This window comes from Lethenteron reissneri, chromosome 16, assembly GCF_015708825.2.
Source record: "Lethenteron reissneri isolate LAM-NWPU_2019-01 chromosome 16, ASM1570882v1, whole genome shotgun sequence".
In the NCBI taxonomy this organism is placed as follows: Eukaryota; Metazoa; Chordata; class Hyperoartia; order Petromyzontiformes; family Petromyzontidae; genus Lethenteron; species Lethenteron reissneri.
Genome location: NC_083794.1, coordinates 14,769,839 through 14,902,746, shown reverse-complemented (window position 1 = coordinate 14,902,746; position 132,908 = coordinate 14,769,839). Strand labels below are relative to the sequence as shown.

General features: G+C 55.2%; 3 protein-coding genes across 6 annotated transcripts; 2 read left to right on the top strand and 1 right to left on the bottom strand.

Annotated features, from left to right (window-relative positions):
• Positions 1–11,932: 11,932 nt before the first annotated feature.
• LOC133343061 (transmembrane and coiled-coil domain-containing protein 6-like) lies at positions 11,933–41,965 on the bottom strand. Of its 2 annotated transcripts, none has more exons than XM_061552522.1 (13): positions 41,433–41,965; positions 41,025–41,121; positions 40,201–40,319; positions 21,604–21,728; positions 20,901–21,081; positions 20,343–20,447; positions 19,439–19,524; positions 18,570–18,692; positions 17,887–17,995; positions 17,317–17,497; positions 14,937–15,031; positions 13,452–13,643; positions 11,933–12,610 (listed from the first exon to the last, which is right to left on the bottom strand). In XM_061552522.1, exons 2-13 carry the CDS (start codon positions 41,113–41,115, stop codon positions 12,464–12,466), a joined length of 1,554 nt encoding a protein of 517 aa, XP_061408506.1. In that variant the 5' UTR covers positions 41,116–41,121; positions 41,433–41,965; the 3' UTR covers positions 11,933–12,463. The 2 variants fall into 2 exon arrangements, with proteins under 2 accessions (XP_061408506.1, XP_061408507.1); XM_061552523.1 differs by having other exon boundaries at positions 41,743–41,965.
• A 235-nt stretch (positions 41,966–42,200) lies between these two features.
• Positions 42,201–48,731, top strand: LOC133343060 (meiotic nuclear division protein 1 homolog). The gene is made up of 8 exons (XM_061552521.1): positions 42,201–42,251; positions 43,220–43,285; positions 43,671–43,728; positions 44,203–44,351; positions 44,570–44,644; positions 45,763–45,877; positions 46,536–46,580; positions 46,710–48,731. Exons 1-8 carry the CDS (start codon positions 42,249–42,251, stop codon positions 46,814–46,816), a joined length of 618 nt encoding a protein of 205 aa, XP_061408505.1. The 5' UTR covers positions 42,201–42,248; the 3' UTR covers positions 46,817–48,731.
• A 2,284-nt stretch (positions 48,732–51,015) lies between these two features.
• Positions 51,016–76,942, top strand: TBC1D1 (TBC1 domain family member 1). Of its 3 annotated transcripts, none has more exons than XM_061552518.1 (18): positions 51,016–51,211; positions 54,324–54,719; positions 55,931–56,020; positions 56,406–56,513; positions 60,642–60,759; positions 61,348–61,439; positions 61,617–61,772; positions 64,621–64,701; positions 65,062–65,393; positions 68,988–69,109; positions 69,411–69,602; positions 70,001–70,162; positions 70,880–71,053; positions 71,570–71,814; positions 72,207–72,366; positions 72,626–72,798; positions 73,079–73,357; positions 73,744–76,942. In XM_061552518.1, the coding sequence occupies exons 1-18, from the start codon at positions 51,164–51,166 to the stop codon at positions 73,909–73,911; spliced, it is 3,096 nt and encodes a 1,031-aa protein (XP_061408502.1). In that variant the 5' UTR covers positions 51,016–51,163; the 3' UTR covers positions 73,912–76,942. The 3 variants fall into 3 exon arrangements, with proteins under 3 accessions (XP_061408502.1, XP_061408501.1, XP_061408503.1); XM_061552517.1 differs by having other exon boundaries at positions 60,642–60,798; XM_061552519.1 differs by lacking the exons at positions 51,016–51,211; positions 54,324–54,719; positions 55,931–56,020; positions 56,406–56,513 and adding an exon at positions 57,883–57,961 and having other exon boundaries at positions 60,642–60,798.
• The last annotated feature ends 55,966 nt before the right edge of the window (positions 76,943–132,908 follow it).

The following is a 132,908-nucleotide window of genomic DNA, read 5'->3' as shown; positions in this document are numbered from 1 at the left end:
TCGAACTCGTGGTTGCCGGGTTCAGTAGCGCAGTGCGCTAACCGCTGCGCCACCACTCGACCCATACATACAACAAATTAAACAAAAAATTGTAAGTCCTTACACGATGACTTGTCACATTCCTGCAGGGAGGGATCCCTACAGTGATCCTTTTAGGGGCCGTCCATAAATGACATCACGCACCTGGGGGGGGTCATACATTTCTGACGATGTGTGACGCGGGGGGGGGGTGAGAAATGTGACGTCACATCAAAATGCGCAACTTTAAATAAATATAGACAACACGTTCTACTTAGTTAAATAGACTTTTTAATAAATATTTTGTCCTAAAACATCAGAATGCAGCGCCACATTAAATACGCACTACAATGATAATAGTTTAAAGCGATTTGAAGGATGTTAAATTTTTGGGGGGGGGGGGGGGGGCAGAGCTTTGTGACATCATATTTGAGGAGGGTCTGACTTTTTGTCTACGCCGTGTGACGAGGGGGGGGAGGGGTCAAAAATCGTCCAAAATCGCGTGACGTCATTTATGGACGGCTCCTTGAGGAATCCACTGGGGCTATGCACTTTTAAATCATCGAGATTGAAAACTCATTTCATTAGAGCTGCTTTTTGTGTTTAGTTTATTGTCCTTCCCCCGTACCTCCGATTAGCGCGGTTGTCTACGTACGGTGCGAAAGAAGTTCAACATACATACCACCCCTGCAGGGAGGGGGCTCCTCTGTGGGAGGGGGATGCAGCAGCGATGCAGGGCGGGTCACCACGTGGCTGGGTGACGGCCCCGCAGCAGGCGGCCGGGTGACCGCCCCTGGGCCGCCGGGCTACGGAGAGGAGCGGGTGGGGGGGGGGCAACTTAGCGAGGGCAGCCCCCCCCCACTCCACTCCCTACACCACCATGGCACGGCTCAGCCACGCGACGCCACTGGGGGGGGGTGAGGTCATTGTTGGGACGGCGTTGGGGGGAGCAGCGGTACCGGGAGCTCTCCACCGGCCCGCCATTCGCGTGCCCCCTACGAAGTGGGGTGGGGGGCGGGGGTCCGAGAGACGCGACAGCACCGTATGGTCTGGCGGCGGCAGACGGGGTCCCTAATCCGATGGAAGCAGGCACAGGCCCTTCCACCATCCTCCCGTAATCCCCGCGAGAAGGGAGAGACAGCGGATGAGGTGGGGGCGGATGAGAGGGGTACGTGGGGGGGCAGTATCCCCCTACCACCCTCCCCCTTCTTAAGGGGCATACCCCTTCGACTCCTTCCCTCCCGAAGGCCGGTGAACCGAAACGTCGACGTTAGTTGTAATTCCATCAAGCCGGGTACTCGCCTAAGCGATAAATGAGCAGATTGCCGCTTGAAAATCAAATATCTCCGCTGCGAGCAACCGGTTGTGCAACTGCTCGCCACTGGTTGCATGCCCACGCGGCTGGGCGAGACGTGCGGTCTCCATTAAATATTTACAGAGATGCCCCCTCCCCCTCGCCATCCCCGAGAGGTCGCGAAATCAGCGGTCGCTTTCTCATTACAGAGGCAACGCGAATTACCGCCGCAGCGTCACAGACACGGGGCGATATGAAGTACGCGTACAGACACGCGTACTTACACACACAGCCAAAGATCCCCCGTATCGCCTCTTTACATCAAGTGCTGTTAGCGAGCACCTTTAAAGGGTATCACGGCACACGTGTGGGTGGGTAGCCAGCACCACAAAGACAAAGATTCCCCGTATAGCCTTAACAGACTGTTGGGGCAAGTGCTGTTAGCGAGCACCTATGAAGGCCATCACGGCACACGAGTGGGTGGGTGGCCAGCACCACAGACACAAAGACACACAAACACAAAGATAGAGACAAAGATACCCCGGATAGCCTGAACGTACTATTGGGGCAAGTGATGTTAGCGAGCACCAAAGACAAAGACACACGCGCACACAGCGAGACATACACGCACGAGACGCAACAATTGAGACACAATTCCCGCACGGGGCTGTAACCCTACGCACCGCGCGCTCTCAGAGTCGAGGCGCCCCGTGATTACCGGCGACAACCTTTGATCGACAGCTCGGCAGCAAATGCAATATGTTGTGGTCGACAGAGTGAGGCGCTCCGGGGATACTTGAACCCCCCCTCCCCTCCCCCCATGAACCTCCTAAACCGCATCGCCCCCACCCCCAATGACTCCGCTACTACTCAGGGCTCTGCCGTGATAAAAATACCTCCTCGCTAAATCGAGAGGAGCACTCGACTGGACAGAGGAGGCAGCAGCCATGCGCAGTGATCGCGCCATCAATAATGCACCGGCGGGGCGGCTGCACCCTCGGACCCAGAGGCCGCGACGTCGCGGTTCAACTCCTGTACCGGACTCAGGGCCACTTAGGGCCACCACCCTCCCCGCTCGCGCGCGTCCGAGCCACCTACCCCCTTGACGATGAGAATGGAATCAGCTGGTGAGTAGGTGCAGGCATGTGTATATAATATACTGGCTTGATATGTTTAATATAAAAAAGCATTTGGAGTTTGGCACAATCTTGGCGCATTGAGGCCAAAATGAGGGCGGCACACAAATGGATTCCTCTCTTTTTTTAAATCTCCCTCGAATAGCGTCACGAGGTCGTTACGGTCATAGTACAGCAGACGGCGCCGAATTAGTGGTGGTTAACGTAATCAGTGGTGGTTAACGTAATTAGTGGTGGTTAACGATATCAGTGGTGGTTAACGTAATTAGTGGTGGTTAACGCGCACGCGCAGTGTTAACCCGGGCGGCCGCGAGCACGAACCGCACACCTCCACCCCGAGCGTCCCGCGTGCCCACGGCTCGGCCCGCGTCACCGCCCAGACGTGACACGAGAACGGGATCTGGTTCTCGGCACTCCGTCTGTAAGTGCTCTGATAGAAGCGAAACACCGTCACGTTCACCGCCTCAAGTCCACCACCTGTGCCGCGCTGGGGACTCTTCGGCTTACTCGCAGTTGGGCGCCTGAAGCTTGGATTAGAAGCTCGGCTCTGATCAAATGACGGCCCTGACACGGCCCTTTAGGAAGCCACCCGGCGCTTAAGCAATCCGTGTGGGTCGTGTTGATGATCAATGCCCTTTATCGCGGCGCTCCGCGCTCTCACGCGATACCCCGTGTCCCCGATTTAGCAACACGCAGGGGTGACCCCCACTCACATCCTTGAAAATCGATTCACGTGGTTCCCCCCACGGACCCCACTACCCTCTTCGCTGGGGAGGGGGGGGGGAAGTGGAGGTCATCCCCGGGGTCATCCCCCCAACCCTGCCCCGATTCGCCCACGGGGAGTTTGACAACATTCGTGTGATCCACCAACCATCGATGCTGCCTCCGCAGTTCTGGATGATCACAAGCCGTGCGCTACAAATGAGGGCCATTACCCGAAACGTCAACTATTGTATATTATTATGTTGTGTTGAGTGTTTGCGTAGCGCAGTTCAGCGCTAACCACTGCGCCACCGATCCTCACTCTGGAGAACCATGCGCACGCGCGCGGCAGAGAACGTCCTAACAAACGCGCACACGCGCACACAAAGTTCCCCCGTATAGCCTTAACAGGCTGTTGGGGCAAGTGCTGCGCACACCGCCCCGGGGTGGGCGGTGTGGCTGAGTGGGTGGGCGGCGGTGTGGCTGGGTTGGTGGGGGGGGGCGGTGTGGCTGGGTTGGTGGGAGGGGGGCGGTGTGGCTGGGTTGGTGGGGGGGAGGACGGTGTGGCTGGGTTGGTGGGGGGGGGCGGTGTAGTCGGGTTGGTGGGGGGGGGGGCGTTGTGGCTGAGTTGGCAGGTGGTGGTGGTGGGGCCGCCACGAGGCTAAGCTTGGGGCTGCAGCAGTGGTTGAGGGTGGGGGCGGTGGGGGGCCACGTCTGACGGGAGGGAGTTGTGTGGGGGAGGGTCAGTGTGGGGGGGGGGGTCAGTGTGGGGGGGGGGGTCAGTGTGGGGGGTCTGCAGATTGTGAGTGAGCGATGGCTCTGGGCGCTAATTGTCTCGGTAACGCGCGCGACGTGCTCGCCCCCCCCACCTCCGTCTTTGTTTCCAAAAATTATCTGTGGCAAGCAGCGAGTGCCGGCAAACAACGAGGGGAGACTGAGCGATGGTGATGATCAAGTAAATAAATAAATACACAGACAACACTGTACCCCCCCCCTCTCTCCCTACTCATAGTGAACCGGTCCTGGGCCTTCGCCCCTCGGTCGACTCGGCCTCAATTGCGTACCTGGTTCAATGTGTTAACATCGTCGCTAGGGAGACAAAGGCGGCCGGGCGTGGTGCTGGCCACCCATCCCCTCGTGTGCCGTGCCGGCCTTCATAGGTGCTACTCACTAACAGCACTTGCCCCTACAGTCTTAGGCCAGATGGGGATAATCTTTGCCTTTAGTGATAGGTGTGATGACGAGTGGCGGCCTTAATAGGTGCTCGCTAACAGCACTTGCCGCAAACAATTCTGTCAAGGCAGTCGCGTAACTCGCGTGGGGCAGGCAGGGGGTGCTCTGCCCCCCCCCCCACTCCCTTAGTGGGGGGGGGCAAAGCTACGATATGTGTGTTCAACAACAACAGTAGTGTAATAAAACAACAACAGCAGTGTAAGAGAACAACAACAACAGCAGTGTAAGAGAACGACGACAACACTTATGTAACGATGTGATGAGAGGCAAGAGCAGCCACAATAGCCGAGTTTCGACCGTGCGAGACAAATCAAACATTGGGGGCCCCACCTGATCGATTTCCGCATCCCCTGAGCTGATAATGTTGTCACTACGCCACTGATAATGTTGTCACTACGCCGCTGTGTCAAGGCGATATGTGTGGGGGCATCGTTTCCATTCCCTTTAATAAAGTCTCGGACTGCTCATAACTACAGGGGCAGGGTCGCGGTAGTCAATACCCAATAAGCTTGGACGTGACATGCATCCCGTTATTAATTCATAGTGGCCCGTGTGTGTGTGTCCGCGTGTATCTGTACACGCGGACACACACACACGCGCACGTGTATCTGTACACGTGTGCGTGTGCTCAAGCGCGGCACGCCAGATGTCAGCCCCCCCCCCCCCACACTGCCCTCAATGCCCCCCCCCCCCCCCCCACAATCCCACGTCTACCGCCGAACACCTTTAAGAAGACAAAGCAGCGTGGAGGCTACATCAGCTATCGGGACAAGTGCTGTCTGTTGCCGTGCACCTATGAAGGCCGGTACAGCGCACGAGGGGAATGGGTGGCCAACACCCAGCCCGGCCGCCTTTGTCTCTTCAGTGGGCGATGTTTTCACACCGCACCATATATTGTTGTTTAAAGCCGAGTCGACCTAGGGGAAGCCCAGGACCCGTTCATATATTCGTCACTTGTGTTGGCCGTGAGCGGGTGGCCGCGTTTGTAACGCAGCGCGTCGCCACTACCCCCCGCACACCCAGACAGCCCCCCTCGCCGCCTGATCACCACCTCCACCACCATCATCATCATCCTCTCGCCAGACAGCAGACAGACGGACACCAGGTGCCCGCCAGCCCCCCCCCCCCCCCCCACGGACGCTCTCTCCTAATTTGCGACTCTAAGCCTCGGCGTCTGCGAGGACGGAGATGAGGACGGGTGGGGGGGGTAAGTGGGATGAGACGGGGGTTTACTTGAGGGTTTTGCTCAATCATCACGATCATCACCTGTCCGATTCCGTGCGGTCCATCTACAACCACATGCGGTTGTGGCGACCATCATCCCGTCATGGTTTGCATCAACATCGCCATCGGCAGCAGCAGCAGCAGCACCGCGTTACTTTGAGATGACGCATTCGCCTCCAGACGCCGTAGCAATCATCCGCACAACATTATAACGTATTATAACGTAGTCTCTCATCACTCGTCACTATGCTTCATCGTCACAACTCGTTATCCTCATGCATCGTCCACAGTGATAATTGTAGCGAGACGTCATCACATCGGCTGTTAACAAAAGTTGGGTTTGGACAGGACGCGTGACGTCTGCTCGAAGCACGACGCCCGCTGCTGCTGCTGGAGGAGGAGGCGCCTCCTCCTCCTACTCACCACCACCACAAAGAGTGGCAGCCGAGCGGAGGGAACGCGCTCTAGAGGACGGCCACCGCTCGGGGATTTTTGCACGGGGGGGGGGGGGGGGTCCGGAGAGGCGACCCACGGCACGGGCTGGTGGCCTTCATCCGGCAAGGGGTCGAGCATGGCCGCTGCTGCCTCTGCTGCGAAGTTGGATCGGAGTGACCCATTACTGGGATGGGACGGCGAGCGGCGCGTGACGGGGCGAGGTGAATGGGAGCCGCGCTCATCCATTAATCACTCTGGGGGGTCACGGGCAGGGGAGGGACCCCACTAGCTCCCCCTACCCCCTCCTGCAGCTCCCCCCAAACCCCTCCCCCGCCCCCCAGGCTCCTCTTAAACCTCTCCTCCCCCACCCCGTATGGCGCCCCTAACACATCACCGCCCCATTAATCCCCCGCCCATCTCCCCCTAATCCCCCCCACATCCTGCGGCTCCGGCTAAACCCTCGTCCTGCGCTGCTCCCCCCAGCCCCTACCCCGCGGCTCCCACCGACCCCTCACTCTGGCTCCCTCTACCCCCCACACCCCCGTGGCTCCGACGAACAATTCCCCCTCAGCCCCCTCCCCATAGCCCCTCCCCCACCGCTGGCGGTCAAGGGCGGCGAGGCGCACGCGGTACGCGAGGGATCGATGCGCGATCCCCCCTCCCCCCTCCCCGCAGCGCGCGAGGCCGCGGAGCGCGTCTCAAGGTCACAATGTCACCGTGACCCCCCCCCCCGCCTCCGTAGCAATGCGATGCCATCGCAGTTTCGTCGTCGCCTCTTTCCGTTCTGCTCGATCTCGCAGCTCGGCGTCGATAGGTTTCGCATCGGACCTTCAACATCTCCTCTTCGTCTCATCGTCATCATGTATCACTGTTGGCTACGTACGATGCGAAAGAAGTTCATCGTGCATACATACATCACCAGCGCCACCATCTATCTGACTTTAGGTCTTCTACTTGATGCACAGTTGACGCGTCGTTCAGGGACCGCTCTTACGGTCTCACCACCACCGTGTTCTGGCTTTAGGCCTTCTCCTCCCTGCACACCACGTGTCACTCACCACAACCTCCTCCTCCCTCCACACCACGTGTCCCACTCACCACAACCTCCTCCTCCCTCCACACCACGTGTCCCACTCACCACAACCTCCTCCTCCCTCCACACCACGTGTCCCACTCACCACAACCTCCTCCCCCCTCCACACCACGTGTCCCACTCACCACAACCTCCTCCTCCCTCCACACCACGTGTCCCACTCATCACAACCTCCTCCCCCCTCCACACCACGTGTCCCACTCACCACGACCTCCTCCTCCCTCCACACCACGTGTCCCACTCACCACAACCTCCTCCTCCCTCCACACCACGTGTCCCACTCATCACAACCTCCTCCTCCCTCCACACCACGTGTCCCACTCACCACAACCTCCTCCCCCCTCCACACCACGTGTCCCACTCATCACAACCTCCTCCCTCCACACCACGTGTCCCACTCATCACAACCTCCTCCCTCCACACCACGTGTCCCACTCATCACGACCTCCTCCTCCCTCCACACCACGTGTCCCACTCATCACAACCTCCTCCCTCCACACCACGTGTCCCACTCACCACAACCTCCTCCTCCCTCCACACCACGTGTCCCACTCATCACGACCTCCTCCTCCCTCCACACCACGTGTCCCACTCATCACGACCTCCTCTCTCCACACCACGTGTCCCACTCATCACAACCTCCTCCCTCCACACCACGTGTCCCACTCATCACGACCTCCTCCTCCCTCCACACCACGTGTCCCACTCATCACGACCTCCTCCCTCCACACCACGTGTCCCACTCATCACAACCTCCTCCCTCCACACCACGTGTCACACTCATCACAACCTCCTCCTCCCTCCACACCACGTGTCCCACTCACCACAACCTCCTCCCTCCACACCACGTGTCACACTCATCACAACCTCCTCCCTCCACACCACGTGTCCCACTCATCACAACCTCCTCCCTCCACACCACGTGTCCCACTCATCACGACCTCCTCCCTCCACACCACGTGTCCCACTCATCACAACCTCCTCCCTCCACACCACGTGTCCCACTCATCACGACCTCCTCCTCCCTCCACACCACGTGTCCCACTCGTCACGACCTCCTCCCTCCACACCACGTGTCCCACTCATCACAACCTCCTCCCTCCACACCACGTGTCACACTCATCACAACCTCCTCCTCCCTCCACACCACGTGTCCCACTCACCACAACCTCCTCCTCCCTCCACACCACGTGTCACACTCATCACAACCTCCTCCTCCCTCCACACCACGTGTCACACTCATCACAACCTCCTCCTCCCTCCACACCACGTGTCACACTCATCACAACCTCCTCCCTCCACACCACGTGTCCCACTCATCACAACCTCCTCCCTCCACACCACGTGTCCCACTCACCACAACCTCCTCCCTCCACACCACGTGTCACACTCATCACAACCTCCTCCTCCCTCCACACCACGTGTCACACTCATCACGACCTCCTCCCTCCACACCACGTGTCCCACTCACCACAACCTCCTCCCTCCACACCACGTGTCCCACTCATCACAACCTCTTCCCTCCACACCACGTGTCCCACTCATCACAACCTCCTCCCTCCACACCACGTGTCCCACTCATCACGACCTCCTCCCTCCACACCACGTGTCCCACTCATCACAACCTCCTCCCTCCACACCACGTGTCCCACTCATCACGACCTCCTCCTCCCTCCACACCACGTGTCCCACTCATCACGACCTCCTCCCTCCACACCACGTGTCCCACTCATCACAACCTCCTCCCTCCACACCACGTGTCACACTCATCACAACCTCCTCCTCCCTCCACAACACGTGTCCCACTCACCACAACCTCCTCCCTCCACACCACGTGTCACACTCATCACAACCTCCTCCCTCCACACCACGTGTCCCACTCATCACAACCTCCTCCCTCCACACCACGTGTCCCACTCATCACGACCTCCTCCCTCCACACCACGTGTCCCACTCATCACAACCTCCTCCCTCCACACCACGTGTCCCACTCATCACGACCTCCTCCTCCCTCCACACCACGTGTCCCACTCATCACGACCTCCTCCCTCCACACCACGTGTCCCACTCATCACAACCTCCTCCCTCCACACCACGTGTCACACTCATCACAACCTCCTCCTCCCTCCACACCACGTGTCCCACTCACCACAACCTCCTCCCTCCACACCACGTGTCACACTCATCACAACCTCCTCCTCCCTCCACACCACGTGTCACACTCACCACAACCTCCTCCTCCCTCCACACCACGTGTCACACTCATCACAACCTCCTCCTCCCTCCACACCACGTGTCACACTCATCACAACCTCCTCCTCCCTCCACACCACGTGTCACACTCATCACAACCTCCTCCCTCCACACCACGTGTCCCACTCATCACAACCTCCTCCCTCCACACCACGTGTCCCACTCACCACAACCTCCTCCCTCCACACCACGTGTCACACTCATCACAACCTCCTCCTCCCTCCACACCACGTGTCACACTCATCACGACCTCCTCCCTCCACACCACGTGTCCCACTCACCACAACCTCCTCCCTCCACACGTGTCCCACTCATCACAACCTCTTCCCTCCACACCACGTGTCCCACTCATCACAACCTCCTCCCTCCACACCACGTGTCACACTCATCACAACCTCTTCCCTCCACACCACGTGTCCCACTCATCACAACCTCCTCCCTCCACACCACGTGTCCCACTCACCACAACCTCCTCCCTCCACACCACGTGTCCCACTCACCACAACCTCCTCCTCCCTCCACACCACGTGTCCCACTCATCACGACCTCCTCCTCCCTCCACACCACGTGTCACACTCATCACAACCTCCTCCTCCCTCCACACCACGTGTCACACTCATCACAACCTCCTCCCCCCTCCACACCACGTGTCCCACTCACCACGACCTCCTCCTCCCTCCACACCACGTGTCCCACTCATCACGACCTCCTCCTCCCTCCACACCACGTGTCACACTCATCACAACCTCCTCCTCCCTCCACACCACGTGTCCCACTCATCACGACCTCCTCCTCCCTCCACACCACGTGTCCCACTCATCACGACCTCCTCCCTCCACACCACGTGTCCCACTCATCACGACCTCCTCCCTCCACACCACGTGTCACACTCATCACGACCTCCTCCCTCCACACCACGTGTCCCACTCATCACGACCTCCTCCCTCCACACCACGTGTCCCACTCATCACGACCTCCTCCCTCCACACCACGTGTCACACTCATCACGACCTCCTCCCTCCACACCACGTGTCACACTCACCACAACCTCCTCCTCCCTCCACACCACGTGTCACACTCATCACAACCTCCTCCTCCCTCCACACCACGTGTCACACTCATCACAACCTCCTCCTCCCTCCACACCACGTGTCACACTCATCACAACCTCCTCCCTCCACACCACGTGTCCCACTCATCACAACCTCCTCCCTCCACACCAAGTGTCCCACTCACCACAACCTCCTCCCTCCACACCACGTGTCACACTCATCACAACCTCCTCCTCCCTCCACACCACGTGTCACACTCATCACGACCTCCTCCCTCCACACCACGTGTCCCACTCACCACAACCTCCTCCCTCCACACGTGTCCCACTCATCACAACCTCTTCCCTCCACACCACGTGTCCCACTCATCACAACCTCCTCCCTCCACACCACGTGTCACACTCATCACAACCTCTTCCCTCCACACCACGTGTCCCACTCATCACAACCTCCTCCCTCCACACCACGTGTCCCACTCACCACAACCTCCTCCCTCCACACCACGTGTCCCACTCACCACAACCTCCTCCTCCCTCCACACCACGTGTCCCACTCATCACGACCTCCTCCTCCCTCCACACCACGTGTCACACTCATCACAACCTCCTCCTCCCTCCACACCACGTGTCACACTCATCACAACCTCCTCCCCCCTCCACACCACGTGTCCCACTCACCACGACCTCCTCCTCCCTCCACACCACGTGTCCCACTCATCACGACCTCCTCCTCCCTCCACACCACGTGTCACCCTCATCACAACCTCCTCCTCCCTCCACACCACGTGTCCCACTCATCACGACCTCCTCCTCCCTCCACACCACGTGTCCCACTCATCACGACCTCCTCCCTCCACACCACGTGTCCCACTCATCACGACCTCCTCCCTCCACACCACGTGTCACACTCATCACGACCTCCTCCCTCCACACCACGTGTCCCACTCATCACGACCTCCTCCCTCCACACCACGTGTCCCACTCACCACAACCTCCTCCTCCCTCCACACCACGTGTCCCACTCATCACGACCTCCTCCTCCCTCCACACCACGTGTCACACTCATCACAACCTCCTCCTCCCTCCACACCACGTGTCACACTCATCACGACCTCCTCCTCCCTCCACACCACGTGTCCCACTCATCACGACCTCCTCCTCCCTCCACACCACGTGTCCCACTCATCACGACCTCCTCCCTCCACACCACGTGTCACACTCATCACGACCTCCTCCCTCCACACCACGTGTCCCACTCATCACGACCTCCTCCCTCCACACCACGTGTCACACTCATCACGACCTCCTCCCTCCACACCACGTGTCACACTCATCACGACCTCCTCATCCACACCACGTGTCCCACTCATCACAACCTCCTCCTATATTTTCAGATTGTTTTCTCTCCAGAATCCCGTTTTTAATCATTGCTGTTCTGGTTCGTGCGACTCCCAGTGGCTTAGAGGCGAGTGCATTTTATTTTAAATCCGACGAGCAGAGATTCCGTTGTTGCTCTGCAGTGTGAAATAATAAACAGCTGTCATTGTTCATACTCTTCCCACAACCCTCCTGTACTCGGAGCACTACAATTAATCTGTATTTTTACTTAAGATAATATGTACCGTGAGGGGTTTTAAAAAGGTTGTATAGGATTTAAAGAATATTCTGGTGAATGACATTAATAGCAAATTGAAATGTGGTAACAATTTTAAATGAACCGTTACTCCAACCTCTTTGGTGTCGCTATCTATAATAATAATTATTAAACTTCTTCTGAACTTCAACCGAATGTTTATTTGTTACACAGAAAATCCCGCGTAGCCAGTTACCCAGCTAGCTTCGGTAGCAACGACCAGCAGCAGCCACTGAGGAGCCCAGCCAGCCGCCAGCCAGGAATCTCGAGGCATAATTGACAAATCGTCCCAGCTCGACACCATTTCCTCGCTAGTTGAGCTGGTCCAGTCGACGACGGCAAGTCAGGGAGGATAATGAGGGGGGGGGGCAGAGTGGGGGGGGGGGCATGTTCACGTGACTAGCCACCCCTCCGCAGGGGGCGGCGCTTGCAGCAGGACGCGGGCGACTTGTCGCACTCGCTCGTCCGCGCCGCTGCTCTGCAGCAGCAGCGACTCCAGCTGTGCGGGGCCCCCCTCGTTCTCGAACCACGCACGGGCCTGGCGGGGGGCGGGGGGCAGGCAGGTGCCACACAAGGGTCAGATTCATAGGGTCAGCGAGTCGGCCACCAGGGTCATGGTTCGGGTGTTGGAGGGAATAGCAAGAGTTGGACGTTGTGTGCCGGCATCAGGGTCCAAAAAAGTTCGAACATTATGCCGCAAATGACTCGACTGGATCTCACGCTCATACAGCAGCCAGAGATCATCGCCCCTCATGGCGGACTCATGCCCCAGGGTCACTCCCGCAAATGAGACTCCATCTTGGTCTCTTGAACTCTCACTTGGTTACATAAAATACATTTGAAGTGTGACCAATGCCTCTGGAGTTGAGTGTCTGTGGAATTCTCCTGATGGCTGAGATGTCACGTTATTGCTTACCGTTGTTATCAGCGTCCAGAATGAACGCCTCACTCGAGACTAAAACATCGCCCTCCTCCCCAATGAACACTCGTGGTTGAAAACCTCGACCGCATCAGAGCATCAACAGCAGGCCCACGTCCACAATGGAACATAAGTTCGTATATTGAACTTCATTCGCACCATATGTAGCCAACTGTGCTAATCAGTGCCACTGCGGCCGTGCAAGCCATCTATGGACCGGACAATGAACCACTGTGGACTGCGCTGCTTCAACAGAGGAGGAGGAGGGGGAGCAGCGACACGACACCAACTCTCTCTCTGCTGAAGCCTTCTCGTCGTGGCCAGCAGCAGACACTGGCGTTCAGCTGCCGAACCACACCGCTGCTGCCATCATTCGCACGAATAGATAACGAGTTTATCGTCATCGTTGTTTGCGATTTATTTTATCATCGTCCTAGCTTCTGATCGTTGCCGTTGTCACCTCGGGGCTGTTGGCCAGCAGCGGCTGCCACAGCTGCAGCGCCGTGACCCGGAGCTCGGGGTCACGATCCCCCGGCGCCGCTTCGCCGCCCAGGGCCACGGAGGCGGCGGCGCTCAGCAGCTCTGGGCAGCCCCCGAGCAGCGAGCACGAGGGCCCAGCACGCACGGCCACGGTGCAGAGCACGCGCGCCGCCTGTGGGACACACGCGCACGCGCACACAGACAAAGATCCCCCGTGTGGCCTTGAACTGCTGGGGCAAGTGCTGATAGCGAGTAGCAGCACCTATGAAGGCCGGCACGGCACGCGAGCGGGCGGGTGGCCAACATCACGCCCGGCTGCCTTGTCTCACCCCTGCGGATGTTAACATACTGTACCAGGTACTCGTTTGAGGCTGAGTAGACCTCGGGGAGACCCAGGACCGAATCAGATAATCGTCACTGGTTTTGGCCGTGAGCAGAAATCGAACTCCGGTCTCCAGATTCGTAGCGCTGGGCACTAACTGCTACGCCACCGCTCCCCAAACAAACATACACACAAAGACAAAGATCCCCCATATAGCCTTAACAGACTGTTGGGGAAAGTGCTGTTTGTGAGCACCTATTCAGGCCGGAACGGTACACGAGGGGGTGGGTGGCCAGCACTACGCCCGACCGCCTTTGTCTATCTAGTGGCGATGTTTACACACCACGCCAGGTACTTATTTGAGGCTGATTCGATCTTGGGGAGGCCCAGGACCAGTTCAAATATTCGTCACTGGTGTTGGCCGTGGGTGGTAATTGAACTCGGGCTGCCGGGTTCGTAGCGCAGCGTGCGAACCGCGACACTACTCCTCCCAACACGCACACACACACACATGTGTACACAATCACACAGGCAGACACGTGCCATCATGAATTAATAACCGGCATGCGTCTCCCCTCCCTGCTTATTTGATGTTGACTGAAATGACCCCGCCCGGAGTCGGTTATCAGCGGATCGGTTATTCATCACACACACACAGGCGCCCCGTGTAACGTGCAGAGACTGTTGGGGCAAGAGCAGCTATTGTCAGCCGGTAACTTCCCACTGCTGGATACAGGCCTCCCTCATTCTCTCCCATCCCTTCCTTCGCTGTGTCAGTCTATGGGTCTCTGTGTGTCTCTGTGTGAGTCTGTGGCTCTCTGCTTGAGTCTACGGGTCTCTGCGTTCCGTTTACGGGTCTCTGTGTGAGTCTATGGGTCTCTGTCTGAGTCTATGGGTCTCAGTGTGAGTCTGTGGGTCTCTATGTGCTTGGAGAATTGTTGGTAGCAACGGCTCATCACTGCGTGGCTGCTGCTGCCTCCCATCTCGTCTGTGGTTCCTGTTCGTGCCTCCGAGTCGTTCCCTCCGTACGAGAGCGAGCGACTTAACGCCCGGCGGCAGCGCATCGCGAGGTGACATCGTTATCTCTCACGCGCCGCACCGTGTAACTCATTTAAGGCCGAGTCGACCTGGAGGGGGACCCACCATGAGTCCGACCCCTTGACCGTGGCGCAGCAGTGCGGCGAGGTGAACGTGAGCGCCCAGACGGAGCAGCACGGAGCACCAGGCCGGCTCGCCGGCTGGGAGGCGAACCGGGACGGGGGAGGTTGAGAGGGGTCGGAGTCGGGGTCGGGGGTTAGAGGGACGCGTCAAGAAACTCGCATGTGGCACGGGGGCGACGCTGGCAGGTGGCGCTGTCCGCCCCGAGTCTGCTCAACGGCGCGCGTGAGCGTAGCGAGCTCAGAGGAGGACTGTCGAACGCATCTCGGTGTGGTTCTGCAGTCATCTTACGGGGGCCGTTCTCTGTCACAATGTGGTGCACTGCTCACTGTGATGGACATTTCTTGGTAGAGGGGTGCGAAGGGATAGAGGCGTCCCACCGGTGGTGGGGAGCCGCTCCTGTGGAATCTGCCACTAGAGGGCCCCATCAGCCCTGGCTCGGATAAACCCAGCGACTGGCGATTGCTGCTGGCCCTGCTGCTGCGTTGGCAGTGGTGCACAACCAACAACAACTTTCATAAGAGGTTCCATAAGAGGTTTTTTGGTTAGATCGTGTACATATAAATGTGTCATAAAACCCGCCACCACCAGACAAAGCCATTCTGTTGTAATTACTGGCGAAGCGTCATACTCGAATGTAAATGTTGTGAGTTTACTCTCTAACAAACCGGTGTGCTATACTCATGACGAATTTGCATGTTTTGTTTTCGTGACATACCTTACTAATGGGCTGTGTCGGATGGTGGCGGGTTTAACGACGTATTTATATTTACGCGATCTAACTCACAAAAACCTCTATTATGGATAATGGTCGCGAAAGCCTGCTACGTGTTAAAACTCAACACGTTCCGTGTCAACAACAGCAACAATGTGCGTGGCCTTAAGATGAAAAAGCAGTACTGCTTTTAAATTGGGTCCATCTTTTTGAAACACCCTGTATAATAGGAGACGTTTTCGACAATAGCCCTTCTTTATGTCGTATGACAAAGGACCATTATCAGAAACGTTGCCTATTATATATTATTTCCTTCCAAGGCCACAGAGTGTGATTGATGCACGTTTTGAGTTGTTTGTCAATTGAGACAAATTATTTGGTGATGCTGGCAGTGGTGGTGCACAAGCACAATTAACAACAAAAAACAAACTCAACACTTTCGTCAATAAAACTTCCGTGTTTCCAGAGGAAACATAAAAAAATGGAGTTTGCGTGTCTCTCTCTCCCCTTGGTCGCGTGGATTTTTCTCCGCGTCCTCCGGTTTTTCCCTCCACATTTATAAACAACATGACGCGTTTAGAGTACTTGGCTGGTATAAGTTTCCACATGATGATAAGCAACTTAGTTGAGCTGTCATTTGTGATAATAGTTTTTTTACCCTTTTATCTGGCAACAAAACTGACACCTTTTTTACAAGGAGTCATGTTTGCATTGACCACAATACCTGCAGTCAGATAAAAGGGTAAGCAACCAATTATCATATTTTGTTACTGGCAAATGAGGTTCCAATGCTGTCATTTGTGGCCAGGTCGCTTCTGAAAAAAACAGCGATATAGCTCAGTGGGCCTTCGCTGGTAAAATAATAATAAGTATAACCCGTAAAAACAAAGTTTTTCACTCTAAATCCTTTATATGCGTGACGGCTAGAGTCCTCTCGTCCTCTGGCTTGAGATGGCTGCCACCTATGGGTCAGATGATTGTCTGCCAGTATTAAGCAATTGGTAATTAAATATTTAATTTGTTTTCCCTAAACAGTGTAAAATTTAAGAAATTTTTTTCACGAACATTAATTGTCTCGCACACCGAGTCTGTGTGCAAAATGTCAGCTCGATTGGATCACGGGAAGTGGGTTAAAAAACGACCGAAAGATTTGCACGGTCGTAAGCAAGCAAGCACGCAAGCACGCAAGCAAGCAAGCAAGCAAGCAAGCGAACTTAATATAAAGGATTTAAAAATAGTTTAGTTTATGTCCAGTTTATTGTCCAACGGGACGAGGCTAAAGCTGCTGGCGCCACCCTCGCCTCCACCCTCGCCTCCACCCTCGCCTCCACCCTCGCCTCCACCCACCTCCACCCTCCACCCTCCCCTCTCACCTCCACCCTCACCTCCACCCTCGCCTCTACCCTCGCCTCCACCCTCACCTCCACCCTCACCTCCACCCTCACCTCCACCCTCACCTCCACCCTCACCTCCACCGACACCTCCACCCTCGCCTCCACCCTCGCCTCCACCCTCGCCTCCACCCTCGCCTCCACCCTCGCCTCCACCCTCGCCTCCACCCTCGCCTCCACCCTCGCCTCCACCCTCGCCTCCACCCTCACCTCCACCCTCGCCTCCAAGCACGTTCGCCAAAGCGTCGCCGGCACCCACCGGTCAAGTTGCCCACGAGCCAGAGGCACTCGCGGCTCACGAACGGGCGCTTGGGCAGGAAGCGCTCGGCCAAGACCAGCAGCGCCGGCAGGAGCCCCGCGTCGCGCACGGCTCGCCGGGACCCCTCGCCGAGCCCCCCGCAAACCACGTTGCCCACACAGCGGACCAGGGGCACGACCAGCTGCGTCGCGCGGGCACAGGGAGGGGGAGCGCGCAGACCAAACTCACGGTCATCGTTAGCCGTGCTCTATCCACTGCGGGATGAGGCTCTCCCACCCCCCAAGCGGACAAACGGGCAATGATGGGACCTCATTCTGACTAGCCGTGGTCTATCCACTGCTGGATGAAAGTCTCTCCAAGCCATAATCATCATCATGACCGTGGCTCACGGTTCTGTGATGCAACGATCCGTGTGCCACCCTTGCCACGAGCTAATTTCGTCGCTCCATCTCCGCGGTGGGTTGTCACAGCGAACTTGCACCTAAAACCACGACCACCCTTGAGGTGTGAGTGTGACCCCTGTGACCCCCGTGACCCCCCGTGACCCCCCGTGACTCCTCTCGGACCTACCAGCTCGGCGTACTCCGGGATGGGGGAGCTCAGAAGCCGCCCCCCGAGCTCGACCAGCACCCCCACGGCCTCGCGGATCAGAGGCTCCTCCACAAGATCGCTCGCTCCACTGTGGGGGGTACGCGGCAATGGGAGGTCAGCGATAAAGCATCGTCATCATCGCGGATATTATCATCATCATCATCAATATCATCATCAGGGCCGGATATAGGCATAAGCTAAGTAAGCTACAGCTTAGGGCCTCACATCATAAAAGTTTTACATAATCTGTTCAAAAATAAAGAAGATAGGGAAAAAATACTCTGTAAGACGGTTTTCATTCCGATATGACAAACATATAGAGGGATTCGTCGATGGGGCCTCTTAAGCATGACATAGCTTAGGGCCCTAGCGATGTCATAATCCAGCTCTGGTCACCATTGTTGTCATTATCAATGATTCATCATCATCATTGTCTTCATCGTGGCCGTTAGCAGGAATCAAACTCAGGTGGCTGGGTTCGTAGCGCAGCGCACTAACCACTACACTACCGCTCCACACACACCCATCCGCAGACACGCACGCCATCCTCTCTCATCATCCTCCTGCTGCTGCTGAGGCTGCAGGGAACACAGGCCACAAGCCTCGGACGCAGCCCCCGTGTGCCCCGCGTGCCCCTGTGTGTTGCGCGCCACGTGGGCAACCTGCACGCCAGGTAGTGGAGGCACCACGCCGCTTCCACGGCGTTCGGCGGAATGTCGCGAGCCCCGGGGGGCAGCACCAGCGGCGTCCGCAGGAGCGAGGGCAGCCCGGCCGCCCGCACCGCCCTGCAGCGCCGGCACGTAAACAACAACAAATAGAGCCGCCATTCGCCACCAAGTGAAGGAGACGTCACCGCAGCCTTTATAATGATGTCAACTCGTACCTTGCCACCGCCACACGGCATCCGCTCCTCGCTCTCGTATAGAGAGAGAGGACGACTCGGAGGCGCCATGAGGAGGAACCACAGACGAGCGGGAAGGCAGCAGTAGCAGCCAGGCGGTGAGGCTGGCACCACCAACAGTTGCCCAAGCTCTGCGGATCTCTTTATTATATCAAGATGTTTCCAGCCACGCGTACGAGCAAGGGGGCCGCACTCTGTTCAGTACAGGTGGAAGATTGGCAGGTCCACATTTTGCTGCACCGCCTTGGCCTGGCAAAAACTAAGCCAGGCGGTAGGCACACTGGCAGGAGCTCACGGGACAGACCCAGGTGCAATGGGTCGACTGAGATGACCAACAGATGCACCACCTGTGCTGCCCACTGTGCCACCTCACTGCGTTTTAGCTGCACGGCGCTCCTCCGCCCGTTGTTGTGAGCATCGCTCCTCTGCCCCTCCTTGGTTCTAGAGGGCGACTGTCTCCAACTACCCAGTAGCCTAACAGTACACCTAGTCTGGCACTGCCCAGTAGCGCCCTTCACGAGCCTCCTCCAGAGGCCGATCTTGACACGGCTTGTACACACGCACATAGATGTACACGTACGTGTGTGTGTGTGGGGGAACGATGGGGCGGATCGAGGGGGAGCGACTCACGGGATGATGCGGTCGAAGGCTTCGGGCGCCTGGAGCAGCTGGGACAGCGCAAACGCAGCGGCCTCCTGCACCGCCCCGTGGGGAGACTGCGGGTGCACACAGCGCGAAGCGCGCATGAGTGTGTGCGAGTGTTTGAGCGAGTGTTTGTACGCACGTGTGCACATTGTTTTACGCCTATACGCCCTTAATAGGTGCTCCCTAACAATGCTCGCGGTTGTCATTGCATTACTGCACTACTTTAGCGAACAAAAAGTGAATGAGCAGGCCCGACGTTAACCAATGCAGAGATAATCATCGAGATTGCATTGCTACTTCTTGATTAACGTAAGTCCATACTGCCCGTCACAAATAACATACGCAACATGACGCGTGTGGCAGAGAGATTGCTTCGCTAATGCAGCCTGCGTGGAACTCGACTTTTAAATTATTACAGTCCCCGCGCGAGCTTTAATTCAATTACGCATGCCGCTCCACAAAGCTGGCACACGGGCCCTGCTCGTGCCACTGTCGAATGATTTAATACGAGTCGTCGTTTCAGCTCCCTGCTTCCTCGTCAGTTCCAGGTGTCTCCCTGGTCCCAGGTCTCCCTTGCCTCAGATCTCCCGGTTCCCACAAGTTCACACGACCCCTTCGGCCCAGCTCTCCAAGTCTGCCTGGTCCGTAGGCCTCCCGGTCTTTAGGTTCCTGCTCCCAGGTCCCCCTGCCCCGAGGATTCCTTCGTGCCACAGCTCCCGCTGTCTCCCTGTGCCACGTCTCCCTATTCTCAGGCCTGCTAAGCCCTCTGTCCACATGTTCCCAGGTCCCCGTCTCCCTGTGCCCATCTCTCTGCCACCCCCCCTCACTCATCTCCCAGGTCTCCCTGGTCTCCAGATCCCCATGGCTGCCAGCTTCCCCCTGTGCAGACCTGCAGGCAGGATGCGATCCCGGGGAGGAGCCCCTGTGCCATCATCTGTTCCCGCGCCCTCGCACTCTCCGTCACCAGGTTTGCCAGCGTGTACAGACACACCTCCTGCAAGAGCACACGCACAAACACACGCGTGTGTCAGTGTGTGCGAGTATTAATAGGGCGATTCTGCCTCATTTGAACACACGGTGCGGTGTGTAAACAACGGCACTGACCGGGGAGACAAAGGCAGCCAGGTGAGGCGTTGGCCACGCCACTTCCCCGTGTGCTGTGCCAGCCTCCACCGGTGCTCGTTAACAGCACTTGCCCAAACAGTCTGTTAAAGGCTACGAAGGGGAACTTTGTATTTATATTGTGTGTGTGTGTTAGCCCATAATACCTGGGTCTGTTCCGTGACCTCCCGTCAGAAGCGAGCCTTGGAAGCTCACGTGATACCTTCAAGGTGCACCTAGCCTGGCATGGTGTGTACGCGCGGGCGTGTGTGTACGTGCGGGCATGCCTGTGAGCATGTGTGCACGTGTGGGCGTGTGTGTGTACGTGAGGGGTGTGTGTACGTGCCGTGAGCTGGGGGCTGTGGCCGCCCAGCAGCGTGACGAGGTAGGAGGTGGAGGCGAGACAGGCGAGCGGCGCCGCAGGCAGCGCGGAGTGCGACAGGCGCAGCAGCGAGCGCGCCGCCTCCAGCTGCAGCTCGGGGCCGCGCGCCAGCAGCGCCACGAGCGAGCGGACGCCACCCTCCACGCTGGCACACAGAGACGGAGATCCCCCGCGTAGCCTCAACAGGCTGTCGGGACAAGTTCTGGGAGCGCGTAGCACTGGTCAAGGCCAGCACGGTGGGTGACCAGCACCACGCCCGGCCGCCTTTGTCTCTTCAGTCTTAGGACTGGTTCAGATAATCACCACTGTTATTGGTCGTGAGAGGGGGTCCAAGTCAAGTAGCCGAGTTCGAAACGTAGTGCGGCGCCAGCCACTGCGGCACAACTCCCCACAACACTGACACACGCACACACACACGCACTGACACACACTCACGCACACACACGCACATACACACACGCTCACACACACACGCACTGACACACACACACGCATGCACACACACGTATCATGTAACCCACTGCGGCACAACTCCCCTCAACACTGACACACACGTGTCACGTAACCCACTGCGGAACCCCATGATGGAGCTCCACGGTGAAGCTCCACGGTGGAGCTCCACGGTGAAGCCCCACGATGGGAGCTCCATCGTGCAGCCCCTGCTCACCCAATGAAGGCCGCCTGTGCGTCCGGGTTAGACAGGGCCCGGCGTAACGCGCGCAGGGCCTCCAGCCTGGGGCTAAGGGCTCCAGACGACGCCGTCCTCTGCACCTCCAGCCACAGCTGCGGCACCTGTGTACAGTAGGGGGTACACGCACCAACAACAATACTCGCATGGCGAAAAAATGTTCGTGGGACCCTCCACCATGACAAATATAACCGTATAGACATGCAAATACAAAGATCCCCCCTATATCCATTAACAGTCTGTCGGAGCGAGTTCTGTGTGTGAGTACCTATTTAGGCCAGGATGGTACACGAGGGGGTGAGTGGCCAGCACAAGGCCCGGCCACAATTTGTCTCCCCAGGGATGACGTTTACACACCGTACCATTTAATGCTGAGTTAACCTCGTGGAGGCCCAGGACCGGTTCAAGTATACATCACCCAATGTTAGCTGTGAGTAGGAATTGAACTCAGGTCAGCTCGATCGTAGTGCAATGCACTCACCACTGTACTAATGCACCTGTTGTATATGTTGGTTATGAAAATTTGTTATGTTGTATGCGTGCGTGGGTGAAATTATTATGTTGTATATGTGGGTTATGAATATTCAGTGAAAATAATAATAATTAAATGAAATCTGGCCAAATGTGTAATTATCCGAAAATATGTTAATTATGTAATTACGCACATTTTAATTATGCCAATTCGATAGGTAATCGTATTAATTATGCGAGTGGGTGTAATTATGATAACGCAAGTCGTTATGATAACCAGACCCCGGTTCACCCCGTTATCGCTTTAACATTTACTGAGTATGTATTAGTGTGTTTATTAAGGTCACCAAGTTCAAATCTCAACGCAGAAGCAGATCTTATGCATAGATTTCAGGAAAGAATCACACAACCACTTCTGTATTGATCAATTTATTACTAATTCAACCTTAACTATGATATAGTATGCGAACTCTCAATCCCGGAACGTCAATACGGCATCAATACAGTATCATCAACGATTGTCTGATTTCACTTTGACAACTGCACATGGATCCCGCATAACGCGATGGTTGTTAGTGAGAGAGAGAGTCGTTAAAACGTGCAAATACTATGCTAAGAAAACCTTAACGTTAATAAATGATTATACTCAATATTGTTCACGCAGTACCGCACTCCTTATTGATCATACGCAACCCTTATCACGTTGTTAACACCTTGGGTCACGGAACAGTTGAATATTCTGTAGAGGATGCGAGTACGTGCGGCGATTATGACTGAAAGATACTTGAAAGATTATACGGCGATAAAAAAAAAACACAATCAAAACAGTTACTATTCTTAAAGGCACCAATCTCAACAGATACATCGGCAGGTTATCTGACAGCAGAACGGCTCGGAGTAAGGGCCTGCGACGGTGCTCCTTTTCCGAAGATCGTTATCTTATACCAAGTTTACTAATTGGGGACCAGATCACCTGATAAGGATCCGGTGGCCACCACTCCCCACGTGAGCGTGGCTCGGCGGAAGGAGGTGCCAAGAATCAGTTCGTATTGATGGATCTGTTGGGAATTTATGCGATTAAGAGTACAGCCCACTAAATATTAAAGATAAAAATTAAGAATACTCTTATACGACGGAGGCCACCACTCGGTCTCGTTGTGATGCCTTCCCAGCCACGGATGACTTATGGGTTCGAGTGTGTTTGAGTGGTAAGAGTTGTCTTGAATAGTCAGTGTTCGGAGTCGATTCTTTATGTCAAACAGACGCCTGGTGGTCGTGTGGTGAGGGGGCGGTGCGCGTCATACGTATCAGGCGCTCTCCTGTCACCGTGGTGAATTGGCTCGGATGGCTGTTGATACGCTGTCGCAGTTCGGAACCCGGTCGGTAGGTGGCGCCCACAACTCGCTCGTAGCGTGCAGCGCTGGATCGTCGCCAAGTCGCGACGCTCACCACCGGCGGCAGCGGAGATCTCCGGCGGCAGCAGAGATTGACGAGCTGAAGATGAGTCGAGCCGACCCGCTGGTCGCAGCTCGCTCCTGAGTCGACCCTCCCGGTCGAGCTCGCTCCTGGGTCGACCCGCTGGTCGCCCTCGCTCCTGAGTCGACTCTCTGGTCGCACTCCTGAGTGGACCCGCTCTGGTCGCACTCGTTCCTGAGTCGACCCTCCCGGTCGAGCTTCTGAGTGGACCCTCCCGTCGCACTCCTGCTGAGTCGACCCTCCCGGTCGAGCTTCTGAGTGGACCCTCCCGTCGCACTGGTTTCCAATGTTCAGGATCCGTTCCTTTATGCTGAAAAATCCCCCTGGATCCCGCCCACAAGGCGGGGCTTCCGATTTTTGCTGTGTCAGGATCTGTCCGTAGGCAGGTGTGTCCATGTGTGTGTCCGTATGTCCTTGTGTGCATCACTGACGGTATATTCCGTTGTCAACTCCCTCCATAAAACCCACGAGCAAACAACCAGATGTTACAAATTGTCTCGAAGTCGTCTCTCTGTCTGGGTGCAATTTATCTCTTGTCTGGCCTTCTTCATGAACCCAAAACACAGACGTTACAAATCGTCTCATAGGCGTCTTTGTTCGTGTTGCACAACCTGGAGGGGGGCAACACTCTCTCCGACCCGGCGCACAAAGAAATGGTTAAAAGTTTTAAGTTAACATTTGTCCCTTACTATTTCACAGTTATGATTCTGTATGTAACCTAAGGTCTGTCGTTTCCCATCGTGGTGCCTTGACTCAAGTGTAGGTTTCCCCGAGCGTATACACACTCCTATCCCGCGCTGCGGGGATACAAAGACGGCCGGGATCTCCCTTTCTCTCCGACCCTGGGTTTAACATCGTTTTTTTTTATTATGTATTATATTCGACCTGGTTGTGATTCATCCCGTTATCCTGGCTTTTCATAAGTTTTACTTTGTCTTTCATGCATATACTTATTACTATTAATTTATTCCCGATATCTTAGGTTAAGGGGTAAGTTTCTTGATCCTAGGAATTCGTATTCCTTGGTGCCTGGATGGTTATATAAGCGGAATATAGTTTACGGTGAATAGCGTTAACATTGATGTTATGTGCGATATTATGTATTGTGATGTCTTTAACTTAACTTGTTTGTCAGGGCTTTACTGACACGAAGTTGCATTCCATAGCCCGCAGTCTTTGCCCCACCCTATCTCTGCTCGCCGTTGTTGTTGCCTGCCGTTAATTCAAGGCCTCATTAATTTCCGTCACCCCTGAGTAGGTGAGGGCGGTTGAACCTTGGAGTCAGTTCTGGTTTTTGTCTGCCTGCTTCTTCTTGTGTCCCCTGACCCCGGGAGTTATTATTCTACTTTATGGCCTGTCGAAGCCCCACTCGCTGTTGCTGGGCTGGTGTTGTTCCCGGCTTTTTGCTTACGTTTGCAGTTCGCCGTGCTCTTGATTTCCTTCCCTCTTCAACCTTATATTGACTATTCGCTCCTGTCTGGGTGCGATTCAATTTTGACTTAGGAAGGTTCTGATTGTCATATGCTTCGGGTCGAATTGTATAGAAAGTATTGAAGTATGGAAATAACATTTCATATTGACTTAATGATGGTGATGGTTCAGTAGGCGTAACTTGTGACCTGGTTTAATTGGAGTGGGTGTGAATATCAATAACTTTAGCCTACTCTGTTGTTAAATTCCGACTTTAACGTTACTTTAATAGCAATACAGAATAATTGAGCTTTTTGTCTTAACTAGGCGAATGCGAACTTCTGGTGACCCCCGCAGCCGTGTTGTTCAGCTGGGTCTTGTGCCTTGAGAGATATACAACCCTCTTTTAAATCACCTCTCCCCCTGTCCAACCTTCTGCTCTGGGAGTGTTTATTCTTGATTCCAGGTCCAAGGCCCCCTCACATCCAGACGCGCAGGGTTGTTTACATCAGCTCCCCCCCTGTGCACGTGTTCTAACTAGCTCGGAATTCCTGAACACACAATCAGTGATGATTCCTGGCTTTCTGTGGTTGTGATTTAGACAAAGGCGCCTCTGTTTCTTCCATTGCCTTTGAGTCGACACTGCCCTATTATTTGCCCATGTGCTGAGGTCATAGAATTCGTTTTGACTTCAGTAATATTAACATTCAGTATTGGATTAGCAAATGGGCAATGGTTCATTGATGTAGCTCGCAGCCTGGTCTCCAATTTGAGCGAGCGCGAGGATCGATAATTTAGCCTACTCTGTTGTTGAATTTCGAATTTTGACGTTACTTTAAAACCATGCAGGATGATTGGGCTTTTGCCTTAACTATGTCTGGCTGACACTCCCACTGTCTCTGCCGCCTGCACGGGTGACATGTGCCCGTTCATCAGGCCTTATCTTCCCTTGAAGCAACGTTGTAAATTCTGCCATCCTAGCCCTCCTCCGGTTCATTACTTAACAACACCTGGTGTTTTGCAGTTTGCTGCGCTTGGTGTGTTTCACTCATTAAAAAAAACAAGTAAAAAGATAATATATAAAAATCATCAAATATTATTAATCTCAATTATGGAAGAAGGGTTAGTATACAACATTCCGCCCTTTTAAAAATGACCAGTGGTCAAATGGCCACGGGTTATTTTTAAAAATATGTATACCCTTCTTCCATCATGAACCATCGATTGTCCTCAAGTTTTGCTGCTATTCCTTACAACGCGCGCGTACGTGTCACAACTTAACAGGTTATATGTGACAAGAGAGAAAAAAAAATTCTAAAGGAAGGTAAAACGATAAGGGAGGGAACGTTATTCTATTGACTACATGTTATAGGAGATATCGTTAAAAAGATAGTCTCTACGGTTATTCTTGGGTGGCATCATCAGGCCTTGGCTCTATCCCTGTTCCTGGGCTCGAATGGTATGTGGCTTGTGCCTGCGATTAATCTTTTAAGTTCGGCATTCATTTTGGCCACACGGTATGTTAAGGTTAGAATAGCCAGGACTAGTATGATCATCCCTGTTGCCCCTGTGATACCCATCCCCATCTGTTGATTTCGCTGATATCCAGCCACTTCGGTCGCCCAAGTAAGATCTGTTATGTTAATCTCTGATTCGCTGAGGGATAATTTCACCATATGGAATTCTTTACTGTTCAACAAGTTGGACAGAGTGCTGCTTATCTCAAACTTGTGGCCTCGGAATGTGTCTACGATTTCTACCTCCGCTTGGTGTAGGCTTTTGTCTAGGTTATATAATACCTTGTCCCCTATGCGTACGAATGTTCCTCTTGGTATTGTGACCAGTGCGACGTGGCTTGGAATCGGAACTTCCATGGTTATGGAGTGTTGATCGGTGGAAACAATTGCCGTGTCTAGAGGGGTGCTAATCAACCACTGGGCATTAGCTATCATGGCCACTGTTCCGGTTCTTTCTTTGGGTTTACTTAGCTTAAACTTGCAAGTTTCCTTGGAGCTTAGGTTTGACAGACCACACATTAGTTCTGCTGTATTGGTCAGAAATGGTTCCCCTGGGCAGAGCCAATGAACCTCTTTCATTATTTGACACAGGTTTAGGTCAGGCACCAGGTACTTAAGGGGGCCTTCTTCCTGGTAGGCCACCACTAAGGGAGTTTCCATCTTGGAGTAAATGTCGTTATTCCATGTACCCACGTTCAATACTGTCCGCAATCGGAATACATTTCCGGGTTTAACCAGGGGTAAATTTAGCAAAAACGCCAGCTGTCTAGTTTGGGGGTCCACATGTATGGGTGTGGCTGTACCCATGTTGAAGGCAATTTGTACTTGAGTTGGACTGATTGTTTCCGGGGATGCTGCTTGTAGCACATCTTTTATCAGTGTTGGAGTTACCAGATATGACGGAATTTGTCCTTGTATAAGATCACTGACGCTGCCGCTGATGCTACGCAACAAGTCTTGGATCACCCACTGAATTGGCTCTCGAATACTCTCTTCTTCGTATAGACCTCGGATTGCAGAACTCAATTCTTGGAATGTTAAGTTAATCATGATAGAATGTAGGTTTACGAGAACCACGGTGTCTCGGAGGGTGGATCCCATTTCGACCAGATTCTTTTGTTGGTGTTGTATTTGCTGATGGATCTGATGCATATCGAGCTGTAAATTCTCGATACCTTGCGTGAGGTGTCCAATCTTTACGGCGTTGGATATGGATACTCCTAGTGTGATTAAGGAGCTAAAACCGGATAGTATTCCAAAGACCCCTCCCAGGCCGATAGACCTCTTGGAACGTGTTAGGTTGACAGTGGTGGGGGGAAGTATCATGGTTCTTTGTAATTGCTTCAGGATCGTTCCGATATTCTGTTCACTATATCTTAGGAAGTCATAATACCATATTCGGGTTGCTTGGGTGGCTTGGGGTGGTAACTTCCCGAAGTGCTTCTTTACCACCAAGGCAGGTTCCAAGGAGACATAGACTTGTTGGGTTACTATTTTCGTTTCGGTTACTAGGAAGCTGGAGGAGTCTCTCAGCATCACCCCGGATTCTGGTCCTGGCTTGATCAGCTCTTGGCTCCCTTCTAGCTTGACAAGGTACGTTAGCAGGAGCGTGAGCAGGAGGGCTGCCATTCCCTGGAAAACATGTTACATATTATTGTAGTGTGATAAGCCCATTAGTTTAGTCCCCCCCCTTTTCCACCTTTATTCCTCATCTCGCTCCACCAGCACAGGGTACGGTTTGATTTGGTTGATGTGCACCCACTTGTATTGCTGCTCTCTTCCTGTCTTTGTGATTTTTAGCTGATATACGACTGGGGACATTTTGTCAACCACCTCGTGTGGTCCTGTCCAGGAGGGCAGGAATTTCCTGCACTTCTGTTTCCTTTTCTCGTAATTGAGGTACCACACCTGGTCTCCTAGCTGGTATTCTGCGTGGCTGGCTTTTTGGTCATAGTATGCTTTGCTCCCCTGAGCCTCTACTTGCAACTGGTCCCTGACCATAGCGAATGTGCTCTGTAGGTGACTATTGAGTCCCGTCAGGTATTCAGTTGGCGTCATTGCCGTCGGGGTCTCGTCCTCCGCTGGGACATATAACAGGTGTACTGGGAGGGTCATTAGCCTCCCTGTCATGATCTCGAAGGGTGTCCTGCCTGTAGCTCGGTTGGGTGTGGCTCGCATGGCCATCAAGACTAGGGGTAGTTTCGTATCCCAGTCGCGGCCCGTGGTAGACACATATTTCTTTAGGAGGCTCACGATGGTCCTGTTGGCTCTTTCCACCTGTCCTGAGGATTGTGGATGGTATGCGACATGTAATTGTCTTTTTACTCCCAACATCTTCCACACTTCTGTGATGACCTCGGCTGTGAAGTGGCTTCCTTTGTCTGAATCGATCGTTGACGGTAGGCCCCATCTACTGAATATTTGGTTAATCAGTAGTATGGCGGTTGTTTCCGCGGTGTTGTTGGGTGCTGGTAGACACTCTGTCCATTTAGAGAATGCACAGGTCACAGTTAGCATGTACTTGTTCCCTTTGGTTGATCGGTTGACAGGTCCTATCCAGTCGATTTGTAGGTTGGACCAAGGATAATCTGCTCCCCTCCTCTGTAGGGGTGCCCTATGCTGTGAGGTCGTTGGCTGGTACTTACAACACACGAGACAGTTGGACACATGTTTGTGTATGTCTACCCCCATTTTTGGCCAGTAGGCCACCTGTCGCAGCATCTGTCCCGTATTCACCTCGCATCGGTGGCCGCTACACGGTTCATTGTGGGCGTGTTGTAACATTATTTCTCGATATTGAGAGGGGACTACCCATCTAGGTCGACCGTCTTTTTCGTTTGTGTATACCAGTAGCCCTTTTCGCATTGAGAACCTTTTGATTTGGCTATGCATGATCTCGAGCTCTTTGTTGTCATTCAAGTTGTCAGTAGTGATTGGTTTTCCTGCTGGATCTTGGATATGATCGGCGAGTGTCTTTAGTGTTTCGTCCTCTTGTTGCATTCTGATCAGGTCTTCGGAAGGCTGGGCACTGTTCAATTGGGCTCTGGTTCCAGCTTCTGCCGGGTTCTTCCCACTTCTTGTGACCAGTCCTATCACGGCGATGTCTTGGTTCGTCGACTCTTGTTGTCCGTCTCTGTCGGTTTGGTCTTCTAGCTTCCACGGGGTGCCTTCCAGGCTTCCCACTTTTGCTATAGCATCTGCTTGGTCGTTCCCAGTTTTCTCTTGACCAGGTATCTTGGAGTGTCCTTTGACTTTCTTCCAAAATATCTTCATATCCTTGTTCTGAACCATCTTATCTATGGCCTCGAATAGTTCTCGATGGCGAATTGGTTTATTCCTATGGTTCTTCATCTCGTTTTTTTTCCATATGGGTAGGTGGTGCAGGAAGCTGTGCTGTACGTAGTTGGAATCAGTGCACACCACCATGGTCCGTATTTGGTTATCGGATGCCATCTGGACAGCGATGTGTACCCCGACCAACTCTGCATACTGGTTTGACTTTGGTCCCAGCTGAAATCCCTCTTGAATCCCTGCGAGTGGGCCAGTTTCCCAAATGACTCCTGACCCAGCGTGAAGCTTGTTCTCCTTCATCTTGGAGCATCCATCGATGTATACCACTGGTAGGTCGGCACATGTCTCCTTCCTGAAGGGCAGGTACCTGTTGTCCTCCGGAGGTATCTTTTCGTCCTCTGCTTCCATGCTGTCAAAGGTACAATCATGTAAATCGGCAAGACCTTGGGCCATTGGACTTTTCTTGTTCTTTGCGTATTTCACTGTGATTGGTAGGCCTTGGAGTGTCAGTGCCCAGCTGGCTATTCGGCTGCTGGTTACGCGGCCCTCTCGAATCTTCTTACTGTTGAGGTATGCCAAGGATTCATGATTCGTTTCCAGGATGATCCTCTCTCCGTTCAACAAGTTCCGAAAATGTTGTATGGCCCAGATGTTTCCAAATATCGCCTTCTCACACTCGGAGAACTTCATCTCCACTCCCCGGAGGGCTTTGCTGGCATAGGCAATAACTCGTTTCTCTGCTTCCTGTCTCTGGTACAGTACCGAGCTGATACTATGATCTGAGTATGCGGTCTCCAGGTAGTATTCTTTCCCTTTCTCTGGGTATGCTAGGCAGGATGCCTCTGTGATCTGTCGTTTTAATTCTTTTTCTGCGGCTTCCTGTTCCTGTCCCCACTCCCATGGTTCGTCTTTTTGCAGTAGTTTGACTAAGGGTCGAACGATTCCTGCGTAGTCGTCCACGAACTGTCGAAGGTAGTTGCAAATCCCTAAGAAGCTCCGAAGGGTCGTGACTGTGGTGGGCGATTTGAGTGCGAGGAGGGCTTCAAGTCTTTTGGTTTGGGGTAACATTCCCTCAGTGCCGACCTGGAGCCCGAGGTAGTCCACCCTTTTGCGTGCCCACTGTCCTTTTTGTATTGAAATCTTTGCGCCTGCTTCCTTTAACTGCTCGAGGGTATGCTGGAGGCTCTCGAGGTGTTCTTCCCATGAGGAGTCCTTGACTAGTATGTCGTCGACGTAGACGATGGTGCCTCGCTCTTTTGCGTCGCCCATCGCCTTGTGGAGGAATATGTTGAAGTCTGCAGGTGAGTTCGAGTATCCGAACGGGCAGCGATTCCAAGTATACTGTATTCCGTTGAAGGTGAAGGCCAACTTGTATTGATCGGTTTCTTTTACTGGCATGGTCCAGAAGCCATTTGCTAGGTCCATTGTGGTGAGTACCTTTGCACCTTTTATTTGGTTGAGACCGTGGTCGATTTCTGCCATTGGCCATCGAGATAGGGGAACTGTTTTATTGAGTTGTCGGTAGTCGATCGTGAGTCTCCATTTTCCCGTGGGTTTTAGTACTGGCCAAATGGGTGAGTTGTAGGTCGAGTTGCATTCCCGGATTATGTTCTTTTTGAGTAGGTTCTCTAGGGTTTCTTGGATCGATTCATAGGCGGCCAGTGGAATCTTGTATTGCTTCACGTATACCGCTGGTGCTCCCTCCAGTGTGGGAATGGATACCACATGTAGGTCGGTTTTGCCACAATCATAGGAGTCTTTGGAGAACAGGGAGTTGTATTTTTGGAGCAGTTGTCGTAGCTCGTCTCGTTGAGTGTCGCTCTCTAGGGCGTCTGCTGCTTCAATTTGTTGTTCTATTTGTTCTTCTATTGTAAGGACTCCTTTCTCTTGGTTTGGATCTAGGGCCTTCGTGGTTTCGGGCGGCTCGGTTGAAAGTTCCTTTTGCGTTACTATTGGTTGAGTTGCCTTGGCTTCATCCGAGGGTAATACGCTCTTGCCCTTGTATTCTCCTTCATCAGTTTGCAGTTCGTCGGTTTGGCCTCCAGGGGGCGGTGTATACTCCATGAGGGGACGGTCATTTGGTGATACTGACTCTAAGTCGGCTTCCTTTCGGTCTTCTCTCAGTCTGTTAGTCATTAGCTGAGTGATTCGAATTCCTGCTGGGAGCTCGTCTTCGTTCCTGATTGTCGTTGATAGGTCGTCGAGCTCTTGTGTTATCACTTGGATTCCCGTGGAGTCTCTCATAACGTCTTCATCTTCTGAGTCCCTTTGTTGCTCCGGCATTGACTGTGCCCAAATTTGTCGGGATTCAAGGTTCATAATGGGTTTCAGGCGATTCAGTAGTTCGATCCCAATAATCAGTTCTTTTCCTGGGTATTGTATGACATATAGGGGATGGTTCATGTTGATTTTGTTGAACTGTCAACTTCGTCATAACTTTGCCCAATGGTCGCATGTGGGTCCCTTCACATCCTGAGTAGGTAAGTTTACTTGGCATCACTTGTAGTGTTTCATTCTTCCTCTGGAGGGCAGTCTGGAGTTCGTCAAATAATTCTCTGGATATCATGGATATTTCTGCTCCAGTATCACAAAGGCCTTGGCTGGTCAGGGTGTCTTGCAGTATTACTTCCACGTGGACTCGTCCGACTGGTCCTACGGGAATCAATTCCCCCAGATGGTACCCTTTTCCTTCTGGTACCACTTCGGTGATTGCTTCGAGGCTTCTTGTCTTCTCTACGTTCACTTGGGCTACCTTTGCTCTGGGTGTGCCCTCCTCCTGTGTGGGTATAGTTGGTATTCTTCCCTTCGCTACTTGCATGGAAGTCTTCATACTCCCTAGGAGCTCTTTTTCCATCCTAATGTGGTGAGCATATCGATTCCTGTTAGCTAACGGCGGTCTATGCTCTATTGCTGGTGGAGGCGGCAGTAGGGGACGATATGGTGACTGGTTTGGTGGGCGTCGGCCTCCGCGGGGTAGGTGTGGCCCGTCACTCTCTCTTCCTCGTCCATAATTCCAGCCTCCGCCCTCTTCTGAATTCCATGGTGGTGGCGGCTGTGGGTGCCAAGTTCCTCTGGCCTCGTTCCTCCCCCCACGTGGAACGTTATTCAGCGTGTTGTGGACGGGTGTCGATTCTATTGGGTTAGGCGCCCTCTCCTGGGGGAATTCATGTCTACCCCGTGTGGCGCTAATATTATTCCTTGGAGATTCGCTTCCCTCCAGATCGAGGCATTCTTTATCTCTGGTGACGATGTGGGTTTTGGCTATGCCAGTGGTTTTCCGTCCGTTCACCCAGGCCGTGTGGGCCTTGCTTTCAATCTGGCGTAGGGAGGCAGTCTCGGGGTCCAACATCATTCCTACTATTCTCACTATTTCAGGTCTCAATGATTGGAAGAACATCACTTTTAAGACTGTCTTATCTCCCTGGGCATTGTCCACGTCCCCTGCGTAATATGCTTTCTTAAGGCGTAGGAGATAATCTCGTGGGTCTTCGTCTACACGCTGGGTCATCAACTTTGCCGCGTTCAATCCTTCGGATAGTGTGGAGTATTCCCCAAATCTCTTAACTACTGCTCGGCTCAATTGTTTAAAGTCACTCTTCACCCTATTTGGCAGGGAGGCTACCCATGGTCTGGCGGGTTCATGTAGGCTCCTTGATAATAAACATGCCTTTTCTGCTGATTTACCCAGACCCCGGATCTTAGCCTCCTGTTCTACTGTAGTTATGTGAGTGTGGATATCCCTGTTTTTGTTATGTGGATCGAAATAGGGAATTCTCACGAGTGCTTTGTCCATTAGTTTTAGTGTCTTACTGTTAAAAGTGTGTTGTTCGTCATCAGTGGTGTCGGTTCCTGAGGAGTGCTCCCTTGAGCTACCCTTGTCTCCACTATCACTGTTGTCATGTGTCCCGTGTCTGTGTCGTGATCTCCCTCTGTCCGAGGATTCGTATCTGTCCCGTTGCTTGTGTCTCTTGTTTTCCTTATGTGGGTCTTGTGATTCGTGCTTGTGGGTTGGTGTGCGTGATCTCCTTGAGCGGTGTCTATGTGGTGAGTGTTTTTGTCCTCGACCTTCATGCTGCCTACTACGTGTGTGGTGCCTGCTAGGTGAGGTGTTGAATTTATGTTTGTCTCGTGCTTCATGGTTATCGGGATTCCTGTCTCTGGGATTTTTGGTGCGGGTGGTTTTGCGTGGGTGATTTTTACATGTCATGCGTCCCTCTGGTGAGCTCTCTCTGGTACCCATGTCGTGTTGGTCATTGTCAGAGGAGTCAGTGTTAGATGAGCCGTCACCATCACGGTGGCTCTGCTTAACATAACTTTTGTAGTGCCTTTTGCACCTGTTACGTGGGTCAACTTGGCTCGGTGATTTCTGCTTATCCCATGGCTCATGCTTGTGTGATGTGCGTCTCTCTGGTGAGCTCCTGTTATCCGTGTCGTGTTGGTCATTGTCAGAGAAGTCAGTGTCAGATGAGCCGTCACCATCACGATGGCTCTGCTTAACATCACTTTTGTAGTGCCTTTTGCACCTGTTACGTGGGTCAACTTGGCTCGGTGATTTCTGCTTATCCCATGGCTCCTGCTTGTGTGATGTGCGTCTCTCTGGTGAGCTCTTGTTACGTGTGTCGTGTTGGTCGTGTTTGTGCGAGGTGCGTTTCTCTGGTGAGCTGTCTCTGTCATCTGCATCATGTCGGTCATACTTGCGTAGCGTGCGTCTGCCTGGTGTTCTGTTTATGTCATGTTTCCCGTCTTGCACCAGCTCCGCCCTTTCCCGCTCTATCATTACAGTGTATCCTGATGACTTAGGGTTAATTATTTGTCTCTCTCTAACGTTGGGGTGGTCGGCCTCATGTTTTCCCGTTTGTATTATTATTTCCTCTTCTCTCTCCTCGATTTGCGAGGGTGTTACTTTATCAAAATTGCTTTGCATAGTAGCCACACTCATTGTGGGATCTGGCCCTGGGCTACGTCCCCGTGGCTCGGAGTGTGGTAAATTGTTACTCCCGTATGTGTCCTGTGTATCAACGTCTGGGTGTTTCACTGGTGCATTTAGTGCGGATTCTTTCTCTCTCACGAGGGCGTGCAGACGCTCTACCTGCACCATTAAGGACAGTTTCTCTTGTCTCTCCCTTTCAAATTTTTCCTCATTCCATAATCTTTCTCTGTCTGTCTGTGCGAGGAGATACGAGTCTACCCTCGCTATTTCTGCAATTTTTACGTCACGTTTGGCTTTGCCACATTTCATCACGTCCTTAAGTAGTTTCCTTCTATGGGCCTTAACATCTTCTGTATGGCTCCCCTCCCATATATCTCTCTGCTCCGTCTGCTGGCTAGCAGTCCGTCCAGTACGTTTTAACACAAATTCCCGATATTGTTTTTCCATAGATTCCATCTCCTCCTCAGAGGTCCACTCTGTATCAGTGTTATGCGTTGGTGTGTCAAACTCAGAATGTTGTGGATCCTGTGCCATCTCTATTATGTAGTGTGGTTAATAGACTTAAGAGTGTATCTTAATTCTAACATCTCATGTGCGTCGTGAGTTACTCTAGAATTCCCTTTCAGAGCACATATAAACAATTGTATCACAGGATGCGTCAGTTTAACTCGAGCAAATAATCTCAGCCCAGCTGTCTTTGTTGTACTCTGCTACTCTGGTATCTCCCTTCAGAGCGCGTTTTGTTTGTATACCCCCGTTTACAATCACAAGGCAACGTTAGTTCACAACACTTTGATTAACACATCAGTGATTCGTTCCTGAATTCATGCATAAACTGTCTGCGAGAGATCCCGGAAGACGAGCCCCCATTATGTTGTATATGTTGGGTATGAAAATTTGTTATGTTGTATGCGTGCGTGGGTGAAATTATTATGTTGTATATGTGGGTTATGAATATTCAGTGGAAATAATAATAATTAAATGAAATTTGGCCAAATGTGTAATTATCCGGAAATATGTTAATTATGTAATTACGCACATTTTAATTATGCCAATTCGAGAGGTAATCGTATTAATTATGCGAGTGGGTGTAATTATGATAACGCAAGTCGTTATGATAACCAGACCCCGGTTCACCCCGTTATCGCTTTAACATTTACTGAGTATGTATTAGTGTGTTTATTAAGGTCACCAAGTTCAAATCTCAACGCAGAAGCAGATCTTATGCATAGATTTCAGGAAAGAATCACACAACCACTTCTGTATTGATCAATTTATTACTAATTCAACCTTAACTATGATATAGTATGCGAACTCTCAATCCCGGAACGTCAATACGGCATCAATACAGTATCATCAACGATTGTCTGATTTCACTTTGACAACGGCACATGGATCCCGCATAACGCGATGGTTGTTAGTGAGAGAGAGAGTCGTTAAAACGTGCAAATACTATGCTAAGAAAACCTTAACGTTAATAAATGATTATACTCAATATTGTTCACGCAGTACCGCACTCCTTATTGATCATACGCAACCCTTATCACGTTGTTAACACCTTGGGTCACGGAACAGTTGAATATTCTGTAGAGGATGCGAGTACGTGCGGCGATTATGACTGAAAGATACTTGAAAGATTATACGGCGATAAAAAAAAAAACACAATCAAAACAGTTACTATTCTTAAAGGCACCAATCTCAACAGATACATCGGCAGGTTATCTGACAGCAGAACGGCTCGGAGTAAGGGCCTGCGACGGTGCTCCTTTTCCGAAGATCGTTATCTTATACCAAGTTTACTAATTGGGGACCAGATCACCTGATAAGGATCCGGTGGCCACCACTCCCCACGTGAGCGTGGCTCGGCGGAAGGAGGTGCCAAGAATCAGTTCGTATTGATGGATCTGTTGGGAATTTATGCGATTAAGAGTACAGCCCACTAAATATTAAAGATAAAAATTAAGAATACTCTTATACGACGGAGGCCACCACTCGGTCTCGTTGTGATGCCTTCCCAGCCACGGATGACTTATGGGTTCGAGTGTGTTTGAGTGGTAAGAGTTGTCTTGAATAGTCAGTGTTCGGAGTCGATTCTTTATGTCAAACAGACGCCTGGTGGTCGTGTGGTGAGGGGGCGGTGCGCGTCATACGTATCAGGCGCTCTCCTGTCACCGTGGTGAATTGGCTCGGATGGCTGTTGATACGCTGTCGCAGTTCGGAACCCGGTCGGTAGGTGGCGCCCACAACTCGCTCGTAGCGTGCAGCGCTGGATCGTCGCCAAGTCGCGACGCTCACCACCGGCGGCAGCGGAGATCTCCGGCGGCAGCAGAGATTGACGAGCTGAAGATGAGTCGAGCCGACCCGCTGGTCGCAGCTCGCTCCTGAGTCGACCCTCCCGGTCGAGCTCGCTCCTGGGTCGACCCGCTGGTCGCCCTCGCTCCTGAGTCGACTCTCTGGTCGCACTCCTGAGTGGACCCGCTCTGGTCGCACTCGTTCCTGAGTCGACCCTCCCGGTCGAGCTTCTGAGTGGACCCTCCCGTCGCACTCCTGCTGAGTCGACCCTCCCGGTCGAGCTTCTGAGTGGACCCTCCCGTCGCACTGGTTTCCAATGTTCAGGATCCGTTCCTTTATGCTGAAAAATCCCCCTGGATCCCGCCCACAAGGCGGGGCTTCCGATTTTTGCTGTGTCAGGATCTGTCCGGTAGGCAGGTGTGTCCATGTGTGTGTCCGTATGTCCTTGTGTGCATCACTGACGGTATATTCCGTTGTCAACTCCCTCCATAAAACCCACGAGCAAACAACCAGATGTTACAAATTGTCTCGAAGTCGTCTCTCTGTCTGGGTGCAATTTATCTCTTGTCTGGCCTTCTTCATGAACCCAAAACACAGACGTTACAAATCGTCTCATAGGCGTCTTTGTTCGTGTTGCACAACCTGGAGGGGGGCAACACTCTCTCCGACCCGGCGCACAAAGAAATGGTTAAAAGTTTTAAGTTAACATTTGTCCCTTACTATTTCACAGTTATGATTCTGTATGTAACCTAAGGTCTGTCGTTTCCCATCGTGGTTCCTGACCCAAGTGTAGGTGTTTCCCCGAGCGTATACACACTCCTATCCCGCGCTGCGGGGATACAAAGACGGCCGGGATCTCCCTTTCTCTCCGACCCTGGGTTTAACATCGTTTTTTTTTATTATGTATTTATATTCGACCTGGTGGTGATTCATCCCGTTATCCTGGCTTTTCCATAAGTTTTACTTTGTCTTTCATGCATATACTTATTACTATTAATTTATTTCCGATATCTTAGGTTAAGGGGTAAGTTTCTTGATCCTAGGAATTCGTATTCCTTGGTGCCTGGATGGTTATATAAGCGGAATATAGTTTACGGTGAATAGCGTTAACATTGATGTTATGTGCGATATTATGTATTGTGATGTCTTTAACTTAACTTGTTTGTCAGGGCTTTACTGACACGAAGTTGCATTCCTAGCCCGCAGTCTTTGCCCCACCCTATCTCTGCTCGCCGTTGTTGTTGCCTGCCGTTAATTCAAGGCCTCATTAATTTCCGTCACCCCTGAGTAGGTGAGGGCGGTTGAACCTTGGAGTCAGTTCTGGTTTTTGTCTGCCTACTTCTTCTTGTGTCCCCTGACCCCGGGAGTTATTATTCTACTTTATGGCCTGTCGAAGCCCCACTCGCTGTTGCTGGGCTGGTGTTGTTCCCGGCTTTTTGCTTACGTTTGCAGTTCGCCGTGCTCTTGATTTCCTTCCCTCTTCAACCTTATATTGACTATTCGCTCCTGTCTGGGTGCGATTCAATTTTGACTTAGGAAGGTTCTGATTGTCATATGCTTCGGGTCGAATTGTATAGAAAGTATTGAAGTATGGAAATAACATTTCATATTGACTTAATGATGGTGATGGTTCAGTAGGCGTAACTTGTGACCTGGTTTAATTGGAGTGGGTGTGAATATCAATAACTTTAGCCTACTCTGTTGTTAAATTCCGACTTTAACGTTACTTTAATAGCAATACAGAATAATTGAGCTTTTTGTCTTAACTAGGCGAATGCGAACTTCTGGTGACCCCCGCAGCCGTGTTGTTCAGCTGGGTCTTGTGCCTTGAGAGATATACAACCCTCTTTTAAATCACCTCTCCCCCTGCCAACCTTCTGCTCTGGGAGTGTTTATTCTTGATTCCAGGTCCAAGGCCCCCTCACATCCAGACGCGCAGGGTTGTTTACATCAGCTCCCCCCCCTGTGCACGTGTTCTAACTAGCTCGGAATTCCTGAACACACAATCAGTGATGATTCCTGGCTTTCTGTGGTTGTGATTTAGACAAAGGCGCCTCTGTTTTCTTCCATTGCCTTTGAGTCGACACTGCCCTATTATTTGCCCATGTGCTGAGGTCATAGAATTCGTTTTGACTTCAGTAATATTAACATTCAGTATTGGATTAGCAAATGGGCAATGGTTCATTGATGTAGCTCGCAGCCTGGTCTCCAATTTGAGCGAGCGCGAGGATCGATAATTTAGCCTACTCTGTTGTTGAATTTCGAATTTTGACGTTACTTTAAAACCATGCAGGATGATTGGGCTTTTGCCTTAACTATGTCTGGCTGACACTCCCACTGTCTCTGCCGCCTGCACGGGTGACATGTGCCCGTTCATCAGGCCTTATCTTCCCTTGAAGCAACGTTGTAAATTCTGCCATCCTAGCCCTCCTCCGGTTCATTACTTAACAACACCTGGTGTTTTGCAGTTTGCTGCGCTTGGTGTGTTTCACTCATTAAAAAAAACAAGTAAAAAGATAATATATAAAAATCATCAAATATTATTAATCTCAATTATGGAAGAAGGGTTAGTATACAACACACCCCATGTATGAATGCGTAAACACCCCACATGTGCATACACGGAGATATGCGCGAGGAATAAGGTCCTCTGTTGTGGGCATAACATTGTTTGTACGTGCATATATGTCTGTACAATAATAATTATTCTGTTTTGATAGAGCCACCCTCCTTTACGCCGGGACATTTGAAGAGCGCTTTACAGGCATCAGATCTAACGTCGACATATTTGAAAGGGTACCCCCAGTGGCAGCTGACCCTGTCGGGCACAGGGTACCCGACCTGCAAACCAATATAAGTTTGCCAGTAGGGGCTGATGATTGGTACTGTGTGTAATCCCCTCCAACTAATTAGCAGTGTAATTTTTCGAATTTCGCCAAAATTTTGGCCACAACGCCGGCACACAATAGCAAATTATGCCAGGGGATCTTTAACGTCCACCGCGGAGCAGACAGCGCGTATTTATGCGTTCAATACACCGGAAGTAATGACCAGGGCGGCCTGCCGAATTCGAACCACAATTCTCTGCAACAATGGCAAACCCGCTATCGCTGGGCAGCGTCACCACCTTAACCACCGCACGCAGCCAAAGTGTCGCGTCTGAAGCGATGCTCCCTGCGAGCCACTCACGGTCTCTGCTGCTGCTGCCTGTGGCTCGTGGGGGGAGCTGGGGGAGCCAGGGGAGGCTGCGGGGCCCCTGGGAGCTCGCTTGCTCACGAGCTGAGATTCTCTCCGAGCGCGACGCAGCTCTGTCGAGCGGACGGCAGAGGGACATTGGCGCGGCACTCGCACACACGTGTACAGAGCTGCACACTCGCTAACAGACACGAAATACAAAGAGCCCTCGTGTAGCCTGTCACCGGCTGTTGGAGGGAGTGCTGTTTGCGAGCACCAATGAAGCCCAGAATGGTACACGATGAGGTGGTGTGGCTAGAACCACGTCCGGTCGTCTTTGTCTCCCCAATGCCGATGTTTGCACGTTGCACCAGGTTCACATTTAAACCCCAGGACGAGTTCAGATAATCTTCACCGAGGTTGACCGCGAGTGGGAATCGAACTCGGGTCACCGGCTTTGTAGCGCATTGCGCGAACCACTGCACCACTGCTCCCACATACGCAGGCATGCATGAACACGCACACACAGACACCATTACCTCCAGGTAGAGGACACTCAGAGGGGAGGTGGGACAACTGAAGGAGGAAGTCGTAAAGGGGGATAGGAAAGAAGGCCTGGGAGAGAGGGAGGTCTGGGAAGGGAGGGGGGGGGAGGGAGACCATGGTGGAGGGAGACCTGGGTAGAGGGGGAGGGAGACCAGGGTGGAGGGGGAGGGAGACCCGGGTGGAGGGGGAGGGAGACCAGGGTCGAGGGGGGCGGAGGAGGGAAGATGGGGGTCTGGAAGGGAGGGGGCTGCAGAGGAAGGGAGACCTGGACAGGGGGGAGCGGGACTCCTCACCGGCCTCCTCCTCCCTGCGCCGTGCCCTCATGCCCTGCACGCTGCTGCTGGGCCCTGCTGCCTTGTACAGATCTCTCCGCCGATTCTCCATCACCGCCTGGGGCAGGGCAAGGCAGTGCACGACCGGTTACTGCAGGAAACAGCAGGGCACAGCAGGCTACTGCACGGGAAGGTGCCGCAGGTTTCTGTCGGGCACAGCAGGGCTCATGAAGCTGTGCGAATTACTTCACGCGGCAAACAACAGCTGGACTACAGCTGGAATACAGCGGGCAACAGCTGGCGTATGCGGCAGACCGGTGCACAAACCCGCGACACGTTCATAGCATGCCCCACATACAGCCTGCCACATAGATAACAGCAGGCTATCGTTACAGCAGGCTGTAGTTAGAGCATGCCCACACAGCTCACGTGGCTGTAGGCACGCCGTAGGCTCCTGCTGTCGTCAAGTTGTAGGTGCAGACGTTGTGCTGCTGTTGCTGACAGCAGGCTGCAGACGTCACCGTGTCCTGCTGTAGCCCGTGCTGTCCTGGCTGTATCGATGGTGCGAGGCTGTTACTATTGTTCAGCTGTAGCTGATACTGGGCTGTAGGTCCTGCTATGCAGACTGCTGCTGTTACACCGGGTGTACCGACAACAGCAGCTATCCTGGCCGTAGACGCTGCTGTCTTTGTTGCAGACGATGCTGTTGTCGGTCTGTCTGCTGCTGTGCGAACTGGACCTGTTGGTGTTGTTGCTGTCAGACTGGAGCGAGTGTTGTTAGGCTGTCTTGGCAGCTGCTGCTGCCATGTTGTTGCGAGCGCTATGCCGACTGAGATGCGTGTTGCTGTTGTTCTTGCTGTTGTTGTTGTCGCTATCGCGCTCTACTACGATGGGAGCTGTTGCCAGGCTCGATCAGCTGCTCGCTATGGCAGCGTTCGGCTGTTCCTGCCCCCCCCCACGCACGTGGCACAAGCAAAACTATCCGCTTACAAGTGCTCGCAGATTCGCGAAGAGTGGGCCCGTTTAAACTGAATAATTTCGCAGTATTATTAATTTGCCGATTATATATTGAGCGCGATTTAAGTCTCTTATTTTTTTAATGTTTATAATTTAGTAAAACAGCTTAGGTGTTCCAAATATTCTACCATCAATCACGAATGTGCGGACGCGGAATCTGCACGCTGCTGTGAGCAATGCAAGAACACGCGCCAAATTCATCAGGGAGAGGAGAGTTTCTGAGGCAGAATGGTGCGTGGTGTGTGATGTGTCTCCTGTGTGTTGTGTTGTCTGTGTGTTGTGTCTCCGGTGTGTGTCTTCTGTGTGTGTTGTCTGTGTCTCCTGTGTGTGTTGTGTTGTATGTGTGTGTTGTCTGTGTGTGATGTGTCTCCTGTTTTTGTCTTTGTTGTGTTGTCTGTGTGTGTTGTGTCGTCTGTGTGTGTTGTGTTGTCTGTGTTGTGTGTGATGTATCTCCTGTGTGTGTTGTCTCCTGTGTCTGCTGTGTCTTCCGTGTCCCCTGCGTCTGCTGTCTTCTGTGCCTGCTGCTTCCTGTCTGCTGTGCCTCCTTTATCTGCTGTCTGCTGTGTCTGCTGTGTGTGTTGTCTCTGCTTCGTCTGCGGTGCCTTTTTTGTCTTCTGCGTCTATAATTGTTCACTGGCAACAGCAGGCCCGCTCCTTATGCCACCATCGCTTGCTGTTCCCAGGACTATGGGTGCTCAACAGTTGTGGCTGAGTGGGGGCAGCAGACACCAGCAGGGCTCTAAGGAGTACAGCAGCCAGCGTGCCAGTCATAAACCCACACTGTGCTGTGCCACACTTAATCGTACTTCTGTGCCAGCCTCAAGAGCATTGTTGCTGTGTCAGTCATCATCATACTGCCGTGTTCATTATAATTGCATTGCTGTGTCAGTCAAAAGCTTACTGCCGCGTTATAATTGCATTGCCGTGTGAGTCTTGAGTTCATTGCTTTGTCAGCCATCAGCTTTCCTGCTCTGTCAATGATTGCTTTGGGGTTATAATCAGCCACGAGCTCGCTGATGCGTCCGTCTTGAGCTCATTGTTACGTAAGCTATCATTTGTATTTCTCTGTCGGTCATAGGCTCCTTGCTTGCGTGAGTTTTAAGCTCACTGCTGTTGCCAGTCTTTAGTCGTAGCACGCCTGCCCGGTGACCCTTGTCGGTGCTTCTCGCTACAACTCGTCGACCTGTGTTCGTTTTCAGTCGAAGAAAAGGGGCCTGAGTTCGGAGGAAAAGCGAACGAAAATGATGGAGATATTTTTCGAAACGGTTTGTGGATTATTATAATAATTATGCCTGTCATGTTTACAATCTATACATTGCGTCCTTGTCGTCCTTTGCTAAATGACGGCACCAACAACAATTGCCCAAGCTCTGCAGTCCTATAAATATATTATAACCTCAACACATCAATAACACCGGGGCCTGAAAAGGGAAAATATATTACAGGCGACGTTTTGGGAAAATCGCCCAGTCATGGCACATGTGCCAACACGGTGTCACCAAATAATGTGTCTAAATATGAAGATTTGTTTGATAGTCAAACTGATATAGTTTTAATTCTCAGAGTTAGAAATTGGAAAAAGCAAATGGAAAGTTAAATGTTGAGCTGTGCGGTCTCCGAGGGTTCAGCTCTGTCCTTGTCCGTCTGCAGAAGGACGTGTTCCAGCTGAAGGACTTGGAGAAGATCGCTCCACGGGAAAAGGGCATCAGTGCGTCCAGCTTCAACGCTCTTGCACTCCCCAAACAGCACTCATCATCTGCCTCCTCCTCCATCATCATCATTGTCATCATTACACGGGCTCTGGCGTGGTGTGTGTATGACGCAGCGTGTGTGACTGCGGTGTGTGGCCGGTTTCCGTGGCCCAGCGTGTGTGGAATGGAGTGTGTGTGATGCGATGTCTGCCTGGCACGGTGTGCGTGCCTGGCGTGCGTGACGTGCTGTGGGGCTCTGTGCGGCGTGCTGCGTGGCGTGCCATGTGACCCGGTACACAATGTGTACCTGGCATGCTGAGTGACATAATCTGTGTGATGCGATGTGCGACTTGCACGGTGTGTGTGATGCAATGTGTGATGCAATGTGCGTGATGCAATGTGTGATGCAATGTGTGATGCAATGTGTGATGCAATGTGTGACGCGGTGTGTGCGACGCGGTGTGTGCGACGTGCCGTGTGCCCGTGCGCAGCTGCGATGTCGGTGAAGGAGGTGCTGCAGAGCGTGGTGGACGATGCCATGGTGGACACCGACCGCATCGGCACCTCCAACTACTACTGGGCCTTCCCCAGCAAGGCCCTGAACTCCCGGCAGAACAAGCTTATGGCCCTGGAGGCACAGGTGCCACCACTCGCCGCGCGTGTGGGAAAGTAAAGTCGTCGTCGTCGTCGTCGTCGTCACCACCGTGGGGCGGTGACGTGGCCCGGCAGTAGCACGCTAGGTAGTGCATGGGGCCAGCAGAGATTTACGAAACTGTCCAGACGTGCCGGGCCGCGTCTTGGGATGCCCTTGGGAAGGGAGCCGGGGTCGATCCTGTGTGTTTTCGTCTCGGCCCGCAGCTGAAAGAGGGGGAGGTGCGGCGCCATGGCCTACAGGAGAGCGTGGTGAGGGCCACGGCGGGCCGGGAGGACACGGTAAGCATCGTTTCTCGGCAGGCGGCATCCGACGGCAGTGAAGGCGGACATTCTGCACCGTTTTCGACAAAAACACGACAGCCGAAATCTCGCGCAATCCAACGCGTCCATTTTAAAAGTGGAAGGAGCAAGCGTTACGGATGAATAGGCACATCCCTGCACAAGTCTGAGAAATCTCCTGCTGCATACCTGAGCAGTGAGGCATTGGTGCTCACCTTCCCGTTTATAGCCCTGCAGAGCCAGTAGTGGAAATTCCACGTTCCTTTGGCATGGGCGAAACTTGCCCGTAGGACGACCACTGCTGACTTTCCCACAACGTGGGTATTAATTTTATCGACCCCAGAGGAATGATGTAATTTTTCATTATATGTAATAGTTATAGCAATAAGTCAAGAAACATCTAAGTCGGTGCTCTCTGATGTGCCAAGTCAAAGTGATGGAGCTTTGTCCTTGCCCAGTCCTGGTCAGCCTGGCTCACAAGTCCGTCCGATGCATGACGTGCGGGTCGTCTGTTTTGAAAACCTGAACGTAGAGTGAGAAGTAATATCCTGTAAGTGACCGTTATATAACCTGAGATGCGTGCCTAAGAAAATATTTTCTGGCCCAAAACCTACTAAAATAACACCTTTTCTACACAACTAAGATACATTCATGCATACATATGGAGAATATCAGCTTAGGCAGGTCATTTACTCACCAAAACTGGAGCACGTCAGGTGAGGTGAGGGAGAGGGAGGGGCAGTAGGAGTGCCTGTCTCGCTCTGTGGGTCATCTCACGTAATAGCAAAACTAAAGCGACGTAAACCGATAAAAACAAAGGTGTTAATTTATGACGAACGCAATAACGGATCATTGTATACTATCGGGGTATGCCCGTAAACAAAAAAATGACTGGCTGAGTCAAACCCCCACCAGTCCAAGACTTGAACTCACGATCGTTCTCACTACGAGCCGCTCGCCTTGCCGCTGAACCTGCTGGTCAGATAGAAGAAGTCCCTGCACAGCCGTGACGGTGTTACAGCTTGGGGGGGGGGGGGGGCGTCTCACCACGGCCTGTGTGAGTATTGATGGTGCCGCCTTCTTATGCCACTTCCATCGTCCCTTCTCGCCGGCCACAGGAGGAACGCACCGAGCTGCTGCAGGAGCTGGCGCGGCTGCGCTCCTGCAAGGAGAAGCTGCAGGCTGAGCTGGATAAACATCGCGAGTGCGACCCCGAGGTCATCAGCGACCTCCGTGAGTGACTGAACACACGGTCCTTCTCGCCGGGGCGGCTACGCTGCACGTGGCCGCCTGTGATCCGGCACTGGGGAGGCGGAGAGGGTTGGTGGATCGGATAATTGACAATGTTGCCAGACTCCCTTCCCGTGAACATCGAGGTGCAATGCCCTCACTCGCCAGCCGAATGCAGTGCAGAAAAGTGTGGACGGATCGCCATCTGTTTCCATCTGTACGGGATAGCGTGTTGCCCCCTTGCACGTGTAGTTTATCTCCGGGCGCTTTGGTTTCCTCCCACGTGTAAATACCCATTCATTGGACGATAGCATCTGAATATATAGAGGACCGCAGAGCTTGGGAGGGAATTTCGTGCCTGTTCATTCATCCATGGTTCCTCCTCACACCTCTGAGTCATCCTCTATCTTCGAGAGGGAGCACTGCGTGGCAGCGACAGAGCGCTACGAGTTATCATCATTATTATTATTTGACCCAGTGCTGCACTTCGGTGATTGGTGTGCATTGACGAAGGTGGCGGGGGAAGCAAAGATGTGACACTGTGGAAGTGCAGTACAACGATGGAATGTTGCCGCACTGCCCTGTGCTGTCCGCAGTGGCCTGTCACCTTGCTGTAAAGAGACATCATCATCATCTCCCTCTTCCCTCATTCTCTTCGCAGGAAAAGAGAACGAGATATCCAAGGATGCCGCGAACAGATGGACAGGTATCGTACTTATATGTGCTATGCCGGCTCACGAACACCACTTACCCCAGAAGGCTGTTAAAGCTATAGGGGGCGATCTTTGTAATGTAAGCGTCTCTCTGTGCTTGTGCTGTTTTTGTGTGAGTGCAGACAATGTGTTCTCCATCAAGTCGTGGGCCAAGAGGAGGTTCGGGCTGGAGGAGGATCAGCTGGACAAGTCTTTCGGGATTCCTGAGGAGTTTGACTACATCGAGTAACGATCGTGGATTTGTCCCAGCCGGCACACCACGTCCAGTATCCCCCTCCCCTTGGCCGCAGCTACTCGTCGCAGCCAAAGCGGACAGCAGCATGAAGCCCACGTGGAGTCCTCTTGACGAGTTGACGACACGTGGCGTTTTCCCGGTGTATTTCTCCAACGCGTGTTCATGGTGTACCGCGTCGTCGTTCAGAGTGATGTCCGACGTTTCGTTCCACGCACCGGGAGCCAAATTCAGGTCCTGCAGAAGCTGTCGGCACGAGGAGTGGAACGTCATCGAGGCCGTTCCCTTCGTCTCCGCGCACTTTCCCACATCTTTGACTTCCTCATTTCGACCTCGTTCCCTCCTCTGCTCCCACCTCTTCCAAGTGGTCACCTTGCCAGCGTGGAAGTGTAGGCCAACTACCGTCTAGAGCTGTGGCTGGTGGAAGCAACGCCCGCCAGCAAGGGGTGTGTGCAAGCCATTGCAGGGCTGCACCTGTGTCTCTGCCTACTGCAGGCTCTACCAGAAGTGAATGAATCCCTGGTGACCACCAAAGCCTTTGTCAGGCCACTTGCCTGTGGTGGACACGATGAGTGGAGGTGGTGGGTGGAGGTAGCGGTGTTTCACTGCTTCCACGCCCGTGCGGGGTGATCCCGCAACTCGCTGTGGGTGGTGGCTCTGACCATGACCAAAACCTGAACCCTATCCGTGACCTTGTCTCAAAACCCGATCTGCCTGACCCTTATCCTGCCCATCCTGTTGTACCCATACATAGTTGCGTCTGGATCGATTCAATTGGCAGCAACGGTGTTTTTAACAACGGGGGTGTTGTTCTGGCCGTCTTGCATTTGTGAGTGCTGGTTGTGAGGGCCTATAAGGACGCCTGTGTTTAAACATGTGTGTGCTCACATGAGTTCACGTGTGTTTTCACGGTTGCGCTATCTCTCTGCTGCATTTTCCGGGTCGTGCCGCTTGCGTGTTGTTCGTGCACGGTGTCCGATGTCTCGCTCCGCATGCTGGGTACTTGTTCAGGAACTGAATCGCATCGGAGAGCTGCTGCACGCGAGTGAGCCTGCACCTCTGTGTTGATTGATCCATGGACCGGAGCAGACATCCAGCTGAGGTTCCAGCTCGGCACCATCGTTATTCTACCATCTGATATCTCCACTCTTTTCAAGAGGTTATCATTTATTCACTGTTGTTGGCCACGTAAAGGAATTGGGACATCTAAGGTTACACCACCTCTGGTGGAACCGACAACATTAAATATCTGAAAGCAAACTCAACACATTCTTCATTAACCCTGTGAGCGGCCTTTAAATAAAACAAATGTAATAAAAGACGTTTCGGGCATTGAGCCTCCTCCGATGTAATATATTGACGAATATGTTGAGTTTAATTTTTTGTTATTTTATTTACTGTGCTCGTACACCACTGTCCACGCAGCAGCAGCCCCAACTCATTTGATAGTAAATGATCTGGTCCTGGGCTCATAGACATAATATACCACGTGTAGATTCTAGTAGAAGGAAGGAAGCGATGACATGTGTGATGGCATCAGTGACCCTTAACATGATGACGTCTTGACCTTGTCTGTTTGGGTGTTTTTTTTTACGGGAGCGGTAGTGTAGTGCTTAGCACGCTTTGAACCTGGCAACCCAAAGTTTATTCCGCTCTCTGCCAACACCAGGGACGATTATCTGAATCAGTCCCGGGCGTCCCCTAGGTCAACTTGGCCTCAAATGAGTACCTGCTGCGATGTATAAACATCACTCGAGAGACAAAGGTGGCCAGGCGTGGTTCTGGCCGCCCACTCCTTCGTGTACCGTGCCGGCCTTCATAGTTTCTTGCTAATATTACTTGCCCCAACAGTTTGTTGAGACTATACGGAGGATATTTGTATTGTTGGCAAACAAAAATAAACCTATTTCCATTGTTTGACTTTTACAAAATTCCTTTGAAATGTTGATGTTTATATCACCAGGTATAGTTGCAACCGCATCTCATGACCCTGTCCAGAATAGCAATGAGTAGGACATGCGCGTCACGGAGAAAGGAGGCATTTAATTATTTATTGTGAAGGCGCTGTCAGGCAACTGAGAAGAGGGCAGTATTCATTCTGAACAGGGGCAGGGAGTCTACCTCCTGCCAACGAGCCTTCGACACTTCACGAGACGGCCTCAAGGTGCACCTAGCCTGGCACAAGCGGCATTGTAACGCGACCGCCACTTTGTTGTTGGTGTGTGCGGCCAAATTTGCAGAACTTTACTGATGCCACCGAGCACAAGCTTTGGGGTGCGTCTTTCCATCACGTCTTATAATTCTTGGAATGTGGAATGTGGTGCTAATCTCTATCCAAACCGGATCCAGCCTCTTCTAAATCTCCCCGCCGCCCGTTGTGAAAACAGACGCTGCTCCTCCGTGAAGCTCACTCGCTCCTGCCTCTCTTCCCTCCTCCCACATCATCATCACCGCCCTCTCGTCATCTCCGTCATCTCGGCCCGGTCATTCCTCCTCTCTCTTCCTGCTGCTCATCTTGAGCCGTGCCCGCGTCCTTGTCCGTCTTGGGGGACTCCCGTCCCGTCATCCCTTCTCTCTCCCATCCCTTTCTCCGTGTGCCGAGCGTTACATTCTTGCCTTCTCTACTCCTCCTCCACCTCGCGTACAACGTGTTGTTGTTATATTCATGGCATGCGGGCATGCCCCGGGAGCGTGTTTGCGGGGGTGTGTGTTGCAGTGTTCATATACACAATGCCTTAAACTGAGTTACCTGGGCGCCGTGTGTAACCTTCGACACTGGGGAGACAAAGGGGGCCGGGCGTGGTGTTGGTCACCTACCCCCTCGTTACCTCGTGTGCCGTGCCGGCCTTCGTAGTTGCTCGCTAACAGCACTTGCGCCAACACCCTGTTAAAGGCGACATTGGGACATTTTTTGCAGTGTTCAGTGCAGGAATACATGGTGTGTTTAAAAAAAAACGTACCGTGCGATGTGTCTGTGAGTAATAAGAGACGTAAGACTGCTGATGGGTCTCGGGTTAGGTCCCGGTTGCTGATGCACTTTAGTGCGGCCCTTTGAAACGTTGGTATTAACCATGCCATGTCCTAAGGGTGCCTTCGTCTGGCTCGATGAGATATTCGCATTCCACATCGTTGTGCCTTATCATCATCATCAGTCGTGAAATATCCACTGCTGGATGAGAGCCTGCCCCCAAATTCGTCGCCATCTGTCACGGTCATACGAGTCCATTCCATCGCTCCGTCTCCACGGAGAGCGATCTTCTCGGTTGGCGATCGCTCCGCTGGCTCCCGCGTCGCCCTTAGTCTCAGCCACGGCCATCGCCATTCTCGTCTCAGCCACGTGCCCTGCTCGATGACAATTCGTACCGCCAGTCCCCTGCTTTACGAACGTCTCCCGGTGGCTTGTCGGTTCATGGGGGCCTATTTGACCATACCGCACCATCCTAGTCAGTGGCGACTCGGTTTGTAACATCATTGCTCTACACTTGATGTTCGCCGTGGCCAGAAATCGAACTCAGGTACCCGGGTTCATAGCCCAGTAGGCTAACCACTGCGCCACCGCTCCACAGCGTGTTGTGATTGATGTCGAGGCTCGTGGTGGTGGTGGTGTCGGAGCGCGCACGTGTCCATGCGCGATGGAAAATGCACGCAGCCCGATCGTGGAATTTGTGGAATGAAACGGCCGGCACAGTGACTCGGGAATGGTCCTTTTTAATCCGTGAATTCCTCACCGAGTCTCACAATCCCGGTGATCTTGGATTGTTTTTTTTAATCTATCATCATTGAATCATTCATTATCCATCCATTATAATTCACAATCGTCATATATGTATAAATGATTTAAACTCTTTTGCACCGTACGTAACCAACCGTGCTAATACATCAATCACTCATCTACCCATCCATAATTATCCACCAATCACCACATATCCATTCATCGCAAATAAATTGCCATAGATCATCATCAAATCATAAAGTGTCATCCACCATCATCATCCGTCACTCGTCTCCCCGTGCCGTCGTTCCCTGCAGGATGCGAGTGGCTGGATGGGAGGAGCAGGCGGGCAAGCGCAGTGGGCGCGGTGAGCCCGCTCACCTTGGCGCACGAGGGTCTCAGGTGAGCGCGGAGAGGGGGAGGGAGGAGGAGTAGGAGGAGGAAGCGAGAGGGAGTGTTCAGAGAGGGAGAGAGAGGCGGGTCCTGCTCCTTTGTGCTCAAAGTCATCGCCATCGCCTGGATTACTTCGCGAAAGCGCCGTGCTCTCTCGCTCTCCAGGGAGAGGAGAAGGTAGAGGGAGGGGATAGGAGAGAGGAGAAGGGAGAGGAGGGATAGCGTCCCTCGGTGTCACGATGAGCCAGCTCGCGAGCAAGTTGCGCACACTGGCGCAGAGACGAGAGGTGAGTGGGTGGCTCGTAGCGACTCACTCCGACCATACACTCACTCGTAGCGACTCACTCCGACTATACAGACTCATAGCGACTCACTCCGACTATAACACAACGATGCTCTGTGTAGCCTTAACAAACTTTTTTGGAGCAATTGCTGTCAGCAAGCGCATATGAAGGTCGGCACAGCACACAAGGGGTGGCTTTGTTTCCTCCGTGGGGATGTTTACACACCGCACCAGGTAGTCGCGTGAGTCGACTTAGAGGAGGTCCAGGACCGGTTCAGATAATCGTCACTGGTGTGGACCGTGAGCGGGAGTCGAACTCGGTTCGCCGGGTTCGTAGCGCAGCGTGGCGCTCACCGTTACTCTACCGCGCCTCGTTAATGCCTACACACATCCGCATACACACACACACACAGACATACACACACACCAACTTACACACATCCATACACAGGCCGACTCACGCAAACTTGTACGCAGACATCACACGCAGGCACGCACACTCACGCGTACGTATCCACACTCCGACTTGCGCACTCACGCAGACACGCACACACAGACACTCACATACACACAGACACGCACACACACACACACACAGACACTCACATACACACAGACACGAACACACACACACAGACACTCACATACACACAGACACGAACACACACACAGACACTCACATACACACAGACACGCACACACACACACAGACACGCACACACACACAGACACTCACATACACACAGACACGCACACACACACAGACACGCACACACACACAGACACTCACATACACACAGACACGCACACACACACAGACACGCACACACACACAGACACTCACATACACACAGACACGCACACACACACAGACACTCACATACACACAGACACGCACACACACACACAGACACGCACACACACACAGACACTCGCATACACACAGACACGAACGCACACACACAGACACGCACACACACACAGACACTCGCATACACACAGACACGCACACACACACTCACATACACACAGACACGAACACACACAAACACAGACACGCACACACACACAGACACTCGCATACACACAGACACGCACACACACACACAGACACGAACGCACACACACACAGACACGCACAGAGACACGCACGCACACACACAGACACACACACAGACACGCGCACACACACACGCACACACACACACGCACACACAGACACGCGGGCGTGCACACAGGGCGCTTTAACGTATCCGCCTCGGGACATTCCCGTGAATGTGATTCAAATGTACACGCGCGTAAGCATCTGTGTGTGCAGTCCATCTCATCTCCATCTCATCATCTCCGGAGCCGCGTGACGATGGCAGCCTCGTCACGTGGTGCGCGCCCGTGTACAGTGCCGCTCACTTTACCTGCGAGTCCGGCTCTCACCTGTGTCTGAGCCTGTGAGCGTGAACCTGTGTCTCACGTCGTGTCCCTCACCTGACTATCACCTGTGTCTCACGTCGTGTCCCTCACCTGACTATCACCTGTGTCACACGTCGTGTCCCTCACCCGTGTCTCACCTGTGTCTAAACCCCACCTGTCTCTAAACCCCACCTGTCTCTATACCTAACCTGTGTATCTGAACCTATGTCTGAACCTCGCTTTTATTACCTTTCTCTCAGCTGTATCATTCCTGTGTCTGATTCTCACTTTTGTCTCACCTGTGTATCTCACCTGTCTGTCCGAATCTCTCGGTCTCACCTGCGCTTCTAATCTGTGTCTAACATGTGTATCTGAATCTCACCTGTGTATCTCACCTGTGTCTAAAACTCATCCGTATTTTATCCACGTCTCTCACCTGTATATCACCTATGTATCTCAACCTCAGCTGTGTATTTCATCTGTAAGGCTGTGCCTCACACGCTCACACGCATAGCAATGCATATTATATGTGCACGTATGCATCCGCTAGAGGCGTTAGTCGAATCTTCAATCATCATCGGACATGATCTATCGGCCGTTGGATCAAGACTTCCCCAAGCCTGAGCGAATGGGGGATGGGGGAAGTAGCTGGTGAGAGTTAATGAATACACCTTGATTAAGGATTAAGAGTCGGTGGTTTCCTGCTCAAGCGAGCGTGGGGGCGTTGCTCGCTTTGCTACAGCCTGGAGCCGGTAGTGGAAATTCCACATTCCTATGGCGGGGGCGGGCTAAGAAGCAGCACACCTTTTCGAGAGGAGAGTTAGGAGAGTCGAGTGAGGAGAGTCGAGTGAAGAAGAGAGGGGAGAGGCAGGAGAGCGCGTGGAGGGGAGTGCTGAGATGAGAGCTTAGAGCGAGGCATGGAGGGAGGATCTGGAGGGCTGAGTGAGATGTTGAAGTTGGACCGGGATCGTACCGGGAGCCGTGGTGAGTGTTGGGGTTCGTGGGGGGTGGAGCCGGTGACAGCGGCTGAGATTTCATCATCGCTCAGCGATGGGTCACTCTGCTGGTGTCTGCATTCCTCTGCGACTTCCCACGTCTAGCATAGTGACATATAAACACGGTGGCACGCGGCCGTGGACAAAGCGAGATAAGAGTGTATTCCCTCTTTAACCTTCACGGCCCCGTTTCCGTGTTTACCGATCTGCACCATCCTTCGTCAATCGCACAATGTCCTTAAAATGAAAAGCAATAAATACGCGACGTTTCGGGCAACGGCCCTGCTAACGAGCACACTAAACCATATCTTCGAGTGGTATGAAGGCTATTGTTCCACATGTGCTATGAAGGCCCATTTCCCGAAACGTCTTATAAATATACGGATTCAGGAACCTTCCTTCCAAAAAACAAAGATCCCCCGTATAGCCTTTAACAAACTCACGGGCCAAGTGCCGTTAGCGAGCGAGCACCGATATCAAGGACGGCACGGCGGCACACGAGTGGGTGGCGTGGCAACACCGCGCCCGGCCGCCTTTGTCTCTCCGGTGATGATTGATGTCGACTTAGGGAAGGCCTAGGACGGGTTCAGATATTTGCTGTCACCGTTACAGTTGTTGTTACTGCCGTGCGTGCGAATCGTTCTCTGTTCGCCGTGTTTGCAGCACAGTGCCCTAACCACTGCGCCACCGCTCCTCGTGTCCCCGCGCGCACAGCTCTCCCGAGCCCCGAGTCCCATCGGCACGTCGGAGACCCCGGGCAGACCCCCGCTCGCCGCCCCCTCCGCTCCGAGCCCGGGGGGTGACCCCGAACAGCAGGGAGAGGCGGGCGGTGGCGTGAAGCGTTTCGAGGTCCTCTATGTGGGGCGCCTCGCAGTGGGGGGCAAATTGGGCCCCCCCTCGCTTGTCGACGACAGCATCACGGCGCTGCACTGGCGCTACGGCGCTGAAGGGGACAGCTCCCCGGAGGAGCCCTGCGAGCCCGGTCGAGACCCCTTCGAAGCCGACCCCCCCGACCCCGCGGGGAGCCCGGGCGGGCCCCGTGGCGGGCAGAGTGCGGGGTCCAGGAGGAGCAAGCTGGACATGCAGAGGGACCGCACGATGCTATTCCAGGTGCGCGCCTTTACCTTTAGCTGCGTGTGTTGTTTTATATTTTTTATATATTGGCGCGTTCCCACTCGGGCTGAATTGTGTGTTTTGGTCGCTCTGCCAGTCACGTGGTTGGAACCGTTGGGAACAACGTGTTTCTACTCATCCCATCAAGCAAAACTCTGCGCCGGTTTCGACATTCAGTTCTAGATTTGAAGCTTTCATGACTGCAATGATTCATATTCTTAGGTTTTTTCGGTAAAGTCACGTAGGTAAAAAAATAATAATAAAAATATAAAAAATTATAATAGAAATAAAATAATAAATCACGACGTTTCGGAGGCAACACAAGTTTCCGTCATCAGTAAATTTTGCTGTGACGGTCCCACCTGATGATGGAGACTTGTGTTGCCTCCGAAACGTCGTGATTTATTATGTTATTTCTATTATTATTTATTTTATTTTTTATTTTTATTTTTTACCTACGTGACTTTATCGACATTCAGTCTCTCGTCAGCAGCCGAGTGAGGCTTACTTGGACCCATGCTGGTGAACCGCCGATCTTACCCGGCAAGGAGGAGCCCAGAGAGTAAAGAGAGGAAGTATTCTTGCCTCGTTTTGCTTGAGCTTGCCTGTCTGGAATCAGTGCTGCTGACATTGTGCATGTCCATAGGGAAGGCCGTGCGGCTGATGGGGATGTGTAAGGGTTTCAGGTGAGGGGGGGGGGGGTGAGGAGGAGGTGAGGTTGGGGTGGGTGGGTGGGTGGGTGGGTGGGGGGGACACGTGACCGTGAGATTTCAGGGAGGCATCCTCGTGGGAAATTGCGGTGATTGAGCCACGGGCCACGAGCCAGCATCTCGATGTCTCGAGGGAGTGAATCTGACCACTCGCATACACAGTGTGAGTGAGTGGGTGATGGGGTGAGTGGGTGATGGGGTGAGTGGGTGATTATACGAGTGGGCGATAGGGCGAGCGGGTGATGGGATGCGTGCGTGATGCTATGAGCGGATGAGAGTGATGTTATGAGTGGGTAGTTTGAGTGAGTGCCAGTACGAGTGTTGATGGGGTTAGTGAGCGATTTGGGTGAGTGAATGGTGTGGTGAGTGGGTAATGTTGTAAATGGGTGATAATGTGAGTGATTGGGTGGGTAACATTGTGTGTGTGTTTGGAAGGGAAGAGTGTGTGAGCGATGTTGTGAGCGAGTGATCGAGTGGCCACGTGCACCTCGTCCCCAGGTGGGTGAGGCGTACGTCACTCTGGTGAGTCCCGACTGCAAGGGCGTGGTGCTGGAGAGGTCTTTCCAAGACATCTCCTACTGCTCGCGGGTCAGGAGCCACACACGTGCACACACCACACACACACACCACACACGCACACCGCACACACACCACACACACGTACACCACACACATCCACACCACACACACGTACACCACACACACGTGCACCACACACACGTACACCACACACACGTACACCACACACACGTACACCACACACACACACCACACACACACACCACACACACCACACACACCCCTACATGAACATCCCCTTACCCAAGCCACCACTATACAGGTCACGTGATCACGCTGGCCATTATGAACCGCGGTTTACACCACCAATCAACTTGGCAGGCTCAGCCGGGGGAATGCCGCTCACTTGGCCCCCCCCCTTTTTATTACCCCCCCGCCCCCCTCCCCCCCTCAGGGCCTCTCCAGGACCGACCACTTCGGCTTCATCTGCAGGGAGGCGGCCGACTCGGGGCCCGCCAGCACGCACATCTGCTACGTGTTCCAGTGTACGGACACGTCACTGGTCAGCCAGCCCCCCCGCTTCCAAACATTCAAAGCCCCCCTATCAACCCCCCCCCCCCAGCTGTACGTGTGTGTGCTTGTAACCAATTATTGGTATTGGTGTGTGTGTGTGGAGCAGCGGTTAGCACACTGCGCTACGAACCCGGCAATTCGGGTTCGATTCCCTCTGTAAACACCAGTGAAGATTATCTCAATCGGTCCTGGGCATCCCCAAGGTCAACTCGGCCTCAAATAAATACCTGGTGCGGTGTGTAAGCATCGTCACTGGAGAGACAAAGGCGGCCGGGCGTAGTAGCCTGCCGGCCTTCATAGGTGGTCGCTAACCGCCCTTGCCCCAACAGTTTGTGAAGGCTAGAAGGGGGATCTTTGTTCGTGTCTTTGTTATGAGGGTCTCCCCTAGGTCGACTCCGCATTAAATCAGTAACGAGCGCGTTGTGTAAAACATCAGCCCCGGGAGAGATGGAGGTGCCCAGGTGTGGTGGCTGGTCAGCGACTGGAAAAGTTACAAAGTCCTAACCCCCCACACCACGTGACTTCCCAGAACCCCCACGAGAGTCGTGCCGGCCTCGAGTGCTGCTCGCTAACAGCACTTGCCCCAACAGTCTCTTGGGGCCTCCGGGGGGTGGTCTTTGTATGTATGAATGTCTTTGTACGTGGGTCTCCCCTAGGTCGGCTCAGCTTTACATATATGAATACCTGCTGCGGTGTGCAAACAGCAGGGAGACAAAGGTGGTACTGGTCACCCACCCCCACGTGTGCCCTTACCACGCTGAAGATGTCCTCACTAACAGTAGTTGGCCAAGCAGTCTGTTACCCTTGACTCGCCACGTGTTATTCTTATCCTTTGATGGAGCGGTGCGGATGCGATTTGTCTCTACGGGGGGGGGGGCTTGGTGGGGGGGGGCTTGGTGGGGGGGGCTTGGTGGGGAGGGGCGTGGGCATTTGTTTGTGATGCGGGAATTTGTTTGTGATGCATACCTGCTTGCGTGCGCTCATTCCCCCTGATGAATGGGCAGGGGGCCGTCCCATCCCTCCTCGGCCGTAAGATTCACTAAAGAGAGGCGGCGAGCGCGAGTGAGTCATCCACCCAGCGGGTGGCATGGGGGAGAGGTTTGGGCTGGAGTAGTAGTGGGGGCGGGGGTGGAGTAGTAGTGGGGGGTAGTGGGGGGGGTTGCGCAGCCCCAACCAAACAGAGCAAACCGGTTCCGTGCGCGTCCGCCAGTCTGTGCGCCTGCTTGGCCCTCGCCTCCCGCCCGCGCTGCGACGTCTCGGGGCGCTGATCGCGACTTGGGCGCGAGTGGCGACTCGGCAGCGGCGCGTTTCGCCTCCTCGCGTCCACCCCCCCTCCCCCCTAGTGACCCCCCCCACCCCGAACCCACCCCGAACTTGCACTCCGCCTACGCTCCAACCGCATCCTGCCCCCAGCCCGGGTTCGACACCAGGATGAATGTAAGTGGCAACTGCGCGCGGCTTGGCACCGCCGCCGCCTCTCCTGTGTTGCTCGACTTGCAGCTGCTCTACGTCGTGTTTTCGAGTTGTACCCCCCCCCCCCACCCCCCACGTGTTTGGTCGGCACGATGTCCTAGTTCTCGCTCGTACTGGCGGAGAGGTTGTTCGGCATCCTCCGGTGCTTAATAATAAATAGGTGTATATTAAATTTAATGAAAACTAAACATTTGCTGCTGATGCTACCTGGGTAATGATACAAACGCATAATTGACAAACACAACGCATCGGTCAATAACACCGGCCCAATATGAAACCTCGGATACGATATAAGTGCTACGAAGTAGGGCCATTGCCTGAAACGTCGCCTATTATATATCCTCTTAAAGTCGTCACACAGTGTTGTTGCTGACGATTGCCTTGAGTCGTGGAAAGAGAATGGCTGGGACTGGCTCCAGGTCAGGAGGACTGTAATCTCCATCCCAGGTTTTCCTAGCCGAGAAATCCATGCGGTCGTTTAGCGGCAGAACTGGTCCGGTGACATCCCTGCAAGTTCTCGCCGCGTGATCAGCGGCAACGTCGCCTCTGCTTGCCCATTGTGCTCCCGCCTCGTGGCGTCCGCCCTTGGCAATTACGAAACCCCGGAGCGGAGTTCAACGTCCAGCCTGACCTGGCTCCACTCGTCCATTAAAATTCAATGTTCAGCAGATTGCTCGCTTGCCGATGCTTGCCGAGCTGCTGCATTGGCAGTGGTGTACGAGCACACTTCACAACAACAGCACAATTGTGTGTGTGGCCTTAGAAGGGAAACAACATGTAATACGCGACGCTGCGGGCTATTGAAGGTTGTCCGGAATTTAACACGTTTTTCCACGGAAACTGGTTTGTGTGTGATTCGGTTAAGTGGAACCCCCGTGTGGCCCCTGGTTCTTTGTAGGTTACTCTTTGGTTCTTTCGGTAAAGTCACGTAGAACGAGAAAAAAATAAATTAAATGCTAGCATACGACGTTTCGATTGCAAACAAGCAATCATCGTCAGGTATAAATGAAATAGAAAACAAACCTAGTACACTTAGAAATGTAATGTAATACAACACAGAGTCGGCTAACGTAACAGTCAACACCCTATCTGGTTGATTACGTTCTTCCTGAAAATGCTAAATTTGAACGTTCAAGAATGCTAAATTTGCAATCGAAACGTCGTATGCTAGTATTTAATTTATTATTTCCTCTTTATACGTGACTTTACCGAAAGAACCAAAGAGTAATGCCTGCAGTCACGAAAGCTCCAAATTGAGTTTCTCTGTCGGTTACAAAGTCTCTCCGCTTGTGACCAAATCTCGTTGAGCTCAGGAGGTTCGAGTCTGGGTAGTGATGGATGGGCCACGAACAGTGCCCGAGCAGCCATTCTCAAAGCACTCAACACACTCGTCAACAACGACAACACCGCCGCGTGTGTGGCCTTAAAAGGAAGAAACACATAATAGACGACGTTTTGGGCAATTACCCTTATTAATGTGCTATGAAGAAGAGCCATTGCTCGAAACGTCGCTGTGGGGCCTTGGTGCACCACTACCAACGCAGCAGCAGCACCACCAAGTGTTTTGTTCAGCAGGTGCTGTGGGCGTCTTGGGGGCTAGGTAGTGGGCAGCAGAGGGCAGTGCTACAACAGCAACATGACGAGTTGGTTGTCTTGCGCGGTACTGCTCCGCTCGCAGTCTTCGCCCACCGGCACTGACTGGCGAGCGAGCCGGGCGAGCGTTGCGAGGTTCCTCTTCCTCTCACTCCGCGTCGGAGGATCGGCAGCAGCAGCGCACGCACGGACGCCTGCGCCCCCGAACAGATGTCACGCGCGGCGTTTCAAGTCACTCATTCATGCGCTGACCTTTACCCAAGCGAGGAGGGCCTTTGAGAGTCCTCGTGTGTTTACTCCAGCCCAGTGGGGGGGGGGGGGGGGGGGGGGGCTGTGTTACGCGCGTGCTCGTGGGTTTTCGGGTTGGAAGCGACACTGCGTACTCATTGGCTCGGGTACGCGGGGTGGGGGGGGGTAACGTAGTAGGTCCACGTGACAGCAGAGGGATCGCGCTTGGGTAGAGAGACCTGTGCCTGGATCATCTCCTCTTGCTTGTGTGCTGCCACCAGAGTCACGTGTCTATCCGGTACTCGGCACATGGTGACGATGAGTTGGTCCCATCTGAGCCCTGCAGAGGTCCTCCGAGGTGCACAGCTCCATACTAATGATGTGGTGATGATGAAGACCACGATGATGAAGTGCTCGCTCACAGAACTTGCCCAAGAATGTTGAAGGCTTTCTGGAGGATGTGGAGTGGAGTTTCCTTCGTGTAGTAGGGGGGGGCGGTAGCGTAGCGGTTAGCGCGCTGCGCTACAAACCCGGCCACCCGAGTTCGATTCCCACCCACGGCCAATATCGGGTGACGAATATCTGAACCGGTCCTGGTCTCTCCTAGGTCGACTCAGCCTTGAATGAATATCGGATGCAGTGTGTAAAACATCAGTCCTGGGGAGACAAAGGCGGCTGGAAGGTCACGGTTATTGCCACACCACCCCGTCGTGCAGTTGGTCCGGGCTTCACCGGTGCTCACTAACAGTACTTGCCCCAACAGCCTGCCACAAGGCTATACGGGGGGGAACCTTTGTCACGTCTTTGTGGTGTCGCCCCGCAGGTGGATGAGATCATGATGACGCTGCGGCAGGCCTTCCAATCTGCGGCCGCCACCAAGGTCGCCCGTCGCAGGCCTGGGCCGGAGACGCGGGCAACCACATCCACCCGGCCAGCGCACGGTGCGGCACAGGCCGGGAGCCACCCCTACATGCCTGGAGGTGCATGCCAGGCTGGGGCCAGGGGGCCGTCCATAAATGACGTCACGCACCTGGGGGGGGGGGTCAGATATTTGTAACGATGTGTGACGAGGGGGGGGGGGGTTGAGAAATGTGACGTCACATCAAAATGCGCAACTTTAAATAAATGTAGACAACACGTTCTACTTAATTAAATAGACTTTTTAATAAATGTTTATTCCTACAACATCAGAGTGCAGCGGCACATTAAATATGCACTACAATGACAATAGTTTAAAGCGGTTAGAAGCATGTTAAAAAACATTTGGGGAGGGGGGGGCAGAGCTTCGTGACGTCATATTTAAGGGGGGGTCTGACTTTTTGTGACGCCGTGTGACGAGGGTAGGGGGGGTAAAAAATTGTCCAAAATCGCGTGACGTCATTGATGGACGGCCCCCAGGCTGGAGCGGTGGTGGAGCGTAGCTGTTCCACTGCGCGTCGTTTGGTGTAATGTCCGACGTTTCGCTCCAGTCTGTTCATCTGTTGATCTGTCCCTATCCGCGTTTCCGTCACCCCCCCCCCCCCCCCCAGCCGGTGTCCACGCGAGGAGGGACGACGCTGGTGGGGGGCGAGGCGGGGAGGGCGACGCACGCACGGTGACGTCCGCGCGTCTACGTGCACAGGTGTGGAGAGCGGGTACGCGCGCCACGCCAGGTTGTGAAGTCGTGGGCCGCGTGTGGCCCCGTGGGCCCTTGCTGTCCCCAGCGCTACGTCACATGCTCTGTGCGGCACAGCGAGCGTCGTTCTCGTCGCGCGTTTGGTAAAAACCACCGCTCCTTCCTGCTTCCTGCTGTGTGCAGGAGCCCACGCGGAGCCACATAATCTCGGCCCAGCAGCAGCAGCAGCAAGAGCAGCAGCATCATCAGAGCTCAGGCGGTTTAGGCAAACTGGAATTCCTGAAGAGCAAGGCCTCCAAGGGTCTCGCCACCTCTCTGGAGAACATCTTCTCAGCGCTGGTGAGCGAGTGGGCAGGGGAGAGCCAGTGCAGGGAGGAGAGGGAGTGTTTCTGTATGGACTGGAGAGTGATGCTGCATGGAGTTTAGGGCTGTATGTGTTTGTGTGTGGGGAGCGGTGGTGTAGCGGTTAGCGCTCTGCGCTACGAACCCGGCGACCTGGGCGCGATTCCCGCTCGTGGCCAACGCCAGTGACGATTATCTGAACTGGTCCTGAGCCTCCCCTAGATCGACTCAGCCTCAAATGAGTACCTGGTGCGGTGTGTAAACATCGCCACTAGGGAAACAAAGGCAGTCGGGCGTGGTGCTGGCCACCCACCCCATCATGTACCGTGTCGGCCTTCATAGGTGCTCATTAACAGGACCTACCCCAACAGTCTTTTGCAGGCTATACGGGGGTCTTTGTGTATGCATGTGTGTTCGTGTGTGTGTTCATATGGGGAGCGGTAGTGCAATGGATAGCGTGCGACAAACCCGGCGGTCCGAGTCCGATTCCCACCCGTGGCCCTGCGCGCCACATCGGTGACACATATGTGAACCGGTTCGTGGCCTCCCAGCTCTGTTGATTCATCAGCACTCCTCCTGATGTGGAGTGTAACACACCATCACCGGAGAGACAAAGGCGGCCAGGTGTGGTGCTGGCCATGCACCACCTCGTGTGCCATGCCACCCTTATGGGTGTTCGCTGACAACACTTGCCCTGCAGTCTGTTTGTCTTTGTGTGTGTGAATGGGTGTGTCTCCATGGGGGGGGGGGTGTACGTGTAAGTGTACAAGTGGGTATCGGCCATCGTCATCATCAGCATGCTTTATCCACTACCGGATCGAGGTCTGCCCAAGCGCGTCGCACGCTCCTCACGATCCTGCAACGCGTTAACGATCCACGCGGCCGCTTGCAGAACGAGCCGGTTCCACCACTCCATCTGCACGGTCGACGCCCCCCCCCCCCCCACCGCGATGCATTGCTTCTGTGGGAACAGTGCTGCGCTGATTGCCACTCTTCTTGGTTCTTTCGGTAAAGTCACGTAGAAGGGAAATAATAAAATAATAAAAATAAAACATTCTCAAATAATTCTCACGACGAAACGTCGTTATTATTTTATTATTTCCCTTCTACGTGACTTTACCGAAAGAACCAAGAAGATGAATCCCTGCAGTCACGAAAGCTTGAAATCGAAATCTGATTGCCACTGTCACGTGCAGAGAGAGCGCTCTGACCCGGTCACCCTTCACCACTTTGATTCGTAAACTTTGGTTGGAAGGAGCGGGGGGGGGGGGGTAGAGTCAAGGATGTAATGCATGGGAAAGAGGAATGGGAGAGGGAAGAGAGAAAGAATGGGGGATGAGAGGGAAAGGGATGGAGAAAGGATAGGAGGAATCGGAGCACGGGGGTCAGGGAGGGAGAGAGGCAGCGTCGGGGTCTCGACGCTGCTGCGGCTGCATGGAGAAGCAGCGGCGTCCATTCTCACGGGGGGTGGCGGGGAGCCGAAGGGGCTCCTGGGCCATGGAGCGAAACGTCTGACATCGTGCCGAACGACACGCGGTACGACCCTTAAACACGCCGGAGAGCTGCGTTGGGGAGTGTTTCCGTGAAGATTCAAGAGTGCGTACATAGTGGAGAGCGTTTGTGTGCTGTGCAGACAGAGTACAGATCAGAGAGTGTTGCTAGTAAGTAATTTTTGTACGCAGTGTGCGTGGTTATTGGAGATTGTTTTTGTGTGTGGAGCACGCGAGTGTTTCTGTACGGATCGATGAGTGCGTACAGAGTGTGGAGTGTTTGGTGGCGGTGTGGAGTGTTTGAAGGGGGGGGGGGGGGGGGATGTGGGCACGAGGCTGTGGCGAGCGTTCCGATTATGTGGCCCTGCTTATCTCGGTTGACCTTTGACCCCGCGCCATTATAATAACGAATGTTTGAAACCGCGCTGTGTGGTTCTTCTCTTGCTCCATTTCAATTTTCACATTTTCCGATCCTTTAAAGGGCACAATAATTTACCTTGCATCAACACAAATAACACATCATCATCTTCCTCCTCTGCTTCAGCCGTGGTCAACACGCTGCTGGATGAAACTGCATCCTACTACTTTAACGACATCTTTTTTTTACTTGAAAACATGTTTATTATGTATTTTTAATGTTTGCCATATTCTTATAGCGTTTATTTAATCGTCATTTCTTAATATAAATGACTATTAATCAGTACTGTCCGCTGCCAATCCACTGCTGGATGAAGGCCTCCCTCTACGTGTGCAATGTGTGTCACTTGGGGGGTTGTTTGACCATACTTCACCACGCCGGTCAGTACCGATTGATTGGTCTAGTGAGGGCGACAGGTCGGTCAAGTTCATAGGGCAGTGCGCTATCCAGCACACGACCACTCCACACCACGTTACAATGTTACGTTAATCCTCACGATACCATTCATCAATCGGTGCACCATTGTTAGCCTCGGCTAGCATGTTGACGTCTTTAATGAAGACGGGAGAAAGAGGAACGCGTGGATTAGAGAACAAACTGCAGGTTGCTTGCTCGGCAAAGGAAGAGGAGGGGGGTTTGGCAGGGCGGGATGGCTGGCGAGAGAGAATCACTCGTGAATCACAGACAAAGGTTGGCACCGCAGCCTCGAGGACGTCCTCCACGGGAGATGGAGCGGTGGAATCGGCTTGCGCTTTGAGCCGGATGAATCGTTCACTTGGCAGGATTGCTGAGAGAATGGCGACAACTTGGGGGTGGGGGGGCCTTCATCCAGCAGTGGGTAGATCTTGGCACGCTACAACGACGGCTGCGGCGGTGGTGACGACGACGCTACGGTTGAACGCTGTTGTTGTTGCTGTCGTTTTGTCCCTCGGTGCAGGGAGGCGCCAAGCCCAGGAGTGGCTCTGGGAGCGACAGCCTCAGGTCCCGGAGTAACACCTTCACCTCCGACTCCTCCAGGGTGAGTGGGGCGAGGGGGGGGTCACAGCCCTGTGGGGGGTTCACGGTCTTCAGAGGGGGCGGCGGCAGGGAGAGGGGAGAGGTTCGGCGTGGGGGTGGCCACACACAAGTCGCGTGGTGTGCGGGGGGCTCGAGCTGAAACTTAGTCAAGTGACTCTCTGTGCACCTACGGCCACTCGGCTGCCGAGCGCAATGCGCAGGCGGTGGCACTGCACCGGGGCTCAGCGGGCCACAGAGGCCACAGGTGCCGGGCTACTCGGGGTTGAATAAAGGTCGTCAATGCTGCATATTGGCAGAATCTCGCGTGGGTGAATAATGGGCATCATTCACGAGGCGACGAATCGTCCCGTGTTCTCCGCAGGAGTCGACATCTCCCCCACCCTCCCCCCCTCCACTGCGGCCCCCCCCCACGGGGACCCAAGCCGGCGGAGGGCTGCGTGCCCCCCACGCCCTCTCCACCTCCTCCAACGACCAGGACAGCAGCGACTCCGACACCCCGGAACTGGTGACCCCCAAATACCGGCGGGGGGGTCCGGAGGCGACTGCGGTCGGGGAGGGGCTATCCCGAGGCCGGGACCCCCGTCCCGGGGTCCCACAGGGGTCTGGAGAGGGGGCCTCCTGGAGGAGACCCCCACGTGTGCCGCGGCATCCCACGGTGACCCCAGAAGCCATGGCGGCGCGCAGACGAAGCAGGTGGGGGTCCTCAGGGGTCTGTGTGTGTGGTCACTTTTACAAGGTGTGCCCAAAAAACAGGACCACGGACGGGATCCTGTTTGTGTTGAATAGGTGAAGGCTGCGCATGAGTTTTTTTGGGTGCAGTTTGGAAATGTGCTTGTGACTGAGTGCACCCAACGCGTGTGTTTGGAATGGCAGTTTTTGGGTGCACTTTGTGAATTTTTACGTGGGCGTGGTTGTGGCCTTTTTGTTGTTTTTGGGGTGCACATTGCAAGCGTGAGTTTGCGTGCAGCTTCGGCACTGGGTGAAGTGTGGGTGTCTGTATTCTCGAGTGCACTTGGGAAATGTGCGAGTGGAGCCGGTCATGGCTCAACATTATTGGCGAGAGCTATCTGCAAACTGGGCTTGGTTGGGTACCCCCTCCCATCTCGCCAATCCGCATTTACCAGCATGGTGAAGTATGGTTAAGCACAACATCCCGTGACTCGAAGGCGTTGGGAGACATTCATCCAGAAGTGGATTGACAAAGGGCTGTAAATTATTATTGTGGGTGGACTTTGTGAAACGGTCGCCACTCTTCCTTTCTCTCCACCCCCACGCTCACCCTCACACCAACATCTCCACACACTCACCTCCAAGCACTCACCCTCCACTCACCCGTACATTCACCTCACTCCCACGCTAACCCTCATCCGAGGGAATGAGATTATCGGCACAGTTTAATTAAGAATCGCTACGGGGGGGAGGAGGAGGGGGGGCAGTGCCCCTGCACCCCTGGCAAGGAATGTTACCTCCGTGTCTCTCTGTCCCCCTGTCCCCCTGTCCCCGTGTCCTCGACTCCCCCCGTCTCAACGCCCATGCCCCCGATGGTTCCCGTGCTCCCCTCCTCCCTACGTCTGTATCCGCCGTGTCCCCCGTGACCCCCCTGTCTCTGCCTCTCCCCGTGTCCCCACAATCTGCTTGCTCCTCCGGGTGACGTGGCACATCCTCCGTCCACACATTCCCCCCTCCCCCATTCCCCATCCTCCACCCCACCACAACTCCCTCCATCTCCCTCCTCTCTGCTGGGGATTGGCCGCTCCGCTCTCTGCACACCTGGTGACGTCACGTCTATTTTTAGACGAATGCCTTCTCAATGGAAGGAGGGGGGGTCGGAGGGGAGGGGAGAATAGTATGGGGGGGGGGGTGAAGGGGGAGGGGCTGTCTAAACTCTATGGAGGCAGAGACAGCTGCTGCTGCTCCTGTCACCACGATCTGCAGGCATGGACCTGCCCGCCTCCTGAAGCATTCCAGCACAAGGAGCTCTGTAAGTTAATGCGCCGTCGCGTTTCTACGTTAATAAGTCGTTAAGTTAATAAGTTATCAGGTCAGTGGGTTATTTGGTTAATGAGTCATTGGCCGTAAGCTTACTCCAGTCTGCTACGGCATCCTTAGGCTGGGCCATTAAGTTAATGAGCCGTCACGTCAATGAGCGATCAAGCTGCCGTGGCAGCGAAGTGGCGACACTCGCGCCTCTCAGGTTCAACTCCCGTCCCGGGCTCCTCCTTGTGGAGTTTCTGTGTTCTAGCCCTGTTCTACTCGGTGAGAGGCTGGAAGTGTTGGTGTGTGTCTGTGTGTGTGTCTGTGTGCGTGTCTGTGTGCGTCTGTGTGTCTGTGTGCGGTAGTGTAGCGGTTAGCGCTACGCTCGCTACGAACCTGGCGACCCGGGTTCGATTGCCGCTCACGGCCATCACCAGTGACGATTATCTGAACCGGTCCTGGGCCCTCTCCTAGGCAGACTCGGCCTGAAATAAGTACTGGGTGTGATGTGTAAAAACCGCCACTATGGAGATAAAGGCGGCCGGGCGTGGTGTTGGCCACCCACCCCCCTCGTGTGCAGTGCCGGCCTTTATAGGTGCTCGCAAACAACACTTGCCCCAACAGTCTGTTAAGGCTATACGGGGGATCTTTTTGAGCAGCAGTGTAGTGGTGAGCACCTCCCCCTCAGGGAGGGAGCCCCAGGACCGGTTCAGATAATAATCCTCGCTGGTGTTGATCGTGAGCGGGAATCTAACTCTGGTCACGGGGTTTGTAGTCGAGCGTGCGCTGACCGCGACACGACCATTGTAACCCTGCCACGCCGGGAAACGGCGCCAGAGCTGGGCGGATGGAGAGGCGGGGGAGCCGTTATCAGTCAGCGGCGGGGGCTGTGAGCGATGGGCCACCTATGGAATGTCCACCGTCGCCGTGGAGTGCCATTGTAGTCCCAAGTTTCTGCGCGTGAGTCCACGCGGCACTGCGCGAGTCCACGCGGCACTGCGCGAGCCCACGCGGCACTGCGCGAGCCCACGCGGCACTGCGCGAGCCCACGCGGCACTGCGCGAGCCCACGCGGCACTGCGCGAGCCTACGCGGCACTGCGTGCGTGGCCAGTCTGAGCTCACGTTGTGCGCCTGCGGCCTTCATCGCTGCTTCTCGCTCACAACTATTGCCCCAACGGCTAGTAAGAGGCTACTCGGGGGATCTGTGGCTCGTCTTTGTTACCGTTGCGAGTGGTGAGTTTGGGGTGAGGCAGCTCGCAGCGGGAGCGGCTTTCCCCCCAAAATAGTTTTCATCTCTCTACGCAAGTCAGCTCAAGATTCACGTGGATCCCCACAGAATCCCTCCCCTCTCCTTCCGCCCCCGCCCCCTGTGAAAACGCACCCCGTTCCGTGCAGCGGCGCCGAGGCCCCGGTGCAGCCTCTCCCTCTCCTGCCCCCATGCTCCCGTTTCTCCATTCCTTCCCCATCCCCTTCCCTCTCATCCCCCATTCTGTCTCTTCTCTTTTTCGCTTCCCTCTCCCGTTCCTTTTCCCCATGCATTATTACATCCTTGACTCTGTCCGTGGTGCTATGCCACGGCTAATACCGGGGCTGGCGAGACTCCCTCGTCTGGCGTACAGGAGGTCGTGGGTTCGATCCCCACCTAGACGCCTGCTGCTGCATACTTGGAGTTTGCGTGTTTTTTTCCCTCCACATTTAGAAACATGCTTTTAGAGTATTTGCCGGCTATAAATTTCCACGTGACAAGACACTTGGTTCTGTCATTTGTGGCCAGTATAGAGCTCTGTGAGCCTGAAGTGGTAAAATACAAATATTTCAGTAGTTTGAATACGAATTGTATTTGATTTTGCTAAATAACGATTGCATTTCCCGGATCAGCGCGTCTTCCGTCACGGGGCACACACGCCGCTCCCCGCACTGTTTGCTCCGCTGCTTTCGAGCCATCGTGTTTGCTTTTGCATCACATCGTGCGTGTCGTGTGTCGGCATCTGTGTGTGGGGAGCGGTAGCGCAGTGATTAGCCCACTGCGTTGCAAACCCGACGATCCAGGTTCGATTCCCGCTCGTGACTAATACTATTGGTGGATATTTGAGCCGGTCCTAGGTCTTCTCTAGGTCGTCTTGGCCTTATACGAGTACCCAATGCGGTGTGTAAACATTACCAATGGGGGAAGACAAAGGCGGCCGGGCATGGTATTGGCCACCCACCCCTTCGTGGATGCCGTGCCGTCCTTGATAGGCGCTCGCCAACAGCGAATGCCCCAATAATGTTGAAGGCTATACGGGGGTCTTTGTCTTTGTGCGGTCGTGCAGTGAGGTTGTTGCGGAGCCGCGGAGTGGGGGGGCGCGCCCCCCGCTGGTGCGCCGCCTCTCGTGGAGGCAGCAAATCTTCCTGCGCGCCTCCGAGCTCGACACGAGCTCCTTCACGCGCCCAGGTCAAGAGGTTACCCCGACCAGCGATCCACCGCTCACACCGCCGCACCCTCGCCCACCCTTTCATTCCCACCCATCGCAACCTCCTCCTCTATTCCAAACCTCAAAGTTGCTTAACCAATCCTCCTCCTCCTCCGCCCTACACACGTGTCCCAGCCGTCACAACGTACGCAGCACACAGAGACCAGTGGCACGGTGTGGTGAACGTCGTGCCATGGTGCAAGCATTCTGCCACGACCCGGTGACCCTATAACGGTGCCCCCCCCATCGCCCCCCCCCCCCCCCCGCTCACTGGGTAAGCAGATTCTCTGGACAGCTGCCCGCCGGACGTGCCGGTGCTGTCCCCCACGGCGGAGGAGGGGGAGGGGGGGGAGGAAGAGGGGGGAGCGGCGCAGCGCCGCTGGCACCGCCACGCGGTGAGGACGCGGTGGCGCAAGGCGATCCAGGAGCAGATCCTGCTGCTCAGGATGGACCGCGAGAACCGGAGACTCCAGGGTACGAGCGCGGGCAGAGAGCCCAGCCACAGCGACTCGCCACGACTTGCCACAACTCACGATGACTCACGACGACTCGCCACGACTCGCCACAACTCACGACGACTCACGACGACTCGCCACGACTCGCCACGACTCACGAGGACTCACGAAGACTCGCCACGACTCGCCACGACTCACGACGACTCACGACGACTCACGACGACTCGCCACGACTCACGACAACTCACGAGGACTCACGGCGACTCGCCACGACTCGCCACGACTCGCCACGACTCGCCACGACTCACGACGACTCGCCACGCCAGCTCGCCCGAACTAACTCCCTCCCTCGCCTTACCTCCGTCTCGCCCCCCCCCCCCCCCCCCCCCCCCCGTGATGGCGCGACCGCCGGTGCAGCCCACCACGACGACCTGAACACGAAGCGCGTGAAGCTGGACTACGAGGAGGTGACGCCCTGCCTCAGGGAGGTGACGGCGCTCTGGGAGCACTGGCTCGCCGCTCCCGACCGCGCCCACGCGCTCCGCAGCCACGAGCAGCTCAGCGCCGCCGTGTGCCGCGGTGAGCCTCCCCTCACCCCCCCCCTCGCCCCCCCTCACGTTGAGTCTGCTCGAAACCCCCCCCCTCGCCCCTCCCCCACCCCCCACGTTGAGCCTGCCAGAAACGCGGTGGGCTGGCGTGACACGTGCGGTCATAATAATACGGAGGCACCGGCAGATTTGCATAGAGACCCAAAGAGGCCGTTAGAGATCCGTTAACTGATACGGTGGGACCCATTGACGCGCACACAGGCCAAGAGACTCGCGCACAGAAACACAGATAACCATGGATTAGCATCACAACATCATCCATAATAGAGGTTTTTTGGGTTAGATCGCGTAAATATATAAATATGTCGTTAAACCCGCCACCACCCGACACAGCCAACTAGTAAGAGTTGTCGCGTAAAGAGAACGTGCCAATTCGTCACTAGTACCTCTATCATGGATGATATTGTTCACAAATGCCGACGTGTTAAACTAACCACATAGTCATAAACTTTACATCGAAACCGATAAAATCACAGACGCATAGACTCGCATTATAGAGACCCATAAGCTCTCATCGAGAGCTATACACAATTGCATAGAACCCACGTGCACGTGCGTGGTGCTGGCCACCCACCCCCTCGTGTGCCGTGACGGCTTTCACTGGCGATACTCGCCAACGGCACCTTCCCCAACACTCTGTGTGGGCTACACGGAGGGGGTGGTGGTCTTTGTGTGCGTGCGTGTGCAGGCGTGCCGCGCGCCCGGCGTGGTGAGATCTGGCAGTTCCTCGCTGAGCAGCACCGGCTCCGGCACCCGCAGCGGAGTCAGCACGAGGGGGGGCAGCAGCAACTGGCGGACGTCCCCTACCACACGCTGCTCAAACAGCTGACGGCACAGCAGCACGCCATCCTCATAGACCTGGGTGAGACCACGGGGGGCTGACGAGCGAGCGCCGGCGTTCACGCCGGGCTTGCCGAACGGCGCCACCACCGCATCAGCCTCGAGCGTGGCGGAGATCTCGCTCCACCATGGAGCCCGGTAGCTCCGTGGTGGAGCGAGCGACGCGGCCTCTCGCTTCTCCTCGCTCGCTCCTCCTCGCTCTCCATATCCCCGCTCGCTCCTCGTGTTCCTCACGCCCACTATTCCTCACTCCACCTTGGCCCCACCTCCTCATCACCGCCCCCTGCTCCTCCCCCCCCCCCCCTTCATTACCTCCACCACCCCTGCCGTATCCCGGCAGGACACACAGCCCCAATGTCACCCTGACTCCTCTTTCTTCTTCTCACTTCTCATCGTCACACTCCTCCCTCTTCCCATGTTCCTGAAGGCCACACGTTTCCCACGTTTCCCACGTATCCTCACCCCTCCTCACCCCTCCTCACCCCTCCTCACCCCTCCTCACCCCTCCTCACCTCCCCGTGCCCGCCCCTCCCCGCAGGCCGCACGTTCCCCGCCCACCCGTACTTCTCGGCGCAGCTGGGCTCGGGCCAGCTGGCGCTCTACAACCTGCTCAAGGCCTACTCGCTGCTGGACCCCGAGGTGGGCTACTGCCAGGGCCTGAGCTTCGTGGCCGGCGTGCTGCTGCTGCACCTCGACGAGCGCGACGCCTTCGCCCTCCTCAAGTTCCTCATGGGCCACATGGGCCTGCGCCGCCAGTACCAGCCCGACATGACCACGCTGCAGGTGGGCGCCACGCCAACAGCGCCACCGCCGCCACGGCGCCACCGGCACCGTGCAACCGCTACCACGATAATAATAATAATACTAACAAATAACCTCCGTCTTATAATGCGCCTTTTGGTATTGAAGTATCCCAAAGGACTGCACGTAAAATTACTACTGCGCTCGCAAGTATGGATACAAATCCCAGCGAAAGAGACGGCTAATGATAACAATATCAATGACTTCTCTCCAAATTCCAATGAAATCATACCATCACTGCACCACCGACACCACCGCCAACACCAAACCCCTCTCCCTGCTCTGCTCTCTCCTCTCTCTCCACTCTTTCCTCGCACTCTCCCCATGCCCTCCCTGTGCTCTCCCTGTGCTCTCCCCACGCTCTCCCCGCGTAGATCCAGATGTACCAGCTGTCGCGGCTGCTGCACGACCACCACCGGGAGCTGCACGCCCACATGGAGGAGGCGGAGATTGGGCCCAGCCTCTACGCACCGCCCTGGTTCCTCACGCTCTTCGCGTCGCAGTTCCCCCTCGGATTCGTCGCCCGCGTGTTCGGTCGGTGCCTCGCGCTCGCTCACTCACTCGCTCACTCGCCCTCACTCACTTACTCGCACTCACTCTCACTCACTCACCCCTGTCTTACCCATCCTCACCCTCGCCCGCCCCATCCTCACCCTCGCTCGCCCCACCCTCACCCTGGCTCGCCGCGTCTCGCTCAGTCTTGCCTCTTCCCCACAGGATGCTGCTGCTTTGGTTGTCATCAGAAGTCCCAGCGAACGGCTCCACATGATCTCCCCCCACCCCCGGCCCCCAGACCTGGTGTTCCTGCAGGGCCCCGAGGTGGTGTTCAAGGTGGCGCTGGCGCTGCTGGGCTCGCACGACGCGCTGCTCATGCAGACGTGCGACAGCTTCGAGAGCATCGTGGAGTTCCTCAAGAGCACGCTGCCCAACCTCGGCCTCGTGCAGATGGAGAAGACCATCAACCAGGTACCACGGGGGGGAGGGGCAACCACGCGCAACCGTGCACAACCGCATGCAATGGCGTGCAACCGGGTACAATCTGTTGGAACTCGGAGAAATCGGGTGCAACCTGGTGCAGTCTGATGCAACCGGGATTCAATAAAAAAAGATGTTGTGGCGGTTGATTGATGATGATGATGTGTGTGGTGTGACAATTCTTAGTCATGGTGCTGGTGCTGGAGGTTATGTTCGTGGTGACGACGATGGCGATGATTAAGATGACTACGATGCGATCTCGCCTCCGCAGGTGCTGAGTCTGGACCTGACGCAGCAGCTGCAGGCGTTCGAGGTGGAGTACCGCGTGCTGCGCGACGAGATGCACGCGGGCTCCACGCCGCCCCCCCAGCCCTCCAGGACCCCCCGCGGGGGGAGCGCCGGCGATCAAAACCACGACGACGATCACGACGATCACGACGACGAGGACGAGGCGAGGAGCGGGACGAGCGGAGCGACGCGCTCCGCGGCACTGGAGAGGGAGAACGCGGCGCTCCGCCAGGAGAACGCCGGACTCCGCGCGGAGCTGCAGGTGAGGGGTGGCGGTCGCGCATCTGTGCTTGCGTTGTCCTTGTACCGGTCGCCTTTTGCCGGTGTTCCTCTGGTCTGGAGGAGGCCGTTTCTAGTGTAGGCCAATCCGTTTCAACAACAATGCGCACATTGTCACCAAAGTGCGTTTGTTTGCAGACTTTTGACGCCTTGTGGTAATGGGTGTCTATTAGGTGTTTCAACATGTCAACGCCTCCTGTATTCTTGCCGGGAAGGGTGAAGGCCTGTTCTTTGTCATCCTCTTGATGCTGGCAAAATGGGTCCGCCGCCACGCAGAGCGGGCCCGGGACAATTTCAACGATGCCAGCGACGTAGCCGTCCTGGTCCATCCTGAACGAGCCTCCCTCTTACCCCCCCCCTGCCCCCCAGGCGTTCGTGGACCGCGTGCGGAGCCTGGAGGCGAGCGTCGAGAGCCTGGCGAGCGCCGAGTGCAAGCTGCGGCAGAGCGCGCGCGCCGCCGACATCGAGCGCTCCGCCCTCCTCGCCACCGTGGAGGCCCTGCGACTGCGAGGCGCGGCGGCCGACCCCCCACTATGAAAGGGCCCCCCCCCCCGCTCGCTGCTCTGAGCATGCCCCCCCCCCTCACCGACTATGAGAACGTCTCTGGCACCGCCAGCATGACACCGCCTCTGCGGGATGCGGGGAGGACGATGATTGCGAGTCACGTGGGGTAGAGAGCTGGGGGGAGCTGAGCCCCCCCCCCCCCCCACTCCACTACGCTCACCCCAGACGCCCTGCGATAAAAGACTTCAGCTCCCACGGAGATCACACGTTTGGAGGGGGGCGCATGAGCGGCGATTTTATTCTGGTGGTCGGGGGGGGGGCTTGTATTGGGGGGCCATGCCCCACCTACTGTACAGCAGCGTTGTCCATCTGTTGTGCCCCGCCGAGCTGGGGAGCAGCTCGGAGTTGAGAGGTCACCACCGGCACTCTGGACGGCGCCGGTGGTGATGCCACCAACAAACATCGTCATCGCTCCCTTCCCTCTGGCAGACCCCGGCAGCTGTTTTCACAGTCAACACCTCTGTGGCGGATCCAATTTTAAGTTCATTGATATTTACCACGGAAAAGATATCGACTTGTATTTTTAATGTAAGGGCTTGTTTAAAAAGCTTGACATATCGGGATGTGCCCCCTCCCGTGCCCCCCTCCCCGCTCCCTTGGGAAGTTTCTGATCTGCCTCTGTGCCACCTCGTGACTGCGTGCCCCAAGTCCCATCACACCCATGACGTTACCTCCACTGACGGTGTGGGCGAGTGCCGCCCTTCCCCCTCACCACGTGGAATCGGTGCCCCCCCCCCCCCCCCCCCCCGTGCCCGAGAATCAACTTCAGGGGCAGCGCCGGTGGCCCCGTTGATACGAAAGTGGCTGTGAGTGGACGAAAGCCAAAAACCAGCCCCCCCCCCCCCCTTGCCCTTGTAAAGTCCCAAATAGTCCATGACCCCAGGCCAGATATTTCGTTCAACGGTACCATCCGAGGTTGGCGTAACTTTATCGATTCCAATCAAAATTTGCGGCCAATTAAGAGTGAATTACTTGATAAATGTGTGCGGCTCTGGAGTGTTGCTACCCTCGCTTCTACAGAGTTCTGCTCGGGCCTTCGGACTTGAGAAGGCCCAGAGGGGCCCAAAAACATCAAGGTGGGGGGGAGAGCGAGGAGCGGATTCCGTGCGGCCAAAGTAGCGGTGCAGTGTTACGAGTTGGCGTCATTGTGACGGTGATGATGATGGTGCTGCTGCTGTCCCCTAGCGGCCCAACTGGGCATCACAACATTTACACGGGTTCCCCGTGTAAATGTTAAACTCGCGTGTTATTTTATATATTATATATTAACGTTGAAACCACGTGAGCTTGCCAAACTCGCCTTTTTTTAACGCGAAAGAAAAATCCGTAGCAAATAAAGCCAGTTTACCGCAACACTTTTGTCCCAATTGTTGAACAGCGACAATGTTTTGTATACGTTCAGTCAATTCACCATGCGTGAGTGGGGAGCATTATAGGTAAAATCGAATGACAGAAGCAGGGTTATCTTCCCGCTCTCTCCACGTGTAAATACGTGTTTCGGTCCCATTGGTGAAGCAACATGTACACTTTTAACAATTGCTTTCCAGACCAATCTTATCCAGACCAATGTTATGCGGTAGAACACTGTTGGAGCTGAATGGGTTTGATCAAAGTGCGTCTCAGTCGATTCAGGTCTGCTCTTGAAGTAGAAACGCCACTTGCTGCTGTTATACTCCAGATGCAGCTGCGTGTACACGTGGGCGACCCTGCACGATGCACATGCAGCACGGTGCTGAATAGAACCTCGACAAACAACACGGCAGACGTGTATCACCCTCCTGGAGTTCAGGTGTAAGTTGCAAACACGTTGTGAAACTCCCACGCGTGTGATTGTCCATCTTGGCGCACTGTGTTTGGGGCGATCGTGACGGGGAGGAGGACGACCAGGGGAGGTGTTGGTTCGAGCGCCACGAGTGTTGTGGAGATTGGTTGCGCAAGGGTTTCGTTCGGTCGACACGGAGCCCATCACGGGGATGAGTGGGGGGGGGGGGGGTGAAATGGATGTGCAGTGTTTTTGAGAGGTCACGATTTGCCCTCCGCCTTTGGCGATTCGATGAATTATCGCGATGAATAATCGTACCTCGATGCGAGAATCGAATTTTTTTTTTTATTTTTTTTTTATTTTGGCGGCGAGTGGCTGCAATGGGTCATGTGAACGCACAATTACTCGTCGATGAATCGATGCGCTATCGTCACGCCTGCCAGTCGTTTTGACTCGAGCTCATTTTAACAAAAAGCACCCCATGCCCTCTCTCCATCTACTTTTCGAGGGCAATACAAATACAGCGCCGTGCCTCCGTGCTTGTGTCTACGCGTTAAAAAAAAACGATGTAAGTTTATTTTATGGCATCGGCCACACGAGCAGTGCATGGTCACGGCAGCATTGGTTCGATGCAAGCAAATGTTGTACCGGTTTCAACCACGCATCGTCTCATCAGCAGTGCGCCTACAGCGTCAATGCTGCTGAACTCACAACACGCGCTTTCTGTCTGTAACGCGATGGGATTGAGGCTAAACCGTCGCCATCCATCAAGTAATTTAATTTCACCCTGAACCGTTTTTTAAATAGAAGCCTCGCGATAATGATTTTCACGTGGAGAGGAAAAAAAAGTGATACTTTTTACTTAAAAAATATATATTTTTAATGAAAACCAAAGCGATGATGGGGCGGGGGGGGGGGGTAGCTTCTCCCCCCCCCCCCGGTCCCCGAACACCTCTTCTCTGAACGCGCACACAACGATCCCATGACTCAGAGCCGTCCATCGGGTACGGCGAATCGGAGCGACCGCCCCGGGCCCCGCGTTTCGGGGTGGGGGGCGGGTTGGGGTGTTTCGATGTCACGGCGTCCGACGTAATATTTCCGGTTTAGTTTGAAGGCGTCGGAGGGCCCACGCGGTGGGGTTTACCCCGTGCCCCGCACCCCCCCCCCCCCCCTATGGACGGTCCTGCTGTGAATATCAACAACAATAATTATACTGTGCTTCCAATAAAACGTGCTTCCAAACGTGCTTCTTAAAATTTCAGGAATTTTATTTAAATCTGTGGGAGAGCGATGATGTACAGCGAGGACTAAACACCGCGCAGACGCATGGATTCTGTAGCTCCTCTCGCGCCGGCACGCGTTGATCCACCGACATATACACAGTCTTGATTTGAAGTTTTCGTGACTGCAGGAATCCATACTCTTTGGTTGTTTCGGTAAAGTCACGTGGGTATAAAATAAATCACGACGTTTCGATCGCAACACAAGCGACCGTCATCAGGTGGAACAAATACAGCAGTTCTGCTGTATCTGCTCCACCTGATGACGTGCCTTTACCGAAAGAACCAAAGAGTATGGACATATATACATTTATGATCGGATATTATGATGCGGTTCTCACTGGAGTAAGTGGCTAAGTTAATCGTGCGTACTGCCAATATGTTGTTTGTGCCCGCGACTCGAGCAGGGGAAGGGGAGTAAGAGTCCAGGATGTAATGCATTAGAGAACATACGCAAGTGGTTAGAGACGCATCCGCCTCGCGAGGAGGAGGAGGAGGCGATGCTCGTGAAGGGCGCTGCCGCGAGAGGGAGGCGTCGTGGCCGCCAGGGGGCGGAGTGGTCCAGGGGCTGAGTTCGCTTCCCCGACCCCGGTCGTGTTTGCCGGGGCGCGTGACCGCGCGTGTGTATTTGGAGTGGACCCGCATGCCCAGCCACCGCATGCCTAAACAGCTTTTGTTCGGCCGGATAGAGGGAGGCTAAACGGGCGCGGCACGGGCTAGAGAAGAGATGGAGTGATGTGGTACAGGAGGATGTGGAGCTGAGTGGACTTTGCCGATGACCGGTACTAGCGGTGTAAATATCGGCCTCTGTGGAGGAGGCTCGTGAAGGACGCTATTGCTGGGCAGTTGGAGGCAGTCGCCCTCCAACAACAACGGAGGGCAGAGGAGCGACGCTCACAACAACGAGCGGAGCGCCGGGTGGCTAACGCACAGCAAGTTGGCACAGTAGGGGGCACAGGTGGTACAGCAGCCAGTCGTCTCAGTCAGTCCACCCGTGGCACCTGGGTCTGCCCCATGACCTCCTGCCAGCGGGCGTTCGACACTTCACGTGGCCTCAACGTGCACCCAGCCTGGCACAAGCGCCGTGGTGACATCACCGCCACTTAGTGGCGAATGGTGGTTGTTGTTGTTGAGCCTCGGTGTGTGTCTTTGTGGGGAGCGGTAGTGTAGCGGTTAGCGCGCTGCACTACGAACCTGGCGACCCGAGCTCCATTCCCGCTCACGAACAATAACAGTGGGGGAACATTTGGACCGGTCCTGGTCATCCCCTAGGTCGACTCGGCCTTAAAAATCAATACGTGTCACAGGAGTTGTTTTATTGGCCACTCGATCCCCCGTGTGCCGTGTGTCGGCCTTCATAGGCGTTCGCGAACAGCACTTGCCCCAACAGTTCTGCTCAAGGCTATACGGGGGGTCTTTGTCTTTACGCCTGTGACCAAAGCATCCGGAATGCGCCCGATCTCGCCAGATATCTGCGGCAAAGCAGGTTTGAGCCTGGCTGGCGCTTAGATGGGCGGCCACCTCGCACACTTAGGGTGCCATGGGCAGTTGTGGCACACGTGACGGGCGGCAGAGAGCGGCGCGCCGGATTCTCCCTCCACTGGCGCCGAGCACCGTTAGGTATCGAATGACCCCCTCCCCCCACCATACACACACACGCACGGCGTGAGGAGGCCCTCATCCAGCAGTGGATCGACAACATGACTGTACAGGGACGTGTTGTCAATTGGAGGGGGGAGCGCGCGTGTGTTGGGACGCGTGCGCGTGGGGTGTCAGGGGCCCGCAGAAGTGACGCTCCCTTAATGGCTGGGTTAGCCAGCTTGTTCTCGCTGTATCACCGTCGATCTCGAACACGTGGAGATGAGTTGATGAGCCGTGTCTGTGACAGAGGGCGACTGTCACACGTGAGTAGACTTGCATGCCTGCACTACCTCCATATCGCCACTCCCTCCCTGCCTCCCCTCCTTGACCCCCCTGATCCCAGTCCACCTCCTCCCAGTCCACCCCCTCCCTTACCCTCCTGCATCGCTGACGTTAACCGTGGCGGGGAATCGAACTCGCCTGGTTCGGAACGCAGCGTGACAACTGCTGTGTCAGCGGCACCCCCCACCCGCCCCTTGCCACTCCCTTCACCAACCTGCACTGACCTACGTGGTGAAGTATGGTCAAAACGTGACCAATCCAGTAGTGGATTGGTACACAAAGCGGGCCTGTGACGCAACAGAGACACACGGGCATTGCGAACCAGACGTGTCTCAGTTCGAATCCCAGCCACGGCTAACATCAGTGGCGAGTGACATCACCTAAAGCGTGCACACGACTGCATATTTACACGCGCAGTTTTAACTTTAGCCCGGGGCCTATTCGATGATGTGTGACCGGGACTAAACATTTTCTGGGAGTGGGTGGGTGGGAGGTGGGAAAGGAGTACAGTCGGCGGCGGAAGGCTTGAATACTTGTAGGGGAAGGGGGGGGGGCTGAGAGGGAGGGGGGCGAACTCCGCCAATATTCACTGCCACCCAGGCGCCCACCTCCTCCTCTGCGGGCGCGTGGCCGCTGTGAGCCATGGGGCCGCTCTGCTGGGCCCGTGGCGGCAGGAAGCGGCCTGTTTATACAGCTGCTCTGCCGGGCTCCTGCTGCTGCTGCTGAGTCGGGCTTGGGAGAAGGAGGAGGAGGGGTTGGGTGGGAGAAGGAGGAGGAAGAAGGAGGGGGGTGGTGGTAACGGCGGTGGTGGTTGTGGTTGTGGAGGAAAAGGAGGTGTGGACGCTGTTATTGAGATGAATGGATGAAGAGCGAGAGGCGTCAGTCCTTGTTCGTCCTCGCCGGAACGAGTGACCGAATGACCGATTGACCGATTGACCGATCGATTGACTGAAGCCCCTCCCCTCCACACCCCGCACCCTTTCCGGCCGGTGTCCACTCTTGTCCACTACCCACCACGACCCTCCCCCCCTTCCCTCCCTTCCCTCTCTCGCCCGCCTCCCCCGCACCCTCCCCCGCTGAGCCAGGCGTGTGGAGGGACCGCAGTGGAGAAGTGGCATTTCCTGCGCATTCCTCGTGATTTAGGTTATAGCACCTCCGAGTGGGGGGCGGATGGGGAGGGGGTGTATTGCGGGGGGTAGAGGCGAGCCGTCCAGAATGTGGTGTTGTTAACCGCCTACGCTGAATTAAAGACGCTGCTTAGTGCTGCTGCTGCGTTTCGCAGTAGTGCACCAAACACTCTCAACAACAACAACACGTGTGTGTGTGGGTTTGATAAGCACAATACATAATAATAAGCGACGTTTTGGGCAATGACCCTTCTTGTATGTTGAACTTCTTTCGCGCCGTACGTAGCCAACCGTGCTAATCGGAGGTGCGGGGGAAGGACAACAAACGAACACATCAGTGTTCATTGCACAGAGAGAGGCCAGTAGCAAGGCAGTGGCCAAGAAGAGACTCCGCCTGTAAAGACCATGGGGCCCTGATGATAATGATGAGAATACAAAATACGAGTCCTGACTATAACTATTATAACTAGCATTATAACTAGTATAACTATTAATACTATAACTATTCAATTGCCAATTTACAAAAAAGGGTCGCGAAGAAACACGCGTCACATGATGGCCCTTCTTCATAATACATGCAGGAAGGGCCATTCCGCGAAACGTCGCCCATTATATATTTGTTTTATATATTTATATATTTGTTTGATGTGAATCCGGTGTTTATTGAGAATTAGTAAGATGACATTCTCCACCGCGCGAGGCTCTGCTCATCCAGTAGAGGGCTGCGAGGGCCGATTTCCTCTCGCGAAGCCACTGCCTCGATTTAGAAATTCGGCAAGGATTTATGATCGCAAACACGGGACAATAGCAGAAAAGAACAATAGCAGCAAGAACAATGCCACCAAAGAACAAGAGCATCACCAGCAACAACAATAAGAACAAACGTAACATTTCAAGTTGTGTCTTGAGGCTGGTGCTCATCTGCGTTGGTGTTGACGCTCGCAAGGGAAAACATTTGATGGATATTCCACATTCCTATGGTAGGGGGCAGTGTGTTTACAGCAAGATCACCTGTTGATGTGCGACAAAAGTGGCGTTGATTGTATCGGCCATACAGCAGCTGTGATGATTGATGATACAGCAGTTGCTTCTCATTAACGATGATTCCACTTCTAACTGGGATTTGGATTCGTCTGCATCTGAGAGTCGAGCACACGTGATGGATTGCAATAATTGATCTTGCTTGGGGACGATGTCCGCCTGTGATCCGCCCCTTTGGATGGCGACGGTTGGTGGACCACACCGAGATGGTGTGGAACTCCCTCCTTCACGTGGGCGTCGAGGAGGAGTCGGACCCTGGCTCAAATGTGGACTTCCACCCATTCTATCTGTGTGGGATAGAGTGTTTCTACCTCGCACGCGTGGACTTTCTCCAGTTCCCTTCCACAGGAAGCCACACTCTCCCTATTCCTGAAGAGAGAAGTGGCCAAACATCCCAATGTAGCGGGACCTGGGGCACCATATTTGCCGTATCTGTCTTTATCGGCAATCACCCCGGCCACCACAACCGGTACACCACATCCAGTATACGTCTCGCTGTGACCACGTTTCTCCAGCGACCCAAAACATAGTCATGTAATTTAAAATTAAGCCCTGCGCAGGACCACCCTGGAGCCTTGAGACTCGGAAAAATACAGAAAAATTACGTAATTACAATTCACATGATCATGTTTATGATTATCACAACAATGCATCATCCACACTCTATGTATTTATATCTACTTGTTTATCTAGAAGAGCCACACTGAGCCGCAGGGCTCCTTCTCAGTCGCGTTCTGCATTATCTCGCTTTTGTTTTAACGACGAATCGTGTTTGTTATACCACGTGGGAGGAAACCAGAGCACCCACCCGGGGGAAACCCCACGCCTTGCGCAACGGCGCAACACGCCACCCCCGTACAGATTGAAACAGATGGCGATTAGTCCACCCGATGCCTGTACCGCCTTCTCCTGGAGAGCCAGGCCTGTGGCAACCTCCTCGAGGCCCAGCCACGGGGAGGGAGTTTCACAACGCGTGCGTGATTCACCAACCCTCACTGCACACCGCAGGGCTGGCTTACAGGCCACGTGCAGCCTCGCCAACGCCGCCCTGCGAGTAAACAAACGCTCGCTCGCTCCCTTGTGGACGTGACCGCGCGAGGTAATTTGCATCAGGGCCCTCACGCGCTCCGATCGTTTACCTGCTCCGAGTTTCGCCGATGCTCGCATTTCCCTGTAGCGAGTCAACAGCAGTTGGCGTCAGCACCGCCAGCCAGCCCCCTCTTCCACCCCCTCCCTCCCTCCTTGCCTCACTGCCCTTACCCCGTGTCGTGCTGGAAGCACGCGTGACTGCCGAGCCTGGCAGGGGTGGCGAGGGGGTGTATGTGTGTGTGTGCGTGAGGCTGTCAGTGTGTGTGTGTGTGCGTGAGGCTGTCTGTGTGTGTGTGTCCGTGAGGCTGTCTGTGTGTGTGTGTGCGTGAGGCTGTCAGTGTGTGTGTGTGCGTGAGGCTGTCTGTGTGTGTGTGTCCGTGAGGCTGTCTGTGTGTGTGTGTGCGTGAGGCTGTCTGTGTGTGTGCGTGAGGCTGTCTGTGTGTGTGTGTCCGTGAGGCTGTCTGTGTGTGTGTGTGCGTGAGGCTGTCTGTGTGTGTGCGTGAGGCTGTCTGTGTGTGTGTGTCCGTGAGGCTGTCTGTGTGTGTGTGTGCGTGAGGCTGTCCGTGTGTGTATATGTGTCGTGTGTCGTGCCGGCCTTCATAGGTGCAGGAAAACAGCACTTGCCCCAAAGTCTGCTCAGGCTATATGGGGGATCTTCGTATTTTTGTGTGTTTATATTTGTATATGTGTGTGGGTCTATATCTGTTTATTCGTATGTGTCTGTATGTGCGCATTTGTATGTATGTGGTTGGGTGCTATGCGCTTGTGGGGAGCAACCCGGGTTCGATTCCTGCTCACGGTCAACACCAATGAAGATTATCTGAACCGGTTCTGGGCCTCCCCTAGGTCGACTCAGCCTAAAATGACTACTGTATCTGGTGCAGTGTGTAAACATCGCCACTAGGGAGACAAAGGCGGTCGGGTCTGGTGCTGGCCACCTAGCCCTTTGTGTTCCGTACCGGCTTTCATGTGCTCGCTGATGGCACTTGCCCCAACATTCTGTTGCGGATATACGGGGGATCTTTGTCTTTATTTTTAGATGTGGTGGTGGTGGTGCTGGTGATGCAAGAGCTGTTGGTGGTAGCCTCCATCTGACCTCGATGGGGGTGGGGCGGCCGGTTTTGGGCGCGTCCCCTGCTATTGTAGACAAGGATTATGTACTGGCAGTCACGGTCAAATGCGGAAAAGAACACACACACACACCGTACACACGATTACACATACACCGACTCGTACTGCAAGCACGCTCTCCCACGAACGCACGCACACTCATGCACTCCAATCACACCCAGATGCACGCCAGGCGCACGCACAGCACCTACAGCACACGAAGGGGCTCAGTGGCCAGAACAATTTGAGGCTGAGGCGACCTAGGGGAGGCCCAGAACTTGTTCAAATAGTCGTCACTGGTATTGGCCGTAAGCGGGAATCGAACTAAGCTCGCCACCACCACCACCATCATCGTCGTCATCTTCTTCACTACAACCACCACTAACATCACCACCACCATCATCATTGTCATCTTCACAACGACCACCACCCAACACCACCACCATCCCCACTATCACCAGCACGAGAAACCACCACCATTATCATCACGAAGGCGTGGCGCGTTCCACGCGTCAAACTAAGCTCTTGCATCATCCCGACCGCCAACTTCACGACTCCGAAGCGGTATCGGCATCCCGAGGCCCGGGTTCCAACCCAGTTGGACTCCCTTTGTGCGGAGATTATTCACTCGGAGAATAAAACCGAACCCGCGCACAGCACCGTTTTACATTTGTGAATCATCGACTGGTTGTTGGGAGCGGTGGCGCAGCGGTTAGTGCCACTGCGCCATGGACTCGGCTTGCATCAAGTGGAATGCGCCGCATATCGTCAGATCTAGGACTAGGAGGCTAAGCATGTTTCAGCCTGGATACTGTTTGGCTGGATCACCACCGTAGATGAGGCGGCTTGTCATTGGCTGCTGTTGGGCCACGTGGTGGACAATGCGGCGAGCAGCACAGCATGCGCCATTGTTGTACTACACTGCCCCGACTCCCTGCTCCCCCGCCGTCACCAACTGACCAGCGTGGTGAAGCCACTCCCCCTCCCCCCAACTCGGAGAGCTGCTCTGTCCTCAAGCACCCAGCTCCGGTTCATCATTAAAGAGGCATCCGATCCTCAATTAATCAATTAAGCCACGTGCGCGTGCTGCTCTGAATTTGGAATCGCCAGGTGGAATTAATCGCTGTCTCACCTCGCCCTCTCCTCCTGCCCGCCCGTGCGTTGCTCTGCTCAGTCTGTGACAGTCGCGACACGGACCGGAGGCAGCAGCAGCAGCAGCAGTCGCTTCCGAGCAGCTGCTGGGGTTCAGCCACCGCTGCTCCGAGGCGAGGTTCCTACCAAGATCGCGTGGGACGCACACGGTTGTGGTCAATGTGGCTTGTGTGGAGCTGCTTAGTTGGCTTCAATCCGGCGGGAGGTTAGCGAGCCAGAGTTCTCATGTGATGTTGAAAGTGTGTGAGTGTGTGTGAGTGTGTGACCGCGTGTGTGTGTGGGGAGTGGTAGTGTAGCGGTTAGCGCTACGCTGCGCTACGAACCCGGCGACCCGAGTTCGATTCCCGCTCACGGCCAACACTGGTGACGGTTATCAGAACCGGTCCGGGACCTCTTCTAGGTCGAGTCGGCCTCAAATGCTGACCTGGTGCGGTGTGTAAACATCGAAGATATGGAGGGAAAGGCGGCCGGGCGTGGTGCTGGCCACCCACCCCCTCGTGTGCCGTCGGCCTTCATAGCTGCTCGCTAACGGCACTTACCCCTACATTCTGTTGAGGCTATTCGGGGAATCTTTGTCCGTGCCTTTATTGTGTCAGCGTGGTTCTTGTCACAACCACCCCCTTTGTGCGCCGAGCCGACTTCAATAGGAGCTCGCTAACAGAGCCTTGCCCCGGTATTCAGTGAGTCGATGCGGGGGGCGGGGGGTGGGCGATCTTTGCGTTGAGTCTGCGTGTTCTGTCTCCACGGACACATTCTGGCCAACATTCCAGAAAGTCACTCTGATACGGGGCAAGTCAAGGTCACACAAACACGCACCTGTGACTCCGTCACCCCGAATGCCCCTCATCTCGGAAGCTCATCAGTTTTGGGAGCCTTGTTCGTACTCTTCTGGGTGGACTGCCGGCTCTCGTACGAGGCGGCGGGAGAGTCGGTGGGCTGGGGCTGTGAGGTGACCGGTGGATGACACGGCCACCACTCGCGTGCTCAGTGGGGTTGTCTGCGAAAACTAAGAAGCCGAACTCTCATTCACTCACTTCAACGCACTCGTCAACAACACCGTTTGCCCTAAAAAAATTAATGTGTATATATAATCGGGCCGTTTCAAGTAACGGCCCTTCTTCTTCATAGCAAGCGTGTATACGTGTGTAGTGGCAGTATGCCATCTGCTGGCCGTGAGTGCTTAACTACAGTATGCGGTGCGGTATAGAACGCCGCATAATGCAAGCGCCCACAAGGGGGGCAATAACTGGGCCAAGGGTCAAAGAGGGGATCGAACTGGAAGCTCCTGGAACCCGCGAGAGGGTTCCAGAAGAGGGGCGTGGCCAAGGGCGGGGCTTGGCCGCGCTGGGTGAATATAAGGGAGAGGCAAACGGGGGGGGGGGGGGTTCGGGTTCTGGCTGTCATCGCTGCCAGTCAGCTATACGGTCTTCATCTCCGGCGTCGCTGCGTAGCCAGCCAGCTCTATAGTTGTACGTTGCCGATATCGCTGTATGGATGGCTACGCTACAAGTTACTTTGTGACCGCTGTCGTTGAAGTATTAATAAATAAATAAGAAACTTTCGAAAAGTCGTGTCTTGGAAGTCGTCTCATGACACGTGTCGTGGCCTACACGGGGTCCCAATGGCGTTAGCGTCAACTGCAGTCACGTGGGGAGTGTCTCTCTCTCTCTCTCTGCCACGGAAGGGGGCCAGAGGGGGCACAGAGAGAGAGCAAGGGGGGACGTGCTCCTCTGTGTGGACCCGAGAGGGCACGTGACGGGGACAGGGTAGCGAGGGGGCCCGAAAGGGAGCTCGGGGGACACGTGACGAGGGCCGAGACGCGTCTGGAGAGATCCAGAAGCGGGCGTGAAGCCGGGGTCCTGGGAGAGATCGAGGCTATCTGGGGAAGTCGGCGCGTCCTCCACTCTTCGGTCGGCAGCTCGTTACTGACCGACCTTGCTATGTCGTAGCCCTGTTGGGGTGTTCTAATAATCGTGTTGCCTCCATGAAGAACACTACACACGTGTGTGGTTGTTGGGGACGAGTCTCGCCAAGTGATTTGTGGTGGGCAAGGCAGCGATGTGCGGCGAGGGAGCACGCACGAGTTGAAGCCTGTCACGGGTAGCGCGGGGGGGGGGCTGAGGGGCTGAGGGGGAAGGGCTGAGGGGGAGGAGGGGGGCTGAGGGGGAGGGGGGCTGATGGAGAGGGGGGGCTGGGGGTGTTTACGGTAAACGATCCGTGTCGAATCGCATCTCGGGGACATGCGGGTCCCGATCCCCTCGCGGTGGTTGCTGGGGGAGGGAGTTGACAATTTTCGATTCTGAAAATCCCTGAAGAGCGGAAACGTTGGGAAGGGATGTCGCAATCGGTTTGGGTGGTTAAAAGAATCGCCAACAACACAGACACTGGGCAATGCACACACGCAAACGCCACACGTGCATTACGCAACACGCACAGTGCGCAACACCCGTTATATCAAAGACACGCATGCAAGCACAGACCGCCCCGTACAGCCTTAACAGACTGTTGGGGCAAGTGCTGTTAGCGAGCACCTATGGAGGCCGGCACGGCACACGAGGGGGAGGGGGTGGTCGGCACCACGCCCAACCGCCTTTGTCTCCCTAGTGACGATGTTTACACACCGCAACAGGTACCAATTTGAGGCTGAGTCGACGTAGGGGAGGCCCACGACCGGTTCAGATGATGGGCCACTGGTGTTGGCCGGGAATTGAATTCGGGTCGCCAGATTGATAGCGCAGCGTGCTAACAGCTGCTCCACAGTTCCCCACGCAGCACACAGCAGAGACACAGCAGACACAGCACACAGCAGACACACAGCAGACACACAGCACACGCAGCACACGCAGCACACGCAGACACACACAGCAGACACAGCACACACACAGCACACACACAGCAGACACACAGCAGACACACACAGCAGACACACAGCAGATACACACACAGCAGACACAGCACACAGCACACACACTCTGACACACAGCACACACAGCACACGCAGACACACACAGCAGACACACACAGCACACACAGAGCACACACAGCACACACACAGCACACACACAGAGCACACACAGCACACACAGCACACACACAGCACACACACTCTGACACACAGCACACACAGCACACGCAGACACACACAGCAGACACACACAGCACACACAGAGCACACACACAGCACACACACAGAGCACACACAGCACACACAGCAGACACACAGCACACACAGCACACACAGCAGACACACATCACACAGCAGACACACATCACACAGCATACACCACACACAGCAGACACACAGCACACAGCAGATAGCACACACACACAGCACACAGCAGACACACACACACGGACTATGCGCACGTGGTTGCGACCCAAGGTCTGCCGCGAAAGTTCAAGGCGACCAGAGCATAGGAGGGTGGGGGGCGATGGGAGGGTGGGGGGGGGGGCGATGGGAGGGTGGGGGGGGGGCGATGGGAGGGTGGGGGGGCGATGGGGGGACGATGGGAGGGTGGGGGGGGCGATGGGAGGGTGGGGGAGGGGCGATGGGAGGGTGGGGGGGGGCGATGGGAGGGTGGGGGGCGATGGGAGGGTGTGGGGGGCGATGGGAGGGTGGGGGGGGCGATGGGAGGGTGGGGGGGGGGCGATGGGAGGGTGGGGGGGGGCATGGGACGGTGGGGGGGGCGATGGGAGGGTGGGGGGGCGATGGGGGGGTGGGGGGGGCGATGGGAGGGTGGGGGGGGGGCGATGGGAGGGTGGGGGGGGGCGATGGGAGGGTGGGGGGGGCGATGGGAGGGCGATGGGAGGGTGGGGGGGCGATGGGGGGTGGGGGGGGGCGATGGGAGGGTGGGGGACGATGGGAGGGTGGGGGACGATGGGAGGGTGGGGGGGCGATGGGGGGGTGGGGCGGGTAATGGGAGGGTGGGGGGGGGGGCGATGGGAGGGTGGGGGGGGCGATGGGAGGGGGGGGGGGCGATGGGGGGGTGGGGGGCGATGGGAGGGTGGGGGGGGGCGATGGGAGGGTGGGGGGCGATGGGAGGGTGGGGGGGCGATGGGAGGGTGGGGGGGGGCGATGGGAGGGTGGGGGGGGGGCGATGGGAGGGTGGGGGACGATGGGGGGGGGGGGGGGCGATGGGAGGGTGGAGGGGGCGATGGGAGGGTGGGGGGGCGATGGGGGGGTGGGGGGGGCGATGGGAGGGTGGGGGGGGGGCGATGGGAGGGTGGGGGGGGCGATGGGAGGGGGGGGCGATGGGGGGGGTGGGGGGGGCGATGGGAGGGTGGGGGGGGCGCGATGGGAGGGTGGGGGACGATGGGGGGTGGGGGGGCGATGGGAGGGTGGGGGGGGGGCGATGGGAGGGTGGGGGGGGCGATGGGAGGGGGGGGGGCGATGGGAGGGTGGGGGGGGCGATGGGAGGGGGGGGGGCGATGGGAGGGTGGGGGGGGGCGATGGGAGGGTGGGGGGGGGCGATGGGAGGGTGGGGGGGCGATGGGAGGGTGGGGGGGCGATGGGAGGGTGGGGGGGGCGATGGGAGGGTGGGGGGGGCGATGGGAGGGTGGGGGGGGCGATGGGAGGGTGGGGGGGGCGATGAGAGGGTGGGGGGGCGATGGGGGGTGGGGGACGATGGGGGGGTGGGGGGGGCGATGGGAGGGGGGGGGGCGATGGGAGGGTGGGGGGGGCGATGGGAGGGTGGGGGGGCGATGGGAGGGTGGGGGGGCGATGGGAGGGGGGGGGGGCGATGGGAGGGTGGGGGGGCGATGGGAGGGTGGGGGGGGGCGATGGGAGGGTGGGGGGGGCGATGGGAGGGTGGGGGGGCGATGGGAGGGTGGGGGGGCGATGGGAGGGTGGGGGGGGCGATGGGAGGGTGGGGAGGGCGATGGGAGGGTGGAGGGCGATGGGAGGGTGGGGGGGCGATGGGGGGTGGGGGGGGCGATGGGAGGGTGGGGGGGGCGATGGGAGGGTGGGGGGGGCGATGGGAGGGTGGGGGGCGATGGGAGGGTGGGGGGCGATGGGAGGGTGGGGGGGCGATGGGAGGGTGGGGGGCGATGGGAGGGTGGGGGGGCGATGGGAGGGTGGGGGGGGCGATGGGAGGGTGGGGGGGCGATGGGAGGGTGGGGGGGGGCGATGGGAGGGTGGGGGGGCGATGGGAGGGTGGGGGGGGCGATGGGAGGGTGGGGGGACGATGGGGGGTGGGGGGGGCGATGGGAGGGTGGGGGGGGCGATGGAGGGTGGGGGGGCGATGGGAGGGTGGGGGGGCGATGGGAGGGTGGGGGGGGCGATGGGAGGGTGGGGGGGGCGATGGGAGGGTGGGGGGGGGCGATGGGAGGGTGGGGGGGGGCGATGGGAGGGTGGGGGGGCGATGGGGGGGCGATGGGAGGGGGGGGGGCGATGGGAGGGTGGGGGGGGGCGATGGGGGGGTGGGGGGGCGATGGGAGGGGGGGGGGGCGATGGGAGGGTGGGGGGGCGATGGGAGGGTGGGGGGCGATGGGAGGGGGGGGCGATGGGAGGGTGGGGGGGGCGATGGGAGGGTGGGGGGGGCGATGGGAGGGTGGGGGGGGCGATGGGAGGGTGGGGGGGGGGCGATGGGAGGGTGGGGGGGGGGCGATGGGAGGGTGGGGGGGGGGCGATGGGAGGGTGGGGGGGGGCGATGGGAGGGTGGGGGGGGGGCGATGGGAGGGTGGGGGGGGGCGATGGGAGGGTGGGGGGGGCGATGGGGGGGTGGGGGGGCGATGGGGGGGTGGGGGGGGGCGATGGGAGGGTGGGGGGGGCGATGGGGGGGTGGGGGGCGATGGGAGGGTGGGGGGGGGCGATGGGAGGGTGGGGGGGGGCGATGGGAGGGTGGGGGGGGGCGATGGGAGGGTGGGGGGGGCGATGGGAGGGTGGGGGGGGGCGATGGGAGGGTGGGGGGGGGCGATGGGAGGGTGGGGGGGGCGATGGGAGGGTGGGGGGGGGCGATGGGAGGGCGATGGGAGGGTGGGGGGCGATGGGGGGGTAGGGGGTTGGCGATGGGAGGGTGGGGGACGATGGGAGGGTGGGGGACGATGGGAGGGTGGGGGGCGATGGGGGGGGTGGGGAGGGCGATGGGAGGTTGGGGGGGGCGATGGGAGGGTGGGGGGGGCGATGGGAGGGTGGGGGGGGGCGATGGGAGGGTGGGGGGGGCGATGGGAGGGTGGGGGGGGCGATGGGGGGGTGAGGGGGGGTGGGGGGGCGATGGGGGGGTGGGGGGGGCGATGGGGGGGTGGATGGGCGATGGGAGGGGGGGGGCGATGGGAGGGTGGGGGGGCGATGGGGGGGTGGGGGGGCGATGGGGGGGTGGGGGGGCGATGGGGGGGTGGGGGGGGCGATGGGAGGGTGGGGGGGGCGATGGGAGGGTGGGGGACGATGGGAGGGTGGGGGGGCGATGGGAGGGTGGGGGGGGGGCGATGGGAGGGTGGGGGGGGCGATGGGGGGGTGGGGGGCGATGGGAGGGTGGGGGGGGCGATGGGGGGGTGGGGGGCGATGGGAGGGTGGGGGGCGATGGGGGGGTGGGGGGCGATGGGAGGGTGGGGGGGGGCGATGGGAGGGTGGGGGGGGGCGATGGGAGGGTGGGGGGGCGATGGGAGGGTGGGGGGGGGCGATGGGAGGGTGGGGGACGATGGGAGGGTGGGGGGGGGCGATGGGAGGGTGGGGGGCGATGGGAGGGTGGGGGGGGAAGTGGGGGGTGCGCCAAGTCCGTGAGCACCCCCCGCCCACCCGCCCCCTTCGCCCCCCACCCTTCGCCCTCTCATCGATCCCCCCCCCCACGCCGGAATCTCCACACGTCACAAAGTCCTGCCGTTGTCTGATCGTACCACGTGTGTTTGTATATGGTGGGGTGCGTGTTTGTGATTGTTATTGAGTGTCTGGGGAGCGGTGGTTAAACGGTTAGCGCGCTGCGCTACGAACCCGGCGACCCGAGTTCGATTCCCGCTCACGGCCAACACCGGTGACGATTATCCGAATCGGTTTGGGGCCTCCCCTCGGTCGACTCGGCCTCAAACGGGTACCTGGTGCGATGTGTAAACAACGTCACTCGGGAGACAAAGGCGGCCGGGCGTGGTGTTCTCCAACCACCCCTTCGTGTGCCCTACCGGCCTTCATTGGCCCTCGCTCGCAGTGCTTGCCCCAACAATGAAGGCTATACGGGGGATCTTTGCCTGTTCGTGTGTGTGGGTGAGTGGGTGTGAGTTTTCCGTGGGACGCAGCACGGCATGGCTGTGTGTACACGCGGTGGCTATTTTTGGTATCGCTCTGCCCAACTCCACCGTCCCCGGGAGGTCACGACGAAGTCCTCGTGTGTGTGTGGGCACGCGATGGGCGTGTGGGGTGTGTGGGGTGTGTGGTGTGTGTGTATGGTGCGTGTGTGGATGGGGTGTGTGTGTGTGTGCACGCGATGGGCGTGTGGGGTGTGGGGTGTGTCTGTGTGTGGGGTGTGTGGGTGTGTGTGTGTGTGTGGGGAGTGTGGTGTGTGTGTATGGTGCGTGTGGTGTGTGTGTGTGGATGGGGTGTGTGTGTATATGGGGTGTGTGTGTATGTGGTGTGTGTGTATGGGGTGTGTGGTGTGTGTGTGTATGGGGTATGTGGTGTGTGTGTGTGTGGTGTGTATGGTGTGTGTGTATGGTGTGTGTGTGGGTGAGGCGGGGGACCCCAAGCCGATCTCCTATCTGGGATCACCGCCAGGGGTGACCGTCTCCACGATCTCATTCCTGAGGTGTCCTCTCACTTGGCACGTCTCTCTGTCTGTCTGTCTCTGTCTCCACGTCTATCTGTTTGTCTCACTGTCTGGCCGTCTCCGTGTCTCCGTGCCTGGGCTGGATGTTTCTCTTTTATCCGTGGTCTGGCCGTCTCTCTCTCTGTCTCTGTGTCGGGCTGTGCCTCCCGACGTCTCTGTATGTCTCAAGAGGGACAGACCCTGTCTCAAGAGGGACAGACCCTGTCTCAAGAGAGACAGACCCTGTCTCAAGAGAGACAAACCCTGTCTCGTCGCTCTGGTGACATAGGCCGCGTCTCGCCACTGCCCCGGTCATCGCGGGGATCCTCCCAGAAGTTGAGGTTGCAAATCGTGAAGCCTCCCACCTCCGTCCCTCCTGCCGCCCCACAGTGTTATGGGCGAGTGTGTTGAGCGCTCTTCTTACCCTGTGTTATTATGTATAGACAGCCCAGTATCCTACTCCAACAAAGGGGTTGGCAACGCGGAGCCGCCGGAGTTGATGTCCAAGTTGCTGATTTGTCTCGGAGCTCATCACTCGCCACCGCCCTTTCCCAGGGGGTCTTGAGCCACCACGAGGAGGTGGCCGCGCCTCCCACACTCGTCCCACACGTCCCTCCACGTCACACTCGTCCCTAACTTGGAGGAAACCAGGGAAGGCAGTTGCCTCGTTACGCCCGTGCTGATGTTTCACATGACACGGCCGCAGTGATGACTGCGGAGTTGGTGGTCTGAACAAGGCTGCGTGCAACATACACTCAGTGTGGTTGGTGCTCCCCCGTGATGAGCCACCGCAGGGCATTGTGGGAGGACCACGAAGCTACGGTCACCGGTCGAGTTCTCGCCTGGCTAGACACAAACTCATCTTGAAATTGGAATTAGAAATCATAGTTTGAGTGCACTGCCATGTAACAATGCTAAATGTTACTGTTATTTACAGCCTCAACGCACTTTCCAGGCTGATGGGAAATCTTAATGCACGTTAAGTGTTAAAGTTAATGATGATGTATTCAGTCCACAGTTTGCCGTAATTCAAAGTGGCCTTAAAAACCTTGGTCCTATATGCCGGATAGGCCGCTGGACCAATAGAATGTTATTGCCTCTTTATCTTTTAACATAACGGATAACTCAAAACCGAGACGAGCACTCCAACCTATGATTATCCAGTCCGGCCCTCCGTGTCTACCACTTTCGTGCGAATTGGGGTCTCGCTTCTCCGCGCCAGTTGTAGGTAAAATGTGGAACTGGAGCAACGTAACTTGATCTGTGTGACGTTCACTGGCTATGGATGTGGCACGGGGCGTGGGGGTGAGTGGGGGGCGGACGGATGGGGGGGGCAGGGTGGAGTTGGGTTGAAATAAACAGCTCGTTTACTTTCCGTCTTCATTTACGTCAGTTGATCTCGGTAGGAACAGGAGACGTGGAAACTCCGGACCCGGATTTTCCGTGTAATCCAAGCTTCCCTTTTAAGCCGGGATTTCTGCGCTCGTGCTACGTTGTTGGAGCAGATGGTGGGATAAAGTCCGCTCCGGGTTTTACTAATTCGTGATCCACTCCAGGTTTCGCGATGTATTATTAACTTGGTATGAGTACAGCATGAATGCACTCTCGTGTACTATCCACTCCGTGTTTTAATACTCGTGATCTATTGCACGTTTGTACTCTCCAGATCAACCGCCTGTTTATCTTTAATAATTAGTGCTTCACTCCAAATGTGTGTTTTCGGTCACGGCTGATCCACTCCGCGTTATAACACTCGCAATCCACACCGAGATTTGTTTTCTTATATTAATTCCCAATCCACTCCGACCTTTCAAACTCTGAGATCCATCCCACGTTTTCTGCATTCCCCACGCTCAGCAGGGTGTGACCAAAACAGGCAATTATCGAGGGCGCGACTCTCCATTGCGAACGAACGATTTTGGCCACCGCCTTATCCCGTCCCACCCTGATCCCACATCCCTGATCCCCCTCCCCACCCCCTCCTCCAACTTCCCCCCCCCCCCCACCTGCCCACCACCCCCACCCTCCCGCTCCCCCTGACTGGACTGGGCAGACGACACCGATGGAATTGCAACGCGTCTCTGTGTGCGCACGGCAACCCCGCGTTGTTCAGTGGCGGCGTAGCCATCGCGTCACGACCACCAAGCATGGGTCGGTAGGAGTCATACTGGGGATGGGGGAGGGGTGGTGGTGGTGATTTTTTTTTAAGTGCAAATATTTCACCTGCACAAAATCCTCTCCCTCGAGGTGGAAGATTTCGTTTGCAGAGGGCGTCCCTGGGGAGGGTTCACCGCCTCGCGCGCAGGCGGCGAGGCGGTGAGACGGCGCTGTGAACCGCTGCCTCCCGCAGCAGCTCAGGGTCAGTCAGCAGAGACTCTGAAGCGGGTGACCGGTGCACCTCGCGATTCTAATTCCTGTAGACGATGGAAGCAATGCGGTGGCGAGCGCATGGCGAGAGCTGTCTTTCGTTAGGGTTGTTAAGAGGGCTAGGAGGGGGGCTAGGGGGGGGATAGGGGGGGGGGCTAGGGGGGGGGCTAGGGGGGGGGGCTAGGGGGGCTCTTGCGCCTCGAGTCGCCTCCGCTTGCTCCGTGACGCGCGTCCCCGCCAGGTGCGGCTCCGCGCAGGTGTGGTCGCGTGACACGTGACACGTGCCGGCTTGTCCCCCGTCCCTCCCTCGCCCCCTCCTCCCCTCCCTTACCAGCTGGCCTGCCAGCTCCCCCTGCCCAACTTGCTCACTTCCTCACCCCATCGCTGCCTCTCGAGCCCGAGAGCTCAGCCACTCGCCATGGCTTACTCCCTCATTCACTACTCACTCACTCACCCACTACCTAACTAACTCGCTCACTACCTAACTCACTCACTCACTACCTCACTCACTTACTCAGTCACTCACTAACTCACTCACTCACTACCTAACTCATTAGCTCACTCACTCACTAGCTCACTCACTACTTAACTCACTACCTAACTCACTCACTACCTAACTCACTCAATCACTACCTCACTCACTCACTACCTAACTCACTCACTCACTACCTAACTCACTCACTCACTACCTAACTCACTCACTCACTACCTAACTCACTCACTACCTAACTCACTCACTCACTCACCTAACCACTCACTCACTCACTACCTAACTCACTCACTCACTACCTAACTCACTCACTCACTACCTAACTCACTCACTCCCTCATTCACTCACTCACTACCTAACTCACTCACTCACTACCTAACTCACTCACTCCCTAACTCACTCACTCACTACCTAAATCACTCATCACTACCTAACTCACTCACTCACTACCCTAACTCACTCACTACCTACCTCACTCACTCACTCACTACCTAACTCACTCACTAACTACCTACTCACTCACTCACTACCTCACTCACCTCACTACCTAACTCACCTCACTCAACTCCCTCATTCATCACTCACTACCTAACTCACTCACTCACTTACTCACTACCTAACTCACTCACTCCACTACCTAACTCACTCACTTCCTCACTCACTCACTACCTAACTCACTCACTCACTACCTAACTCACTCACTACCTCACTCACTCACTCACTACCTAACTCACTCAATCACTACCTAACTCACTCACTACCTCACTCACTCACTCAATACCTAACTCACTCACTCACTACCTAACTCACTTACTCACTACCTAACTCACTCACTCACTACCTAACTCACTCACTCACTACCTAACTCATTAGCTCACTCACTACCTAACTCACTCACTCACTACCTAACTCACTCACTCACTACCTCACTCACTCACTAGCTCACTCACTACCTAACTCACTCACTCACTACTTAACTCACTCACTACCTAACTCACTCACTCACTACCTAACTCACTCACTCACTACCTAACTCACTCACTCACTACCTCACTCACTCACTCCCTCATTCACTCACTCACTACCTAACTCACTCACTCAATCACTACCTCACTCACTCACTACCTAACTCACTGACTCACTACCTAACTCACTCACTCAGTCACTCACTAACTCACTCATTCACTACCTAACTCACTTACTCACTACCTAACTCATTAGCTCACTCACGCACTAGCTCACTCACTCACTACCTCAATCACTTACTCCCTCATTCACTCACTCACTACCTCACTCACTCACTCACTACCTAACTCACTCACTCACTACCTCACTCACTCACTACCTAACACACTCAATCACTACCTCACTCACTCCCTCATTCACTCACTCACTCACTAACTCACTCACTCACTACCTAACTCACTCACTACCTAACTCACTCACTACCTAACTCACTCACTCACTACCTAACTCACTCACTACCTAACTCACTCACTCACTACCTAACTCATTAGCTCACCCACTCACTAGCTCACTCACTCACTGCCTAACTCACTCACTCACTAGCTCACTCACTACCCCCCCCCTTCTCCCTCTCGTACTCACGCAGCTTTTCATGTCGTTATGCAAGCGCGGAATGGGGTTGCGCATGTTTCTGTGTGTGTGTGTTGAGACGGGTGTGAGATGTGCGTGCGTGTGTGTCGGTGTGTGTGTGTGTTGAGACGGGTGTGAGATGTGCGTGCGTGTGTGTCGGTGTGTGTGGGGAGCGGTAGCGCAGTGGTTAGCGCCCTGAGCTACGAACCCGGCGACCCGAGTTAAATTTCCGCTTAAAAACCGACACCAGTGGAGTGGCGATTATCTGAACCGGTCCGCGTGAGCCTCCTCAAGGTCTACCCAGCCTCACATATGTGCCCGACGCTATGTCTAAACATCGGCATCGGGGAGACAAAGCAGGCCGGGCGTGGTGCTGGCCACCCGCGCACCCTCTTGTATACATTCATAGTTGCTTGCGAACAACACTGGCCCCAACAGTTTGTGTGCAAGGTTATCCGGGCGGTCTTTGTGATGGATTTTGCGCAACGCGCGGATAAGACACGGCGAGGTGGCACAGTGGGGAGCACCGGTGGTGCGTCTATCAATTATCTTTGTCAGGAAGTCACTGGTCAGCCCCCCCCCCCCCCCCAGGTGTTATGGGTTAACTGAGATGATTGGCAGATGCGCCACCTGTGCCTCCCCACTGTGCCACCTCGCCGTGTTTCATCCGGTAGTGTGTTGGTGTGTGTGTTGGTGTGTGCGTGTGTTGGTGTGTGTGTGGGTTGGTGTTGGTGTGTGTGTGTGTTGGGGTTGGTGTTGGTGTGTATGTGGGTTGGTGTTGGTGTTGGTGTATGTGTGTGTGTTGGAGTGTGTGTGTGTGTTGGGGTTGGTGTTGGTGTGTGTGTGGGTTGGTGTTGGTGTGTGTGTAGTGTTGGGGTTGGTGTTGGTGTGTGTGTGTGGGTTGGTGTTGGTGTGTGTGTGTTGGAGTGTGTGTGTGTTGGTGTGTGTATAGGTGTATGTGTGTGTGTTGGTGTGTGTGTGTGTGGTGTGTGTGTGTGTTGGTGTGTGTGTTGGTGTGTGTGTAGTGTTGGGGTTGGTGTTGGTGTGTATGTGGGTTGGTGTTGGTGTGTGTGTGGGTTGGTGTTGGTGTATGTGTGTGTGTTGGAGTGTGTGTTGTGTTGGGGTTGGTGTTGGTGTGTGTGTGGGTTGGTGTTGGTGTATGTGTGTGTGTTGGAGTGTGTGTGTGTTGGGGTTGGTGTTGGTGTGTGTGTGGGTTGGTGTTGGTGTATGTGTGTGTGTGTTGTGTTGGAGTGTGTGTGTGTGTTGGAGTGTGTGTGTGTTGGTGTGTGTGTGTGTGTTGGAGTGTGTGTGTGTGGTGTGTGTGTGTGTTGGTGTGTGTGTGTGTTGGTGTGTGTGTGGGTTGGTGTTGGTGTATGTGTGTGTGTTGGAGTGTGTGTGTGTTGGTGTGTGTGTGTTGGTGTGTGTGTGTTGGTGTGTGTGTGTGTTGGTGTGTGTGGTGTGTTGGAGTGTGTGTGTGTTGGTGTGTGTGTGTGTGTTGGTGTGTGTGTGTTGGTGTGTGTGTGTGTTGGTGTGTGTGTGTTGGTGTATGTGTGTGTGTTGGTGTGTGTGTTGGTGTGTGTGTGGGTTGGTGTTGGTGTATGTGTGTGTGTTGGAGTGTGTGTGTGTTGGTGTGTGTGTGTATTGGTGTATGTGTGTGTTTTGGAGTGTGTGTGTTGGAGTGTGTGTGTGTTGGTGTGTCTGCGCGCGGGGGTGTATAGTTATGTTGCGTCTGGGGTAGGGGAGCGGTAGTGCAGTGGTTAGCGCACTGCGCTACGAATCCAGCGACCCGAGTTAAATTCCCCCTCCCGGCCCAAAACCAGTGATGATGATCTGAACGAGTTCTGAGCCTCCCCTAGGTCGACTAGGCCTCAAATGACTCCCTGGGCGATGTGTAAACTTCAACATTATTGAGAGACAAAGGCGTCCGGGCATGATGGTCGTCACCAATCCCATCGTGTGCCGTGCAGGCTTTCATCGGTGCTCGCTAACAGCACTTGCCCCAACAATTTGCATAGGCTACACGGGGGATCTTTGTCTTTGTGGGTTTGTGTATGGATACGAGTGTTTTGTTTATGTCGTGGTGAGCGTCTGTTTTAGGTGTGTCGGTGGAGCGTGTGGGGTGTATGCAGGGGACGCGTGGACGTTAATTATGTTTTTGTGAACACTCCAATCCCCCCCGCCCCCCCCAGTCATCCCTACACTTCCACTCATCCTCACACCCATCCCTCTCACCCCCCCCTCTCATCCCCTCCCTCTCATCCCCACACCCCTGTCACTCATCTCACATCGGCACGCATCTCGCTTTCAGGTCGCCGCGCGGTGAACAGACAAGACGCGAATTCTCCGAACTCGCGGGGTTTTCCACCACCTACGGGAAGGGCGTGGGGGTGGAGGGGAGGGAGGGGGGTGGAGGGGAGGGAGGGGGGCAGCCCACGTGGGCGGGGTAGGTTATGAAACGAGTCGCTTGGAGGAGGGACATTGTGATGCGCTGTCGATTCCATGGCGACTGTCACCCGGGGAGGGCATTGCCCACGCAGCGGGTGTCCCGTGAAGGGCATTGCCCCCGAGCAAGATGGTCCGACTGGGGGCATGGCTCCAGTGTAAATCTCTGACGGAGGGCATGATCCTACAGCATTCGGCGGGTCTTAGAGGACATTCTTAATAAGGCGTGGATGCCTTTTTAAAATAAGGTGTATAACGGGGGGAGGGGGGGGGCATGTGAGAGGGTCCCATGGACGAGGGCATTATCGGTTAGAAGGGGCATCGCTGAGACTCAATGCCCCTTGCCAAGAGGGATTCCTCCGCGGTGCAATAGTTTGACCAAATCTCTCGGCGACGTCGTGTCCAACCACAACCTCCACTCGAACCCATTCACCCCGACTCGGCGGGCGGCGGGGGGAGGGTAACTCCTCATGCCACGTGGTTGGTAAATCCCAAGGGCGTTCCCCCTGCGATTCGCCTAGATTCATGTTTCCATGTTGCACTTATGTCGCACCGCACGTCACCAGCCGTGTGCTAATCGGAGGTGCGTGGGAAGGTCGACGAACGAAACACAAACGAGGTAGCGGCGAGATTCTCTGGGAGAGACGCAGGGCGAGGTGAGATTGTGCGTGAGCAGCGTGCACTGCGTCAACTGGAGGTTGTATTTGCAAGCTTCATATATTCGACTAACTTAGGGGCCGTCCATAAATGATGTCACGCGATTTTGGACGATTTTTGACCCCCCCCCCCCCCCCATCGTCACACGGCGTCACAAAAAGTCAGACCCCCCCTCAAATATGACGTCACAAATCTCTGCCCCCCCCCCAAAAAAAATCTAAAACATGCTTCAAATCGCTTTAAACTAATGTCATTGCAGTGCGTATTTAATGTGCCGCTGCATTCTGATGTTGTAGGAAAAAAGATTAATTAAAAAGTATATTTAATTAAGTAGAACGTGTTGTCTATATTTATTTAAAGTTGCACATTTTGATGTGACATCACATTTCTCAACCCCCCCCCCCCCCTTGTCACACATCGTCACAAATGTCTGATCCCCCCCCTAGGTGCGTGACGTCATTTATGGACGGCCCCTTATAAGTCAAAAAATTGCTATGTGCGGTTTGAATTAACTCTTGTGCGGCTGTACGGTCGGACAACATTGTGTAGTGTGTGTGTGTACTGTGTGTGTACTGTGTGTGTGTGTGTACTATGTGTGCGTACTGTGTGTGTATACCGTGTGTGTGTGTACTCTGTGTGTGTACTCTGCGTGTGTGTGTACTGTGTGTGTGTAGGTACTGTGTGTGTAGTGTGTGTACTCTGTGTGTACTGTGTGTGTACTGTGTGTGTACTGTGTGTGTGTACTCTGTGTGTACTGTGTGTGTACTGTGTGTGTGTGTACTGTGTGTGTACTGTGTGTGTGTACTGTGTGTGTACTGTGTGTGTGTACTGTGTGTGTGTACTGTGTGTGTGTACTCTGTGTGTAGTGTGTGGTGTACTGTGTGTGTACTGTGTGTGTACTGTGTGTAGGTACTGTGTGTGTAGTGTGTGTACTCTGTGTGTACTGTGTGTGTACTGTGTGTGTACTGTGTGTGTGTACTCTGTGTGTACTGTGTGTGTGTACTGTGTGTGTACTGTGTGTGTACTGTGTGTGTGTACTGTGTGTGTACTGTGTGTGTGTACTGTGTGTGTACTGTGTGTGTGTACTGTGTGTGTGTACTGTGTGTGTGTACTGTGTGTGTGTACTGTGTGTGTAGTGTGTGTGTACTGTGTGTGTACTGTGTGTGTACTGTGTGTGTACTGTGTGTGGAGTGTGTGTGTACTGTGTGTGTACTGTGTGTGTGTACTGTGTGTGTGTACTGTGTGTGTAGTGTGTGTGTACGTGTGTGTACTGTGTGTGTGTACTGTGTGTGTGTACTGTGTGTGTAGTGTGTGTGTACTGTGTGTGTGTACTGTGTGTGTGTACTCTGTGTGTAGTGTGTGTAGTGTGTGTGTGTACTGTGTGGTGTACTGTGTGTGTGTACTGTGTGTGTGTACTGTGTGTGTAGTGTGTGTGTACTGTTTGTGTGTACTGTGTGTGTGTACTGTGTGTGTGTACTCTGTGTGTACTGTGTGTGTGTACTGTGTGTGTGTACTGTGTGTGTGTACTGTGTGTGTACTGTGTGTGTAGTGTGTGTGGAGTGTGTGTGTGTACTGTGTGTGTGTACTCTGTGTGTAGTGTGTTGTACTGTGTGTGTGTACTGTGTGTGTTGTACTGTGTGTGTGTACTGTGTGTGGAGTGTGTGTGTACTGTGTGTGTGTACTGTGTGTGTGTACTGTGTGTACTGTGTGTGTGTACTGTGTGTGGTAGTGTGTGTGTACTGTGTGTGTGTACTGTGTGTGTGTACTGTGTGTGTGTACTCTGTGTGTAGTGTGTGTGTACTGTGTGTGTGTACTGTGTGTGTGTACTGTGTGTGTACTGTGTGTGTAGTGTGTGTGGAGTGTGTGTGTACTGTGTGTGTGTACTCTGTGTGTAGTGTGTGTGTACTGTGTGTGTGTACTGTGTGTGGAGTGTGTGTGTACTGTGTGTGTGTACTGTATGTGTACTGTGTGCGCTACTCGGCAGTTGTCTTCTCTTTGTGCGCCATTCTTTTGGAACGCATCTACCGCGTAAAGCGAGGAAAACCGGTATTATTATTTGCATTATATCGCATAAAATTTGGGTGAGGGAGGGAGGGGGCTGGTGGGGGTGAGAGAGAGTGGATCTTATATGCGTTAATAAAATGAGAGAGGATGAAGCAGGGTTAACGAAAACATCGATGATGATAACTTTTATATAATTAATGTATGAGTGTGGGGTGGGGGCAGCGGTGGCGCAGCGGTGAGCGCGCTGCGTTATGAACTCTGCTATCGGATCTCGACTCCCTGCGGCGGTTAGCATCGGTGGCAAGTGTGACGGTGATGATTTGTTTTTATAATTGATGCTAATGATTCAAGGTGGTGGTGATAATTGATGGTGAAATGCCCTGACAATTCATTTGTAATGCGTAGGTTTGTCGCGCGGTTTGCGCTGCGCGTCTCTGGGTGGAAAACAGGCGGCACGGGCCGAGAGCGCGTGGGGGCAATGACGATCGTCACAACGGCAGATGAAGGTAATGAAGGAAGATAACGAGTTGTGAAAAAATGTGTTTACGATTTGTAACGATCGAGTTACTTGTTGGATGAAGAGGCGGTAACGTGTGCGGCACAATCTCCTGTCCCGCGGGGGTGGGCATAGTAATCACCACCACCATCATCATCGTCATAGCGATACTGCATCGCAAACACCACCGGCTCGCTCGGCCCTCATCTCTCAGGGCACACGGTGTCCCGGCCGGGCTGGGTCAGCACGGATAGATGGGCTGGCTGGCTGGCCGTGCTGGCTGGGCTGGCTGGTCGGGCTGGCTGCGAGTTGGCCCGAGTGCCCTTGCGTGTCGTGGCTTGTCCCGCGCGCTTCTCTCGCCGCGTGCGTGGGGGAGGGGGGCGAGGGCGTGGGAGCGCTGGGGGCCATGGGAGGGGTGTGACCCTGGGTGGGTGTGGTGGGGAGGGTAAGGGTGGGGGTCGTGGAAATTGGGTGGGGGGTAGTTGTGAGGATGTTAATGGTGGTATAGTTATTATAATGATGGTGGGGGGGGGGGGTGCATGGTAGTGTAGCGGTTAGGGCGCTGTCCTACGAACACGGCCACCTGAGTTGGATTCCCCCTCACGGCCACCAGACGCGACGATTATCTGAGGCAGTCCTCGGCCTCCCCTAGGTCAACTCAGCCTCCCCTAGGTCGACTCGGCCTCAAATGAGTATCTGGTACGATATGTAAACCTCACCACTGGGGATACAAAGGCGGCCGGGAATGGTGCTGTCCTTCATAGTTGTTGGCTAACAGCACTTGCCCCAATAATCTGTGTAAGGCTATACGGGGGGTCTCTGTCTTTCATAGTTCTCGCGGGATGCTGGTGGTGGTGATGGGGTTGGAAAGGCAGCCGTGGTGGTGGTGATAAAGGCGACGCATTGCTTTGTTCAGAGTTACCGTATATGGTTGAGGGGGGGGGTGCGAAACGTCGTGGTCGTGGCGGGGCAGTGATGATGGTGATAACTGTGCTGGTGCTGATGATGGGGTTTCTGGTGGAAACAATAAAATCATTTGAAAACTACAAGAATGAATTGTTATTATGGAACGACTTTCACAAGATGGTGAGAGTGGTGAGGTGATGATGATGATGATGGTGGTGATAATGTGGTGGTGGAATGATGATGTGCTCACCACTCACTCACTCAGCCACTCACCTACTCACCCATCCGCTCACTCTCCCATAGATCACTCGCCCACTAACTCAATCACTCTCACTTAATCATTCACCCACTGACCTACCTACTCACTCGCCCACCAAGGCACAAATACAATATGTACTTCGTTATTTGGAGTCTCTGTGCGAGTTTATGGGTCTCTGTGTAAGCCTACGGCTCTCTGTGTGAGTCTGTGAGTCTCTGTGTGAATCTCGATGTAGACTTAAGTCGGCAATGTTCTATGGAGATGATTACAAAGGCTGAACAAATCGCCCTGGCGATCGCCTTCGCTGCGAGCACTGCGCGGCTGCCACCGAACTCGCTCTGAATATTCTCGCGGGGCGTTCACTCGGCACAAGCCCCGCGGGACGGGGTGAGCGGGGGGTTGGTCGCCACCCCTCCTCCACCGCCCCTCCACCACCCCTCCACCCCCCCTCCACCACCCTTTATCCCCCACCCTCACTCCTCCTCCCTCCCCCATCCCATCCTCACCCAAGCGTCCACCTCCCCCGCACGCCCCACCAGCTTCAAGCCCCCCCCTCTCGACCACCAGACCCCCGCCCCCAACCGCGCGCCGCTCAATTCGCATGTGAATAGGGAGGGGAGGGGGAGTAGGGAGAGTGGGGGAGGTGGGGGGGGATAAACCCTCGTGGAGAGCCCGGAGTAGGAGAGAGTGGGAGAGGGCACCACGCCCTGCCACCTTTGCCCCCCCCTCCCACCCCATTTGTCCCCCCCTCCCACGCCCCCCACCCCTCCTCCTCTTCCAGCGCTGATGTTTACACACTGCACCAGGTACTCCGTTTAAGGTTGAGTAAACCTGGAAGAAGCCCCAGGGTCGGTTCTGATGCCACTGCCTTATCGTCGTCGAACCGAGGTCGCCGGGTCCATATCGCAGTGCGCCCACCGCTCCTCACACCCCCCGCGTGAGAGGCGCAGATCAAGCGGCGTTGGCGAGCAACTCTGACAGCCAGCACGGCACAGGGGTGGGGGGGGGACACCACGCCCGGCTGCCTGGTTGCTCGCACGCACTTGCACACAAAAAAGACAAAGATCACCCGTATAGCCTTAACAGACTGTAGGGGGAAGTGCTGTTAGCGAGCACCTATGAAGGCCGCCACAGCACACGAGGGGGTGGGTGGCCAACACCACGCCCGGCCTCCTTTGTCTCCCTAGTGGCGACGTTTACACATCGCACAAGGTACTCATTTGAGGCTGAGTTGACCTAGGGGAGGCGCAGTACCGGTTCAGATCATCGTCACTGGTGTTTGCTGTGAGCGGAAATCGAACCCGGGTCGCCAGGATCGTAGCGCTAACCGCTACGCTACCGCTCCCCGCGCACACGCACAGACACGCACATGCACAGACACGCACACGCACACGCACAGACACGCACACGCACAGACACGCGCAGACACGCACACGCACGCACGTCCACAGAGTTATTCGGATTTGTAGCGAGTTAATGGGCCCGCAAATGCGGACGCCCCTGGGCTTGTAATTGAGTAATCGTCGCGAGCCAATTACCTCGGGGGCGTTAGAGGCCTCGGTGAGCCTTTAATCGCGTGACGTGTTGCGCCGTGTAAGTGGCGTGCTGACGTGCCGCTAATTGGCTTCGAGGTCTGGACCCAGTAACCCGCGCTCGCATCTCACGCATCTCACGCCCGTGGGAAGAGAAGGGCGCAGCCTCTCGGTTTAAAAAAAGAAGAAGTGTTTATTTATTCGCAACCGACAAACAACGCAGCGCTTCCACCGTCTTACTGCACCAGCCTCACGCACTGCCCATTCACGTGGCTCGGGAGAGAACACAAGGAGGTCCATGGGGGGGGGGGGGTGTAGCGCGCAGTGCGCTCGGTATTCGCCACGCCACCGATCCCAAGGACAAAGATCCCCGTATAGCCTCCACCAGACTGTTGGGGAAAGAGCCGCTGGGGTTTTGCCAGGGAGAGGGTTTCTCGCTGATGTCCTCTGGTCCGCGCGTGTCTCTGGGCCCTCTCCTCGGGCGCGGTTTCCTTCCGACCCCACCCCCCCGGCTGTCAAAACTGCTCCGCTTTCCTCTCCTCTTGGTTAGTAGTTAATTACTTAAGTGTTAATAAATCGTCAGTTTTTTTATCGCATTGTTAATATTGTTAATGGTTTGTCCTTTAAGGAATGTTTTCCCGCTGCCTCCGACGACTTCTGCTGTCGCTGCTTGCGCGCACATCGCGTCTTCTTTCTTGTCCCGTACCGCGGATCTCCCTTGAGAACATAGCCGAGTAACTGGCTAAGCGGGACTCTCCGCGCAACGGATACACATTGGTGGCTGGAGATCATCCTACACGGCTCGTTATTTTTTCTGTTTGCGGTGGCTGTCCTCCCCTGTCTGGTGTTTACGATGGCTCGGGATTTACAGCCCCTGCGTTATCTCGGCGCGACTGTGTGCACTGCGGGGCAGGTGGGGTGGTGGGGGAGCGTGTGGAGGGAGGGGGCTGGGTGTCTGTGCGGGGAGGTAATTTTAATTAGTGAAGTGGTTAGCGAAATGCGCTATGAATCCGGTCATCCCGAGTTCACTTGCCGATCACGGCCACCACCACCAGTGATGATTATCTGAACCAGTCCTAGGCCTCGCCTAGATCGACTCAGCCTTAAATAAGTATTTGGTGCGATGTGTGAGTCATCATTAGTGAGGAGACAACGGCGGCCCGGCGTAGTTCTGTGCCGTGCCTGCCTTCACAGGTGCTCGCTAACAGCACTTGCTCCACCGGCCTGTTAAGGCTACACGGGGGAGGGGGATCTTTGCCTTTTGTAATTGTAATGCTCGCATGTCACGTGGTATGGTGCTGCCACCCTCTCCCCCTGAGTTCATGTGACCGTTTCGTTCTCCTTGTGATGCCGACACACGAATCGTCATCATTAGCATCATCGTCATGATCGTCATCATTAGCTTCATCCTCATAGTATTATTACTATTGCATTAATCTTTCTTCATAATATTAATCATCATCCATAATCATTGACGTCATGGTAATCATCATTTCTAATCGTGGTATTCATCACCGTCATCAGTTTCATCCTAATGATCGCAAATATCATCCTCACCATTGTAATCATCATCGTCATGATCAACATTGTCGTCATTATCTTTAGCATCGTATTCATCATCATCATCGTTGTCATCAGCTCATTGTGGTGATTATCACCGTCATCCGCATGACCACCAGCATCATCCTCGTCCTAATTATCACTGTAGTAATAATTAGCATCATCATCATCATCATCACCTGAATCACCATCGTAACAATCATCGTCATCAGCAGCAGCGTCATCGCCGTCATCGACCTCTCCATCACCATCGTCACCAACATCACCACCACCACCGTCATCATCTTTACAACGCTCTGCGGGCGCGAGTGGCGGGGGAGCCGCACTTTGCCCGCTCTCTATCGGCTCTGGCGTCACGCTCCGTGGCGGACGAATCGCTGGGGGTTGGCAGGTGATGGCGATCGCACTGCCGTTGAAGTGCTGAGCGCGAGACTCGAGGCGATGTAGAAACTGTACGGGGACCCCCTGACCTTGTGAGGAACACCACGCCGGGCCCGGCGACGGTGGCTATGCACATGGCCTCTGCAAATCGGCAACCGTGGAGGCAGCGAGGGTTGGTGGGATCACACAGAGAAGTTGGGAGGCGCCCTCCCTGATCCAAAGTATTGTATTCACGTGAAGCTCACTGAGCTTAAATTATTTAATTACATTTCTTTCTACGTCACTTTACCGAAAGAACTAAAGAGTAATTCCTGCAGTCACGAAAGCTTCAAATCAAGTTTGAGCTATTGGCTCTTTTCCAGAGGTGACCTGGCCACACGTGATAGGTCATCAACAGTGGCTGATATCATGACATTATCATCGCACGTGGGAATTTATAGTCGCAGCCAAATTATATAAATGTATGGTTCTAAATGTGCACGGCAACACCTGAGGAACCCGGAGAAAAATCCATGGCTGTCCTCTAGGGCTCGTGGCCTCTTTTGGCTGCCATCCGCAGCAGCGAGCATCATCACCATGACCAGTTCCAGATATTTACACACTCTCATATTGTCAACGAATGTTTGTTCAAGACGCAGTGATTAACAGCAATAGGGAGCAATGCCATGATCCCTTAAACGATGCAACCATTTCTAGGCATCTTGACCGGAAATCAAAGTAGTGAGTTTATTATTATATATAAACAACTTAATCTCACACGGTCTCCAAGACGGGAGTCGAATTGAAGCTCACATGGCCCAACCTCTCCGGGGGGGGGGGGGTGCGTGATCGGTAACAAAAAAATGCAATGGAACTTGCCTGGGGCGATGCTCGGTATTGTTGTTAAATTCGTTATTTATCTATCCAGGAAATCCACAGCTAATGACTATTTTTCAGCAGGGTCCTGTTGCGTTGAGGTCTTTGCCATCTGAAGATGTGTTTTGAGCCAATGAGTGACGAGTGTTTTCTATCAACTCAAGCCTCCCGCAAACCACGTGGCTTCTGGGAGGCCACGGCCTGACGCTGCTCCTCGGAGCAGTCAACTTCTGCTCGCTCCTTGCGGTTCTCTTCTTCCTCTCTCCCCTTTTGTCATCATCGTCGTCGTCGTCGTCATCATCGTCGTAACCCTCTCATCATCCCCAATATCTCGGCCCGGTCATTCCTTCTCCCCCTCCTCCTCCCCCCTCCCCTCCTGCTGCTCATCTCGAGCCGTGCCCTCAATCTCCTCCTGCGCCTTGGGGGACTTCCGTGCCGGTCTCCCTTCCCTCTCTCCCGTCCCTTTCTCTCCCCCCCCGCCCACCATTCATTAGGCCATTGACTCCTCTACTCCCCCTTCCGCGTGGTGCGTGCCGCGGGTAAAATGTTTGATAAAACATCAAACACAGACGGGCGTTAGCGGTCGTCAAAGGCGAGCTGCTGGAACACGCCCTCGGGTAGGGACGCAGAGGCGAGGCGGTGCCTGCCCCGTTGCGGCAATCGGATCGACTCTTGCGCAACGGAGCCCTGGGATCACGGGGCACAGGGACACTGGCGATGGAGAAACGTTTCGCACGGACAATAACAACAATGTGCACCTCCTCTGTTTTCTTAAACTAAACAAAATTTCAGCTCGAGCAGCGAACAAACACTCCTCGCCCGGGGCGCCAGTTAGCCCCCCCCCCACTCAACACCAGAGTTAGCCCCCCCCCCCCACTCACACCAGAGTTAGCCCCCCTTCACTCAACACCAGAGTTAGCCCCCCCACTCACACCAGAGCTAGCCCCCCCCCCCCCCACTCACACCAGAGTTAGCCCCCCCCCCACTCAACACCAGAGTTAGCCCCCCCCACTCAACACCAGAGTTAGCCCCCCCCACTCACACCAGAGCTAGCCCCCCCCACTCACACCAGAGTTAGCCCCCCCCACTCACACCAGAGTTAGCCCCCCCCCCCACTCACCACCAGAGTTAGCCCCCCCCACTCACACCAGAGTTAGCCCCCCCCCACTCACACCAGAGTTAGCCCCCCCACTCACACCAGAGCTAGCCCCCCCCCCCACTCACACCAGAGTTAGCCCCCCCCCACTCAACACCAGAGTTACCCCCCCCCCACTCAACACCAGAGTTAGCCCCCCCCACTCACACCAGAGCTAGCCCCCCCCACTCACACCAGAGTTAGCCCCCCCCACTCACACCAGAGTTAGCCCCCCCCCCACTCACCACCAGAGTTAGCCCCCCCCACTCACACCAGAGTTAGCCCCCCCCCCACTCACACCAGAGTTAGCCTCCCCCCCACTAACACCAGAGTTAGCCCCCCCCCACTCACCACCAGAGTTAGCCCCCCCACTCAACACCAGAGTTAGCCCCCCCACTCACACCAGAGTTAGCCTCCCCCCCACTCACACCAGAGTTAGCCCCCCTTCACTCAACACCAGAGTTAGCCCCCCCCCACTCACACCAGAGTTAGCCCCCCCCCCACTCACACCAGAGTTAGCCCCCCCCCACTCACCACCAGAGTTAGCCCCCCCCCACTCACACCAGAGTTAGCCCCCCCCACTCACACCAGAGTTAGCCCCCCCCCCCCACTCACACCAGAGTTAGCCCCCCCCACTTACCACCAGAGTTAGCCCCCCCCCACTCAACACCAGAGTTAGCCCCCCCACTCACACCAGAGTTAGCCTCCCCCCCACTCACACCAGAGTTAGCCCCCCTTCACTCAACACCAGAGTTAGCCCCCCCCCACTCACACCAGAGTTAGCCCCCCCCCACTCAACACCAGAGTTACCCCCCCCCACTCACACCAGAGTTAGCCTCCCCCCCACTCACACCAGAGTTAGCCCCCCTTCACTCAACACCAGAGTTAGCCCCCCCCCCACTCACACCAGAGTTAGCCCCCCCCCCACTCAACACCAGAGTTAGCCCCCCCCCCCACTCACACCAGAGTTAGCCTCCCCCCACTCACACCAGAGTTAGCCCCCCTTCACTCAACACCAGAGTTAGCCCCCCCCCACTCACACCAGAGTTAGCCCCCCCCCCACTCAACACCAGAGTTAGCCCCCCCCCCACTCACACCAGAGTTAGCCCCCCTTCACTCAACACCAGAGTTAGCCCCCCCCCCCCACTCACACCAGAGTTAGCCCCCCCACTCACCACCAGAGTTAGCCCCCCCCACTCAACACCAGAGTTAGCCCCCCCACTCACACCAGAGTTAGCCCCCCCACTCAACACCAGAGTTAGCCCTCCCCCCACTCACACCAGAGTTAGCCCCCCCCCCCCCACTCACACCAGAGTTAGCCCCCCCCACTCAACACCAGAGTTAGCCCCCCTTCACTCAACACCAGACTTAGCCCCCCCCCCCACTCACACCAGAGTTAGCCCCCCCACTCAACACCAGAGTTAGCCCCCCCCACTCAACACCAGAGCTAGCCCTCCCACTCACACCAGAGTTAGCCCGCCCCCCCCACTCACACCAGAGTTAGCCCCCCCCACTCACACCAGAGTTAGCCCCCCCCCACTCACACCAGAGTTAGCCCCCCCCACTCACACCAGAGCTAGCCCCCCCCCACTCACACCAGAGTTAGCCCCCCCCCCACTTACACCAGAGTTAGCCCCCCCCCCCCCCCCACTCAACCGCAAACGACGGCAACAAGACCAACAAGCAGCGGCCCTGAGCCAGTTGGTGGCAATTCCACATTCCTATGGTGTGGAGGCGAGTCTATTCACATGACAACTGCTGTTGACAAAGTGGTTGCTCCAGTTATTGTATCGACCCTGGAAAGATGATGGGCTGGGTCAACCCCCCCCCCCCCGCCCCCCCAACCTTGGCACCACTCATAAATGACCACCACTGCTAGACAGAGTCGAAGCGGTTTTATTCTCAAATGAGCATTGAGGCATTGGGGCTCATTCCTGCCGCGTAGACAGTCGGAATTCCACATTCATATGGCGAGGATGAGTGTATCCACATGACAACCACTATTGACTTCACCACAAAGTGATGTGAATTGTATCGGTCCCCGGGGATGGTGGACGAAGTCAACCCCGCTCCCCCACACCCCAACCAGGGTTTGAATTTGGATTGCTGCGAGTCTTTCGCTGTTCCGCATAGCCACCTGGTCAGACAAATAACACCCCCCCCCCCCCACTTCGCCCCCCCCCCCCACTTCGCCCCCCCCCACTTCGCCCCCCCCCCACGTCGCCCCCCCCCCCCCACTTGGCCCCCCCACTGCGCCCTCCCCCCTCCCCCGGCTGATGGTGGGCAGGTGTCACGCTCAGTCACGAGTTCTTCTCTGGCTGTGCTCGTCGCAATGGGGAAAGCTCGTTCACAAACACACACACATGTAGATGCAAAGATCCCCCGCGTAGCCTGTATAGACTCTGGAGGCAAGTGCTGTTAGTAAGTGTTATTTCCTAATTGCTAATGCCTCACAAGTACAGAAAATGGCTATTATTCCCCACAAACTTTTATTTAGTGACCAGGACAGTGATATTTTAAAGATGACCTATTTGCAATGAGAAAACGTGGTGTGCATTTGTGTCATTCCTTGACGTAAAGTCCTGGTCACAAGAGCAAAATTTGTGGGGAATAATATCCATTTTCCTAACTTGTTAAGCAAACGCATTAAAAAAATAACACTTAGTACCCAGGAACAAGAATTGTGTAACATAGTGCTATCAAAGCCGTAACGGCGCGCGAGGGTGTGGCGTGACCAGCACCACGCCCGGCCACCTTTGTCTCTCTCGCCAATGCTGATTTTATTTCCTACACACCAAGTCCCCGTGTGGGGCGAGGGGAGGTGCAGGAGCGGCTCAGATATCGCTCGCCACCTATGTCGGCCGTGGTCCGAGAATCGAGCCCAGGTGGCCGGGTTCGTAGCGCCAGTGCGCTAACCACTGCACTACCGCTCCCCACACAAAGACGAACTTACCTCGGCTCACATACACACACACGCGCAGGTGTACATAGGCAAAGAGCCCACCACGATACCCACGTGCCATCTACATAGACCCCGCCGCCCCCTCTCCCCCTTAAAAAAATGCACACACTCACCACGCACAAAAGACAAAGACCCCCAGCATAGGTTTCACCAACTGTTGGGGCAAGTGCCGTTAGCGAGAAGCACCTATGAAGGCCACAACGGAACACGAGGGGGTGGGTGGCTAACACCACGCCCGGCCGCCTTTGTTAACACGTACACACACGCACACGTGTAGAGGAAGACACACACGCGGACACACACACACACGCGGACACACACACACGCACACGTGTAGAGGAAGACACACACGCGGACACACACACACACGCGGACACACACACACGCACACGTGTGGAGGAAGACACACACGCGGACACACACACACGCGGACATACACACACACACGCGGACACACACACACGCACACGTGTAGAGGAAGACACACGCTGACACACACACACGCTGATACACACACACACGCGGACACACACACACGCGCGCGCGCGCACTCTCTCCCAGTTCTGGTTTCGGGGTGGAGCTCCGCGTGACGCGCCGTGTGGGGTCGGGTGCAGTGGGGCAGGAGTGGAGGTGGCTGGGACGGCGGGCGGGGGGGGATGGGAACTCGTGAGCCACAAGCTGATCTCCTTATAGCTTTCTACAGACTTTATTGAGGCAACTGCTGTTTGCGAGAACCTAAACTCAACTTTTTATTTTATTTCTACCAATGTCAGGCCCACCTGAGCTATGTTTTTCAGAGACGACCTGGCCACAAATGATAGCCCAACGGAGTTGCATATCGCCACGTGGACATTTATAGCAGTCGCCAACAACTCTAAACGCGTGTTTCTCAATGTGGTAGTTCACGTCTTGCCACCGTGACGCTCTGACCCATGAAGGCCGGCACGGCACACGAGACGGGTTGGTTGGCCACCACCATGCCCGGCCCCTAATGATTACACCATCGAGCCCGGTACTAATATTTGCTTGCGTCTGAGTCGACCTAGTGGGGGCCCAGGACCGATTCAGATATTCCCCACCGATGTTGATGGCCGTGGAGCGGGAATTTAACTCGAGTTCACCGGTAACCACTGCGCTACCGCTCCCCGCATACACACACACACGTGTAGCTTAGTCCAACTACGCTAGGCAAGGGTTGGAGGTGGTATCTGTGGAGGAAGGGGGGAGGGCGCCCTGGGGTGTGAATAGGGGTTCGTGGGGGTGGGGTGAGGGGGAGGAGGGGTCACTGGGTGCGGTCCCTCTCGGCCCTGAAAGGGGTCGAAGTCGCCTCCTGAGCCACGCGCGAATCTCGCCGCACGCGAGGCGTCCGCACACACTCGCCACACACCACAGACAAAGAGCCCCGGTATAGCCTCAACAGACTGTCGGGGCAAGTGCTGTTTGCGAGGAGCATCTATGAAGGCCGGTATGGCACACGAGGGAGTGGGGGGCAGCACCATGTCCGGCCGCATTTGTATTCCCGAGTGGCGATGTTTACACATAGCTCCAGTTATTTATTTGAGGCTGAGTCGACCTAGGGGAGGCAGACACTCGGACACCCCCACCCCCCTCACCTCCACCATCATCATCATCACGTTCTTCACAGCCATCACATCCTCCAGCACTCATTTTGCCATCACCCCCAACATCGCACACTCCTGATGCGCTGTGTCTCCGTGTCTCCATGTCTCCGTGTGTCTGTGTGCCAGTGTCTCTATGTCCCCGATGTCTCTGTGCCCTTGGATCGCTCAGACTCACTCTCTGCACTTGTGTGCCGGAGCCCTTTTCTGGGGGCGGGGAGGGGGGGCATTACCCCCCGACAAAGAGTGCCCGCCTGGGTCTGCCCCCTGCCCCCCGGGGTAAAGTGCGCGGCTTCCACGTGGACCATGGGCAGCGAAGCGGCACCACGCAGCTCGGATGCCGCTCTAGGGGGCAGCTGTACGTGGGTGGCGTGGGGAGGGGCACGTGGGGGCAAGGGGGATTGCGTGTGCGCGTGTTCGTCTGAGCCGTTCGCGCGCTGCGTACCCGGCGACCTGAGTTCGATTCCCAATCACGGCCACCAGCAACACCATTGACGATTATCTGAACCGGTTATGGGCCTCCCCGAGATCGACTCGGCCTCAAATTAGTACCTGGTGCGGTGTGTAAACATCACCACTAGGGAGACAAAGGCGGTCGGGCGTGGTGCTGGCCACCCACCCCCTCGTGTACCGTTCCGGAATACATAGGTGCTCGCTAACAGCACTTGCCCCTACAGTCTGTCAAGGCTATATGGGGGATCTTTGTGTGCGTGTCCAAGTGGCACAGTGGGGAGCACAGGCGGTGCATCTGCCATTCTTGTCAGTCGCTCAACCTGGGTCTGTCTCGAGACCTGCCAACAGCGACCCTTCGACGTGAAAGCCTAAATGTGCACTTAGCCTGGCACAGGCCCCGCGGTGAAGCCACCACCACTTCGTGGCGAATGGCGGCTGTTGTTGTTGTTGTGTTCACGTATATACGCGTGCGTGTGTGTGTGCACACACACACACGCGTGCGTGTGTGTGTGTGCGAGCGTGGCAGGAGCAGTGGGACACGGTGATGGATGCCGGGCGTGTCGAGGCTTCTGCGAGCGGCCAGACTCGGGGTGGAGCCGTGGGGCGGGGAAGGGTGAAGTGGGGGAGGGGATGGGGTGGGGGAGGGGTGGGGGAGGGGTGGCGGAGTGGAAGGGGGCACGGGGACTGATACGGAGACAGCTCCCGGATTCCTCAATTATCGTCGTTGTCATCCACGGCCCCCTTTGTCTACCCGCCGCTGGATGTATGCGGCTGGGTTGGTGGCTGACCACGCTGCCACGGGTCGGTGACCGTGGGCCGTGGGACGGGTTCATGGTGCAGTTCGCGAACCTTTTCGCAAATCGCATAAATAAGCAAGAGGGTCCTGCTACACAGAGACGTTTGGGAAAAACGTATTTTTGAGGACTGTTTAGTTTCGTGTGTTTGGATAGCGGAGTAACCAGAGAAAACCCATCACGCATACGAGGTTATAACCCTCTCGTGCTGTGTTTTCGGGTTGTGCACCTCGCGTGTTGTTTCGTACGATGTCCGACGTTTCGCTCCACACGCTGGGGGCTTCTTCAGGAACTCGCTGTAGCCGGAGCTATCGCTCCACGCGACCCCCTTCCAGGTCCACCAGCGAACCAGGACGCACACCACACCTTCGGCGAGAATTGAACCCCTGAATAATTTATTGTCATATAAGGAGCCGTCCATAAATGACGTCACGCAACTAGGGGGGGGGCTGACTTTTTGTGACGCCATGTGACGAAGGGGGGGGGGGGTCAAAAATAGTCCAAAATCGCGTGACATCATTTATGGACGGCCCCTAATCGATATTCATCTCTCATCGATAAATCACGACAACTTTATTTTATAAGCGAAAAAACTCAACACATTCGTCAATAACGCCTTGTGGCCTTAAAAGAAAACAATTATATAATAGGCGACGTTTTGGGCAATAGACCTTCATTTCATATATCCTTTGGGTCTTTAATGAAGACGGGCCATTGTGTGAAACGTCGCATATTATATACAGTATTTTCTTTAAAGGCCACACGCTATGTGATTGACACGGGACGTGTTGATGGTATTTTTATTTGTGTTTACATATGTTCATCGCGTGTGTGCACTACTGCCAAGTCAGCAGCAGCAGGTAACTCAAGTACCACACGTCACTGCACCGACGTCACCATAGCGCTTTTGAAAGTCACTTAAAAGTTTGTATTCATTCGATTCATTATAACAGCTCGCGGTGTCACCCACCCACCAGAGTCTTCTACGAGGCTCGAGGCCCGCGTGGTGAGAGGGGGGGGGGGGGATCATGGTGACTTAAGTCGCAAGGCAAAGAATCGATGTCGCAATTATGGAAATTTGATTATATTGTTTGGGGAGCGCGCTGGGGAAGAAGGGGGGGCGAAAGGGTGAGGGTGGGTGGTTTAAATAATTGAGGTGTGGTTGGCATTGGAGGTGGGCGTTTGTATGTTGCATTTTTTTTGCACCGTACGTAGCCAACCCTGAGGGTGTAGTGGGAAGAGGCATTACGAACCCGGCCGACCTGAGATCGAATCCAGCTCACGATCATGAACAATGACGAATACTTGAACCGGTGCTGGGCCTCTCCTAGGTCGACTCAGTCTTTAACGAGTGTCTGGTGCGGTGAGTAAAGATCGCCACTTGGGAGATAAAGGCGACCGGGGCTCCTTTCTAACGGCACTTGCCCCAACAGTTTGTTAAAGCTACACGGGGCAGCTTTGCCTTTGGAGGGAAGCGTGGGAGCAGAAGGGGTCGTGGGTAAATAGTGGCCCCTGCAGATCCCCTTTGCCTATGGGCCCACGCCTGTTGTACCCCCTCCCTCTCTCTTATCGGCCACCGCTGTGTTTACCTTGGGGTTTAAGGCAATGCTGCTCCCATGTAATGATCGACCGGATCCGCCCCGTGTGTGTATGTGCGTGTCTGTGCGTGTCTGTGTGTGTATGTCTGTGTGTGTGTGTGCGGGGAGCGGTAGTGTAGCGGTTAGCGCGTTGCGCTTCGAACCTGGCGACCCGAGTTCGGTTCCCGCTCACGGCCAACGCCAGTGATGATTATCTGAACCGGTTCTGGGTCTCCCCTTGGTCGACTCGGCCTCAAATGAGTATCGGGTGCGGTGTGTTGTAAACATCGCCACTTGGGAGACAAAGGCGGTCGGGCGTGGCGCCGGCCACCCACCCCCTCGTTGCCGTTCCGGCCTTTATATGTGCTGCTCGCTAACAGCACTTGCTCCAACAGTCTGTTCAGGCTATACGGGGGATCTTTGTCTTTGTGCGGGGGGTAGGGGGGGTATCGCTTGGTGGCGAGCCGTGGCGCAGTGATTAGCGCATTGGGCTACGAATCCGGCGACCCTCGTTCCACTCCTGCTCACGGCCAAAATGTTGGCGAATATTTAGAATCGGTCCTGCGTGGCCTTCCCCGAGGGCGACTCGGCTTGCAATGAGTACCTGGTGCAGTGAGTAAAAAAAAGACACATCAGCACTGGGAATACAAAGGCGGCTGGACGTGATGCTGGCTACCCGGCCTTCAAAGGTGCTCGCTAACAGCACTTGACCCAACAGTCTGTTGAAGGCACCGTGTGAGCGAGCGCCAGCTGGTAAAATCTAACGAGTTCATCGCGGCCGTTTTAGCGATGAAACGTTAAATGTTACAAATTTCAGCCAATCACAGTACACCCACGCACCGCCCGACCAACAATCTGAGCCACAGAGGAGGGGGGGCGCCTCTATTTAGGAGCCCCCCGCCCCAGGCAGGAGCCCCCCCCCCCACCACGCCGCGTGGTCCACGGAGCTCCCATTGCGGGTGCCGAGTCGCGATGGGAGCCCTCCCCTCCGCTTTACCCCCCCCCCCACCGCCAGCCCCTCACCCCATCTCCAACCCCCCCTCCCCCCCACGCTTCCGTCGTGGGGCAGCAGCTGCGGTGTTCTGGGCGAGGTGGCCCTGCGGGTGGGGTGGGGTGGGAGACCCGGGGGGCGGGGCTGTTTGCCAAGGGGGCGGAACGCGCAGTGCGCACAGGTGCGCACTTTGTGAACTAGCGAGCTGGGGGCTCGGGGGGGGTGAGGAGTGGGAGGATGCTGAGGGGGGTGGTTGAGGTTGCCGTAGAGGAGGACGAGGTGGAGGAGGAGGTGGAGTTTCGGGAGGGGGTGGGAGGGGGTGGGAATGGGTGGGTGGGGGAGGCGACGGGAAGGAGGTGGGAGCGGCGAGGAGGGGAGCGGCGCGGCAGAGTCTGCTGCTTGCAGCACGTGCGTGGCGGTGCTGGGATGTGCGTGGGAAGTCCGTTGAGTTCTTGGGGTGCATGAGTGTGCGTGGGTTGTGTGGGTTAGTGGGTGTGCGTGGGGTTGTATGGGTACGTGGGTGTGCGTGGGGTTGTGTAGGTGTGCGTGGGAAGTCCGTTGAGTTCTTGGGGTGCGTGAGTGGGTTGTGTGGGTTCGTGGGCGTGCGTGGGGTTGTGTGGGTGTGCGTGGGTTGTGTGGGTGTGTGGGTGTGCGTGGGGTTGTATGGGTACGTGGGGTTGTGTGGGTGTGCGTGGGTTGTGTGGGTGTGTGGGTGTGCGTGGGGTTGTGTGTGGGGTTGTGTGTGGGGTTGTATGAGTTCGTGGGTGTGCGTGGGGTTGTATGGGTGCGTGGGATTGTGTGGGTGTGCGTGGGTTGTGTGGGTGTGTGGGGTTGTGTGTGGGGTTGTATGGGTGCGTGGGTGTGCGTGGGGTTGTAGGTGTGCGTGGGTGTGCGTGGGGTTATAGGTGTGCGTGGGTGTGCGTGGGGTTGTAGGTGTGCGTGGGATTGTGTGGGTGTGCGTGGGTTGTGTGGGTGCGTGGGTGTGCGTGGGGGTGTGCGTGGGGTTGTATGGGTGCGTGGGTGTGCGTGGGGTTGTAGGTGTGCGTGGGTGTGCGTGGGGTTGTAGGTGTGCGTGGGTGTGCGTGGAGGCGCGTGGTGGCCGTGGCCCCATCGCAACTTTGTACAGTCGGCGTGGTGCTCGAAGTTGGGTCGACAAAGTCGCCCTACAGATTGTTTGCGGGGAGCGGTGGCGCAGTGGTTCGTGTTATAAATTCGGTCACTTTAGTTGTTTTCGATGCTTGGCCGTAGAAATCATCAGTGGGCGAGTGATATCGGAACAGGTTTGGGGCACTCCCATCCTATCCAAACACAAAATCTCACCACAAATTAATTCACCCCGTATTGGTCATTTCAAAACACATCAGTGCTATGTTTTGTGCCAACTAGGTTGGGCGATACCACTTTTATTTTGTTTCGGGGAGATCATAAAACATGGGTTCGTACAATTTCCTCTCTCCCCCGCCCCCCCGCGGTGCCATTACATTGGGCCTTTCCGCACAGCCCCGATATCTCGTATTACTACAGAGCATTTCATCATCATCGTGATCAGTGTTTATTTATCCGTGGCTAAAAATATGTTGGGGTGGAGGAGCCGTGACTCATCGGTTGGGGGAGGGAGGTACGACTGTAAATCCGATGACCTGAGTTCGATTCCCGGCCACGTCGAGTAAAATCGCCAACCCGCACTGAGCCGCGTGGTGAGGTATGTGGACAAACAGCCCCCGCCACGTAAAGAGCGGTACGGCACGTGTGGTCCATTATGTTTATTCATGACCATAAATCATCCACTGCAGATTACTGAATCAGATTATTTATTGACACTGGAGGAGGAATCTGATGAGCTATGAAGCTCTTTTTCGCAGATGTCCAGTAGGACATCTTTGATCTCCTGCTGGAGGAGGAACGGCGACACGACACGAACTCTCTATCTCTCGTCGTGGCCAGCTGCAAACCTCCACACTTGAACCACATCGCCGCTGCTGCTGCCATCATTCGCAAGAATAGAATAATCGACTATGATCGATCCACTGCTGGATGAAGGCCTACCCCAAATCCGCCGCCACTTGCTATAATCCTGTGATGGTAAAATCCACCCGGCTCCTCCACACGCGCGGATTTCACAATGAAAAAACCAAGGCTCAAGATGGAGACTTTGTATAGAAACAAATCCTGTTTCTCGCCCTCGACACGGAAACATCTCCTCGCTGCCGCCCCGTTGCCTCTCCCAGCTCTTGCTGACGTCAGATGCAAATCAGCCTCAGCAAACCGCTTTGTCTTCTTGGTTCTTTCGGTAAAGTCACGTAGAAGGGAAAGAATAAACAAATAAAAAAAATAAACATAATAAAATACAATTCTCGCGACGTTTCGGCCACAACGCAAGCAGCCGTCCTCAGGTGAAGAACAGGGCTGTCGGAAGAACAGGGCTGTCGGAAAGACAGCGTCTGAATGACGCTGTCTTTCCGACAGCCATGTTCTTCACCTGAGGACGGCTGCTTGCGTTGTGGCCGAAACGTCGTGAGAATTGTATTTTATTTTGTTTTCTTTTCATTATTTTATCATTTTCCTTCTACGTGATTTTACCGAAAGAACCAAGAAAATGAATCCCTGCAGTTACGAACGCTTTAAATCGAAATTTAAACCGCTTTGTGTTTGCTAAATCCCATCTTGACGATTAATCTTGCGAACCAGTCCACTTGTCACTGCGATGTTCGTTCCAAGACCAGAACTCACCTCATCTTTACACTCGGAGGGAGATTCTTTGGGCCAAGTGCATCGTAATAGCACGCACACACACACACACGTGACTGTGTGTCTCACCTATCTCAGGTGTGTGTTCAGGACCACGACCATCAAAGTCTTAGAACTTCTCAAACAGACGCAGCTCCTTCGCGCAGCAGCAGCGTCGAGGTCCTGGTGAAGCCTCTCCCTCCCCCTCTCTCCTCGTCTCTCTTCCCTCTCCCGTTCATTTCTCCATTTCCCATACAGTACATCCTCCACTAGACAGCCCGCACTGGCCCTGGTGTAGCCACGGCTACAAACACAGTTGCTAGTGCTGCCCAGACCTGTCAGTGAAGCGGCGATGGTGCCTTGCTTACGCCTAGACTCGGATTGATGTTCTGTAAAAAGAAAATTACGCTGTAGATGATCGACTCTTTCTGAACCGGGTTTCCTAGCGTATTAGACAAGATACAGCAGATATCATAGACAGGGGCGGGAATTGGATGGACTATTTGAATGCCCCCCACCCAATCAATGTATATTGAGCTGGCACGCATTGGTAAATAAAAAAACGTGGGGTATTGGGGAGGCGACGGAACTGGCACTGTGGGCAGCTTTGTTTAGAGATGCTGGAGCAATGCCATCTGGTCTGGCGGTACTGCAGGGGTTAAAGTGTTGCAAGAATTCTAAGAGTAGAGGGGGTGGAATCATTCGGGTTGGGTGTGGGCTGTGGTTATTGGGGAAGGCGAGGTACAGAATCCATGGAACACGTGGTCGCGAGCGAAAATCCGGCAACTCGGGTTGCCGGATTCGCAGCGCAATGCGCTAACCACTGCGCCACCGTTCGCCATACATACACACACACTGACAGAGATTCCCCGTATAGCCTTTGGTATAGCCTTTAACATACCGTTGGGGCAAGTGTTGTTAGCGAGTAGCACATATGACGGGCGGCACGGCACACGAGGGGGTTGGGTGCCCAGCACCACGCCACGCACAGACGCACACACACAGACACACACACACACAGACACACAGACACAGACACACACACAGACACAGACACACACAGACACACACACACAGACACACACACAGACACACACACACAAACACACACACACAAACACAGACACACAGACACACCCACACAGACACAGACACACAGACACACACACAGACACACACACACAGACACACACACAGACACACAGACACACACAGACACACAGACACACACAGACACACACACGCGGCACGTTTCGCGTGCTCCGCACGGTTCAGTGCGGATGAAACCCAACGACACACAGTGCGCGTGTAAAGGTCGCGATGAGGGGTGTGGGGTGCTGCGGGGAGTGAGCCAGGGTGGGGGAGGCAGGGTTAACCTGCTATTAAAGTTAGCCCCCGGGGTGCCTTGCCTATCAGAGGGCCCCGAGGGCGGCTCCGTGTGTATTATCTCTGGGTGCTGACCCGCGGAACACTTAGAAACTAAAAATAAACTTTATAAAAAAAATGTTTTACCAGGGAAGGCTCACTGAGCTATACGGCTCTCTTTCAGAAGCGATCTGGCCACAACTTATGGCTCAAGGAAGTGGCTGATCATATAGCGGCCACATACTCCAAACGCATGATTCGAAATGTGGAAGGAAAATCCGGAGGACCTGGACACATTTGTCACGCGACCACGGAGAGAGAGAGAGAGAGAGACATGAAAACTCCAAATACACAACATGCGTTCGGGTTAGGATCGAACAAACGACCTCCTGCATACCGGGCGAGGTAGTTAACATCTCGCCACTTTGCCACACATGAGTGAGCCCGAGCTGCTCCCACGAGCTCTGCGGTTGCGATGTCCCCCAGCGCGTGGCCACAGCGGCGCGTGGCCGTGTGCTGGATTACTCTCGAAGCCAAACGTTCACTCTACCCTTCTACGTGTTGTGAAGAAGGGTCATCGCTCGAAACGTCGCCCATTGTATGTACTTTTCTGTTTCGAGGCAGTGTTATTGATGAAGGTGGTGAGTTGTTTTGTTATTCGTGAGGTGCCAAAGCAGTCGGGATGACTGATGATCCGGAACTCGTTGATTCACTTCAGTCATTCGCTCACCGATGGTCACCACCACCTCCCTATCACTCTGCTATCGCTACTATTTCATGGTTGCTGTTTTACGTGAACTTCACTCACTGATTACTTCACCAAAGTTGAGGGCCCGGTCGACCAGACACTGTCTGTTTCGTCTCTTCCACACTCTGTTTAACCACCACTACCACACCGCAGGTCAGAACAACACACTCACCCACCCACCCACTCACCCGCCCACCGCACTGCATGTAACAACGCTTCTCTCCTTCTGCTTCTGTTCTCGCACCGCTCCACTTTTGTAATTCCCTCCCTTCGTCTCGTTTTCAAAATTCTCACAGTTTTGCTTAATTCAAGCAAGGCATCGACTCTCATCGAGTCCACCTTTCACAATATCTTCCTTGCTGGCCTGTGGGCCTGTGGTCAGGAGGACGAGGGCCCCCCTGAGAGTGAGACACCCTGACCTTGATCTCGAACCTTGGATCTCAACTTTGCCAGCTCAGTGCCTCTGACACGGCCATTATGAACGCCCCGAGAGAGAGAGAGAAGCCTATTGAATAATATGCGTTTCTTATCAGCTCACCAGTAGTTGTATTTGACACGGCCACTGTGAACAGGCGGAGCCAACGGCCACTGATGTGGCTGGCGGTGAGGATTGCGCAGATCCCGCGCGCGTAGCCTCCCCGTGTGACATCGCGCCACCAGGACAAAGTCGCGTTGACCCACCCTGGGGTAGGGCCCACGCCACGAGTGTCGTCATCATCAGCGATCTCTCGTCCACCCGGTCCACCCCCCGCCGTCAACATTTCAGGGGCGCTGCGGTGGCGATGCAAATGAGCATTACCACCCGTCTTGTCACGTGTCGCACAAAGCACAAAGATCCCCCGCCTTCTTCCCCGTATAATCTTAACAGACTTTTGGGGCAAAAGTATTTAGCGAACACCTATGAATGTCAGCATGGTACACGACGAGTGGGTGGCCAGCACCGCGCCCAACCGCCTTTATCTCCCCAGTGGAAATGTTTACACACCACACCAGGTACTCCCTTGAGGAGATGCCCAAGACCGATTAAGACAATCATCACCTGTGTTGGCTGCGAGCGGGAATGTAGCACGATGTTAACTCCCTCGCCTGCTATGCAGGAGGTTGTGGGATTGATCCTGACCCTGATGCCTGTATATTTGGAGTTTGTATGTCTCTCTCTATCCGTGGTCGCGTCGATTTTTCTCCGGGTCCTCCTGTTTTTCACTCCACATTTAGAATCAGCATCACGCGTTTAGAGTATTCGGTTGCTGTAGATTTCCACGTGATCAGCCACTTCGTTGAGCTATCATTCGTGGCCAGGTCGCTTCTGAAAAAGAGCTGTGTAGCTCAGTGGGGGCCTTATCTGCTCAAATAAAAAATAGTTTAGTTCCTACATCGTGCTCATCGTCACCACAATCACCACTGCAAGCGAAAAATAAAAAAGCAGCACAATTACACAATGGGCAATTTGTTCAACGGGACACACCCTGCTGATGACATTCCACACATTTCAACACCGGTCAAGGTAAAAAAATATATAAATCTTCTTCAGAACACGTCAATGGCTGACATGCTCCTACTGCTGGTAAACAGTGGGTCGCAAGGCCAATAGGGCGTAAGGACTGAAACATTTCTCTAGCAGGCACTCTGCGTGCAGGACAGCTCTCACTGCGGCAGTGGATAACGCCCCACCTATACGGTAGTCGACTCCAGTCTTACCAGCGACCAGGAACAACAACATCGAAGAGGGAAATTAAGCTCTGGCTGCTGACTAGTGTGGTGAAGTATGGTCAAACAACTTTCAAGGCGTAAGGAGGTGGGGTAGGTGGAAGGGGTCTCATCCAGCAGTGGATTGACAGCACTGGGCTTGGCTGCAGAGCTTGTGTGTGCAGTCGGCTTTTCCCACGAGAGTGTGAAGCTTCGTCAATGAGAAAATAAAACAAAACTGGCTTAAAGTCACGGTCAGGAGCACGTGATTGCCTTCACTCGCGTCTCTAAACTATACACGTTTTTATTTTAGCAGATAATGCCCACTGAACTATACAGCTCTTTTTCAGAAGCGACCTGGCCACAAATGATAGCTCAACGAAGTGGCTTATCACGTGGAAATTTACAGCAGTCAAATACTCTAAACGCGTGCTGATTCTAAATGTGGAAGGAAAAACAGGAGGACCCGGAGAAAAATCGACGCGACCACGGGGTGAGAGAGAGAGACCTGCAAACTCCAGTTATACAGCCATCGTCAGGGTCGGGATCGAACCCACCACCTCCTCTATACTCGGCGAGGTAGTTAACGTCCTGCCACTGTGGCGTCTCACTCAAGAACCAATGTCTCATAGAGGAGGGTTCATGTCTATAAGATCGACAGTTCACCAGCATCGATTCAAGCAGGCTGTGTCTGCTGATGAGACGCTGATTGTCAAAGCCGGTGCAAAAGCCTCAGCAGCAGGCAACGGCTTTCCCACCTGATGACGGACGCTTGTGTTGCGCCCGAAACGTCGTGATTCGTTTTATTTTATACCTACGTGACTTTACCGAGAGAACCAAAGAGTCTTGAGTCAATACTGCTGACATTATGCACTCCCAGAAGAAGACGGCGGGGGCTGATGGGTTGGGTAAGAAATGCCTTTATTTGTTGTAGTCGACAGGAGGCTATGTGAAGGACGCTTTGTATGCTTATCTGTTCCACTATATAATACTCTCGCTTCCACTGAACCCCACCAACCAACACGAGCCCTCTCGCTGACCCTAGAACTGATCCTAACCCTCGCCGCGCACCTTTGGCGCTTGGCCAATGGGGGGCCCCTTTCGCGATGTTGTGCTCACTGCGTCTCCACAACCCCATCCACTAAGACCCCCCCACTCCGCCTCCGCCCCTTCTCTGGCACCCCCTCCCCTCTCTGAGCCCCCCCCCCCCCCCTCACCGCTGTATGGACCCCCCCCCTCTACACCACCTTCCCCCGCGCACAAACGTCCCACAGACCCCAGGAATTCGCGATTCTCATCCTGAGACAGTCGCCACACCGACTACCGCCAGCACCGCCCCCCCCTACCGCCCCCCCCCCTCTCACCCCCTTACCCCACCCCGCCCCACTCCACCCACCACCACCACCCGCGCATTCCACCAGCGTTTGCTAAAAAGCATTCTGCAGCACGGAGACGGCGGCCCAACCCCGCAGCCCCGGGTCGGCCCGACGGCAAACCTCGACACGTGCGCACACACCACCATCGTCGGCCGTGGTCACTCCACTGCTGGATGTACGCCGAGCCAAAGCGTCGCCACCTCTCCGGCGATGTGAACAAGCCACCTACAGCACCTTGTTGTTGTGTGCGAATTGTCTTCATCGCCGCGTCTCCCGTGAGTGGACGTCCTCTCGGGACGCGTTCCACTGCTTAACGATTGAGTGGACACATCCACGTATTTACGCACAAGATTGTTTAAGGCTGAGTCGCCCTAGGGGAGTCCCTGGACATAAATTCAGATAATCGCCACTGATGTTGGCCGTGAGCAAAAATCAACTTTGGTAACGAATACCTAATTCGGCCGTGGGTCCCCCTAGGTCGACTCAGCCACACAAACACTCACTCACTCCCCCTCCCCCACGCAGCCATCCATAGTCGCTCGCTTCCACCCAAGACCCGTATCTAACAGAGGGGGTCCTGGCCGAGAACGATGTGGACGTTCACCACCACTGGTTGATGCAAGCCTGACACTGCTGATGAGCAACTGAATGTCGAAACCGGTCCGAACGTTTTCCTTGTGTTGAACCAAATGCTGCTGATATTGATGCGATGTGTACGTAATAATAATAATTATTAATTTGGTGCAGAGGGACGGATAGGGTGATGGAGGCGAATTCCCTGCTAAGTTGTTTCGGTGCCTCCCTCATAAACTTGTGTCCTCGACGTTTGGGAGGAAATGTAGAAGGGCACATTCCCCACAATCACCCTCCTCCTCCTCTCCATCTCGAGCTTGCCCCACACTCGGCGCTTCCTCGACGCGCCATCCGATGAGCACGGTTGACTACGTACGGTGGGAAAGAAGTTGAACACACACTCGCGCATGTCGTACCACGGACGCGACGGCACCAGTCCTTCAAGAGCGAGAACAAATGCCATCCGGTTTCATGCCCGGATTAATTCTACGTGACGGGCGAATCAATGATGCTCTGCTTCGGCCAAAAGCGCACAACAACGTCCCCGAACGCTGCGTCGGGACGCGTGGTTGCTGGCAGCGTCAACTATGCATCTATTCGTCGATTCAGCTTAACGTTCACACTCTTGTAGGCAGAGAGAGAGAGGAAGATTCAGAGTTGCGAGGAGCAGGGACCATAGATTGGCGGAAGAGGCAGCAGCAGCCACGCGGTGAGCTGGCACCAAAGCCCCCCCCCCCCCCCCACCACAGCCACAAGCTCTGCGGTCCTCTATATATATGAAGGCGTTGTCGACCACTTCTTTAGTGTTTACACGTGGGAGGAAACCGGAGTGCCCGAGGGGGAAACACTCGATCCCCGTACGGATGGAACAGGTGGGGTCCACGTGTTTGCTGCACCGCAGTGTCCCGGCGAGCCGGGGCACGACGACGCCTCCTCGACGCTCACGGGAAGGGAGTTTCACACCATCTGTGTGTGATCAACCAACCCTCGCCGCTGCCTGCACAGTACTGGAGTCGAGGTGGCCACGTGCATAACCGCCACCACTACCGCCCGATATACACGTGCGATGTATGCGCCTTTACAAGTGTTGTATGTACAGTCATAGACTTCACACGTGGATGTTGCGTTACGCTACGCCACTTGTGTCGGTAGACTCTCCACCACCCGACATAGCCCAACGAAACAAACTACCACGCGTAAAAGCGTTTAACAACGCGCCAGGGAGTAATTCACCGGATCGACGGGAGGCATCATCCAGCAGTGGATGGTTCGGGCTGCTGCTGGTGGTGATAACGATGGGCAATGTCGGCGTGCACACTGACTCGGCTGTGTCCATTAAGGGCGCACGTGACCCCGAGGTCGGCAGATCCCCGATAGAGACTCCGAGTTCTCCGTCTCGCCACAGTGAGCATTGTGAGTAAGCGAGGGTGCGATCGAGAGTGGGAGAGGGTGGGAGCGAGCGGGTGGATGCGTGGGTCACAGGGTCAGGGAGTATTTGAGTGAATGAGCCAGTGTGTGCGAGAGTTAGCCAATGAGTGTATGAGTGAGTGAATGGGTGCGTGAGTGAGTGCATGAGTGAGTGAATGGGTGTATGGGTAAAGAAGTTTGTGAGTGTTGGAATGGGTGTGTGAGTGAGTGTATGAGCGAGTGAATGGGTGCGTGGTTGAGTGTATGAGTGAGTGAATGGGTGTGTGGTTGAGTGTATGAGTGAGTGAATGGGTGTGTGGTTGAGTGAGTGAGTGAATGTGGGTCTAGTTGGCGCTTATTGCACCTACACCTCACTTTTCTTCTGCCCGCTCTTGCTCCCACATGTTCGCCACCGCCTTCCTCTATTCGCGTGTGTTCGTGTCACTGTTCTACTCAAATATCGAGCTCACGTGCACCTCCACCAAACTTGTTTGCTGGCGCCTCTCGCTCTCATCCCACATTTGCGCACCGGTGCTGCTTCGCGTGCGTTTCGTTTCCACGCCGTTGACCACCTCCGTTCGTCAGCTGCTGCAACATCCCTTCAGGAGCCTGCTGTGCTCGTTCGCTGTCAAAACCGACGGCTAAACGGCATCCACATCACCGGCGTAACAAATGAAGTCAACTTTGAGTTTTGCTTCTCGCTGGCTCGGTGCCGCCCTCCTCTTCCTCGAGTCTCGGGTCGATCGCTGACGCGGCGGCGCGGGGGATGTTTGGCCGCTCTGTTTGGCACGAGGCTCTTCCTCTTGTGACACTCGCCAAGATATTACACGTGCTCTCTTTCTCTCTCTTGCTCTCTCTCTCTCTCGTGCTCTCTCTCTCTTTTGCTCTCTCTCTCTCGTGCTCTCTCCCTTGCACCACACACATATCGGTGATGTGCACGTCTTCTTCGAACGCTGGGGAGCCGGAAAAGCCCCTCTCTGTACCAGCGTGGACGGCACCCTCGTGTTCACCTTCTGAAGCGCTCGCTCGTCACCGTGGCGTGCGCGATGACCACCACCACTGCCACCACCAACACCACGTGGCTTTTCTTTCGTGTTGTGCGCGGTGCATTTAGCGCCACAGCGCGTGGATTTATAGCGTTTGTTTATTTGTTTGCTGGCGACTTTGTGTGTTTCGTATCGGAATCGCCTCCAGTGCTGTTGCTGCTGGCGGCAATTAAAGTTGTTCATCTTGCGCTCTCTCGTCTTTCAGTTTCTTCTTCGCCGGTCAGGTACAAAAGTAAAGGTGCCGTAAATTAAAGACGTTAGACTTTGGCGGCGACCAATGCTACGATTCGGCCAATCAATAAAGTTGTCACGTGAACATCTTTACTTAAATGGCTAGGCCAGGTGGAGGAAGGTTCACGACACACATTTTGTCTTCGCGATCTGAGCCGAAAAAAAGTCAATAATGATAAATAACAACGTCGCGGATTCTGTGTTTGTAAACTTGAATTCGATCGTCACTTCGGCTTTACTTTTGTACACACAACAACATTCGCCACTAAGTGACGGTGACGTCACCACGGCGCCTGTACCAGGCTAGGTGCACTTTGAGGCCACACGCAGTGTCGAAGGCTCGCTGGCAGGAGGTCACGGGACAGACCCCGGTGCCATAGGTTGAGTGGCTGAGATGACTGGCAGATGCACCAGCTGTGCACCCTAAACTTGTATATAAAGTGCATATAAACATTAATTTTAAATAAAACGAACCTGTTTATTTTACCAGGTAAGGCTCACTGAGCTATATAGCTCCTGTTTAGAATCGACCTGGACACAAATCATACCCCAGTGAAGTGGCTTAGCATGTAGACATTTTTAGCAGCCAAATACTCTCAACGCATGCTTATTCTAAATGTGGAGGGAAAAACCGGAGGACCCGGAGAAGAATCGACGCGACCACGTGGAGAATATGCAAACTCCAAATATACAGCAGGCGTCGGGGTCGGGATCGAACCGACACTTTCCTGTATACCAGGCGAGGGAGTTAACATCTCCTAGCTACCGCGGCTCCCAAAATGAGGTTCTCATTTTAATGTCGAGTCGACCTAGCGGAGGAGGCCCAGGACCGGTTGAAATCTTCTCCGCTGTCGGTGGTCGCGAGCAGAAATCAAACTCGGGTAGCGCAGTGCGCTAACCACTGCGCCACCGCTCTCCTCATTCTTAGCGGTGAACACCACGGCGCATGCACTCTGCGTGCGCTCTCCTCAGCGACGAATGACGGCGATAACACATTCCTGCGGAGGGAGCTGGTAGGAACGTTGGGCTGCTCGGTCAATGGCCAGGGTCAACGGCGGCGTGGTGTATTCCGCAAATATGCCCGACTGTGAGGGCGGGCACAAGCCGGCGTGAGTAGGTTAAACGTTGAGTTTTATAAGGGCACCACGGGGTGACCAGCCCCTCCCCACCCTCCCCACCCAAGCCCACCCTCCCCACCCAGCCCCTCCCCACCCTCCCAACCGAGGCCCTCCCCACCCAACCTCACACTCCCCACCCAGCCACTCCCCACCCTCCGCTCCCCACCCAGCCCCACCCCTCCCATTTTTTGATGTACGACGGACGAACGGACACAATAATCCCCTGTGCGCTGGTGGAACCAGGAGGTTCCTATCAGTATAAACGTAGCGTTACATCTACACACAGGCCCACGGCTGCCCCGCACGCCGTGGGTCAGGGGTCAGGGCTGAGTTCACGGAGGAGGCCGCTGATAGTCGCGCACGCAGCTCTCGCCGTCCACCCGCACTGGGCACCTCGACCTCATCGATGGCCCCGTGCTCCTCCTGGAAGGCCGTCGCTCTTCTATCTCTTTCTCTCTGTCGGGGGGGGGGGGGTTGGGTGGGGGGGAGGGGTGGGAATCCTAGGACAGGGCGAGGAACCATGCCCACCCCCCCCAACCCCCTCTGGCCCCACCCCGCTCTGCCCCCACCACGCTCTGCCCCCACCCCGCCCTTTCCATCCCCGAGGGAGGGGTCCTCTCCCCCTTTTCCCATCGTTAATTAACGGAGAGTCGCTCCACCCACCCTGGCGGTCCTGCTCGAGCCATTGACTCCCTTTGCTCTGGGTCGGTGAACGGCTGACTGCACGTGTCGAGTGATCTCAATCATCATCATCAGCAGCAGCAGCAGCAGCCATGATCAATCCGCTGTTGGATGAAGGTCTTCCCCTCTCAAGCCATTGCCCATCCCTCTCCGGTGTCGCGATGAGACGGGACATGTCTCGCCCCGGCACGACAGATGACATCGTCGTCGCTCCATCCGCGAGCGGTGGGCGTCCTCTCGGGCGCGTTCTCTCCGTTGGCTGCCACTCCGTCGTTAGTCTCGACCACCGCGCATCGTTCGGGTCATGACGGTCTCCTGCCCAAGCCCAATTTTTCCCTTCCCTCCTATGAAGAAGGGCAATTGCCCGAAACGTCGCCTGCTATGTTTTCCCTTTCAAGGCCACAAACACGGTGCTATTATTGACGAAAGTGCCGAGTTATTATTATTATTTTTGTGTTGTGACCTACATTTCTTTGCTCCAGTTATGTTTGGTATCCATGGGGATGCGAGATGAATGACGTTCATAATCCACCCTCGGTTTGACATCCACCCACCCGGGTTAACCTTCTTGCGACAACCACCCCAATTGTGTGCGTTTGTGTTTGTGGATGGGGGGGAGCGGTGGCGCAGCGGTTAGCGCAGCGCGCGCTAAAAAAACCCTGGCCGCCCGACTTCCTTTCCCGGGCACGGCCAACATCGATCCCGGGCCTCCTTCAGGTCGACTCAGCCTTAAACGGGTACCTGGCGCGGTATTATGTGAGTGTTGGTATGTATGTCATTGTATGAGTGTGAGTGTGTGTCTCTGTGTTCCGTAACCGACAGCTGCTCTTCAGCAACAGCCGCAATGATGGTGATGATGAAATCAAAGTCTATTTTCGTTTTAGTTTCTTTATAACAATGACCCTTGAACATTGACCGTTGAGACGAACAGACGCTCACAGCTCATGCACTGCGATCTCCATGATCGATTAATCGAGAAGGCTGTTGAATCAAAAGTTAATCTCTGGTTGCGCTTGGTCGCTTCAAGGTAGTCGGACCTGGGGGACCGTTCAGATTGAGTGTGCCACCTCTTTAAACCACCTTATCCACTCACTTGTCCACCAACCACTCTACTTCGTCAACAAACAAGCTCACTCAAAAACTCACTCGCCCAACAACTCACCCACTCGCTCGCTGTTTTATTTAGTTATCAACTCACCCATCCACTCGCCCATCCACTTCACTCACCAATTGTTTCACGACCTCAACCACTGACACATTCACTCACAGACTCAGCCACCCACCAACTCGCTCACTCACAAACTCACCCACGCACTCACGCACCAACTCAGTCACATGTGCACCCACCAAACGATCTCACCGCCCCACACGCTCACTTCCACACCCTCTCATCAACTCGCCCGGCGATAAATCCCTCACCCACAAACTCAGCAATAAATGTCTTCACTCACAAGCTCACTCACTCCTCACTCACTCACTCACCCACCGACGTCCTCAACCATCCACTCAGCTATTCACTCAATAATTCACCTACTCATCTACGCACTCGCTCGCTCATTCACTCATCACATTAATCACGTGACGGCTGAAACCCAAATTCAAACCCGTCTCTTTAGCGGCGTGGCTACTAGAACCGACGTACACGCACTATCACACCTCACCTGACTTTATTGCCCATATAAAGATAGCGGGTACGATTACAGTTTTTGACGTTGGGGTGGGTTGGGCAGGGAGTGCGGGTAAAGGTGAGGGGGGGAGGGAGTGATTGGTCTCCACCCACCCCATGCTTGATAATAAAAAAAATTGTTATCGAATCTTAAAAGTATTAAAATTGTGCGGCTATTTAGGGTCATGTTATCACCCATCAAGGCCGGAACGGCACACGAGGGGGTGGAGCCTGCTGTTGATTTATTTATTTATCCCCACAGCGAGCAGTGCACCACTCTGTGCAGAAAACGTTGCGTGTCCAGCGAGGAGTCTTCCTTCGCAACTTAAACAAAAAAAAAACTGATCGCGAGTTTGTTCACGAGGTAGACTTTTTAATCGCAGCATCGCTATCGGCTTGTCGAAGGCCTTCATCCAGCAGTGGATCGACCACGGCCGATGATCGTGATTTGGGCCGACGTGTGCAGTTAACGTTGACCTGGCCGAGGACATAAAGTCGCTATGCCTTGAGAGACCCAGTTCGACCACTGCTCACGGCGGCTGAAACCCGGAGAGGAACCGGCCAGCGCATTCATCGTCGCCGGCTCAGCGACTGTGGGACACGAGCATGACGAACCAAGCTCCCTTGCGCCGAGAGTCAACATGTTGTTGTGGGCGATGGCGTCTTCGGGGCGAGGCCACCACTCGATCCACGCCCTCCCTCTCCTCCTCCTCCCCTCTTCTACCCCAGGGCAGTTGCATCACTGCGTCGGCATGTGGAAAGTAGCCACCACCCCTACCCCACCCCCTACTACCCCTGACCCCCCCCCCACCGCGTTCCTCCTCCGAGCTGACCCCCGGCTCGAGGAGCGAGCGGAAACCACCCCCATCCTGCCCCTCCCTGGGCCCCCACCCCCCACCCTTCCCCCCATCCCAGTGGGGGGCCACGCGGTGACCCTTCCAGCGAGGGCCCCCGCGGCTTCCTGTTGGGAGTCGAGACCCCCACCCGCGTGCTCTTGGACATCGCGTGCACTGTTCGCACCTGTGCACAAATAACAAAGACAAAGATCCCCCGTAT

What these genes read in the sequence shown, in the direction of transcription:
- TBC1D1 (XM_061552517.1), top strand. Translation starts at nt 51,164, where the DNA reads ATGAGCCAGCTCGCGAGCAAGTTGCGCACACTGGCGCAGAGACGAGAG. An exon ending in TCACCTCCGACTCCTCCAGG is followed by an intron (nt 64,702 to 65,061) that starts GTGAGTGGGGCG and finishes TGTTCTCCGCAG; the next exon opens with GAGTCGACATCTCCCCCACC. An exon ending in CGCCATCCTCATAGACCTGG is followed by an intron (nt 71,054 to 71,569) that starts GTGAGACCACGG and finishes CCCTCCCCGCAG; the next exon opens with GCCGCACGTTCCCCGCCCAC.
- LOC133343060 (XM_061552521.1), top strand. An exon ending in TTATGGCCCTGGAGGCACAG is followed by an intron (nt 44,352 to 44,569) that starts GTGCCACCACTC and finishes CTCGGCCCGCAG; the next exon opens with CTGAAAGAGGGGGAGGTGCG. An exon ending in CGAGGTCATCAGCGACCTCC is followed by an intron (nt 45,878 to 46,535) that starts GTGAGTGACTGA and finishes TTCTCTTCGCAG; the next exon opens with GAAAAGAGAACGAGATATCC.
- LOC133343061 (XM_061552522.1), bottom strand. Translation starts at nt 41,115, where the DNA reads ATGGAGAATCGGCGGAGAGATCTGTACAAGGCAGCAGGGCCCAGCAGC. An exon ending in GGATCGCATCCTGCCTGCAG is followed by an intron (nt 19,525 to 20,342) that starts GTCTGCACAGGG and finishes GTGCACCCGCAG; the next exon opens with TCTCCCCACGGGGCGGTGCA. An exon ending in GCTCGTGGGCAACTTGACCG is followed by an intron (nt 15,032 to 17,316) that starts GTGGGTGCCGGC and finishes TTCGCCTCCCAG; the next exon opens with CCGGCGAGCCGGCCTGGTGC.